This window comes from Ostrinia nubilalis, chromosome 4 (genome assembly GCF_963855985.1).
Source record: "Ostrinia nubilalis chromosome 4, ilOstNubi1.1, whole genome shotgun sequence".
Lineage (NCBI taxonomy): Eukaryota > Metazoa > Arthropoda > Insecta > Lepidoptera > Crambidae > Ostrinia > Ostrinia nubilalis.
In genome coordinates, this window is record NC_087091.1 from 12331935 (window position 1) to 12476113 (window position 144179).

The 144179-nt window shown below is 34.5% G+C and overlaps 6 protein-coding genes across 7 annotated transcripts; 1 reads left to right on the top strand and 5 right to left on the bottom strand.

The window, feature by feature from the left end:
• Window positions 1-233: 233 nt before the first annotated feature.
• On the bottom strand, window positions 234-53129 carry LOC135071148 (uncharacterized). The gene is made up of 5 exons (XM_063964918.1): window positions 52988-53129; window positions 7371-7440; window positions 5082-5266; window positions 3184-3571; window positions 234-2880 (listed from the first exon to the last, which is right to left on the bottom strand). Exons 2-5 carry the CDS (start codon window positions 7392-7394, stop codon window positions 2821-2823), a joined length of 657 nt encoding a protein of 218 aa, XP_063820988.1. The 5' UTR covers window positions 7395-7440; window positions 52988-53129; the 3' UTR covers window positions 234-2820.
• Window positions 53130-103783: 50654 nt separating this feature from the next.
• LOC135071181 (cuticle protein 7) lies at window positions 103784-107221 on the bottom strand. The gene is made up of 4 exons (XM_063964949.1): window positions 106937-107221; window positions 106510-106606; window positions 105333-105581; window positions 103784-103935 (listed from the first exon to the last, which is right to left on the bottom strand). Exons 1-4 carry the CDS (start codon window positions 107048-107050, stop codon window positions 103847-103849), a joined length of 549 nt encoding a protein of 182 aa, XP_063821019.1. The 5' UTR covers window positions 107051-107221; the 3' UTR covers window positions 103784-103846.
• Window positions 107222-112192: 4971 nt separating this feature from the next.
• On the bottom strand, window positions 112193-121689 carry LOC135071173 (cuticle protein 19-like). The gene is made up of 4 exons (XM_063964942.1): window positions 121560-121689; window positions 118821-118979; window positions 112998-113094; window positions 112193-112381 (listed from the first exon to the last, which is right to left on the bottom strand). The coding sequence occupies exons 1-4, from the start codon at window positions 121569-121571 to the stop codon at window positions 112242-112244; spliced, it is 408 nt and encodes a 135-aa protein (XP_063821012.1). The 5' UTR covers window positions 121572-121689; the 3' UTR covers window positions 112193-112241.
• An 8416-nt stretch (window positions 121690-130105) lies between these two features.
• On the top strand, window positions 130106-133075 carry LOC135071523 (uncharacterized). 2 transcript variants are annotated; one of them, XM_063965305.1, is made up of 6 exons: window positions 130106-130192; window positions 131453-131610; window positions 131753-131944; window positions 132120-132246; window positions 132339-132452; window positions 132870-133075. In XM_063965305.1, the coding sequence occupies exons 1-6, from the start codon at window positions 130181-130183 to the stop codon at window positions 133056-133058; spliced, it is 792 nt and encodes a 263-aa protein (XP_063821375.1). In that variant the 5' UTR covers window positions 130106-130180; the 3' UTR covers window positions 133059-133075. The 2 variants fall into 2 exon arrangements, with proteins under 2 accessions (XP_063821375.1, XP_063821376.1); XM_063965306.1 differs by having other exon boundaries at window positions 130178-130267.
• On the bottom strand, window positions 133073-134389 carry LOC135071524 (uncharacterized). Its single transcript, XM_063965307.1, has 3 exons — window positions 134282-134389; window positions 133661-133811; window positions 133073-133522 (listed from the first exon to the last, which is right to left on the bottom strand). The coding sequence occupies exons 1-3, from the start codon at window positions 134355-134357 to the stop codon at window positions 133138-133140; spliced, it is 612 nt and encodes a 203-aa protein (XP_063821377.1). The 5' UTR covers window positions 134358-134389; the 3' UTR covers window positions 133073-133137.
• Window positions 134390-134597: 208 nt separating this feature from the next.
• Window positions 134598-137330, bottom strand: LOC135071526 (uncharacterized). The gene is made up of 4 exons (XM_063965308.1): window positions 137091-137330; window positions 136329-136443; window positions 135880-136054; window positions 134598-134867 (listed from the first exon to the last, which is right to left on the bottom strand). Exons 1-4 carry the CDS (start codon window positions 137106-137108, stop codon window positions 134657-134659), a joined length of 519 nt encoding a protein of 172 aa, XP_063821378.1. The 5' UTR covers window positions 137109-137330; the 3' UTR covers window positions 134598-134656.
• Window positions 137331-144179: the final 6849 nt, after the last annotated feature.

Consider the following 144179-nt stretch of genomic DNA (forward strand, 5'->3'; position numbering starts at 1 on the left):
CAAAAGATATGGACTCAATATCCTATGGAATGTTTCCTGTTTACGTTATGACATGTTCTGATTCACACTTGAAATACCAAATTATAATGTCACACATTGAACCTAAGAAATTGAACTTATTAACAGCTGTAAATAATTAATTATTAAGAATGCACCCTTTTATAATATCTTTATAGTTCGATTATGAGAATAGTTGCGTTTTATTAGAGTCAAATTCAAATGAGAAGCCATAATATATTTCAATAAAAAATGTATTTTATTTTACATATTTACAAGCATTAAATTACAGCTAATGTATAAACAAATAAAAATATGTAAATACACACACATAAAAATATTAAATAAAACATAACAACTTTTTGTAAGTTTCAAATAAACGATAAATTTCAACCAAAATGCACTGGAGTTGATTATAAAACTAATTTCATTATGAAAATAATAGTAAGTTATACAAACTTAGACTTAAGAAATATTGGATAAGACTTTAACTTTCTTTTTAAAACGACAATACAAAACTGAAATGTAGGAAAGTGTCTTCGTGATTTTCTTTGTACAATATATTATTATCTAGTCGGTCAACCAATATGTGAGGGGAAAGTTACTAACGACCGAAGAATTCCTTTGAAGTCGCATAAATTGCAAATAGGTTTTCAAAATAAGCTAAAAAGTTATTTGTCACGGTCTCTGAATACAGGATGTTGATTTCAATCCTCGCCATATTTATTTAGGCGCTCTAGTATGACTTATGTACACGCATTATCCACTAAAAAAAATTACAAACGAAAGTGGAATTTTTAGCGAATATTTTCCGTGTGAAATCATCTTACTGTGGCTCGCAAAACTGCAATAGTTAACACTGCGGCACCATCAAGCTACGCGGATCGCTCGCTTATCACCTGATAGCCTAGTGAAGGAAGCCACGTAAAGTAGGTACAGTAGAACGCCGATTATCCGAATTAATTGGGACCGGGGTCGATTCGGATAATCGAAAATTCGGATAATCGGACATAGACTGGTGATAGGGAAAAACCAACCGTCACACATAGAATAAACTTTAATTAGTTTAACAAACAGTTATATTTCCTACTTGGCGTTATTGTAGAACTGCTACAATAACGCTCAGTTGAAATATATCCGAATTCTAACAAAAAAATCAAAAATTACTTGGTTTTAATTTTTTATATTACGCTTAGGACCGATTCGGATAATTGGCGATTCGGTTAATCGGCGTTCGGATAATCGGCGTTCTACTGTAGTGTAAATAAGTATTTTTTTTTTTACTAACTAAAGTTAAGGTTCGTTTTAAATTTTTTTCGAAGTCAATTTTTTTACTGTTTCGTGATCAGAATAAGACACTTAATTAACTCCCTAAATATGGCGAGTATTGAAAACAACACCCTGTATAGAGACGGTATTTGCTTTGCTCTACAAAGACTATTCATAATTGCTCCAGCTATTATCAATGCTCGCACGATACCATTGACTGGCAAATGGCATAGTGAAATGTGGAAGTACATTGTCATTAGGGGCCGAACAATACATTTTATGTAACATTTAGATTGTTGGCAGTATGAAGACGATTGTCGTTAAAGGTTACCATCATTACTGTTATGTGATTTGCGAACTTCTCGGAAGTTATTGCAGCCATTTCTGGAACCTCTTTCGTTTTCATTACCTTTTTATCATCCAAAACAATATCACTTATTTAAACATCAACTTAATGTTCCTTTACAATACTGCCGACAGCCGAAATTAATCCAATTAACGTTACTTTTTATATTTACAAACTAATAACTACTTCTATCGATACTTACTCGTTTTAACTGCAATAGTTTCACGTCAGTTTGGTTGTTATATAAAATTTAATCTATTAAGATCATAAAATTGTTTGTTATAATAACACTTGAAAGTTTTAATGGCGCTAAAAGCTGTTGCAGTTAAACCAAATACGAACTTGTCAAACAATAAAATGTTAATTAAAATTTAATCGGATAAACTGAAGTTCTACAGTGCTGATTGAAGGATAAGGATTGCTTTATAATTGTTTTAAAAATACTGAAGACAATGAATTAGTTGCGTTAAGTTCCATTCTTAAAAACGATGAACATTAAAGGATTCAAGATAATTATGACCCAGTCCTAATTTTCGGTTATCAGATCTGCGACGCCGCTACAACATCGTACCTGACACCTTTGTTTCACTCCAAATTGATAACATCTCAACTAATTCAGTGGTTTCAAAATTTAAATTTTAGTAAGCTGTGCCCGCGACTTCGTACGCGTGAAAATAGTTTGAATAATATTTCCCGTTTTTTCAACATTTTTCTTTACTGTTCCGCCCTTAAGTTTAAGCCTTCGTAGATTAATGGGCTATCCAACACAAAAACAGTTTTCAAATCGACCAGTAATTTATGAGATTAGCGCGTTCAACCAAACAAATAAACCAAATTTTCAGCTTTATAATATTAGTTTAGATTTAGTTAGCAAACAACATAACGAACAGTTTTGTGTTTATTCGAGTTGCATAGATATAAAATATTTCTTCTGGCACTTTAATCTTACAATATAACTAACTAATGACATCACAGCGATTAGTTTAAATACTTAGCTACCTTAAGTTGTTTGATCTGCGATGTTTATTTATACAGTATGGCTCCCGCCAGAATTGAAAACCACAGGGTTTGAAACTCGAGAAAATATTGTTCTCTTACTTTGTCAGCTACATTATTGACCCCCGAAATTAAGTTCAAATAATTCAGATTCCTGTTGCATTTCAAAATTTTCAATTCTGGCTAGACTTAAATTACAAACTAGACTAAAACTACAGATGCCGGGAAGGGTAGTACGCCGGCCACTGGTAAACTACTGGAAGTACGACGCTCTAGAAAAAAAAACATTATTAATAATAATATAGCAGGCTTTCATAAGCATGATTTGTTTATGTTTAAATACGAGTATATTAAGATCAAGTTTTTAAGCAAGAAGTAGCAAAATGTATGAGTAACTGAATATGGTTTGGAATTCCATATAAACAGGTATGCCTGTGAGATAAAATTCAAACTCGAATAGACAAGAACACATATCTATTTATGATGCGATTTTAGCTGACAGATTAATTGATTCGAATAAATTGTATATGTCTATTAATTAAAATCTAAACCTACACTTTGATACGTCAACTTACTTCTTGCGTATGTCTGACAGTCCTCTTCGCCTGATCCTTTTCATACTTCCACTGAAGATCGCTGCTGGAGTCTTCGTTACCAGTGTTCACTTCGTTGGTCGCTATCTCGTTCTGTTTCGCATCTTCTGCCTTGAACCGGTTCTTCTGGTCGGTAATGTAAGTCGGCACGAAGTATCTGATCCCAAAACCGGGTAGACTCTGAGAGCTGAGTATCTGGGATGGGGTGAAGTAGTTCTTCACTGGTTCAGCTTTCACCGGTCTTGGGTCTTCACTCGGGATGTAGGACTGGACGAATCGTTGCGCATTGTTGAGAGGCACAGGAGTGGGTGGCGGCGAGTTGTAGATGATTTGAGTGTATCTTGGCTGAGGTATGAATAGCTGAGGTCTCCTGCGGAAGAATGGTTAAAAATATTGTAGAAATATGTTTGAGGATGTTTTAAATCTTAGTAGTTAGTAAAAGGATATCGCTTATTAAGTGTTGCAAGAAATATATCAAGCAAACTGATACTATCAAGCAAACCTGTTTAATTTTTTTTTGCTGAATTATCTATGCACCATACAATTTACTTCAATAAATCACAAGTATTTTACTTCCTCCCTTAGGCTATAGACCCACAATTTTATGCCCAATGCGAAGGAAAATCTTCGAGATGATTATTTCGTCCCACTTGTATCTATTAACCTATGAATGGAACAAATATGACTTAATAGTCTTTGGTTATAAATAACCCATAAATAAACAAGTCATTTGGTCTACAAGCCTATTAATTCACACTTTATAATACGAAAATACATATGGATCTAGCACAAAATATGTAAAAGGCTATCTCGATATTCTCGATCGTTATTAGAAGTCAAGGATCGCAAAGTAGCTAGGCGTTGACAGAAATGAGTTAATAATATGAAGGAATGTTGAAGATATGAATAAATCAGTATAATCAGACTATAGATGGTGATTTTCATGCAACAATAAAGTGTCAAGATCACGGTATAGGAATTTATTGTGAGCAAATTAACAAAGGACTTAATTATTGCTTAGCGCCTCTAATAGCTGAGCTACTAAGGCTGAGTTGCACCACCTAACTGTTACTGTAACCATAACGATAGCCGGTGTTTTTGTATGGAGTTTGACAGATATTTGACGTTTGTCAAAGTTAAAGTAAAGTGGTGCAACCCAGCCTTAGATGTTGGTTCTTTAAAAATGTTTCAAGTAAAACAATGTTATACCGTTGTGTACACTGTACACTTGAGGCGACACATTAGATTTCACATACATCAATAGAGAACACTTTACTGAAATAGGTTCACGGAGTAAAATGGATTTCATTAGTGCGCATGAGGGTCAGACGTACCATTGGACTATTTTTCTCTACGGCTGCAATACGAGATGTTTGTACTAAATAGGGATGTTATGGATAAGTAGTTTCGGTTATGGATACGGTTACGAATATTGGAAAAACATTATAGCAGTTTCGGTTACGGTTATGAATATTTTTTATTTCGGATATCCGAAAGTTTCGGTTACGGATATTATGTGCTAAGTATAGAATGCAAATCCCAATAGTTGTCCAACACAGTTCATGCCTTACAAATAGAATGGGTACAGAAGAGATTTCTTTGGCATCTGTCACCTTCTTTTGATCTCACAAAGAAGCTTTTAGCTTATGGGAAAACACTCATGTACTTCAAAATGCAATCATTAAATCAGCGTAGGGACTTGCTTCACTCTGCCTACATCCGAAACTATCCTAAACCTTTGAATCGGTTATGGTTACGGATATTTTTTTATTTCGGATATCCGAAAGTTTCGGTTACGGTTACGGATATCCATAACATCCCATACTAAACATGCATCATGCATCAAAGTTGAAGACTTTGGATCAAAATTGGTTTCTTACCAGTGTGCATTAGGGTCGGGCGTGTCATTGGACTTTTCTTCCCATACAGGCGCCGGGGCACGGTACGGCTGCGGCGTCGGCAGCGTCGGCTCCGGCGTAGGTGGCACGATTGGACCGTCATTGGTCCCAAACTTCACCATGATCGCGTTTGCGCATGGTGCGCATACCATCAGGCACGTCAGCAACTGCGGAAGAATAAAAAGTAATATGACTTAAGAGGGCGATAATAATAAGGGGCTAATATCCACGGCAGTAATGACTCCATAGAGCGTCTCGTAGTGCAGGGAAAAGTTGAGGGCACCAGACGAGGTGGTAAATCACCAATGAGATGTACGGACCAGATCAAGGCCGCAACTAAGTGTTCGGTTAACGAAAGTTTCCGGAAAGCTGCAGTCCGCGAGGAATGGCGCCGTATTACGAGGAACATCATCGTGATTCACAATAATGACCACGACCACTCCGATAAAACTGTACTGAGAAGAAGAAGAATATCCACGACGTGGAAGCTTCGGCTCCTTATAAGGTTTTCGTGGGGATGCAGTGAGCTTACCATGATTTTACGTTAGTAGGTAGGTGTTTTCGCTAGCGAGTGCGTCAAAACATGTATGAAGATTTTAGTTCTTGAAAGTAATTCCTAGAGGCACTGTACATTGTACAATCTGGCATACACTACATAGCTAGCACCTAATATAAACTCATGATAAGCCTGCTAAACCTGGCATTGTAGTAGTAATTTATTAAATCAGTAACCTGTAGTTCAATTTATTTTTACTTTATTTACGTGCTCGTAAAATATAACGAAATATTTACTTCACTGCACGAAAATCTTGCAGACTGAAGGTACGACCAATAACTAGCTTGGTGGGTGGTATCGAAAGTATGCTTTAAGCTTTCAGGCACGAGCTTTTGCAACACAATTACTCGTTTAAGAGAGCTCACTTAGAATTTAAGCAATTGACTCCAAATGAGTATCATCTTAGCTGGAGTTATGGGTGAACTAATTGACTCTTCGTGAAGTTAAGACTGAGTTGTCTAAGAAACGCGATTTTAACCTGTATCTTGCAAAAGAAGCTGCCATTTGGTACAAAGCAAAATTACTTAAAAAGCTACAGAGAAGCTACATAGTATTCTTAATAAAATGTGCCCATTAGAAATAGAACTTTAGATCAGATTACTATAGTACGTACTACCAAATTAATCAAATTTCTATTTTTCAGACAATGTATAGGGTTTGAAACAGTTGCTGTAATGAGTGCAATGTAGGTACCTATAACCGGAACTCATTTCGTAGTTAATATTAGACGCAAAACATTATTCCTCATAATAAGTAATGGGGGCGCTCATTGCGCTCCCTGTATCCCAATTACTTCATAACATTGAAATATGAGTGTCTGTCAAAGCTAATAAATTCCGCATGATCTAATACTTATCTGTTTGCAAAGCAACAGTAGGCGAACGCAATTTATTTGTAGCAAATCCCAAGAACATTGATTTAACGCCATTGCCCAACGCTATGATTAACATGGAGAGATAACTTAGGCCCCCTTGAATCCATTCCCAAGAGTACGCAAAAGCATCCGCTTTTTAAACTAATTCTAAATCAATTAAAGCCAAATCAAGATCACCTATCTAAATCTTGCGACCTTCGTTTGTTTTGTATTCCCACGACACATTGAGTTGTTAAGTAAAAATACAAGATTTTACACGAAATTTTGTCTATTAAATGGTAAGCAAGCGTTGCGTAGCTCAAGTTACCGTGGTCCATTGTTTATGTAGAGTTGGCACACACTTTTGTAACATCTTTCCAAAGATACGCTAAAACCAGACGTATTAAGGCGTTATCAGGGAATCTTGACGATTTTATTATCAGCTTCATTTAAAACTGTTGTAAATAATTTAACGGGCCGTGATTTATTTTGTAATCACTTAAGCCGAGGGAATCGGCTTCTGTTTGAATAATCTGTAACATTTGTTTCGATTGTGTTTTGTTTTCATATTGTGTTCCACCGGTGGAAGCAACCAAATGTACCAGTAATCAATGTCCACTCCATTTTTTACACAGAGTAGACATTAATTTTGACTAAAAGAGAGGCTTTAAAGCTCTGCTTAAGGCTATTATTTGAAGAAAAAGCCAGGTAAAGCTCTTACGTCTAGCATTCCTTTACATCCAAAAGCACTGAAATAATTTGACAATAATGATTATGAGGATGATTGAAAACTGCATTTACCTAAGTACCTTTTTTTGTAGATTTAAACTTAGATTACATAAAATGCATCATAAATACACACCTGTAACCTCGCCAAAAACCTCATGTTGATTTTATTAACGCGTAGCTACTCTATCATTCGTAGAGTCACCCTGAAACAAAGATATGAATAAATTAGCAAACAGTTTTACATATTAGGTATATTAATTATACATTAGTTTTCTTAATTATCTTAAGCTTAGCTGTTATAAAATGACGATAGACGAGCTCAATATCATATTTTAAAATAACATAGAAAATTCTAAAATTACGTAGATAAGCCTAATCAGACTAAAATACTCGTACTTAGCCGTAACCATTTTTGATTTCATTTCATTTGATATATCGAGTTCCAAACTTATACCAATCACAAATATGGATCTATATTGTATTGAGTATAGATTCATACTGTTAGTAGTTTATTTCTTAATACAGGCCTTATAGTCCAGTCAATAAAGCATTATAGATGGAAATCCATGGAACACAATTTTTGACTTCGGGACTTTATTTAGACTAGTTAGGAGGTGAACGTAGCAAAAGTCCCCGCCCTTAGCCCTTGAGCCGGCGGGGAGAGGGGGGTTTAAAGGTACCACTTTTCGGTTTTTCGCTTAATCCTCGGAAACTATGCGTTCTAGTGACATGGCTACTATGAACCAAAAAAAGCTTATTCAATTTGCTATAGGTGAGACAGTCAAGTTTTTCTATATCTTGTATAGTTTTTGCGGCATCTGCTCTAGAAGGTCTGTAATATTGGAAATTTTATTTTTGTCTTACATGTTTCCATCAGGAGAAAATCAACTAAATTAACATTGAGCTAATATTCTAGACATACGGGAGCATGTTAAGCCTAGTTCCAGGGAGGGGACTGCACCGTGCGTATATTTAAACGAACCAATTGGAGCCACTTTTGACTCCTCATCACTCAAAAAGTACTGTGCATTAACACTTCAAATTTGGCTCATGTGTTGAGACTTGCAAGATAAACATCAGCTTCAAATTTCATAAACATACCTCAAACGGTTCTTTAGGTATTGACGTCTAAAAATCTACATGGCTGACCTATAAGACCAAATTCTAACCACTTCCAGATGACCATGAAGGTTTAAAGGACAATGGGCAAAATGGTACCCGGCTCCAATAGATATGTGTCTAGTAGTGTCCGACCGAAACTAGTTTTACGACCGAAACCGAAACCGAAAACGAATTTCGGCAACGGTGTCTATTTCGGCCGAAACCGAAACCGAAACCGAAACTTCCTTACAAGCCTCATATTTTGAGGGAAAAATAAAGAAAACGTTATTATAATCAGTCAGTCTTTATTGTTTTCTCTTTAAATTGCATTAAAATTGAACTTATAAAGCGCCCTTTTACTCTAAAAGGTATCAAATTATGTATTAAAAAAGAAAAATAAGGTTTTATAGTCTAGATTTTTTTTAATTACTGCAATATTCAGGACATTTACATAACCCGTCCCATGGTCGGGTGGGTCTTTTACCTTAACAATTTCTCAAAACAAAATTGGTAGTACGTAAGTTAGTATCTAGTTACTGTACTTGCCACTTGGATACCTTGGTGATAAATACTAAAATGAACTTTGAAACTCTGAATCCATAATATTATCACCATGAAATGCACTATAGTCATTACTAACTACGTAACTAATGTTTGTTTACGTATAGCATTTGCGAACCAAAAAAAAATTTATAGGTTAGATTATACCTACTTGATTATACTTTTATCAGTCATATTGAATTTTTTTTTATGTTTACTACCCGCTCTTATGTTATAACGACACAAAACGAGATAAAACTTACCAAATTCAAAACTCGCCACCACAACAAAACAAAACTAACAGCAAACAAACAAGCGAGCGAATCACGACATTGGCTCTGATCGGATTCATTCACTCATTCAACGCGCCGAACATGACCGATAACAGCGCGGAAACTCCCGCATGCACATTCGGTTTCGGTCGTAGTTTCGGCAAGTTTGCCGCCGAAAACGAAACTAAACCGAAACTCGTGTTTTTACCGAAACTCAACCGAAAACGAAACCGAAACCGAACATTCGGTCGGACACTAGTGTCTAGTATCGTTTGAAAGGTCTTACCAAGATGAACAACTTTTACTATGACCACCAGCCTCAGATATGGTTGTGTACGAAGATATACATACTTTTTTGCAGAATGGTACCCGGCTCCAATAGTTATGTTTGTAGTGTCATTTGAAAGGTCTTACCAAGACGAACAACATTTACTATCGCCACCAGCCTCAGATCTGGTTGCGTTCGAAGATAAAGATACTTTTTGTGTAACCTAAGTATCATACAGTATGAAGGGGGACGCGCTCGGGGCAGGGCACCGACGAGATGGTCGAACGCGGTGAGGAAGACGGTGGGCGGGAGTTTGCATCGTGCGGTCCACACAGCTTATGACCGCAGTCTGTGGAGGAACACTATCTGTGGTCGCGATCCTCATCAGTGAGGGACCGAGGAAGAAGAAGAAGATGTATCATACGTGTCCATCGTATGGTACTTAGGATATGCGAGGCAGGAAGGTTTTACTGCTCCAGCATCCTTCCTTAACTCTATAATTATTGATGGGGATAATTGTGAAATAAATATTTTTATTTAAAGAAGTACTACCCCCTTATTAATAAAAAAATACACCTAGGAAGAACCTTGGATTAAAATGACATTTCCATACCAAATGACAATTTAAGCCAGAGTTCAACTAGGGTGTAACTTTTATTAATAAAGGGGTTAAAGTTTTATTACTTCTTAAGGGTTTTATTATGGGTTGCTAAAGCAAATAAACCCTCAAGACCCAATAAGTCCACCCACCAGATGGACCGACGACCTCATAAAAGTAGCGGGAGGGCGCTGGATGCAGGCCGCCACCAACCGGCCATTGTGGAAATCATTGGGGGAGGCCTATGTTCAACTGGACGTCCTATGGCTAAAATGATCATGATGATGATGATGAAAGCGAATAAAGGTCTAATAGCTTGGGTAGGTCATCGTAGGTATAATCCTTTCCTTTTCAATGCTTCTTTTAGTTATATTATTAGATTGTAGTCATAATACATACTCGTATACATGGATGATTGTGTTATACTTTCATTATAATACTTAGTGGAATTACTGCTTTCAAAACGTGAATTAGAACTGGCCCCATAGCAGACATTTTCCTACATCTAAAGGCCTTTTAAAATATATATTGGTTATGGCTATTGGAGCGGGTACCACTTTCCATACATTTGTGCCCATCATCCTTTGGCATCCAAATAGGTAGTTGTGTAAATACAAAGGAACAAATAAAAAACCAGCAAATTTTAACATTTCACAGGTGATAGTTAGATTTAAGTGTCCTAAATGTCGATTTTTGAACGCCAATACCTAAATAACCGTTTGAGGTATATTTATGAAATTTAAAGCTGATGTTTATCTTGCAAGTCTCAACACATGAGCCTAATTTGAAGTGTTAATGCACAGTGCTTTTTGAGTGATGAGGAGTCAAAAGTGATTCCAATTAGTTCGTCTAAATATACGCACGATGCAATCCCCTCCCTGGAACTAGGCTTAACATGCTCCCGCATGTCTATAATGTTTGCTTAATGTTGATTTAGTCGATTTTCTTCTGATGGGAACATGTAAGATAAAATTAAAATTTACAATATTACAGACCTTCTAGAGCAGATGCCGCGAAAACTGTACAAGATATAGAAAAACTTGACTGTCTCACCTGTAGCAAATTGAATAAGCTTTTTTTGGTTCATAGTAGCCATGTCACTAGGACGCATAGTTTCCGAGGATTAAGCGAAAAACCGAAAAGTGGTACCTTTAAACCCACCTCTCCCCGCCGGCTCAAGGGCTAAGGGCGGGGACTTTTACTATGTTCACCTCCTAACTAGTCTAAATAAAGTCCCGAGGTCAGAAATTGTGTTCCAGGGTTTTCTCTCTACACCGTCGTTAAAGCATTCATTGACTGGACTATAGCAGCTACAATAATTACGTTAATATTTTAATTTGATTCATAACAAAAACAACGGCACTACATTCACCGGCTTTGCATAGTTTAACATTTACATATAACGAAGATTATGGCCGAAAATTGCAGATGTTATGAGGAATGGCTTACATTACGAAACGAGGCGTTTTTAAATACAGCAGATATTTTTTATAAATCAAATATACGGGTAAAAACTAGGTGTTCATGTTAAGAATCAGAGAATATTTCTTTAAGTACTAATAACTGCATGAGTGAGTGTTTATTATTGTATTTGTTTTAAAGTTAATTGTAATATTAATAATTGTTTATTGGCAATTTTGGATACTATGTGGCATTTTAGACAAAACTCATAATTATACTAATTTATATTTTAGATTTTCAATTTCGCACTAACCTAAATGTGACGTTAATGTTTTCCAAATGATAAATTGGGCGACTTTCAAAACCAAAGACCTTCTAAATTAGTCCAAAAACATATTGGCTAATGTGCGTATTTTAAATGTGTGGTGGTCATCCATAACTAACTAAAGTGTTGAAACCGAACTGATAAAGAAAGGTTAGCAAGTCCAATCTTTTTGACGCATCACAATGTAAGTTAATAGAGCTTGAAATTGCGTTTAACGCTATTTGATAGGATGATAACAAAGCCTGTTAGCGCATTTTGCAACGTGACATTAGTTATAGAGATGATACGGATAAACAAACTGGTCCTTTGCAATATGTCAGTGGTTCTCAAACCTCTTCAAGAGACCCAATTTAACCCTTCAAAACGTCGTATAGTAATGACATAATACGTAGTTCTCTCAAACCTCTTCAAGACTTTAGAAACAAAAAAAAAATGGTTTTTCTGGAAAAGAATCATGCACTTAAATAATCCTTATGTGATACGTTGTAATTAATTACTTGCGTATTGTTTACATGATTTGAAGTTTTTTGAACCTGTATAGTATACACCTGCGCTATGACATAATTATATATTTTTTTATCGTCAATAGCTTGTCTTGAGTTTGCTACTTGAGCCTTTGTAGTCCAACTAGGAAAATTGTAAAGCACTTTCCCGTTACTATGAATAAGAAAATCATATATTATAATAATTTAAGAGAAATTAAGAGTTGAGTACCCCTCTTAGAGGCATTATCTATGGAACCCTAAGGCTCTGTAGACCACACTTTGAAAATATTGGCAATAACTAATATTTGAAGAACGCAATTCTAGGAACTACACCGACACAAATACGTGTAGCTTTTCGCAGAATATTCTTAATGACTTCCACAGAAAGGGTACGGAAAAGTGTGGTTGATAGTTAATAACAACGAACGAACACTTTTAGTAACGTTAGGAATAAGTAAATTATTCATAAATAAATAAATAGCCTGGATTCTAAATAAAAATACACGAAGTTTTATTTAAAGAATTTACTTTGATAAATAATACAATTGCATGCAATCTTGCAACTAGAACATATTTATTAATTGATTTCGTGATTCTACATTTGCTTGATATGTAATGAAGTAAAAACATTATTGCAAAGGCAATAAATAGTATTTATTAATTAAAACCTGGTGCTTTTTATATTGACATGATAAATATGAAAACCTTTTTATAGGCAAAGCTAAAAATATGTTAGAAAATAATAAATTAATCAATGATTTTTCAAATACATAGTTCCTTCTAGTAAATAAAATTAATTTAATTACAATCGTAAAATAAATAGCCATATAATATGAATAGTAGTTATAAGACTTTGACATTGAAATGAAAACTTTAATTGAAATAGTAATATTTAAAAATAAGTTCTTTATTGTATTTAGTTGTTAATTAATTTGAATGAAAAGTAATAGGTACACAACTTAACACCCACTTTTCTTTTCAATAATACAGCACTTAACTTCTATTAATTAAAAACAATCAAATACATTAGGATTGATCAATCAAATACATTAATGATCAATGCATTAACCAAAAGAATCGTAACTACGGTGTCATTTTGAAACAGTCGAACTTAATTATATTGATCGATGGAATGTATTCAATATTTTAAGCTTATCGTCCATATTAAGATAATGTCTTAAAAGTTTAAAAGATCTCACTGATGTTAAATTTAAGTACTTTTGTAACTGTCATTGATTGTATCATTCGGACGCCTTTTTGGGAGGTTTTAATCGAGAAATTTAATGGGCACATAAAATTAAATTGCAAGAGATAGCTCCAAATAAATGCGCTTAAATACATATCCATGGAGAAAATGGGTGTTCGCAGTAATAAGATGGAGTGCTTAATATTAATTGTTTCCGTTTTTACAGCATTACAGAAAATTAACTGAGTGTTTTAATGAGTATCCATCGATAATTGGTGAGACACTCGGTAACCTTTGAGACACTGTAATTTTCACACCAATCATTATACACATTTATCTTTCTTTAGGTGATGTTTTTCTTTCTGTCTTAACGAAGTAATGCATATAATTTTGCGAAGTATAATTCAAGCGATGTAAGCCTTAAGTAAGTCATTACAGATGTTAAGGTGAAGGAGCACTTGCGCTTCGTAATCCATTATTCTTAAACTTTTAAAAGTCCACATAATCATAGATCACATTTCTGAGGGAATAAAGTAGGTCATTTCAGTAAAGTCATTTTAGATGCATTGTTGTAGGCATAATTATCAAAGACCGGCTTTTTACGAAATTATATTTTAATATTTATTTGTTCATATAGGACCTATAAGTTAACATTATTGAAGAAGAAAAGAAAGGACAAATAAATATAATATTTATTACTATAATCATAATTAGGCAACCAATTCAACCTTCAACAAGAGCTTCCAAATACAAAATAAAATACGCAATAACGCAAAAGGGTAAGTAGGTATGTATGTATTTATTAGGTATAATGATAACCTTTGGCAGAACGTACATATCAGCAAAATTAGCTTCGCAATCAAATTACTGTGAACTTCAACCCGGCTCTATTAAAAAATACTTTTCAATTGCATCCTTAGGTACGAAACGCGTGCCGACATTTTCGTAAACTCATTTTGTAAGACAGCCGTAAAACCAAATTAACATCAGCTTACTCTAATTCACATTTGAGTCCAGCCAATTTTGTTCGGTTCATTAAAATTTATGTCCAATACGCCTAATCTTGGGAATTTATCAACTTATTGGAAGCTCGATTTACGCTCACATAGCAATTTGTGCCCAACGTCAGTTAGACAAGATGAAATAAATTAAATTACGTTCGTGTTTCGCTGTAATTACAAAACTTGGAGTTTTATACCCCAATAAGTGTGAGAGAATTTGTCATAAATTGACCACTGAGATGTCTTTTAGATTCCGCGGTATCTCTTTACGTTGCTACATGAAGTACGATACGAAGTATCTAGGATAGCGCCGTTCTCGAAATATATTGAATACCTACTTTACCCACTACCTACGAATGAGACTGAGAAGCAAAACGATCCATGATGTTTAACCTGTAAATATTTAAAATTGTATTGTTTCAAACACAGTCCTATCGGCATTTATTGAAAGCAGAAATTATTGTGCTCCTACTTGCCGAAAAAGTGTTTAACCTCATCGAAATAAACTACATAATTTGAGGTTTGGTAAATAATAGAGATGAAACGGATATCCGGTAACTATCCGGTAGGCCGGATATCCGGCCTAAATTTACTATCCGGCCGGATACCGGATAGTAACTCACTATCCGGCCGGATACCGGATATTAAAAAACTACGACAATTTCCTATTAATAAAATGAAATACATTAATCTTTGAGGTAAACATCAATAAAATGGATTATAATAATAACGGCTTTTATTTAAAGTCCAAAAAGTTACATAAAGCCATATTAAGGCCTTTAAAAAACCTAATTTCTTATTCTGGGCTATTCACTCTAATGACGAATACCTACATAAATAGTAAATATCTGTTAAGGGCCGATTTTTTAATCGTCGGATAACTTTAAACCGAACAATAAAATTGTCATTTTGACATGTTTCTTATACTAAAACTGTCAATGTGCCAAACTTATTCTTTAGTTAAAAGTTATCCGACGACTGAAAAATCAGCCCTAAGTCGAAATATTGCCAAATAAAATAGGCGATCTTTTTTTCACTCATGGATGGTCTGATGTCATTATGCAGTTCAGTCAGATTACGCTGCAAGTAAACTAATTTAAGGACGTCATCCATTTTGGTCCAAAATCAAAAGTGCCGGCCAAAAAATAAAAGTGCTGTATTCTGATAGAGCACATGGCATTTTTAAATGGCTTCGCATGGCTTTGGTGCCATAGTAACAAATGCTAAGACGGACGTGTTCTATCAGAATACAGCACTTTTTTTTGTTGGCCGGCACTTTTTATTTGGACCAAAAATGTATGGATCGTGGATGATGTCCTTTTTGCTATTCAATCACACACTCACACACACAACTGATCTATTACCTGTGATTTCACAATAAAAACAATTTGAATTTGAATAAAACCAATGACAACCGAAATCGCCCGAATTGACCTGCCCCATAGACAGGTGGCAAAATCTGTCTTTCTATTCGGACTGATCGATTTTCGAAAAGTGTGACTAGTCTAGTCTACTAATGGACCCACTGATCGCGTTCCAAGCACCTAAACTCGTCACGACATGCAACGAGACAATGGGCCAACTATCCGGCCGCCGGATATCCGGCTATCCGGCCTAGCAGCTGGCCGGATATCCGGTATCCGGTATCCGGCCAAACAACTATCCGTTTCATCTCTAGTAAATAACCATTTTTGACACAAAATCTTGCTTAAAATTCTCAAAAGTAGATTATGAAATACATTCGATGATCCTACCAAAATTAGGCCTCGTAATCTGACATTCAATACTTAACTTAGTTTACGATGCGCAACGAGAGAAAATAAGGCGAACTGGTATGCAATGCAAATCGAGTTTATTGTGTATACTTAAGTACACGCGCGGGCGCACGCGAGACCCGCGTTACCAAGTTTAAACAACATTTTTAGCTTTAAAATACTAATGTGAAGCAAATCTTAGCTAAGACTATATTCTCGTAGAAACATTAAATGTAAAGAAGTTTAAAAAATATTAGTAGATCCATTTTCAGGAAGAAAATTACAACTACATGTCGATAATACAGTTGCGGGATCGAATCTCGATAGATGTTAATGAGTAGAGCCAAATTGTACCTAAGATGTTCAGAACCAATCGCTTGATCCATTATTGAGCATCGAGTTTCAATATTTGGACTAATCACCGACTTAAGTTTAGATAGATTTAGATTTATTGATAGCTTATTAAACTCGTATTATGAATCTATTTTACTATGCTTATGTCTAGTCGCTAAGTACTTATTGCAGCTTATGAATTCAGTGCTTGATTTGCAGTTTTAGTGTTTTCGCTTTACGAATTTATTATTCACACACCAATAAAAGATACTTCAAAGTTAATCGATTCTGCTACGCACTGTTAGTTCCATTGAGCGCATCAACTCGCATTCGTCAGTATATTCAATCACAGGATTTCAAGTCAATATTTATTTTACATCGTCCGTGTTTTAATAATGCCAATAATAACAATATCCGCTCATCTGCTAGATACTTTGAGCTATTATAATTTTATGTTTTTTGGAGTAATCGTTCTATAATCATATAAGTATAAACGTTGGCAAACGGCCATGGCTATAAATTCCTATAGTAGCAGCTGATTACTTAGTGCTTATGACGAATACCTAACACGTCATAGGTGATAAATTGGAATTGAATGCATAATAAAAAAGTTTACTACGTACAATCAAAGACAATATGTCACTGTTTAAGTGTATAGGGTTGCAACTGTCTAATTAACGTTTTATTAAAATAATTATTTTAATTTCAAAGTACATATTTTTCATAAAGCGATACTCGCTGGTGAATCCCTGTAATAATTATAGCCGAGCCTTCCAGGAAAGCAGTATTTGTCATGAATATCATTGGTTTGATAAGTTCCTTGCTATAAATTTAAGTCTACCACTAGTTCCTGAAAATGTGGCGATATCAGTCAAATTCAGCTGTCATTTCGTCATGTCAAGACTTCATATCAGGATGTCATTTATTTTCGACTAAAGAAGGCTAGATGTTGCCAAATAACACGACGCACAACATGTTACATCAGGTGACCTAGCAATGTGTCATTCGTTAATCGAATTTTAAGTCGTTACCTACCACGTTAGGGAGTCAGTTCACGGACCATCTAGCACGGTTAGTGCAAAATCCACTTTACCAAACTTCATGATACGAGTTAGATATAACAATCATCATCATTGCGAGAAACGTATTCTACTCTCTCAAAACTCAATAAAAGTAATTTAATAATAACTTAACATCCAATTAAAAAGAATCCTTGATTCTGGTAGCAAAATACCAGTTAAAAAAGGACCTACATATCTACTGAAAGAAAGAAATACGAAATTGAAGGTCAAATTGCTAAGAAGCGAGCTCTTCCAGACAGACTTGGGTTCAGATAAAAGGGCAGAACATTAAAGGGTAATTCGGGTATAATTTATCCTCAACGAGGAAGCTCTGCATCTAACCTCCGTATTTAAATACTGATACCGAAAACTTCCCATGGTTTTGCATGACACCTTCTAGTACGTGGAACGTTTGACATTGACAGAGTAGGTACTTACAAACCCACGAGTATCTGCCATAAAACGATGTCGAATTGTTGCTACTTAAATAATCACATGGCCTTAGTGCCAGCCCTGATAGTGCGTTTAGCGCGAGGAAGCTGTAATAATAGGCCTGTCTCCTTGGCTCGCGCCTTGACAGTGTGTCAAGCCAAGCGCTGACATTAGTCAGGACAGGTAATGCAAATGGTCCGCCCACACAGCATTGCCTAATGCAACGGGCGTAGTTGCACCCGAGTTAATTCTGATAGTAAATACACATCAATATGACTTCAAAATAGATCTGTCAAAAATTATCTCGCCCCCTCTGACAAAGCAGGAAAAACATAGTTTTAGAATCTATACTAATATTATAAATGCGAAAGTAACTCTGTCTGTCTGTCTGTCTGTCTGTCTCTCTTTCACGCCTAAACCACTGTACGGATTTTGATGAAATTTGGCATAGAGATAGTTTCAGTCCCGGGAAAGGACATTTGATAGTTTTTATCCCGGTTTTTGAAACAGGGATGCGCGCGATAAAGTTCTTCTGTGACAGACAAAATTCCACGAGGGCGAAGTCGCGGGCGGAAAGCTAGTTTATAATAATGAGAGTTACAAGAGTTAGAAGATACAAAATATTAGTAATAAGAGATATGCAAACAGACTGAAAAGTGCAAGGTGAATCACCATCTAAAACTCAGTACGATAAGACATTATTTCATTCCTTATGCGAAACCCGAACTAATCATTGAAAATATTCACAATTACGTAGGTATTTAATACTATTTTACCCTGTGGAGGTCTACGGGTTCTGCGATGAAATCATAAGTTTCACATCTCAATTCAATTACTTTAGTCTGCGTTTTAATTTAATTGAAAATTGATTTCAAATGTGCAATTCAAGTAATGACTGATCCGAAATCCTTCGTTGAATTCATTATTTTTGCAACAGTCTTAAATTATTCCGTTGGTTATAACAATTATATCAAAATGTACATTTATTGCAGATTTATGTGACCAATAAACTACGTTTAGCAATCAAGTTTCATATGGAAAACATTAAAATAATAACGCACTAATAATTTTATTGCCGTTAACAATTTATTATATTTACTGTCAAACAAATATTTATAGCGCCAATATAATCTGCTCTATGGAAGTAATAAAGTTAGTTGGTTGTTATGAAAGGAGAACATATTCACTTGATTTATTATCGAAAGAAATTGATATGACCTCGTCATTGATAGGGCTCAATCAAATTAATAGTAAAATATATTAATTTCATCAATCAATATCAAAATAAAGCATGAAGTCTCTCCAAGCAAGAGTGCATGTATCGATGACAATGTCCTGCCTGGGAATCAAAGTCAGAACTTCAGACTGACAAACAAATAAAAGCTTGACTGGAAGAGAATGACATGTGTCATTAAGGTCGCTGCTACACGTTAAAATGTTGTGTCTCAAATAAATAAATAAATGAATCACCCAAATGGGCCCACAAAATACCAAGAATTTTCGAATCTGTGCAAGCATATAATCTGAGGATCGCACAGTTTACAATTAAATCGCGCACCTAATTATATTTAACAAAATAATAAGCAGTTAAAAATTGTGTAATGCCGATTAAATTGTATAACGATGTCGCGAAAAGGTGAATTCAGTAATTTATGCCGAGATATAATCTGTTTAAGTGCACTATTAAATTGTCGTTAACAGTTCGCTACTTGACTGATTGATAAAGAGTAATCGGTTAAATGAGCCGCAGAATTTTTTGCTTTGCAAATCTCGCTAATGCTTTTTGCATTCATTCATGTTTGATTTATTGTGACCGCTCTATTCAAACTGCGCTTTACAAACGTTTAAAGCTGGCGCATTAAGAAAATAATAAAGAAAAAAATTGAATACTCGAGTACATCTTGTGAATTATAAAAATAGCGTTGTGGCACTTCACGTTATTTCAGTTGACAAAAACTAAGCATTGTAAACTAAGAGGTAAAATTGAGGTATTTCATTTAACCTTAATAAATAAGTTCTTTAAGTTTCATGAATAAATAAAAGTTCAAAATAATCAAATAATAATGATAGAGTTATCTTTTATCTTTCTAATTATACCTTGCTAGTCAAATTCTAGCCTTATTTTAAAACGAACTCAGGTTAATGTCCAATGTTAATTAATAGCTTTTGTAAGCGCAAGAGCTATACTTATTTGTATTTCAAGACTAGCACGTGTACTTTCATTAGACGCTCGATACCACTCCATAAATCTAGTTAATATGCCTTCAATAAACAACAGAAATGAAAGGTATAATTAAGGACATTTCAACGATCGACGTGTACATTACTTCGTAATCTAACGTAAGAGGACAGGTTGCTTGCGACAAGGAAGGTACACTATTTGATACGAGTATACCTACGCCCTTTCTCTGTTCCCATTTCATATGCTTGTATAAGAGTAAACGCAATAACTGACAAAACCACGGTCACGAATGAAACAATTGAACGTTAAGCCACCAAAAAAAGGTCGGCTGATTGTGACGTGTTATTAAGAAATTTAATTAAGCCTGCCAATTAGACATAATCATAATTAAATGCTGATATTTCTTGATTACAATTAGGATTTCTTTACGCCAGTCACGATGAATGAAGCATTTTTGTTTCGTTAAAATTAAATAAGTTTGCAAATCACGACTGAAGTAGCTTTCTGTGACAGATTGAAATTCTGGCTGAGCTAGTCATGTGGTGGGTTTGGCGGTAAATAGAAATTGTAAGCGCTTATGAGCAAAATGGCGATCGCTACGGCAATTTTCGGCTGTATTCAGTGAGGATACGTGTTCTAACTTCAATAGTGACGTGCTTCATTCATTTTTTTTAGCAGTGACAGCGCTTACTTAGCGATCGCAATTTTGCTTGTAAGCGCTTACAATTTCTATTTTCCGTCATATTATTAATATGCCATTTTTGCAATACTTGCCAATAGCTGCACATTATAAACGAAATCCTAAAGGTTAGAACTGAATCTTGGTAATTATTTGTTTCGATATGATTGGCACCGACGAGCGGGCGCCGCAGGACAATCTTACGGGCAAATTGTATCTAAGAGTAGCATTTCACAATATTCTCCGTACAAGAATAAAATAATCATACCTGGAGGCTCTATCTTAATGATAATGATCCGTAATTAGTTGCCAGTTTTGAACATAATAGTTTAATGATCATTAAAATTAAAATAATGATTTCTAAAGTGTGAAAAGCTTCAATAAATAGCAGACTAGAATGGAAAATTTATTTTGACCTACATTAATTGCCCAGCGACAACCGGTAGCGCATTTTCTTACATAACTTTTCAATTCCTATCATTGGAGGTCCGAAAATATTTCTCATACAATTTGATACCATAATGATCATTCTTCATAAAAAATTTAAAACCTACATATTTAAAAACATAATCATTGATATTCATAATATCACTAATCATACACTTAGTTTTTACTAATATTTGTTTTCATATATTTTTCTATTCTAATGATCGAAACTCATAATCATTCGAATAAATAACTATAATATTCATAAATGTGATGTATCCTAATATTTGTTTTTCATAAATTTATTACTCATAAGTGTATTTATCCATATTATTGAAAATTATGATGTCTATATTCGTATTAAATCGTATTTTAACATTAAATTAATTTGAAATGGTCCAAAACAGGCAATATTTTGTGCCACAAAACTAACGTGACAGAAACGAATCGCTGCAAAACCGACTCCATGTAGTCTTGTCTGCCCTACCCCTAGAGTGTAATTTAAAAGCCGGAGGCGCGGAGGGAGGGCAGCCCTCGCCCGCTGTAACGAGGCTCAGGCGCCCGGGTGAGCTGGAGCGGCTGAGGCTGGTCGCCGAGGCGCCGAAGGCGCCGATGGCGATCCAAAAAGCCGAAGCTGCGGAAGCAAGCGTGGGTGCCTGAGCCTCGTTACGCAAGGGCGGAAGGGCTGCACATCCCGCAGCGCCGGAGACGAGGAGATACCAATGCATGCTGCATGCTTGCTTTCATGCTGCATGCTCTGCATGCTTATCTACTCTATTAAATTATATATGATTTTTTTAAAGATACGAGTATGTCTGTTATAAAGTAAATTATTCTGAACAACAACATTATGAGTTGAAGTATGTTCTTAGTAACAACATTATTAATTTAAAACAATATGATCAATGAATGTTATGAAGAAAAAAGATCTGAAAATAAAAATTATGTATTGTAAATGGTTCTTGGTAGTAACAGTATTGATAAAAAAATTATGATTACTAACTGTTATGAGCTCCGATGGTAGTAATAAAAATGTATGAATAAAAAAAGTATGAAAAATAAAATTATGAAGAGAGATTATTATGAACACAAATCGGTAGTAAGACAAAGAATAGGATTTAGAATTTTATGTGAGCCAATATAGAACCGCGACAACCATATGGCATGGCGATAACTTACTCAAGTCATCAAAATGTCACAGTAAAAATCACATTTTAATTTCAAATTGATCTTATCAACGATGTCAAGTATAAAATGGAAATATAAATAACACCAGTATGTATTTCAAATAATTACACATACCTGATGTCTCTTTAAGGTCATTGTTTCCAACGGCTAATTACCCACATTCATTTAAAATATGCAACATCGTCAACTGTTGGGTCATGGTCCAATCTTCCATCTTAATGAAGGAGGAATGCATTTGCATTATTAGATTTTATCACACTACGTTTGAAATCTAGGCACAATTATGCTTTCGAATTATTATCATAATTCATTTCAACTCGACTTTTTAATCCGATTTTGGTGTTATAGTTGCTGTTTTAAGACTATTATAATTAATAAATTAACGGTGATATAATACACATATGAAAATAAAATACCTGGCCAACAGTTCAGTAATACACGTTGTATTCGTTTTTATATCCATGAAATTATTTACCAATTAGTTACCTACTCAATATGTAACTATTTATAGCCTTGGCCTATGCAATAGGTACATTACTGTTGCTCTTGAAAAACTGAAATTTTACTTTCAGTTTAAAATAATACTTAGTATAACAGCAATTTTTACTGAGATACAAAAGATAAATGGTAAAAAATCTATCAAATATAAATAAAATAAATATAAACAACTTAATGTGCAGTTGCCGCTAGTACCTATAGGCTTTATCTGCTATATGCCATGTGGAGCTCTGTGCCTAATTATTATGATATAACATGCTAATAGAACTAGTCTAGACATTAATATTTCATATCTCCATTAGTAAACGTAATCCCGATTTACACTCACCCACTGGCTCTAATCCGATAATAATTGATTCATAAATACAGGGTGGCAGGGATACACGATCTTTTCTTTGAAAGGAGTAACAGAACAACAAATTATGTCCATTGAAATTTAAAAAAATATATAAATAAGCTTCATCGTCATCATCATCTCAGCCATAGGACGTCCACTATGTTCAGCAGTGGACGAATAAGCTTACAGAAAATAAAAATAAAATTTACTTAAGATCTTTTATTTCTGAGTAAGTTTTGGCCAAGTGCCTTTTTCGAAAATGATCACAATTTCTTCAGCTTTCAGAAAAGTATCAATTCAAGGGTGAAGTAGTTTAATCACAATTAAAAATTTCTAAAAAAATCATAGAACTGTCACCCTGGTTCACTGGACTTAATTTGTTACTAATAACCTCTAGTATAAACCCTTTCAAGGAATAGGTCGAGTATCCCAATCACCCTATATGTATATCATGATTTTCACCGGTTTTATCAGTTGATTTTACCCAATAAGTTTTCATAGAGCCGTATTAAGTACATCGCTAGGGCCTTTACTTAATTTTTGAAATTTTATTTTGATTCAAGAGTTAATTATTTTTATTAATAAATGCATTTTTTGTTTTAACTAATAATGTCATATAACCTTTTGCAGTTTTTTTATACGAGTAGACTAATGATAGATCATTTTAAATACATTAGCTTACCATAATGATGACAATTACTTTGTTCAGAAAACACAATATGTAGGTACCTACCTACTTTTTGATAACTAATAGGGGCAAAAACAAAACTTCAAACGTTTCAATCTCAATTTGTATGTTTTTGTTCTATCAGATCTTCGTTAATTACTCATACATCCGCTATTAGTTTCCTTCTGCGTATTTAATAATCGTAGACAACAATTACGTTAACTAGAAGATGAGTACCAGTTTTTATGATAAACCATTGTTATAGTTCATGTGTTTTGTTAAAAAATAATAACCAGGAAATTGTTCGCGTGGTCATCTTCTAAAGCAGCTGGTTTTTAATTGGTGCATGTATTGTTTTTCTTATGTTTGTTATTAATGAGGGCTACTGTTTATATGTATTACAATGCAGACGTTTTTTATACAAAACCTTAGTGTGAAAAATATCTCCCATAAAATCTAATTAAGATCTTACTACGACAATACTTAACAGACCACAACTTTACATGTAAAAACACGACGGTGTTTAGTCACGCGCGATGCCAAAAACTTTTTGTAAAAAACGCGCTTGATACGGCGTGCAGAAACCAGTTAACGATTTTGTTATTTTACAAGGTGTTAAACGGCTATTGTATTTATCATTGTACTTATGTGTCGAAGGGTATAATTTACTAACGTTTAACAAACTTATGGAACCTCACGCCTTCATAATAACATCCTATATTTGTAATGAGTACAATAGCGAGAAGATCGCAATTAAATATGTACATACGTGATGCTGAGGTCTACCATGAGTACCGAGATTATAGTCATCACTGTAGTTAGTAATTACCTTGCCGTGTTTAGTTAAAAAATGGCTAAAACAAGAGAAGACCAGGACAATACCTTAGTTACCAGTAGATTAAATTAGTAAAGAAATTGCTCGACCAATCAACCCGTCATAGAACAGAAAAGCTTTTAACATCATAGAACAGAAAAGAAAAGATGAAAAGGTCTGCATAAAAACAATTTCATGTAATTTCAAAAATCTTCGTAAATGTCATTTTCGTAATTTACCTACTTTACATAAGGTAAAATTTCTCGATAAGAACTACTCTACTACTAAGAAGAAGAAGATATTCTTCTTCTTAATAATAATTTATTGGAAAATTTTCGTTCAACTCAACACTTTTGCAATGTGTCACTTGAAAACTTAACAAAGAGGAATCTCACCTGATGGAAATTGTGACTCTACTGACTGTGAGATTTCAACATAATAATATTATTAGATTATGTATTATTTTTTACTTAATAACTTTTATACAAATACAAGTCTTCCAATAACCAAAGAGTGTTCAACCCTACAGCAACGCAGCCGAGTTCATGGCCAAACCAGTGTTGCGTAACTCGCGATGCCCGCGCGGGGCGCCGGCTAGCGTTCGCGCAGGCGATTTGAAGACGCCGCCTATTATGATCGTCGTTTTATTATTTTACTAACAATTACCCGCGAGTTTACTTGCTTATCTATACTTATAATAAATCTGTAGAGAGGTCAATTCTGTACATGAAATATATTTTCAAAATAACTATCAGGGGGTGATTAGTGATCGATACTGATACCAAAAATGCAATCAGTAAAATTTTTGTCTGTCTGTCTGTCTGTCCGTCTGTATGTTCCTTATAGAAACAAAAACTACTCGACGGATTTCAACGAAACTTGGTACAATTATTCTTCATACTCCTGGGCAGGTTATAGTATACTTAGGAATTCCCACGGGAACAGGAATTAGCGGGAAAATCCTTTTGTATGAAAAATCTAAACCGCTTAAGTTAGACGCTTGAAATTTGGCATGTAGGTACCTTAGTAAACTTAAAGCTTAGTTACAACAAGGAATCCCCGAAATTCCCACAGGAACGAGAATTCGCGGGAAAATCCTTTTGTATGAAAAATCTAAACCGCTTAAGTTAGACGCTTGAAATTTGGCATGCAGGTACCTTAGTAAACTTAAATCTTAGTTACAACAGGATATTGCAAAATTCCAAAAACACAGGAACGGGAGTTCGCGGGAAAAAACATTTGTATGAAAAAGTCTAAACCGCGTAAGATAGATGAAGGAGGTAAAACAGGATCCACGCGTACGAAGTCGCGGGCGGCCGCTAGTCTGTAAATAAATGTATCTCATTTTGTTTCTAATTTTAATTAATTTATGTAATTATTTTATTATACCAATTCACTAAAAATTCAAAGTTCAATGGTTATGTTTTTGCTTTTTTGCACAGAATGTATAAAATAGCCTTTTAAAAATACTCACAAATATTTGACCCAGATGTAATGGTGACGATAGTGTAGACACATTAAATGGCGTCGTCATCTCGAATCGAAATCATCGATCTAAGTAAAGCATGGCGTCATGAATTTTGTAAGTGATATCGACTGGGTTCTATCGAGTGATATCGATCTATGGTTGTGTGAAAATCAAAAGATTTCATTCCACGTAGACTATCTTATAGAAAATCAATAAGAAACTATTTATGTTGTATTTACTTACTTCATCTGATAAAGCAAACATCAGAAACAAATTGGTTTTCAACTTAAAGATAAGCTATCCTCAATAGCTTTCATATCGTATCAATCATGTATGTACAGTATGATTAAAATTCTCTTTAAAGACCACTGATGCCTACAGGTCTATTGCATAAAAATTGCTTGTATCGTTGACATGGGAACAGATTAGTTACTAATATAGCGTTAATAGAGGTCAAAGTGTATGTTACGTTATGCAGTCACGATTGTTCAAAAAGTTCTTCGAACCCTTGACGTGACCTGCGTGTAAGACCCAATTTGTGGTTAGAAAGATCGACGCATTGACGTTGAGTAAGAAAATAATATATTGTTACTATCTATTGTTTATATTTATTATGTTTTGTGATGTGAGGTAATCTTCTTCTTGTCGTGTCGACAACAAACCTACACAGTGTCTGCTCAAAACTTTGCTACAAGACTGGCGTTGTCAGTAGCATTCGTTAAATCTTCCTGCGTGCAGTTGTTTGGGCACGCAGAGCACGACATCATGTGCTTCATCGACTGGGGAACACAACCACAATTGCACTACAAGTTTGAACCGTCTGAGAATCCCCACCTGAACAGATTGTCCTTACTACGTCCGACCTACGTCCGTATGAGGCAATGGGCAAGCCACATCACTTGCCGATTGGAAATAATTTAGAATTACAGTGATTACAAAGCAAAAGATGCAGCGTGGGTAGGCATGACCCAGTTAGGATTACGGGAAGCCAGAAGCAGTAGTCTGGGTTATTCCATTTGCAATACTGTTCTTTTGTGCTATAAATATTTAGGTATTTCAGGCAAAACTACTTAACCGCAGCTCATCTAAATTCTATTTCCATATTGTGCAGCAAACCGCGTTCAAAACCGCAACGGAAAATTTCATTATAAATAACAAAGCTGCTCCTTTTGCTTTCACGTTGCATTCGCAATTTATAGCGTCATCAATCTTGAGTGCCGAGAACTTAAAATAAGTACTTATTATGTTTAAGTATGTCGTCGAAAATACGAGTACATTGGATGCGACGTTCTCATGCTCGCCGCGTCCATCCCTCATTTCGTAATGACGTTATATAAGTATCGCCTTTGTAACCAGCAATACCTGATTTGGCGGTCCACGCAAGGTTTGAACAAAACACTGTCGTAACGTGGTGATTTTCGTGTCTCCAATTGACCTATAAATTAAATTTTGAGAACACAATGATTGGCGCTTATCGTTTTAATCAAACAGTAGCATCGCGCGATTAAGTAACTACTGAAATCAGAATTCACTCTATTTCAAAATCGTCTTTATAAATCTGCAAATAATTTGTAAGGCTGAGTTGCACCACCTAACTTGAACGGTAAGTAACTATAACTTTTTGTATGGAGTTTGACAGATTTTTGACGTTTGTCAAAGTTAAAGTAAGGTGGTGCAACTCAGCTACTCAGCTTAAGAGTAGGCGCACACCGTTGATTTTTAGTTGGCCGATAGTTGTGCCCGATTTTAATTTGTATGAAGAATCGGCCAAATCGAATCGGCGTAGTGTGCGCACTCCCAACTCCCATACATGCCCATACTGATCAACTGCCCGACTAAACTATCGGCCGACAAAAAATCAACGGTGTGCGCCTACTCTAACTGTTCTATTAATTCTGTGGTCATAGCGTTAGTAAAGTGCGGGCGTGACATTTTCATGTGATTTGACAGCTGTCCGCTCTTTGTCAGACAAGCTTACAGCCCACGTCTAATTATCCTTATCGGTTCGTCCATCTATCAGACTCAAACGATCTTAGGCCCGGTTTTTACCAAGGCGGAACAGAGCGAAGCGGAGCGGTGAAGTGTTTTGAATAACCATTCAGATTTAATTATTTCCACTTTTCCTTTTTGACATCCCGACACTTCTCCGCTCTACTCCTTCGTGGAAGCCGGGCCTTACATTGCACTGACTTGAGTTCAAGTCACCTAGTTAGGTGTCTATCCTATCCTTCACTTTATTTTGGAACTGCCCATCGCAATCGCGGAAGTTATCTAGTGTCATTTTTATAGGATTGCATTAGGATGCATTACCATTGCTCACAACGTACTTTCTAGGCTATTTCGCGTGTCGTCTTCCAATTAGCATATAATAGGTATGAGGTCGACTATAGGGAATTAGAACGTTACTGCTTATGTAATCGAGGTAATGTGAAGTTTTCGTGCTAGAAAACATTGCAATATTTTTGCGAAAAGTTTGTGTCCTTGTGAACGACTTATCTTGGCTTAATCTAGAATCACTCATTTGCATAATTTAAAATAAAATGTGGAGATCATTTCGTTGATGGCTTATTTTAATTCATTCCATATGACGATGAATGTTAATGAGATATCTATAAAGATATGTTACTAATAATTATAAAATACTCGGATCGTCATTAATACGCGATTCCATAGCGTTATAAAACCTTGACGAGCATGTTTGCCTTGCACTTGGCCTTATTTAGTATTCAACTATATCGTTCGCATCAAGTAATGTGTATATCCGATGTACTACGGTAAGGATGTTACTTTTGAAACTTAGCGCAGTAACTTACTTCAACTTTACTATAACATAGTATTTAAACATGCTACTGCTAGACAAAGAAAAAAGAAAAGCACCCGCTAGCTGGATGCTTTCTAGTTCTGGGTTTATAGAGTTCGAGTTAACTGGTCAAAATAAGGGTTTATTAACATCACTGGGCACATCGATATTTCAATTTCGATCCTGTCAATGTTAATCTATAATATATATAAAACTCAAAGGTGACAGACTGACTGACTGACATAGTGATCTATCAACGCACAGCCCAAACCTCTGGACGGATCGGGCTGATATTTGGCATGCAGGTAGATGTTATGACGTAGGCATCCGCTAAGAAAGCATTTTACGAAACTCCACCCCTAAGGGGGTAAAACGGGATCCACGCGTACGAAGTCGCGGGCGGCCGCTAGTTTTGACTATAAATGCAACCGTGCCTTAACACACGAATCGCTGAATCAGTACCATTATCAGTGTACAAACAACATAATGTTATGTCATTTATCTAAAGGCACAACACCTTGTAGGTTCAAATAAACGTCCACTTTGTGTTATAATGAGGTGAATTACGACACGCTTAGGTAACTAGCTGTGTAATCATTTCATCCTGGAATTTATTAAATTTAAGGGTGTGGAGGTACTTGCAGAGGTGTTGAGGGCAAATAGTTATTTATACTAGCTCTGTGCATAAATTCAACAGGCTTAAGGATTATGCGACCCTTACTCACTTGCATTGTCTGCATTTAACTCATACATTTTGATTTTATTTCTTCATACGAGAAAAGTTGCAATTTATCATGTCTCTCATCTTTTTTTCATAATATTTACGACTAATCCCAACTTACAGAACAAACTGAGAATAAATCAGAAGAAACTTTATTTGGTAATTACTTCAAGGCCGGATCCTTGATCATTTTTACCACATGTGTAAAAGTATGATTGCGAGTACGAAAATATATTACCAAAATTGATCCAGGAAATTACAAATCCAGGATCCGATTTTAGCCTACTTTTGGCTTATATTCTACTCTTTTTGTCGAGATGTCTGTTAATCTGTAAGAATCATCCGCTTTTCCCGAGTACCCAGCTCAGTTCTTGTTGCTTCAACAAGCAGTGATGCGAAGTGACTAGTCACGAATATCCCCAAGCAACTTTTAACTAGCACACCTAATTTACTATTAACAAATACTATTTCTGCGATTTGTTTTAACCAGGAGGTGGTAAATTACCAATTTTGCGTAATTTGTTTGTATTATGTTGTTGAAAGCAATTTGTTAATGTCAAAACTATTATTTTCTCATAAGGAACAGTTCTTACAGATATTATAGTCGTAAATAACATCTTTGACAGTGATATAAAAGCACCCCACGGCCCTACACCCACCTAAAACACTGTCACACAATTGACCCTAATCAACCGCAGGTGTAGCGTATTCCAAAATATGTAATCTAAGCACATCATTTAAAGTCGCTAGAACATCAGATTCGATCAGATTTTACATTTTGTTGACAAACATCAACTAATTTGAAAATTATAAATAATTTTCAAATTATAAATAATTATAAATAATTTTCAAAATAGTTTGAGATGCGACTCTTAACGCTAAAAATTAAATAAAAAACATCAACTACTTAGGCTAATTACAACCATAGTGTTTACCATGAGTTTACGTTAGGTGTGCTCGTTAGCGACTGCGTAAAAAATGACTTTAAATGTATGACATATTGTGCTGCGCCTCTAGCGGCTACTTTCAAGAAATAAAATCTCCATAGATTTTTTTGACGTACTCGCTAGTGAGCACACTTAACGTAAACTCATGGTAAGCACACAGATTGTATGATGGACCATGCTCCAGGTTTAGTATGATGTAACTTGATCCGTACAGAACAGTAATCTTTCTAAATTCGAGCCATTCCAGTATTTTCGAAGGTTTCTTTCTTTCACTAGAAGCGATACAATATTAGAGTGAGCAACAGCGACGGACAGATGTAATATACAAAAACTACCTACTTATTTCTTCAAAATGGACACCGCAAACCTTCTTCATCTCTACATTTACGATTGTATTAGGTATGACATTTTGGTCAGGTTTTTATCGTTATTTACTCAATAGGTAAAAGCATGCTCCACATAGTTTCAAGTACCTACAATACATACTATTAAGCTTCATACCTTGTACATTTAAATGCAATGCAAGCCATGTAGTATTGCAATGTAAAAAATCACCCGTAACCACAACAATACAAAATCTTATTTTGCAATCATGTCAAATTCATAGCAACAGAATACATTTGCTTCTAAGAACCGACGACAAGCTTAACATTCATGCTTCATAGAAATCAAAATTAAACTGACTCAAGAAAGAATGAGTCAATAAAAATCCCGTGACTATTGCGCGAACATTGCAGCCAGATTATAAGAAGTGTTACGATAAACTTAATGCAACGGTTAATGGTTAATTTAGTGTTACAGTATGACTAAACACGTCATATTTTTATGGTCTGATTGGTTCATTATGCCTGCATTAATTTTGGATCCCTAGCATTTTTCGAAACTGATAACCAATCGATACTGGTTTTTCGTTCGTTCGTTCGTTTCAGCCAAATAACGTCCACAATGAACGGTCCCGCGCTGCCCGCATTCAGGCTCTTCCCGCGACCTTTATCAGATCGTCGGTCCACCTAGAAGGAGGCCTGCCCACGCTACGTCTTCCAGACGGTTTTTAAGTCCTTTTAAAATGACCATTACAAAAATAATTACAAAATTACTTGAAACGCTGTGAGAGCTACGATACCTGGCCGGATCAATATATCTTTTCTAAATTTTTTCCCGACTGAATGTATTAGAAAACACCTATAAGGACTTTATTTGTATAGGTAGCTAACGCCCGTTTTCACCATCAATCCCTAATTTTAAAGTGGGGGTCACTTTAAAATTAGGGGTTGACGGTGAAAACGGGCATAAGTCTAATATTTTACCTTTAAATTAGTTCTCACTTGGCGATTTGTATCCGAGCGATGTGGAAATCATTGGGGGAGGTCTATATTCAGCAGTGGACGTCCTGTGGCTAAAATTATGATGACGATGATGGCGATTTGTAACTATTAAATTAATTTATCCATTCGATTTTAAAGAAACTTTTTATTTTATGGACTGAGCATAATACATTCATTGCGTGTCCTGTACCCATCTTATAACAAGGGTTCGTTACTACTTCGATAGTCATCGATTGATAGATCGATTGATAATAACTTAATCAACTTTCTTGTTAAATTAATTAATAATGCCAATCCAAATTGAACTTTACTATATTTCAATTACAAATTAGTTTTACGCAAAACATAACCAGCTAGTATGCGGAAGCTTTACTTACACATAGTTTGTTGTGTCAATAAATCAGACCCTTATCAGGCAACTGCATAAATACAAAGATCATAACGAACTGCTATTGATTAGAAAATAACTATAATTGAACTAGACATGTTTTGATTAGTATGCAACTCATAGAATCTAATATAGTTTGCATAAATTACTCACTAATGTTATACATTTAAAATGATTTTACATACATGTTGATAGAGTACCAAAAGATAGCTTTCCTGAATTGATAAGTACAATGAAGCAAGACTTCCTGTAATGAAAAATTGTGGAATCTCTTCTAAGAAAATGTTATGAGATTCTTACTGATAAAAAATCATTGTAAATTACACACTTTATTTTTAGGTTGTCTAAATTGAAAGAACACAATGGCACAAAATGACTTTATTTCATCAATCCATCCATTGTTTAGAGGTGCGCAATTGCGCACTAAAGTTATAGTAACGTTTTGTATCAACATTTTAATTGAATTACAGATCTCAACGGAACCCTGAGTTAATACAAAAAGTAACTCCTTGGCATACATTGTATAGACGACAGTAGCTCAAGCTAAATACAGTAGCATCTTATCACGTTGCAATACAGACTCTTTTACAACAAAAAATTATAACCTAATGTGCTCTCTCTACATGTGCTTCAATTTACTTCTTCTTTTTATAGTTACAAAAATGTTCGATGTAACAATCTTCTAGTGCATTATCCAACATTGTTTACACAGACTAAGATTCAAAAGTATTACGTGCAGTATGTTTCACGGTCACTTTCATAATAGTCAGCTGCTCTATTCATCATTATTAGTTTCATTTAAACTGGAAACTTATAAGCCACTTAATGATAATATTGTATCATAATATTAATGCACATTGCACAAATAGCAGTAAAAATGGGGACATATTTACGAGTAGAACATAACTACATAAAATCAATGTCATGTTTATGATGTTTATTAAACTTTTTACGGTCAAGTAAAAAACTTTAACAAAGTATTTTTAAACTCCATGCTATTTGCTGTGTATTTTATAAAAACTACTCATCATTTAATGGATCTTTTAAGCACCTCTTCTTTTATTCGTGTCGACAACAAACCTACACAGTGTCAGCCCAAAAATCCGCCACAAGAGTGGCGTTGTCAGTAGCACTCATCAAATCCTCCTGAGTGCAGTTGCTTGGGCACCTTTTAAGCACCTGATAACTAAGTTTCTTGTTGCTTAATCGTACTCATGCTCTGACCTCTACAATCAAAATTAGTGTACAGTATCAGATTTTGTAACAAGAACGTTTTATTTCCAAATGTGATACTCTAGTCCGCAAGGTCAATAATATCAGCCCTAGGTTATTATATCCAATGACGATGACAAAAACATTTCAAAAATCAATGGTTTTGTAAGTGGTTCCGTATACGAGAGTCAAAAATTATGACATTTGATTCAGACTTTGAAAATTAAAACATGAGTAAAGTATCGTTTATTTATGTCTCATTAGGTATGTATCGAGTTATAGGTCTAGTTCTAGTTTATTCAAAGTACATATTTCTGGATCTAACAAAAAAAAAACAAGAAAAATCTTAAAACAAAAAAAAATCTACTATCTCCAGCTCTATTTGAGCATTTATCAGTATTGAGAGCAACGAAATGCAATGGAAGTAGTACCTTGATTCCGACACACTATTCTCAAATTTCAACAAACCATAACTCAATATGGGTATTAAAGGTTACCATTGGCGCTGATCCCCAATAACTGTCACTTCAGAAATACTATCCGTATTACGAAATGTGAAAGATATTTTGTTAGGTCGAGACTCATGGGAAGCGCCATTTTGAAACGCAAATGGAATGGCAATGGACATGAAGTAACCATCTACTTTAAAATACACATTCGAAATTAAGGTGTGTATGATGTGCATTTAACGACCTACAAACAATATTGCACCTTCAACGCGTCACCAGTACAATCAGTTACGAGAAATTATTAGCTTACTGGCCGATTAATTCATAGTTTTATTGAGAAACGCAAATGTAAATGAATTCCGTGGCCCAGACATCATAGTCGGAACAAAGGATTGAAAGCTCGAGTTAAACGTGCATTTTATATTGTACACGATGTATAAATTGTATAAATTTTAATGTCTGTCAATATTTTCTATTTTATTGAACAGCAAGAACAATAACAACAACATTGAACTATTTGCTCACCTCAAATCCGTTGGAATATGCAAGAATTTTTTTGAAAATAATACAATAATAAATTTAAAATTAAAAAAAGAATCCAAATTAATGACTCTCTTTACTTAGCTAAATCATTATGTGTTATCTGGAAAGATAAAATCTAAGTCACATGGTAGTTCTATCATCTAACCGCTCTGCTATGAATCTGAAACCCCATTAAGGGAACTCTGAAATGATTTCAAAATCTACTTTTAGAAAATTTATGACAAGAAAAAATATCTATTACAATTGTATTACACAAGATTTTTGTCAATTTCGGATCACAATCTAACAATCGTCTCTCTTTCTCTTTAATGCCCTTAAGAATCTTTTAGAAGGACAGCTAAAACAATAATATAAAACTTCAATTAAATATTATGAAGCCGGAAAATTAGACTATTACACACTTTAATTGACAATTTCTAATCACAATGTCATGATCTAACAATCATACCTATCGGTCTCTTTTTCGAAAAAGCTTCAAAACAATGTCTCTTGGGAATCTTGCAGAAGGACAGCTAAAACAAAAAACATAAAACTCCAATTATATTATGAAGCCGGAATATTAGACTGCAGTCATTGCGACACCTCCTTAATAGTTGCGTCTCATATTTCTACAGTTTCGAGCCGGCTTATTAAATAAGCGTGAACGGTCATGTTACACTCAATGATAAAGAGGTTAATTTTAATATTATTCGTTACAATTACTCACCGGGTTTGTTACTTGTAACTACTTGGTAGAATAACTTAGAAGAAGATTGATGTCCAACTTTAATCGAGAGGGCTGTAGCTTTAATGAAGTCTGAAATGATCGAAGGCTCAATATGCTCTTAAGAACATTACATTTTATTTTTATCAGTTTAGATATTTGAACTTTTTGTAGAACTTTGATTCCGATTTTGACTGCGTGTGCTTAGTTGGGAATCAAACTTAGAACCTTTAGTTATCAGTTTAATTCCTTAACCACTTGGTCACGCAAACTTTATATTCAGGCTAGATTTTCTTTAAACTTTTGCATCCTCATTGTGTGGGTGGCACGATGCTATAATTACAGGTATGACTATTTTATTCTAGTCAGTAAAAAACTAATACGGATTACCATTAACAATATTCACACGGCACCTCGCGGAAGTGACAAAATTATCACCCACTGACATTTACGGATCGAGTCACATCTATTAAGCCTTCATAACATCAATTCTTATTAACATGTCTTTGTGTGTATCAACAAATTGAACACAGTACTTTTTACAATTAATAAGATATTATTTTTAAAAGACCTCGTATTGTGTTGATATAAATATTTGAATTCGACCAACAACTTGAAGCTATGATTGCTTGAATGTTTGATTTGAATTTAAGCAATTCAGAATGATTTATAACTAACTATATTCTATTATTAGTTCGGGGCACGCCACAAATTGATACAAATGACGATGATTTAACAAGCCATATATTTTAAGCGAATGATTTAACATTCACTTTAGAATTTAGAAGCAAATTTAATTACTTTCGTTGCGATAACATACTGAGAAATATGTGTTTTAGAAGTAAGGTGCCAATGTATTCTTCCACCACCTGGACTTGAACAAAAAGATTCGTTAAGCACGTAGTTATTTTACTATCGAACATTTAAATCTTCGGTATGATAAAAACTGAATCAAGCTTAGGGCCTCCGCTAAAGCTCGCGTGGGCGCCCGCGTTCGCATCTCATACTAATTTTCGATACTGCTCGCCTACGCTGCTCATACTAATTTTCGATACTGAACTGAGTTTTAGCAGAGGCCCTAAGTGTAAGCTAAGCTTTAAAGTAAACGTATTACAGAAGCTGTAACTAAGCGGCGTTTAGCCAGGTGCGGTAGCGAGCTTTCCGAGAATAGCCTTCTAACGGGAAATAATTGAACAGAAGAGTAGCTCCGGGACAAAGGCGTAACTACTGATTAGGTAAAAGGGTACGCCTGGATAACCAGTATTAGGGCTCGTGTGTAAACGTGTTTGGAGAGCCTAAAGACTTTAGTATTTCTGCTACACTGAAATATTACCTACGTTGAATATAACGAACTGCTAAGTACTGTTGATAAGTCTTTGATAGATACTTGATGATTTTGTTTTTCAAAAGTCATGAAATATACCTACGCTAACAATACATAGAGCGCAGTATTATGGATTTAACAATTCAGGATGCAAAATTTTTGTTTTCATTACAAGTTAGTAATGAAAACTGAATTTAATGTTTTTAGAAGAACAAAATAATAGGTAAGATATAGCAACGAAAATGTGTAGTCTCATGTGCTTTTAATCAGCTTTAAGTGCTAAAGCTGATTGCTTTGATTGCAGTACAGGTTTATGCTAGATAGGTATATAAAATATCGCTTTTTTAAACGACGTGCTCCTACTAGAGTACTCAAAGTACAAACAGCCTCACCGCGTGCCTCAAATACTTGAGTCATTAATTACCTAAGTTCTTGTATGTGCAACATTAACATTGCTCGGGCTTCGTACGGAGGTTATAATTGGCATTATGATGCTCATTTCAACTATAAATAAAAATACTTCACATTCCATTTTGCTTCGAAGCATACTCGTAGAAACTAACGCGATTAAAGTGTTAATATTCGCCAAATCAAAATTATAAATAAGGGTTATAAAATAACTTGGCAAACTGGAAAAAATAGCCAAGCAGAAGTCTAGACATGGATCAAACTGCCCTGAAATATTAAAGTTCTGAATGTAAATGTCCTTATGTAACTTTATTTCCTTAACAACACCGTTGTAATGTTACTCCCAAAACTACTCTTTGAACGTTTGATAAATGTATTTTCAATCTGAATTATAAATAAAGCATACAGATGAGCTTCGCAGAACCGTCACACTCCGCAGTTCATTTAAATTTTTCCAGTTTTATTAAATGAAATATGAATATCCCTCTATCATGCTTTGATTGTTTTTAGTTTAAAGAGGTTGGAGTTATCAAAGTTTTGTCCGATAAAAAAATATAAAACTTATAAGTTCAGATTGGACATGCAAATATAAACCGCTTTAATGCTCCATATAGCAACCGGCTGTATAACTGCTATCCCAGTTGACTTAAACACAAATGTGATAAATCAATTTAAATTGCAATGATGTACACGCTCTGAAATAGGAAACAGCATTCGCAACTTTCCAGCTTAGGAAAGCGGAAGATAAAAACTAGATGAGCTGGACTAAAATGGGGACAGCTAAACACGCTGCCAACAGCCGCTAAGTAGGCTCATGTTGTAAACTGGTTCCTTAACACTTATCACCCTTGACGTAATAAATAATCGCATAAAAGGTGACCGTTGCTGACTGAATCAATCAACACACATCTCAAACCACTGAACGGATTGTGGATAGTTATTGTGACGTAGGCATCCGCTAAAAAAGATTTGAATATTTTAAATCAAATGCAATGGCAGTGAAGGGTTAAGAAAAACAAAGAGGAAGTATTTTTTTAAATACTACTTCGTGGGAAAGTTTTGATGTTTAAAATATGTTTGAAAATTCTTTAGTCACATATTAGACTTGATAATGTTTATTCTAAATCCAATAATTCGTACATATTTATTGCCGTAATAAAAATATGTGTGCTAGTACAGGTAAATAAAACGAGACTCGTTAAACCAGAAGGATATTAGAATATTTTTATATAAATCAGCCCATTATTTAAATAAGTGTGTTGTAATCGTGTCGGTTTGTGTAAATCGTTGCATCACGTTATTTACTTTGTACGTTTTTATTTTTACATTCGTGAAAAGAATTTCAATCCGCGTATTGTAAGAACAAAAGACGCAGCAAAATCCTTTGGGAAAATTGAGTAGGTATCCTGCTCATGAAGTTTCTCGAAAATAACCTATTTCGAACATGGAAAGATGATTGCTATACAATATACACAGGTATAAGTTACTAGCTGTGCCCGCGACTTCGTGAAAGTATAATATTTCCCGTTTTTGCAATTTTTTTTAATGCTACGCCCCTGTTGGCTGTAGAGTATGTAAAGCCTAAAGCCTATTCCTCGATAAATGGGCTATCCAACACAAAAATATTTTTTCAAATCAGAGTTCCTTAGATTAGCGCGTTATAGCAAAAAACAAACTCTTCATCTTTATAATGTTAGTATAGATTACAATTAGTGCTCTTAATTAAAGCATACCTATACTGTAAACTTACTCAACAAAACGAGAACGTGCAATTCTTAGAACTATAGTGGACTCCTTTCCAACATAATTATATTTTTACTCTAGTAAAAATAAAGTGATCTCGTTCTAAAATTTCATTAATATTCATTGACTATTATAAAATTACGTGGCTTATAAAAATTAATTTCCTATAAATTAAATCTAAGACTTGCTAAATTAATAAGCTTCTAGATGTTATCTTGCCTAAGGATGCAGTCCTTTGAAAGGTACACACAACGGCAGATCAATCTAAACACTGTAGGATCTTCGTTCGTTCGTTCATTTCAGCCGAAAGACGTCCAATGCTGGACAAAAGCCTCCCCCAAGGATTTCCACAAAGACCGGTCCTACGCCGCTCGCATCCAGGCATTTCCCACGACCTTCACCAGATCTTCGGTCCACCTAGTGTGAGGCCTGCCCACGCTACGTTTTCCGGCTCGTGGTTGCCACTCAAGAACTTTCCTGCCCCAGCGGCCATCAGCTCTAAGAGCTATGTGCCTCTGTAGGATCTTATAAAGTTTTAATAGAGGCTTTATTGCAACGAATATATACTTTTGATGTGCTGTCGTCTGTATACATCATGTATAATTTATTTAATTCCATGTTATCATTAAATCTAATACAAAACCGTAATGACTAGCTGTTACTATGATAAATGACTACCTACATACACTATTTGTATTTTAAATACGGAAGATTTTTACATACCGACAAAAACTGCACGTAGGTATGAGATTATAGCATCCAGTGACTAATGACTGTTTAATTTATTTAGCATATTAATATAAATTAGGCCACTGAAGCTTAAATTTATCCTCATAAAAATCTATGTGGGTTATTTCAAAGAAGTTATCCAATATCCATACTAAATAGAGATTACCTAAATTTTTATGAAGTGCCTGAAAAGCGAGAAAACCGTGAGGAAGGTTCAGAAGAATGGATAAATATTACAGAGTCAAAGGTCCAACTCTCAATCCAGGGGACCAGAAAATTATGAAATTGGACTTAAGTTAAGAAATTTCACAGACATTATTATATTTCTAATTAAGATGAGCACAGTAACCGGATAGAGCTAAATCTTGCATAATTGCGGGTGTTACAGCTTCTTATCTTTGAAATCTCTGCGTAATAACAAAATGTATTATTGCAGTGCTTGTTCATTGACCGCCAACGAACGCAATTATTATCAACCTCTACCGAAAACACAGGCCATAGCGAAAATAATAGCGTTTGTTTACTCCAATAACTCTCATAACAACAATGTTAACAGCATTGTTGTGTTCCGGCAGTTAGAGGTAAGATAGCCAGTTCCCCTGTGGTTGAGGATTCCGGGTGAAGCTCGCTTCCACCTTCGGCCTGATCGTCACTTACCATCAGGTGAGATACAGGACAAGAGCTTCCCCGTTGGGGATAAAAAAATAATTAAAAAAACGTCGACAACAAGGCTTATTTCATTAAAATCAGATATTATTAGATAACTAACATAATGTCACTATTTATTCGCTTGCACTTTTATGTGTTTTTGAGGAAAATATTTTCCTATACATAACATGAAACAACCTTCAAACAAAACAAAGTTAATAGGAATGATACTTTAGTTAGAGTAATAATAAATTATTAACTACATTAGGTCTTTTTACACTACTTACGACAAAAAAGATTAGATGTTTATGTTTAGGTCTTCCATTTATTGTTTAAAATCCCAAATAGTCTTCCGTCAACTGACCCCGCTTAACCCACGTTATTAGTTTGATTTAACACATCTCATGCGACTTAAAATTGTTACATCGTTAATTCATATTCAGTGGTTTTACTCGCAGTGGATTGACTGATCTTGGTGCATTGTGTCCATCAATTTACGTACATTAGGCAGTTATTAGTAGATAATATCGTGTCCGGTGAGGCGCTACGCGTCGTTGGGTGCCTGTCTTTCTCTATATTCAGACGTGCGTAAATACAGTTGGAAAAATAACAATCAGTCAGTCACCTTTGAGTTATTATATTTAGATAGTAACAATATTAAGTGCAATTTTGCAACAAAATGTATGCTGTTTGAATAATTCTGATACGAGTATAACGTCGACTGTGCAGTGTGCATAACTAATTATGTATATTTTCCATACATTGTAATGAATAAGGATTATCACGCATTATCCGATGTCCTTCTTCATACCGAATTAGGGCAAAAGGAACAATGTCCAATTGTGTCAATTATCTTTTGAATCTTTAAGTAAAGCGTTTTAAGACAGAATACGAAGAACCATATTAATATGGTAATTTACTTGCATCATTGTTCCATAAATATAAATGTACACATTTTTTTTTTAATTTACTTTGTGTTATTTGTTCGGAATGCAAAAGTATCTGTATTTTGATATTTTCATGCGAAATAAAATTTACAGTCGTATTAAGCACCATTATTACAAAATGCTAGGCTTTAAGTGTCTTAATTATCATTTTTTGGTAATCTCCATATACAATCGACATTGATTATATCAAGAATAGTGCAAAAAGGAACATTTTCGTATTTTAACGTGTTGAAGTGCGCTGTGGACGGATGTTCTTGCCTTGGAATGGAATACTACCGTCGAAAACCATCTACTGGATATGCCAATTACGTTTGTACTAAAATAACCAGAATAGGTATATTCAATTAAGGTATAGTTGTGACCGTCAACATACACACGATTGATGATTTAAGATGTTAAGCCTACAAAATCTACTAAAAACATTGTTATTACAGATTGATATTGTGCTGTGTACTATCCTTAAATATTTAAATAAATGTACCTATTGCGCTTATCTAAGTATCTGCTACCTAAGTACTTACCTCTTCTCGAGTCCTTCGTTGATTTTTTGAACCCTCATAATTAATTGTGGTCGATAGACAAAAGAATGTTAACAATAGTGTTTTTTTTATGCATAACATGGCAGTTAATTGACCACAATCGCACCTGATGTTAATTGGGATGAAGTCTAGGATGGTATAATTAGTCTAGAATTTAAATAATAAACAAAATAATGTGTCAGTTTCGTAGCTATACAGTACTTAATTAAATAATAATTTCTATGTGTGTTTGTAAGTCAATAATATTCTTGTAATTATTATTAACAGTCATTGTTTACAATTAAAATGTGTCACCACTGTCAGATGTTAAAGAAGGCTCGAAAGTGTCATACATAAGTGTTGGAAACAAAGAAACTATTAAAACATCAGGTAATTATGAGTAAGCTGGAATATTTTCCTAATACTTCATAACTCAATGTGAACTTAGTCATAAATGCTATACCTACTTGGATTTTAAATATTTGTCTTTGTATTAGCACAATCTCATAAATGGGATATAAATAGGTAATGTAAGTATGATTTATGCTAAATTACAAAAAAAAAAAACAAATTCACACAAAACTGACACTGGCACTGACACTGACATATTATTACCAAAATTTTCCACGCTGGTAACATCAGTGTGCCTACCATGAGTTTACGTTAGGTGAGCTCGCTAGCGAATACGTCAAAAAATTCTATGAAGATTTTATTTCTTGAAAGTAGCCACTAGGGGCGCTGCACAATATGTCATACATTTAAATGTCATTTTTTTACGCAGTCGCTAGCGAGCACACCTAACGTAAACTCATGGTAGGCACACTGTTCTGTTTTAAGTGTTGAAGAAGGTAAGTATAACTGCCCCCTTAGACAAAACGCACTTTTTGATCGAATCGAAAATCGAATCTGTCAAAACTCCATACAAAAAAGGGGCTTTTCGACCACTTATCGACTGGTTTGCGATTATAATTTGCACTTTGTCTAGACCCACTGTACTATACATCAAGCTTTGAACAACCTTCAAACGACCTGTCAAACCAAAAATCAATTAGTGGTTCCAATGAGCGCCTTTTTGTTGGTTGTCTGCATTTTTTCCCATTGATACCATCATCAGTCATATTCTTTTATTTTTATTAAAATTTCATACACAAAGGCACACAAAAAACTGACATCAATAAAAAATACAATTTTGAACCAAATCTTGATTATGATTTTATCACGTTTAACTTTGCGTCCTACAGCTAATGTCGCATAACTCTATGTAGATGTTAATATTTTTATAATTAAAATTATTAAAATTGGGCTTTTGTTAAATCAGCGGTGTTTGTTTAATTTGCTACGGTCGTTAATGTTTATTCTGTCAGTTTCAATAATATTCAAACCATTTTTATACACACGTGTAATTTTATCAGGCTAAATGCAGAGTGCAGACACAAGACTGGTAAGACAGAAGATGACTATGATTCGTAGAGACATTTTTTTTTTATCTCATCTTAATCATTTATCATTATCATTATTATAACGATTGGCCATTATCTAGCGTCCTGCAGTTCGTGCTACTTCACGTATTTAAAGCCATACTACTAATAATTAAGATTTGTAAGATCTGAAAATAGTGAACATTTCCCGATATCTTATTACTAAGTAACCACCCAAAAGCATTACACAGAGCGGACGAAAATATTTCAAGACTAACGGCCGCCCGCGATTTCGTACGCGTGGATCGCGTTTTACCACCTTCATCTATCTTACGCGGTTTAGATTTTTTCATACAAATGTTTTTTCCCGCGAACTCCCGTTCCCGTGGGAATTTTGCAATATCCTGTTGTAACTAAGCTTTAAGTTTACTAAAATACCTGCATAACAGATTTCAAGCGTCTAACTTAAGCGGTTTAGATTTTTTCATACAAATGTTTTTTCCCGCTAACTCCCGTTCCCGTGGGAATTTTGCAATATCCTGTTTTAACTAAGCTTTAAGTTTACTAAGATACCTGCATGCCAAATTTCAAGCGTCTAACTTAAGCGGTTTAGATTTTTCACTCAAAAGGATTTTCCTGCTAATTCCCGTTCCCGTGGGAATTCCTATGTATACTATAACCTGCCCAGGAGTATGAAGAATAATTGAACCAAGTTTCGTTAAAATCCGTCGAGTAGTTTTTGTTTCTATAAGGAACATACAGACAGACAGACAGACAGACAACAATTTTACTGATTGCATTTTTGGCATCAGTATCGATCACTAATCACCCCCTTATAGTTATTTTGAAAATATATTTCATGTACAGAATTGACTTCTCTACAGATTTATTATAAGTATAGATAACTATTTTAATTAAGTTCTGACTTAACTAATATCATAATTATAATTTCAGAAGAACGCATTAATGTTTGTTAATTTTGCCATTTGCAATGATATTGAGAATGTTTAGAGCTTTACAGTCCAGTGCAATGAATTTGGGTTGCTTAAACAATTCACATCTTTAGAAGGCTATGGTCATCGTACTAAAATTACACTAAAGCTGAGGGTCCATCATTGCACTGCATTACAACATTGCGACATAACGTCGTATTGCGAGCAAAAATACCTTTATCATAAATGGATTATTGCGAAGATACACTACAAACAATTATAACTTAACTTGACCATAACATATCTTTTTAATAAGTCCCTTGAGAACTTATTTCCGACAGAACTGTACCTATGCCAAACTTTATAAGGTAATAACTGCATTTTCACATGAACCGAATGTTTTGCACGCGAGTGTAACCAAGCCGAAGGATAATTTCGTCCCACTTCACATGGATAAGCAGTGCATGTTTATGTGGTATTTTGATTATGCGGTGAGCACTAATAAATTAGCACTAAATGGACTCCAACTGGCATCAAATCTTCAACCAGTAATAATGTTTATTAATCCTGAATCTAATAACCTGCCTACATTGTAAGTGCCAGTAGTAGTAACTTCTGATTTTCTGAATAACTGTGAATATAGATCGTTGTAAATAGATTATTTAAATGTGTCTGCTTTCGATGAAATTATGATATTTTCGTAACAGTATTTTCATGATTAACTGGGGCTGGAGTGCTCGTGCAAGAAGGACTTTACCGTAATATTATAAGTATCGATTTCCTCCCACTTCCACGAAGAGGCGTACATTACTCATTGAGACTAGATGGAAATTGACACTGATAAAGAAATAGTAGCTGGGATTTTCCGACTTATTTCTAATGCAAGACAAAATACGGAACCAAAAATGAATAATTAATGCACTCCAATTTTATTATAATAAAACGAACAACTACATTCCACTTAGTCCACTCAAAAGCAGCTTAGAATGCATGAGCTAGTAGGTACCTAAGCAATTTCTTCAGAAATGGGACGTATAGTACGAAAATGGATAGGAATTTGAAAAAAGTGTTTAGGACAAAATAACTAGAAAAGAAATTGCTTAGGTACCAGCTCACGGACTCTACACGCCCTTTTTGGTCACTTTTTGAGTGGACTAATTCGTATTTACTCTTTTGTTTATTCAATTTCACCACGCGCATGTCAAAATCAGCTGATTTACGATATCCAGTGACTATTGACCCCGACGGCCTTGTCGTTGGGTAAGTCCTCGACAACGACAGGGGTCAACTTAAGTGCCCACTCGGGTCAAATGTACGACGAAATTGACGTTTGTCGCAGGTTAAGAAACCTTCGCTTTGAAATCTATTAATCGTCTATAGAAAGTTGTATTAAATATAAAAATGTGTATAGTGTTCATAATTTATATTATTATACTCTATTATTACTTATGGCGAAGAAGAGATCAAAAAGCGTGTTTCACGTATTATTTTCAGTATCATAACATAAAATATGAGAATAATTTTGCATTCTGAAAATTAAATGTGCTTTTACTCCTCATTGAACCGTAAAAATTATATTTAGTTGAGTAATTATTCGTGCTTATACTGAAATTAAACTTCTCCTAAAAGGAAAACTCTTCAATCGAAGGTAGCTAACTAAAAAAAATATCGTCTCTACTTACTGATACTTGTGTCCTTATCACAAGTATCAGTAAGTAGAGACCGACTTTAACGCCTTTAAGAAAAATTATTATTTTTTTATTTAGGCACTTAATCGTACTAACAGCTTATCAACCTAAGTGCAAAAATAAACTAAAACATAAGGGCATGTCAGTCAAGCCATCGGTCTCGATTGTCTACCGCTGTGCGCTGGTAGTTTTCCGCAATGAATTATGTGAGCAACCTTTAGCATGTCATGTAGTCCACTTGCCTACGCTTCAGAAAATATATTTATTAATTGATATGGCAATGACGGCCGTTTGGTGTAGTGGTTCAGAACGGACTACTATGCCGAGAGGTCCCGGGTTCGATTCCCGGCCGGGCAGAAATTGAAATGATGAATTTTAATTTCTGTGACGGGTCTGGGTGTTACTATGTATAATATGTATGTATTTAAAAAAAAAAAAAAAAAAAAAGTATATAAGTAGTATATCCGTTAAGCTAGCACCCATAACACAAGCATATTAATTGCTTACTTTGGGGCTAGATGGCGCTGTGTGAGATTGTCCAAAGATATTTATTTTTTTATTTTAATGATATACTACCATATTAACCGTATTTTCTGAAATAAAAAAGAAAAAAGAATGGAAGGGTTAGGTATTCAATGAACATAGCAAATTATTTATTTTTTTTGTTCAAAATATTTGATTGTTTTGTGATTCGATTGTGTGTTATTCAAAAATGATATTAAACAGACAAAAATTAAGCAACAATTTTCCAATAAAAAAAAATTACTTAAATTATATAAAACGTAACAAATGGAATAGGTGTCCTCCTTTACCTACCTATTTTAATTGGCTAATAATTGAAATAAGTATAAAAACATTAACTCTAGAAACATGATTAGAGTGGACTTGCTTCTTTGCAATAATAACATTTCCTTATTTATGTAGTTTCTTGATGAATAAAAATTCTAGGAAATAATTAAGATAAGCTGGAACTGATTTATATTAAAAATTATACAGACCACGCCTAATAGGCCTGCCTTGAATAAATAGCTGCAACATTGTATTGTATACTTTGAAGTTGCTCTGAATGTCATTATGTACTTTAAAACTATTACTATGCATATGTAGGATGTGCCCTACATGCATAATGTTATGGGACACTTTATTTTCATCGCATTTCTTGCCTAGACTTTCTGACCTAGAAAGTAAACCTAGTTCGATATTATCACTAATCTTGAGTATTATGGGCATAAATACCTATTGTTCTTACGTCATTAAGTAAACGATTATGGAGCAACACTAGTAATGTGATATGATGCACTAATCCGCAACTCTTTTTGGTGACTGTATCTGCGGTAAGGCCCTTTACACGCTGCAGTTTTTTAGTTGCTGGCGTATTTCACTTGTTAGTATCTCACATAAATAGCTGATCGCGATACTAAACGCACTTTTTATCGTAGTGTGTAATCAGCCTAAGATGACTGAATGTGAAATAGGGCTGCCTCCTTTGGTCACTCTTGAGAGAGAATGCCTGCTGGCATTAAATAAATTTTTACGTGTAAAAAATATTAATGAAATAAAATCGATGGGTGCCGGGAATAAAGCCACAATCGACAAAACACAATTTTACAGGAGAAGAGATTTAGTGACAATTTTGAATAATACTAAATTACGAGGCGTATCCAAACGGTTTGTATATCAAACGATGCGTTATTTTTTCTGGAGTAACATTTAATGTGAATAAGTTTATAGTGCTTAGAATATACCATAAAAAAGGTAGAAATACATATTGCCGCTTCATACATTGAAAGTTGGTTCCGTATGAGTCCATTGTGGTTTTATTCCGGTAAAAAGTGTGCAATTAATCAAACAGCAATAGTGTATTGCAGCCTCGGGCGCTGATCTGAAGGATACAGTAATAGCCGTTTGCTTGTAGAAGATTTAAATAAAAGTTTTAACATTGTATATGGCACGATTATTCCGGTCAACAAATTTTAAATGATGAATGGGAATAACGATTCAATATCCATAGTGCTTTTGGTAAATCAGGCAGTTTCAAAGATAAAATTCTGAAAAAAATTCAAAAGGTGTATAGGGGGTCCCTATACACCTTTTGAATTGAACTTGCAGTTTTCTAAAATCACTTAATCGGAAAACTGCTGCTATGGCTATTGCGGCTTTATTCTAGGCACCCATCGAAATGTATCACAACACAAAGGCAATGGATTTATCCTACTATTATTTAGGCTGAAAACCCTGACAAAATCAATCCAGCTATTGTGTCAAATACGGCTGTCTCATTCGGCCTCTTTAGTTCATAATCGGATAATGACATTATAATACAGACGTGTATCAAATTGATTGATTTTATGTATACCGGAGCGGACGCACGCCAAAATCAATTTTGTTGCTATTGAATTTGAATGTGTATAGCCTGACCAGGAACATAAAAACCCTGACATAGAGGCGCGTCAATTGCATTTGATAGTGCAACACTGAGTACAGTCGTACCTGTGTTAAATTAATAGGCTAACTTTATGTATCAGGATTCAGGATTACGGGCTAATTTGATATTTTCATAAATTAACGAAAAAAAATTATTATAGGTAACCTGGTTTAAATAAATTAAATGAAACCATCAATCGAGCTGGTAGGATTTATTTTATTATTCATCAATAATCAAATTCAGAACTTGAATAGTCAACTGCAATGTCTGCTCATGAACGCTTCAAACTCGGTACTTCTTTCCCAATTCCATAAAATTCAACACGAAAGTGACAAATTTTTTTAAAATAGGTACTAGTTGAAACAAACCACAGCAAATTTTCATAGTCGACTGTACTATACGATAAACATGTCAGTCAATTTGACAACCTTTGTCGGAAACATTATTCAATGAAAATATTGTCCAAACCCTTAGTATTTCTCTTCGACAAATACTTTAACACATTGTGAACCACTTTTCTTTCACGACTATAAAAAGATATTAGCAATTTAATTCACAAAATCAATTGCGCACATTTAAAATAAAGTTTGTTTACACTTTGACAGCAATAGACTGACATGCAAGATGACATGTCAATGAAGTTTTCAGTTACTGTTGCCATTAAAAGAAATTAGTACCATTAGTTTTCCGCAACATGGCGAGGGTTTTTATGTTCCTGGTCGGGCTATAGCATGCGTATATCGTGCGAAAGAGATGAGAATGAATTTTTCCAATGCCAAAATGAATTAGATTCAGAGTCTGGCACTCTGCACCAAGCTTACTGCTGGATATATTTTTTGTGCACCGCCTACTTTAATTTCTATTTGTTTCAAAAGTTGACTAGATACCTAAGTCAATAAAATTTAAACGAGTATATTATTATGTATTGTGAATACAGCAAGGCATGGCAAATGTAACTCATGGTGAATCTGAAACCAAATTGATGTTTCATCGAGATTTTCTCGTTCATTTAACGTCTCTACAGGTCTCTACTTACGATTGTTGACAATTGGTTAAACCTGTGGCATATTGAGACATTTATATAGTTTCCTTCGTATTTTAAATATACAAATCCATATTTTACGCAAAAAAATGTTTCAAGGACTTCTTATTCGAAATAGTCCCGTGTGACACTTAACTATTGTTTATTCCACAAGAATCGAACTTCATTATTTGAGGTCATTCACTTCATGACTATTCGCCGGACAATATTCAATTACTTGGGCTTAGATCGTGTCTACGATTCTATCTAAAGGTGTAACTTTGACTCTAATACGACAGCTAAAGAGCTTAAAGCGACGAACTCTATATTGTTATGTAATTATTATTCATAAATTGTGACGTACCTAGAGATGTGCCGCTGAGAAAGTTCTCGTTCCCGGCAATATTCCCAGTGAGAATATTCTCGAGAACCGAGAACGCTCCCGGGAATATTCTCAGTGTTCTCGACAGAATACATTTAGTTTTAATTTTAATTTTGTTGTTTATATGTGATATTATTTGTAATGTTTCGATGATTTATTAACTGGGCGTTAAGACTAGTCGTTATAAACAAAGCATGAAACGTGTGAGTGAGATATTGCTGTCTTGCTCACTCTTTTCGTGGCGAACGCGTGCTGCGGCTCTAGGACTCGGCTACGGTATTTGAACATCAGTGTGCCGCTGAGTTTTAAGGCCCTTGCCACCCTGGAGGATTGCAAGCGGATTCAAAATGGATTTAAAGCGGAGCGGCGACGCGACGAAGAAGCCGCGTGAAAATATCGTGAAGCTTCCCGAAGGCTGCCCAGCCGAGCTGGATTCGATGATTGACCTTTCTTCGAAGATGGACCTACCTAACTGGACTGTTTGTCCCAGGTATACATTATTGTCAACAACTTCGAGTGTAGAGTCTCCAACTTTTAGAGGAGTGGGTGCAACACGGTCTTTAGACATGATTTTTAAATCTTGTCCATGTTCATTTTGAGACCCACTTGTTGCGAGACTCTATTGAGGTCATCGAGCATTGTATCTAGATCTTCCACGATCTCAGCCATGACTACGATATCGTCTGCTGTCTGGGTGATGTACTCGCCGTTGATATTTATGCTGAATCCGCTCCAGCCCAGAAGCTTGAAAACATCTTCCAGGGCGGTGGTGATGACGTCTCCCTGTTCTCACCCCTCGCTGAAACTGGATAGGTTTCGGGTCCTGATCTTAAAACGGACTGTTACTGTGGCGTGTTTGTACAAGCCTTTCAACATTTTAATGTATCAATAGTCAATTTGGCACACTTGAAGAGACTGAAGCACTGCCCATGTCTCAATCGAATCGAAGGCTTTCTCATAGTTCACAAACGCAAAGTGGCTGATTATACTCCTTGATCTTCCGTATAATCTACCGTAGCGTATATTATTATTAGAGATGAAACGGATAGTTGTTTGGCCGGATACCGGATACCGGATATCCGGCGAGCTGCTAGGCCGGATAGCCGGATATCCGGCGGCCGGATAGTTGGCCCATTGTCTTGTTGCATGTCGTGACGAGTTTAGCGCCGCACAGGTGCTTCGAACGCGATTAGTGGGTCTAGTAGACTGGACAAGACAAGTTCGAAAATCGAATCCGTCCGAATAGAATGTCAGACTTTGCCACTTGTGTAGGGGGCAGATCAATTCGGGTGATTTTGGTTGCCATCGTGAGTGTTTGATTGAATAGCTAAAATTAAATTACTCGCTGCGTAATCTGACTGAACTGCATCATGTCATCAGATCATCAGTGAAAAAAGATCGCTTGTTTTATTTGGAAATATTTCGACATTAACAGATATTCAGATATCCACAACTTATCCAGAAGTGGCGAAATAGGCCCTTACTAAGCGATTGTGAAATGTGCCCCTAATGTCAAATAAGAATAGTTTAAAAAACTAAAAACACGGTTTTAATTATTAACAACATAAAAAGCCAAAAATCATCAGGACCCTGGACATCATCTAGCATTAAAGTGCTCGAAAAGACAAATCCAACGAACCCAAACTCGATGAGTTTCCGCCGTTTCGTTTAGGAGTTCTTTTGGCCACCTTCCAGTCCCATCATCAGACCAGCTGGTACCACAATATTGTATTGTCATTTCTAATCTACATATAATTGCCAAGTTTCATGATGATACAAGACTTAGAAGTGCGTGTAATTCAGATTCTAAGATTCCATTACATAGTTAGTTACATACACGACGACCTAATATGAGCGTGTTAAAAACGGAAAAAATTACAGTTACATTATTTAATTACGTGTAAAAATAAATTTCTGTCATCTTATATTATCATTAAAACGACATTTCACAACGAAAAAAATAAAATATAATAAAGGTGCAGTTGCCGGGAATATTGCCGAGAAAGTTCCCGAGAATATTCTCGGGAACACTGAGAATATAGCCTTCCACTGCAAATAGAGTGTATTGTTTAATATACACTTATCTGTTGACTTAATTTAATACTATTTTACTTATGAAAGTTTGTTTATTTCCATTTGATAAACATGATTCTCAACCTTTCTCACTTAGGAGAACGCTCCCGGGAACGCTCCCGAGAATATTCTCAGTTGAGAGAGCGTTCTCGGGAACGGCACATCAATAGACGTACCAAAAGAATAAGATGATGATAATTTATTACAGATAGGCATCGTGTTTTTTATCTGCAGTTTACAATTTGAATTTTCTTTAAATGCAGTTCTCTTTATTTTAAAAAATAAAGGAATGTTTTCTTTTGGTAATTTTTTCTGTTTACGGTATTAAGAGTAGGTACTTTCCCAGTTAGCATTTCAAAATTCCATCTAGTACTTATATTAAAATGTAGGAAGTAAATAATCATCGTGACTACGGCTCGACATTTTGGTTAGCATTCATCATTAATGATTAGAGAATTAATTTTATTTATTTATTTAAATTATTTGAAAAATGTAACGGCCATTGCCCTACAAAACTACAAGTGTATTTTAAGCAAACATTGCATTAAAAATCTCAGTTAAACATTTTTTTTTTTGGTTCAGTAACTAAGTACTTTATGTTAATGTGCCAATATTTTATTTTAAGTACCTTTATAGTTTCAATAAGTAGGTAAATTATAATTGCTTTTATGTACTCATAAGTCAAAGGAAAATGTTTCTTATCCTGTAAATAATAAACAAGAATTTCGAGTGAACATTTAAAAATGTTTCAATTGTTCATTGAAGTAATAAACTCATAATATAGGTATTTGGATACGGTAGGTGTTACAATTATTGAGTATTTTGTAAACATCAAACAATAATAGCATCTCTAAAATTTATAAAGGTATCTACTAGAACACGATTTTAAACATTAACATTAAATTACCAAAATATCAGCTTAAAGAGAAAAAAACTAACTCATTCCATAAATATCACCACTAAATGGTAATTTAAAAAAATCACTTATGCTCCATCATCAAGACTAAAATAAACAAGCGACAGGCAAAAAACAATAAAACTTTTCTCGCAATGACAAGTGACAACACTATCTCCCATGCATTCAAATTAACGGCCCAATTTTTCGACTCAAAAACCGCAACGTGCTGGAAAAACGCACTTCTAACGCTTAATAAGACGTTATGTGCCCAGATGTAAGGCCATTACATTTGTGATGTCTGACATAAAATATCCGTCACGGGCAACGATTTCGCATTCGTTTTATAAACATTATGTTATGCAGAGAAAGCTATACCTACTCTTAAAATTACGTTGCATAAGTAATTTTGGAAATAATTTTGAGATTTCTGAAGCTTCATTCTACACGACTGCATAAACGCACCCAAAAGCATATAAAAAAGTGAGCACGCACCCTTTAATAAAATCACCGGTGGTTCAAAACTGTATAGAATCACTCGTAATATTTCGATCACTTCACTTGTTAGCACTACTCAGGCGTCTGCTAGCGGTGTCTTCCTCGCGACGCGCAGGCATCAACTGCTTTGAGGCGGCGCTCGCGCAACCAAAACAGTGCCCGATAACGATAGTGCCGATTACCATGGATATAAAACAACGGCAGTATGACAACACTAGTCGCAGCATCCGACTGACCTTTACATAATTTCAGAAGCCTCTCACAACATACATATAAATAAATGTTCGTGTAATTTTCAGCACGATGCTTGCATCATCGCATAACTCTTAATTAAACTAATTAAAACGCATGCAGACATATGTTTAGCACATTGTTTTACACAAATTGGAACGATTTGTTGCTGCACATTGAAAATTAATTTCGTATATTTATCTACAATTTGCTGAGTTAGATGCTAGGAAACAGTTAATTGATCAGTTTGCAAGTAAATAAATATTTAACGTCGTTCATGATTATTTACAGTCTGCAACAGCTATTTCAGTCTTTGGCCCTAAGTGCAAACAATCAAAGTAAGATAAAAATAAAGTAGTAATAAAAACATGGACACCATATTCGCCATTAAAGATTAAATTAGACTACCTTAAAAACAATATACACATTTATAAGATAGTTAATAAACTAGATTGTAAAACATCTAAACGAATAGGTACATAGTAGGTATGAATTTTGCATAGGGAACTGTATAAATAAAATAAAAGAAAGTATTATTTTGTTTGCTGTTCTTTTGGCATGTATACCTTCATACGCCAACACCATGACAAGCCCAACCATAATATTTACGAAGCAGCACGCAAGGCCCTGTCAGGTGTCAAAACGGTTGAGTAGTTCACTGAATTAAAATACCAATTTATGTAACTTGTTGAAAAGGTAACAGTTTAATGATACTCATCCAATTATACTCTTCTCTTCACCTTTTCCTATACTTAAAAATTGCATAACAGAATAACAGTCGACATATCAAAGTTTTCTGTTACGCGAACTCTATGAAAATTTGTTAGGTCATTTGATTTTTTATTACATTTCTGACAAACGTTTTTTGCAATAATAACGTTTATCATTAATAATTATTATTACATACAGTACCTGCACTACTTAATTACTGTGATTTCTTATGTGTTGCAACCATTTAATTAGAGTAAATAATATAAATTGATTCTGAAATATTTGGCTTTAAAGGTACCTATTTATTTCCAGTATTTCTGTAATCACTACATTGTATAAAACAAAGTCGCTTTCCGCTGTCTATCCCTTTGTATGCTTATATCTTTAGAACTGCACAATGGATTTTGATGCGGTTTTTTTAATAGATAAAGTGACTCAAGAGGAAGGTTTATAGGTATAAAACATGCATATTATAAAAGAGAAAAGCCGGAAAATTCCATTGCAACCGTGCGAAGCCGAGGCAGGCCGCTAGTTAAGACCACAAACTTGGAATTCACAGGTTTTGACTCTTGTTTTAGCAATCTCAGTAGAGTTCAAGGGAAGGCTTTTTAACCTTGAAGTTACCGTAGTACCTACTGTAGAAGGATACTGACTGATAAAAATGGTTTTGGCCAATCTCAAAGTCAAAGTTAGGTCTTGTCTATGAAAACCATTACAAACCGGTTATAGGGAATATAGAGCAAACTGTAAGTTCAATAAAGCATCTATCAGTCTTCATTCGTCTTTTGCAAGACACATTGGTCTTATGTCATTCGCATACCTTATCTCCCTTATCAATCAGTATTACATAAATAATACGGCACGTACCAATACAATTTAAGACTTATACAAATTGCCCCTCATTAGCTTCGATTATCTTGATTCTAAGAAACTCCTCTGTTTATTGATGCACGTTTTATGAAAGACTAGCTGTGCTCGCGACTTCGTACGCGTGAAAACAGTTTGAATTTTAATATTTCCCGTATTTGCAACATTTTGCTTTACTGCTCCGCCCCTATTGGCTGTAGAGTGATATTGTATGTATAGCCGAAAGCCTTCCTCGATAAATGGGCTATTCTAAATAGTAATAATTTTTCAAATCGGACTAGTAGTTGCTGAGATTAGCTCGTTCAAGCGAACAAGCAAACTCTTCAGCTTTATAATATTAGTATAATTTTTTTTCCATTTAACATTAGCCGCGTGACTGCTCTGGGACTTATTACATATGCGTAATTTAAAATAATGTGCATTTTGCTTATTATATAACAATCACTAATGTTTCAACTACCACACCAATTACCTGGCACCATTAACTCTAGGGTTGTAACCTTAGATCATTTTCATGATAGAGGTATGTAGCCTCAAATTAGCCAAAATCTAAAATACTAACACATTTTGCTTATATCATGCGCGATGAGTCCTATTATTATTATGTCACAAACATTAAAAGTAACTTCGTCCGAACGTGAACGCGTTAATTTGTCACCAAATGTATAAATTGTATAAATTGTGACTAATTTACACACATGCTTTGTGGCAGAACGTCCCCTGCGCTATTAATACACTCTGCTACGCAAACCCGATGTCACGATGAGAAAAAAATAACTGGTCAAGTTTTAAATATCAAAATAAGCAGTTCATTGGCCAGCTGCGTAGCAAAACAAACCCTGGACCAGATTGTCAACTTTTATTTTTCACTACAAAGAAATCTTGTACGCTTTGTTTACGGAAATAGCGCATTCATTCTTCAAGAAGCGAGCGACTCATTAACATTTTCAAATTTATGTTCTGGACACTATCTTATAAGGGCAGTTGCATAAATTAAATATTTTCTAATTAATGTTTCAACAAAAAATACTTTAAAAGGTTCAAACTCTTTCTTGCTGGGGTATACTTGGGTTTTTGTATGCGCTTATAGTCCAATCAAAAGAAAAGCTTTGCCCTATAAAAGGTGCAAAGTAAAATGTTTCAATTTGTATTGATTAAGTGTAAACTAGTTGTAAATTTAAGTTTTTGACCTCGTGAGGTCAGAGCGTTAACCGCCATCTTGAGTGTTAGGGCCCAAAATTCGGAAAATCCTGACTACACAATATGAGTTGTAGAAGTGAAACGAAAACGGCGAATTTTCCCGTAGTTATCGATGGAAATAGAAATAGTTACTAAACGATCTTGCTATATAAAACAAAAACTAAAAAGATAATTCTGATTAAATAACTTTCCGCTGAGGCGCTGAACATATCTTAATCAATTACCTAAAGATCTTCCTGTATCGTGCGAACAATTTTTTCCTTGCTTGTGACTTATCAATTAAACACACAATTTTCCCTTTGGAAACAAAACGTGATATTGCAGTACAACACAAGTTAATTAATCTTACTAAGTACTTACAAACTTTTCCGATTCGAATTAAAATTACGAGTGCATTCTTAACATTACAAACTCTTTTATTATACAATGCAGGCAAGTGTTAAAAATGTAGACTGATGCACATCATGCCCGGCCATATTTTATCCGTTATCGGCATGGTTTCTTCACTTGTCGTGAATGTCTTGTGAAAGCGTGAAGTTAATACAACACAATGTCCTGGTTCCAAATAAGGCACAGTACGTGCCCATTGATCCAGAAACCAATGGCTCTAGTATAACAAATAGGCAGTCATTTCAAGATGTTTCCATTAAACTGTCCACATTGCATGCCGTGTCAGCCTTTAATTAAGACAACACTTAGTTCTAAGCACTTTTAGTTATAGTAATTCCATGTATGCGTGTTTGTCTTGTTGGTTGTCCTAATAAATAAAATAAATAAAAATAAATTAATAAAAAATGACATGTTCAGCTGGAAGATCTGGTAAGATACAAGCCAAGAGGTTCCTCGTTGTGGTAAAAAAAAGATGTTTTCCTTTATAATTTTTATTTAGTCGCGCCTAAATACTTACACTATTATTTGCGTGGATGGTCTGTGCAGATGACCTAGGAAGCTATTAGAACGAACCGTCGCGTCGCATGTCATGTGCAATGTTTGCCGAAATATGACAAACTAACTCGCTTGGAGTCCAAATTCCAATGGACTTATGGATGGATATTATAGACAAGTTTTACCAGTACTTTCTATGATATATCTTGAATCTATCTTTAATATGTAAAGATACTATTGTGTTGTGCCTTGTCCAAGAACGAAAAAACATCATCTATTTTGCTAATTATTGTTTTGGACAAATCTATGTTACTAAGCCAAATGTCTAAAGAAAACATATTTAGCGAGGAAGTTTGAATAGGAATCATTTTGTAGGTAATGTGTATATCTACTAACAGTGGGACTTTTTTCCTTACCCAGTAATGATGATTTTGACTTAGGCCAGATAATTCATCAATGACATCAATGTTAATATTATTATTAATGGCCTTAGATCTAAGCCAAAATTTGCCAGCAAGATATCGTCTCCTAATGTGTAGTGGTTGTAGGCACAGCTCATTTTCCATTACGTGAATCGGAGTGGTTTTAACAAATCCACCGATAATTCTCATTGACAAATTCTGGATTACATCTAACTTACTTAAATGACTAATAGCACTATTATGGAACAAAAAACTACAATATTCTAACCTACTTCTTATGATAGCAATATATAAACGTCTAAGATGTTGAGGATGTACACCCCATTTCGACCCAGCAAGAACCTTAAAAACATTTAGGAATCGCATTGTCTTTTCCCTAACTTCCTTAACATGTCTACCCCATCTTAACGACCTATCTAACCAAACTCCTAAATATTTGACGGTATCTACCTGCTCAATATTATTGTCATCGATATTTATATTAACACTATTTCTATTGAATCCTTTACTAAATAAGCAAATTTTAGTTTTCCTATATGATAAAGATAGGCCTATCTCACTGATTAAAGTTTTAAACATGTTTAGTGATCTTTGTATGTCATTACAGCCATCTGAAATAGATTTTTTCGTCGTGTATAAAATAAAATCGTCTGCATATTGCGAAACAAAAATATCAGATAAATTCTTGCAAACGTCTGAAGTAGCTGCATTAAAAAGAAGTGGTGATAAGGGGTCTCCTTGGGGGATACCTAGTCCTGTATTCCTGCATATCACAGTGACATTCTCAGCAGATCTAATAAATAAACGTCTACTATGCAAGAATTCCCATAAATATTTACATAAAATTGAACCTATTCCAAGCTTGTCCAGTTTTTGTAACAAGCCACTTATGTTAACATTATTGTATGCACTATCAATATCTACAAAACATCCAATTGTTGACATCCCTTTAGTAAATCCTATTTGAATGCGAGTAACTAATCGTGATAAATTATCTGCACATGAACGCGATTTCCTGAATCCTGTTGTTTCATCAGAAAAGCAATGATTCCTCTCAAGAAACCATTCTAGTCTTCGATTGATAATAGTATGAAGGATCTTACAAGGGCATGAGAGCAGTGCCATGGGTCTTACTCCTGACGTAGATTGAACTTCACGGCCTGGTTTTGGAATCGGAACGATCTTAATATTTTTCCATTGATGTGGGACGAAACCAGAGAACAAAAATCTGTTATATAGTGTTACGAGTATGGACTTACCTATTTCCGGGAGATTGTTAATCATAGAATAGGATATACCATCATTCCCTGGAGTAGTATCTTTAAATTTAATAGTGTTTGACAATTCCTGTAATGTGACTGGTCTGGAAAGACTCACGTTTTCCGATGAAAAAGCAGGAGACTGCGGAGTGACAGAATCTGGGGTCAGACTGTGTAATAACGCCTTAGCACTTTCTAAATCTACCATGGTTCTAGATCCATTATAACCCCTTAACCATCTCATTCGTGCCCACATATCGCTTGAGGATGTAGCTTCCCCTATACTATCACAAAAGGTTTGCCAAGACTTAGTTTTAGCTGCACGAATTGAAGTTTGTGCTGCTTTAGTTTTGTTTTGCAATACAATAAGATTCTGGGGTGTGGGGTTTCTTCGAAATTGAGCTAGTGCCAAACGTCTTTCAGCTATTACACGCGAAAGCGATTGATTCCAATATGGTTTGGGCTTGAATTTTTGTAGTCTTAAAGGATTTACACAGGGATTAATAACAGGGATGAACTTGTCAGCTGCTTGATTCACTAAATTTATAAAACTATCATAAGATTGTTGCTGGTCTTCATCCATTCTCCAATCCAACAATGTCCTTTCTAGTTCTTCTTTATATTCTTGCCATTTAGCTTTTTTAAAATTCCTTCTTTTGCTGTTTGTAGTGTTATTGCTGTAGCTCTCTGTGCAAATCTTCATAACGAGGTGGTCGCTGCCTAGATTTTCATTCAAGACTCTCCATTTAAACATAAAAGCCACATCTATCGAAGCCAGCGTTAAGTCTGGACTTGTCTCCTGTAACGCACCGTTAACAAGTTTGACTCGAGTAGAGGTACCATCATTTAGGGTAACAAAATCGTTTTCCAAAGCAGAATCAAAGATTTGTACTCCCCTGGTGTCTGTTCTAGTAGACCAGTTGGTATGGTGTCCGTTAAGGTCTCCGGCTACAAGAGTTTTCCGTTGGCATATGGAGAATATTTGATCCCAATCCCTTTTATAAGTGTTGACTGAAGGCGGGCAGTAAATAGATATAATATTTTCGATATTGTTGCAATTAAAAATTCTAATGTGAAGTATTTGAATCAAAGAGTTCGAAATCTGAATGTTGAGTTGTTGAGACTTTATTGAAGTGTGTGATAGCACTGCAACTCCCCCATATCCGTCGTCTCGATCGGCTCTGTATATGTTATATCCACTTATTCTGAAATTGCTGTCTGGATCAAGCCACGTTTCGTTGACAATGGCAATGTGAATTTTTTCTTGATTTAATAAAAGTTCAAATTCCGCGGCCTTAGGGCGAACGCTTTGTGCATTCCATTGGAGTATATTTAGGAAGTCTTCAACCATGATGAAATTACATCAAAACAAGGAAAATTAAGAGATCATTGTTATACTTTTATAAGAAATGTATTTAATGAATATTATATGCTGTTTACGGATGGTTCGAAAGACGGAGTTAATTTAGGAGCAGCGCTCTTTGACTCTCAAGAAAATCTAAGCTTTAAATTCAGAATTAATGTTAACATCTCTATTATGCACTGTGAACTAATAGCTATATTTGAAGCCCTTTCGTACATAGAAAGTTTAGAAGGAAAATATTTTGTCATTTTTTCCGACTCAAAGAGCGCTCTTCAACATTTGGCTCGGCTAACCTCGAGTTTTCGAGGATACCCGATAGCCTACTCGATTCTGAAAACTATTTGTAAGCTGCAGTCTTTAAATAAATCTGTGAAACTTCAATGGATACCATCTCACGTCGGAATCATGGGTAATGAGAGGGCGGATCTGGCAGCGCGTGAAGCAGCAAGCGACGGCGTAGTATACACGTGTTTACCACTATACACAGACATAATATGTAAACTCAAGGATGACTGTATTACCAAATGGCGTGAACGATTTCATGAACAATCACAATCAAAAGGGATTTGGTACAGAACGCTTCGAGCAGAGCCCTCACACTACCCATGGTTCGACGGAGTTGACAGGAGTAGACAGGAAATAGTGGCTTTGTTACGATTACGTTCTGGACACATACCGTTAGGCAAATTTGCCCATTTAATGAAGAAAAGAGACTCGCCAAACTGTTCTGAATGTGACGTAGTCGAGGACGTTCAGCATGTCTTAGCGGAGTGTGTCCGGAACGAGTCTCTCCGTCAACAATATTTCGGTAGAACCACGCTTGATATTGGTTTCTACAACAGTATCCTAGCTGTACCTATAAGCGAGGAAGCCCGAAAATTATGCAAATTGTTAACTTCCCTATGTGGAAGAAATAGTTGAATTAGGCACATAACCATAATTATTGTAATAGATTCTAAGAAGGTGATTACGGGGGTGACATAGTCACTTTGACAAAACCCCCTATAAACAATAAAGATTAAAAAAAAAAAAAAAAAAAAAAAAAACATCATAAAATCCCCATCAAGTATGAAATATTATTATTATTATTATTTATTATTATTTATTGACAAATATGACAAAAACCTGCAATTCTCCTCACTCAACCGCAGATAGAGGTCAATTGCACAAAGTAGTACCTACACAAAAACATGCTGATGATTACGACCCTCAGTATTAAGGAAATCGAGAAGGATACTTATAAAATGGAAGTTCTTCGATCTATTCAATAAATCAATATTTCCTAATCGTTATTGTCATGGATCGCGTACTGTACTACTATGCCAGGGGTTGTGCTTGAAACATTGAACTTATTACATCTGTATTGTTCTAGATGTTTTCTATGTATAATTTATGTATTTACAAAAGTAAAAAAGTACCTATAGGTATTAGCATGTTTATATCCTTTGCTGGTACCCATAGTAAAAACTTTTATTAGTTTGGAACTACATAGATGGCGCAGTGTAAATCTCTAAGGATTATTTATTTAATAACGTTAGGTTCCTAAACTATTTAAGTTCTGACATCTTTCTTCAACGGTGTAGTAGTTTTAATTTAGAACTCAATGCATAATCGGCTAATCATACGTTAGCAGGGTATGGTTAGTTATGGAATTTTTACGTAAAAACGCGTGGTTTACCACAAACATTGAGCAATGTTCTACATTACATCAAATACTAATTGTTCAACCATGTTTCACTCACCGACAATATAAAATTGTTCATCCTTAATTAGGGTCAATTATAAAGCATAAATCACAAAACAATTTCCATATTTTCGATTAATTGTGATTTGTGATTGACATTTAGTTTTTGTTTTTATTTAGCCTTTAGAATGATTTCACAGTTCATCATTTACATCTGAAATACATGTTTATGGAACACCACTTATGTACCAATTAAATAGCCAATGTAAGTTTATGGTTGCATCATCTTACTTTAACTTTAACAAACGTCAAAAGTCTTTCAAACTTCATACAAAAAAGTACAATTTTTCGAACACTTTCTAAAGCTTTACCATGGCCTCATCTTTTAATGGTAAAGACGACTGCATTTCAAGCTAAACTTTATAGGATCTTAAATAGTTGTAATAGAGGTGATATTTGCATCGAAAATAGTAATCTGATGTGCTGTCGTATGTACAACACGCACTTTTAAGGACGTAGCCCACCAATCAACTCGGAAAAGGGTCGTAAGTAAGTCTATAAGTAAATAAATAATTGAATTTGAATTTGTAACCGTATCAACTCGAGGCGGTCAGTATTCTTTATATGAAACTCCATACTGCAACGCACACTTATCTTCACCGTTACGTAAACGCCTCGCCTCGCGATTGACAGCGCGCTGAAGGCGATGACAGCTCGCAAAAGGCGATACGGTGTTGATCCCTTTCAGAGTTGATAAGTCTGCTATGAGCTTTATACAACTAGTCTTGCTAAGCTCATCTTCGCATTATAGTGTCAATGCCATACTGAGCATCACGCCCCACGTCACGCTTCTCTTTGTAACTTCAATCTGTATCAGTAAAATACATCACATATTAAAAAAAATCGTGCGTTAAAATCCGTACAGGTAGGTACATCTGCATTTTTGCATTCCTCTTGTGGCATACAAGAGGTTTTCTAACTAGAGACCATGACATATAGACATACAATCATCCTTTGGTTTGTGAAAATATAAAATTAAAGGGCTGAATGATCATCGTTAGCTTTTTGTAGAGGAACTTGAAAATTTTTAATTCATTAACAATCACTCACTTTCAATATTCTGTTTAATCTGGTTATCATTGTGATTTCAGAGCTTAGTGTAATTACTCGGTCAGTTATTACCTCGTTATTATTACAAAATTTCTTGAATTTTCTCATATTATATATTATACAGGGTGTTAGGTAAATGGGTATATGAGCCGACACTAGCCCATGTTAACATGGTCATATAAATGGTATGGTGAAGTCAGAAAATTGATATCTTCATTTTAATTATTTTATTTCTCATACAAATCGGATTTTATAAAATTTATTTTGTATGAAAATTAAAAAAATTAAAATGATAATTATCAAATTTCTGACTTCACCATACCATTTTTATATGCCCACGTTAACATGGGCTAGTGTCGGCTCATATACCCATTTACCTAACACCCTGTATAAGTAGATAAATTGTGAATAAATGTTTATAGATAGCAATTTCCACAGATTTTCAACATCGAAACGTAAATAACCGCCGTGTATTTTTTGTACTGTCATTAAAGGAACACCCATATCGTGTACGTTTTGGCGAAGTGTGTCAAACGCACTGCGCAGGGTTCCTTCGTTGTCAATACAAGATGGTTAAGCAAGAACTTGCAGCCAGTAAGGCTGTACACACCTATGTATGGCGATTATTGAATGATTTATCTATGGCATATTGCATGAATAATAAAAATATCAATTTGCTATGGCAGTCAGATGTTGTATATTAATTTATGATAAGCATATCAATACCAAATGCAAGCATTATAAATATGAATGTTATTTTTTGCTTCAATGCTTTTGTTGCTTTTAATTCGACCTAGAAATGAAGGAGCTTCACAACACGATTCATTTAAGATCAATAATTGCTACTATTCAACACTTGATTTAAATATTAAGTTTATTTGTAACGTAAAATAAATGATAATAATACGACGTTCCGAACAGTTCAATGCAGTTTCAGAAGGTCTTTTAAAAGTGCTGAATACTGTTAAATAAATAAAATTAGTCAATTATATTATGCTTGAGCTACCAAAGCGTAACACTTTGAAACTGAATCGTACTCAATTTAAACGGATTACTAGGCGAAGGACACGGTTACAGTTTTACATAACCTGGTATAGTAAATAGTACATTTTAATTAACCCTTTCACGCATATGGGACACATTTGTCCCCGCATAGTTTTTACGATTTACAGTAATACTAGTTAAGTTAAACCCTTTTTAGTTTAATATTCTTAAATTTTATTATTATCTTTTATGTTTATGCGCTATAAATAATAAAAAACGCGATTCTTTGTGTAAAAAAATACTGGCACAAAATGTGAAAAAAAATTTCGTTAGACGTCAAAATTAAAAAATATTTTAATATTACTTAGCAGCTTTTTGCCCATTATTTTTCTTCCGATTTACATTCACTAATAAGTATAATTATCGTTTTATTACATATTATCGATTTTCTTCGTATGCATAATGAATATTATGTAAAAATCTGTATTGGGACACGGGTGTCCCTATGTGCGTCAAAGGCAACTTGGTTCTTACTAAGGATATTTTTTGCCTCGTTATAATTTGTATGTTTATATTGATGTTTTATTTATAATTCATACATTTTTTTGTAAATCATTTGTCTTCAAATCGACTTGAAGAAATTACGCTCAGGAAAGACGAAATTTAGAAGTCATGATGACTGACAATAGTGACAACGAGGATGGTTTCCTCCTTGATGAAAGGGTGTCTACTGCTGGACAGAGGCTTCCCTGAGGATTTCCACAACAATCGTTCCTGTGCTGTTCGTATACATGAATGTATATGAGCAGCACAGGAATATGAGGCCTGCAACATTGCGTCTTCCTATCCGTGGGCGCCACTCGAGAAATTTTCTGCCCAAACGGCCATCACTTCTGCGAGCTATGTGCCCTGCCTATTGCCGCAAAAGTTTGGTAATTATGCGGGCTATGTCTGTTACTTTGAGTCTCCTGCGGACTTCCTCATCACCCTTTGGGTGACTTTAAGCCTTCTCATAAGGCCCATAGTGAAGGAACACGTCTCCGTTCCGTGCGTCATCGCCGCCAAGCCAACACACATTGGTCAAAGACTCTCAGTCAAAGGTCTTGAGACACTGCGGTATTTTGGATAATAAGATGTCGCGAAACCTCTTGGATGCTGTCCCCCCAAGTAAGATTCAACGATTGTAGTCATGGCATGGCTGAGACCTTGGCAGACCTAGAATCAATGCTCTATGGCCTCAGTAGAGGCTCTCAATAAATGCGATTCAAAAAAAACATGGACAAGACGAAAAAATTATGTCAAATATCCGTGTTACACGCACTCCTCTGAACGCTGGAGACTCTACACTCAAAGTTGTTCTTGAAACAAACAGTCTAGTTAGGTAGGTCTTACTTCAAGAAAGAGGTCTATGATGAGATGACGATCAAATATAAAAATACGTAAGATATGATGCTATCTATTTTAAATTGCTTATTATAAATATTAAAAATAAGCTTATTGATTAAATTTGATGTGTATTTGTAGTGTGATTTGTGTTTATTTTGCAATAAAAGCGTCGAAGTATTTTATTTTCAATATATGAGGCAATGTATACCTTAACGCATATAGGGACATATGTGTCCCCGACTGAAAAACACTGAAATACATAGCACTTATATTTTCTGTATTACTTATATGTTAAATTAGACTAAAATAAATAGATATAACTAAAGAAAAAATAATTTTATGGTTTGGAATAGTTATAAGCGTGTAAGGGTTAATGTTAATCCCTTAGTCTATTTAGGTTACGGTGATGTACTACCCAATCTGGTGGCCTTATAAAGTTTATGGTGTATCCAAACTTACACTAAAGCCATTTTGAGTGTAGTAATGTGGCCATGCAAGGGTCTACCTACAGTTCTACTGCGTGTCAAGATCAAGACTCCTCTGAATTTCAAATAGTGAGCTGGTAACAGATGTACCTGGTTAATCCGATGCCCGATTGAGTCTTATCAAAAACCGGCGGCTTAACAACAGGAGAAAAATAATAAAGAAAAATCATATTATATTTTTTCTTTCTTCTCTTCATACTTAGCTGAAAGAATTCAATAAAGCTTATGGTTCCTAACTGCGGAGAGACAAAATAAAACTTATTATGTATGGCAATGACTTAATTCAGCTACTAACGTCAAGTGGGCGGAGTAGTTCGGGGTATAATAAATTCAATGCACTCAAATAAACGCCTAGCATTAAATGGGAGGTTAAAATTTGTCTGTCATTATGTTCTGTCATACATTATCATACAATGAGCCCCCGTAAGTCACGTTTGTTACGATTCAAGGTTGTAGAGACATCTTAGAAGATACATTTCGATTGCACTTGTCTTTGCCGCAAGTACACTATGCGGGAAATTGACCGAGGCGAAGCGCGAGCCCGCACACCGAAGTATGGGCGACGCACGGCGAAATTAACCGAAGCGCATGTTTACACTATACGACTCGATCAATTTCCGTAATAGTGTACTTGCGCCATTTGATTTAAAAAATAATCTTGATGCGATTCGGCCATGGCTTTCCGCTTTTGGTATTGATTACGACAATTCTATTGAATCGTTCATCAGATAAGTGGATACATAATAAGACGTGTCAATGGTATGAACGAATAATATTTGTGAAGTGTACAGTGAGTGAGTAATCTACAGTGAATAGAAGGTGTAAGGCACAGGTTGATAAAATCTTAACCGTGAGAAAGTGAGAAAGAAGGATCTGAGAATATGAAAGCAAAGTTTCTCTTTTTAGTTTTTCCTCAATATAGTTACATACAACATACTCGCACTCCATAATACCGACAGGATCAATAATTGTATCTTAAAATAAAACCATATCACCTGTGTAACATTATGGATGTAATAAATAATTGAGTATTGAGTAGGTACTGACTATTGAGACTCTTTCCCATTGTACAAAAGTGAAACAAACCGCTCGTTTTAATGCATCAACTATTTTCATCTTTTACACCCTGTTTGTATTGGTGGCTTAATTTATTTATTTTTGTAGAATCGTTCAAAGATTATGTCTAACTATTTTTACTGTGGTAAATGTATTCGTATTATTAACACAGTGTCTTTTTCTACAAATAATTCAATCAAAAACAAGCCCACATATTTAAAAAAACAAATAACAATAATTACAAACGATAATGAAAGGGGGAGGCCTATGTTCAGCAGTGGACGTCCTATGGCTGAAATGATGATGATGTAAGTTAGGGCCTTATAAAAATAACTGCACATCTTTACAAACAATCTGTGTCAAGTGGTTAATGACGTTACATACACCACGTTCACCAGTGAATTAATAAAGCATCATTTCTAAAACTATTACCCATGAACGGCCCACGAATTACCTGCCTACTCTTGCATTCGGCTGTGTAATAGAACAACGTCAAGCATTTTAATTTAATTATCACGGCTCTTACGAGTAATTGCACCATAAATTTTCATTGCAGCGATGTCAACTTCGGGTCAACTGGCATGAGATTGAAGACCAATTACTCCAATAGACTGACAGATAGATTAACAATAATTAATGAGACAAAAAGAAATACAGGTATTTTTGTTTAATTATGTGCCAACCAAACGACAATGCTTTCATACTGTAAAAATAAATCGACTAAGAGATCGTGGTCTAGTGATAAATAATGAAATATAGTTTGTATTGAAGGCAACCAACTTTGTTGTCTGTCCTAAAATGTTTCAGGCCATTTTTACTAGGTGTGAATTGAATTTAAACGTTAAAGTATCTCTGTATCTACTTAATGTTACAAAAATAGGTAGATGAAAGAAAGAGGCTTTGATTTTTTTTGGCATTAATTAACCCATAACGCTATAAGCTCTGCTGGCTCATCTAGTCATTACCATTTTTTCAGCCCGAGACTATGAACCAGGCAAGTGATCCATATTCTCCATCCATAGTACTTTACAGTCCATTTTCGGTAACTTCAATAGGCGCTGCTGTGCACATGCTGGGGATGTTCTCTGACTACATCCCATGATATAGTCAGACACTAAATCAAACTTGTACTAGTACACCACTTTCATACTTTGTTGATTATTTGCGCTTAAAACAGCCTCTACGTGTTGGACTTGTATCTACATGCAAGCCTTATAAAGGACCGGGCCACTTTTGACCCGTGAGTTCCAAAGCACATTATGCGTACAAATAATAATAATATCTCGAAGGCTAGTTAGTTAATTGGACAAAGCTTAGGTATACTCGTGAACATCATGCACTCTCTATAATGCTAAGCAGTCTGTGTATAAGATAAATAGGATATGCGAAGCGTCTGTTAGCAACACGCCTTTGCTTTCATAATGTGCGTGCGACCAGTTTACACCGGCCTATGATGCGTTTGTTTGTTTTGCTAGAGTTGCTCTACTTTTAAGGTATGTCGTGTCTTCTAAAGGTCAAGTTTCGGTGGTCGTGCGTAAATTCGGTAGGCGTCAGATTGATTGACTGCCACCGTGGGAGGGCGCCAAAAGCTTCATAACGCTTATTGCTCTTATGATGGATATGAGTTTATACGAATGTGAGTATCCTGTTGTTTGGATAACGAATCGTTAACAATTTGATTAAAGAACTCCGCAGTTAAGTTTTGTAATTTTTTGAATCTCAACAAAAATTTTGTATTATCTTACCTCTCATATTTTTGTTTTGGTGTCGTATGTGAACACATATTATGCAGAGAAGTAAAGTGGAATTCTAACTACGTGGGTGTTCGCATTGATGCTTGTATGTCAGAACAGGTTTTAACAACCGTGTATGGGAGTATGATGTGGTGTATTGATGTTCGACAGTTGAAAGAGGTTGTGATAAGCTCATGTATGAAGTAGTAAGAAAAGAGGCAGCTATTTCACTTTATAACGGGAACGTACTGTCTGTGGAATGTCTTCCTTGTTTCATTAATAAACATAAATGCCATTTTGAAAACTTGCTTGATTATTGCTTGATATTAATATTTATCCGATATTAATTCAGCCATAATGATAAGAGCCAATTGAGTTGAAAAGAATTGTGTTCATAACATTGTAGGTACTAGAATTGTACGATGCAACCAACAAAATGAGCAAGATCTAAAATGTTCTCATTTAACTGAAAAAGTTTAGTTTCTACAAGACTTTTTCAATTAAATAAGTCTACTTTCAAAGATTCGTTATTTAATCATCGTTTACACTAAACAAAAGGTACCTTTTGTTAGACAAAACGTTTATACATTAACTTTATCTTGAGAAAACCGTGAACGTGATCAAATCGATTAAAATACCACGATTTAGAAGGAAAGGTGGTCATCAACCTAAGTTCTGAGAGACTATTGTTTGCTTTCGGCTCTTCCTACTTTAAACAATGATCGGAACATAGAAGCATCAGGAAGTAAAGATCAGTTGACGGCTATTAATCTTGTAAGTTGTAACCTTGAGTTGCTCTTCGCGTGGTCCATCGCCTCGTAAGCTTGACCGAGCTTCGGAGCAGTAGCGTTGTGTTGAACTGGTTTAAGTGTATAGAAAAAATCTAATGATGTTGTATACGTTATCATTACCTACCGACTTTTTATACATATAATTGCTTTAGTTGATTATTGGAAAAAAAAACATTTATTAATAAAGCTCTTTCAACTATCCTTAGCTGTATTATTACGTATGTAATATGTATAGTAAAACACAGATGGACATGGATTCACGGGAATCAATCAATCAAAATTGTATCATTTTTAGTCTAAACATAGCGTTGAGACTTGAGGTATCATAAAGTATCTTAGATGTTCTAATAATACACAGATACATATCCTTCAAGTTTTCTTTTTGTTACAATAAATACCCTCAAAAATTATTTAAATCAATAACGCATTGATCAACGTTCACCTATGTACTTCAAGTTTTTTTTTAATGTCGTCACTTATTGATCCATGTCTTTTGTGTTTCCTTCCTCCTATCTATCCATCAATTAGGTAGGTACCTATTCTATACTCACTCAAGACTATTCGGTTCCACGAACGTCACGGCACATCACTAAAGAACCGGTTTACGATCTACAGACTCCTTTCATGTACAATACGAGTTACTGAGATAAACAACAAGGAAGCAATAAAAAGTGGAGCGCCTCCAAGATCACGTTTCATACGCAATTGTATTAAAGTATCGAGAATTTGAATATTTATAACTTTTTTGCGGCTACCGTCAGAGTTAAAACTAGTCATTGCGCTAATAATAGGTTAGTTGTCCGATATAGGTATCGTTGATGGATTTATTGTTAGATGATTATAATTTTAGGACTACTGGCGTAGGTAGATACATAAGATACTTCAAAACTTTTGATATGACGTCATTACTTCACAATATCATAATCTGGACTAGTACCTACCTACTAAAAATAGTCATATGCTATTAAAGCTTTTATTCCACGTTGATTTAGTACTTTCATGTTTCACTTTATGTTATTGGTTGACACCATAATATAATTATTACCTATAGATATTTTTATTATCAAATTATTTAAACACTAATCTTAAGCATCCCTCATTATTTTAAGTAGCATCTAAAATGATTGATACGATTTAATATTGATTTTATTTTATTATCTTAAAGTTTGATTTGCAATATCGTATTACTTCTCTAACAGTATATCTCTCTTTAAGCAAAAGAAACAGTCGTCACATATAACATTAATACGCTAATCATTTAATTTTATAGCTCAATAAAAACATTTTACGGGACTTAGACATTGTTATAAAATTGCGACATAGGTTTTACGAACTGCAAAAGTGCAAACATTGAATTTCAACATCCAGTGTTTGTTTCACACCAATTTTACTGTGAAACTTTTATGGTTCATAATCGGCAAGGCGATCGGTAGTGCAACAAGCTAAGTTGCAGCTTTGAATCATACTTTTTATTAGTATTTCTACTATTTAACGTACTGTTATCTGTTTCAGTGCAGTTGTCAATAAGTATATTACAAGCAAGGAAAAACGATTTCCCTTCGATACGAAAAAGTCAATCATTAATTTTCATTTCAAAGTAAACTTTTGACCGGGAGGGATACTGAAAGTTTTCAGGATTTAATAGTAACAATGTTAAAGTTTAATTTGGTGTAAACTAAACCACTAGAAACTTGATTCCTGGTTAACTATATAAAAAAGTATTATCAATTTCTATTCTGCTACATCTATGGGATCTTCAATAATTCATTCATAAATAGGTAGCTATTATTTAATGTGTTATACCTATAGCAATATTAATTTATTTTAACAAAAGTAGGTAATAAACTCACTGAAATTCAAAATTCTCATTAATTGTCTACTTATTTAAAATAATAATTTTATCGTTTCACTGACTACAGTGTTAAACTATTAACGCCTATTTTACGCTAATATAACTGGTATAATTACAATAATTACGCCTCACTGATTTTTTTTTATAGTTATATGAATTAATTATTATTTCTCTCGTAATGACGTGCATGCTGATAGAAAGCTATCTTTTCTTTATGATCATAAAATATTTAAGAAAGTTTTCAAATATTTTAATGCTTCTTCGCACATTTATTATCTCCCACAACATATTTCTGCTGCGACAGGGAATTTCAGCAGGGCGAATGCAACGGGCACAGGCAAATCTATATTTATTTATTTTCACCAACTTAAACTATCTTTACAGGTCAATAACCTAATGCGATAGCATAAATTATTATATATTATATCTATAAAAGCGAAAGTTCACTGATTGTTTGACTGACTCACTCACTTACTCATCACGAAATGTCATCAAACTACAAGAGCTAGGAGTCTCGAATTTTGCATGGGGGTTCTTTTTAGAACGTAGGTACACTCACTAAGACGGGATTTTGCTAAATTCAACCCCTAAGGAGGTAAAACGTGATCCACGCAAGCGAAGTCACGGGCGGCCGCTAGTCTAAAATAAATCTATGAAAACCATGGAAACGTCGGGAAGGTAAGTACCTTTTTACTTTTTTTAAATGGTTTGTGTGTTGCCGAATCCCGTGCAAGTGATAATTTATGGAAACCATGTTTGTTTTTCTACCTAAGCAATTTTCACTCATTTCTCTTTGTTTAATTGAAAGTCTATCATTTTAATTAATTACCATTGTTTTAATTACTTTTGCTAGCCACCGTAACAACAAACTAGCTCGCCTAGTTTATTGCAAATGAGTTTTCTTTATCTTCTGCTATAAAACATTTCACGGATGGGCACGCATACCTATTCGTAATTTTAATAATACTAACAGTTCATTTTGCATTAAAAGTTTGATTATAAATTGAATATTATGTATTGTCGTCTATGTAGAAAATAACATTCTTTTTTATGCTCTGGTAGAAGAGTACGAGGTGCGTGGTTCGCTGAATTGCGATAAAAGACTCTATCACTTGTAGAATATTTTGTCTAACACCATTTTAAAATTCAGGGTAAGAGCTTAATTTACTAGTAAAATACTTTTTCGACAGCACATTTTATTATCACAGTCGCCCAATAGTACTTAAAAAGAAGCGCCAAAGTTTAGCTTAACTGACTTTGTCCCGTGGCGCTACGTTGAAGCATATTGCGGTCCATTCACTGATTGTCATTATTTTTCGAGTAAATTACCTACATTCAAATTTCAGTTCAAAACTTTCTTGTATTTATTCGAGCAACCCAATATACATTGTATAGACGTACTTAGTCTGTGCATCCACGTTACATACGGCTATAAAGTCACGAATTTGGTCTTAATAATGATATGTTACGTGCATATACGGTTTATAATAAGCCCTACTTGTAATGGCGAAACAATGATGATGTTCGTAAATTATGCTTTCACTCGATTCCCTGCTTTTTGTTTGCCAAATCATATGTTTGCTCGAACTAAAATATAAAGTTAAGAATATACGAGTAGTCTCTTCTTACTGCACCATAGAATGAAATACTGCATTTTCATTGAAGCCCTGAAAACATAGCTAGATTTAAATTTACTTTAAAATTAGATTTTAACTGCTTTAATTTGTCAATTGAGATCTCGAACTACATACCTATGTATATCATGTGGCGTGGTATGGATGAGTCGCGTTTTGTCAGGTACTTGATACGATTAACCCTAGAGCATGGTATAATCATGGTATTAATATAAACCTTATTATTAACTCATTATTGTTTGGCGTGTAATGTTGTGCTATTAGGCTTGTTATCAAATGTCGAAACGAGCGTAAAATGATCATTTATGGCAGCGCTGCGTTACGGTAATCAAATAAATTGGACCTTCATTTGTTCTAACTATGGCGAAAATTATGAATCGAAACATTTAGGGTCAGTTTACACCCAAGGAATAAAATAATGTTTTTATTAAAAACAGTATGGGCTTAGCTTTCAAAAGTAAAACGACAATGTCAGTCATTTATCTGAAGTTTCAGCGAAACGTGTCCCGGATAGGGAATCCCCTGAAGCTATTTACAGTACCTACTTTTTTGTTACATTATCAAAATATATGAGGAGAAAACATGATCTGATCTGAAATAAGTTTAAAGAAAGAAAAAAAAGTATTTATTCGATGCAAGTATTTAAAATATTACAAACTAGCTTTCCGCCCGCGGCTTCGCCCGCGTGGAATTTTGTCTGTCACAGAAAAACTTTATCGCGCGCGTCCCTGTTTCAAAAACCGGGATAAAAACTATCCTATGTTCTTTCCCGGGACTCAAACTATCTCTATGCCAAATTTCATCAAAATCGGTTGCGAGGTTTAAGCGGGAAAGCGTAACAGACAGACAGACAGACAGAGTTACTTTCGCATTTATAATATTAGTTGGGATAAATAACAACTTAAAGACCAATTGAGTTTAACGATAGTATAGGAACATAAAATAGGATAATCATTATTAGGTAATTACCAAAATGTAAAAATTTTCAAAATAAAGGATCTGAAACGTTGCCTTATTTTTCGGGGGGATGAAACAATTGGCAATCGTTGTTCTTCGGGGTATACCTACTACTAAAATTATCCAAATAATGATACGGCTATTTGATTAATGACTAACACTCAGGGTTCAGTTTCTAGCATAAGTTTAGATTAGCCCTAATGCGTGCGCGCTGCTCTTTGAGCCACTGTTATTAGAAGCTATTTTCTATTGGGAGATTGAGCACCGCCGATTGCCAAACAAACTGCTTTAGTTATTGAGTAGACGATGGAATCTACACCAAATGTTAGGTTAGGTTGCGTTTGATGCATAGGAGAAGTCTGACTTATGCCCTCGTGAAATATCCTGGTGAGTATCGAAATACTCAATCAGAATTCGAGTATTTTCAAAGTTGAGAAATAAGAAAAGTGATCAGAAAATTGAGACAGGCAGATTAATAGGCTCTTTATGGATGGTAGCACATAGGAACTCATTAAATAAACAAATATCAATAATACAATAAGGTATTTATATGAAATAAGTATAAACACCAATTAGAAAACGATGATCATTTTAAATAAGTCAATAAAACAAAATAAATAGTTTGGAATGTTAAGATAATTTTGCTCATTAATACAAAATAAATATTTGAGCCTCAAACTGTAAATTTTAAAATTTATCAGACAATCTTAGTTAATAAGCTCTCACATAATGCTGCACAAAATAAAATAGCAGTGAATAATAAGAATTACACAACTGTTTTATACTTAACAAGTCTGTAATAATCACATATTAATAAATGTAATCGGGTTCACATCACCCGGTGGGTGGACATTCCCAAGATTGACTAATGATGGAGTTAGGTCTAGGTGTCAGGCGTAGTTGGGATTAATTGAGTGCTAAATAAACAATCTGTATTTACTCATACGACACGCAAATGAGACTTTAAATAATATGGAGATGCAATTAACATGTCTTTAATTAAAAATACAAATCAATATAATTTATAACTTGTTGACAAAGAAGTCTTCTATTTTTTAATACAATTTTGGTACCTAAGATAGGAAATAAGTAAGTAATACTATGGCTATGATAAATAAAAATTTATAAAAGCTATTCCCACAATGTTTACGTTTTCATAACACTCATTCCTTTATAATGTAGCTGCTCGCTGACTTGTTTTTGTTGCTAGTTAAGATTGGCATAGATAAAAATATTTATAAATATTCGTAATATTCTCCATTAGAATTGAGTCGCTTGATTATGAAAACAAATAGTCCAAGTTGGAGTAGGCTGACAGAATGATGGATTGAGCGATTTACAAGCAGAAAAAATAAAGACAGCAATAACTCAAGTTACCTTATGGTTTTATTAGCTTTATCTTCACCATACGGGGATTTGAACTAATTAAGTGCTGTAACTCCAAGTGTATCTCGATAACATGATCAGAGGACAGCATTGAGATGAATAAATGGCTTCTTATATCGTTGTAATAGAGGTTATTTTGCAACAAAATTTTATAGTCTGATGTACTGTTGACTGATTTTCATTATTAGCTTGTTAGCATTCGATCCGTTTCTTTGATAATACGTGCAATGTTTTAAAATGACGACGTTTGTAATCAGCGCGCTACAGTTTTTTGACCAAATCTTTCATTCCTTTAAAGTGTAACATTTCAGACATGTTTCGAATTACTTTGTAGTTTTAAGTGAAGTAACCACGTTTCGTAATCCAGCAAATAGGATAAGTAATGAGGCTATATTATAACCTTGTTGAGTTTATAATATTCGCATGTTGTGTGGAAATCAAAACTAGATGTTTTTGCGTGGAATTGTGATGCGTTACTAATTATTGCTATAATTAATCAAATTGATGTGCATGCCTACAACTTCTGTCGTAACTTTACACTTCGCAAAATTCTGTTTACATTGTAGAACGAGGAAGGAATTAATTTTTGCAGACTTACGTACACCATGTGGACAAAACCAACAGTCAGCTCTATCCGTGGTCTAACTGGTATATCAATATGTAGTAGTACTATCTCATTCTGCGCGAGTCACTACAATATTAAGAGTAGAGAGATAATGAAACTCGAACATTACCTATTTCATAACATCTAAAGGTTCGGCCAAACCAACGCGATCACACGCGATCAGCCGGCGTACAGCGATGGCGATCAATGCATTTGTCTGGTCGCCATCGCTGCACGCCCGGCTGATCGCGTGTGATCGCGTCGGTTTGGCTGAACCTTAAGCAAATATATTCTGTTTTCAACTAACAAAAAAATATACTTGATAATACTTCTAAGGATAGTTATTTAATTTTTAGCGTTAAGAGTCGCATCTCAAACTAATTTGAAAATTATAAATTCCCGCCTTAGGCAGTTCGATTTTTTCAAGTTATTTATAACTTCTAAGGATCTATTGAATAAAATGATATGGATCTCCCAAAAATAGAAAACGAGTATTCATGCCCACTACTGTTTTAGCTTAGACGATAATTTATGGTCAGCAGACAACCAACGAACTTACTCTTACATGGCAGACCAATAAAAACATAATAAATGGATGTCTGTAATAAGCTATGGACTTGAAGTTACCTTCAGTATATTTTCCAATGAATAAATAAGTAGGTACCTACGTTTCTGCATCCGTATAAGTTTAGCACGTTTTTAATTGGAACAGTGTGTAATTTAGAGCAGTAGAGCAGTAGATGCAATGGTATGGTCAGCGCCAAATAGTTCGTGACACCCAAACTAGAGTAAAAATGAGTAGGTCATCTTCATAGAAACGCACCGAGCGCGGTTTGTATGTGAGCGCGCCAATAAGTATGCGGCGCGCACGCACACACTGACAAAATTTAGCGTGGATTAGCAGGGTGTTGCGCCGAATTTTGTCTGTGTGTGCGTGCGCGCCGCATACGTATTGGCGCGCTCGCGCCGCATACGTATTGGCGCGCTCACGCGCCGCATACGGTGCGTTTCTATGAAGATGACCAACTCATTTGTATTTACTCTGCCCAAACTGACCAAAAAGTTAATAACAACCATATTCCAATTGTAACAAAGACGTGTTGCGAACTTATTGGCTACTTTGGGTGTCACGAACTTTTTGACGCTGACTGTACCTACGTCGCGAGGAAGCCAAGATGAGCGTCACGTCTTACGGAACTTAAGTTAATGTTGAATATACGACAAAAACATTTAATTTTATTTAAAACCATTGAAGTATTACGAGTACTTGGTGCTCCGTCTCCAGTTATATGCATAGAATGAAATTAAAATTTTCAAAAACTATTGCTATACTCCTGAACTAGATGTCAGACATCGATAACAATGATTAATCATCATTAAACTGCGTCAATTTATGCTAGCTAGACCAAGGCTGTCCCAATACCTCGAATTTTTTTAAATGTAGAGCAATGCAGTTATTTGAATACAATCGCACATGTTAAGTGAGATGCAGGCTAGGCTATGTACCTACATACCTGCCCTGTCACCTATTCACTCGCGCCTTGAAAAGGTCCGGATTATTTTCTTATAGAAGAATGGTTAGCCGCTGCCAGCAATCTTTTCTGTGACAAATTTGAATTGAAGCCAAGCATAAGATGGTAGGTAGTAGTAACTTTATAACTTTATCTTTCCAACTTGCTCCTCACCGTTACGTTGTGATAGTGTGTAACAAGCATGTACCGGTAAAGTTATTCGTTCGTGAGGAAGCGGCGCGGGTCTTCACGTCTCAAAGTCTCACGAGATCTGAAAGCTAAGGTCTTATGTTCACATCGATAGATACGTGTTAAAAGTAAAAGTTTGTTCGAAAGATTGATGTACCAAAATATTGTTTTAATCTTCAGGAAAGAAATCAATAGCTTATGCTACAATTAGGCTTCAAGATTACTCGGAATGCTGAAAGTCAAGTACATACCTGCTTACCAGATACCTACTTATGCCCGTTTTAACCACCAATCCCTAATTTTTAAGTGACCCTTAAAAACAAAATTCCTGTTATGTGTTACCATAGGGTTCATTTAAAAATTAGAGATTGCGGGTGAAAACTGACATTTGGTCCATTATTTCACCACTAAAACGCTCGAAAGTACTTATTAAAGTCACACGATATAGCAAATGTGACAACATGAAACTAATTTCTGCAACAACTTGGCTGAAGATGACACATAAAATCATCGGAACGTGTCATGCACATTTCACATTTCTCGATTTGCCATCCCTTTCATTCGATTGCAAAACTATTCGATCCTCCTCTCGGAACCGTTCTATCGAATAGTAAATAAGCACTCGCGATAATTGAAAATCAGTGCATTGGGCTCTCATCAGCGTTGCATCAACTACTTCTGTCCCAATCTCGGATCTGTAAAGCTTGCGAAATGCATAACACTGTTTTCTTCATAATGGAGAATTGCATACAGTGGGTACATAAGTGTTATGTCACTTTTGATTTAATTTGCTAGTTAATTTAATATAATAATTATTTTTTCTAACAATTCATTATTATCAAATTCAGCCTTTAGATATCTAGTAACGAATATGATCGTTACTAATAATAGGACCTTTGCTCTAATACCAAGTAAACCCTAATATTATGTGCTCTTTAGCCAACATCTAACCAACTGTGGTAAAACATAAAAAATAAAGTAAAAAAGTAAACACACAACTAACTATAATTAGTGACTAAATATTATAGTTTAGAATTACGACTGTGATCATAAAAACCACAAATTACCTTGTTTAGATAGCACGTGTATAAAGTAGATAAACCAATTAGTAATCTCATAAAAAATAAAAATCAAAGCGTGACATTTTGATTTTATTATCATGTATGTACAAATTCTTTCACCATATGGACTTACAGCTAATTGGTGATAACATTAAGTTAATGCATCCACTTTTAATGTCACGGTCCGTGAAAACTGCAGGCCGTTAGCAATATTGCCCAATCAATCACAATCTACGCGTTTAAAACGTCTATGTTGCTGTGCAAGTTTGAACCGATCGATAGGTATAATTTTGGAAGTTCCAGTTGTATCAAATTAACTCCTTCTCGTCCAAAACTGTACGATATAACTTGATAGCATAATAAAACTACGAATCTATTAAAAATATGGCTTAGATCAGTCTGTGGTCCATTGGCAGAATAACAAACAATCTGCATGAATTTCGTTCTGCTACACACAAATGTAGCAATATGCTACTCAAGAATAAGGCAGCTTTCTGTTTTTATAAAATAATTTTCATCAATTTAGTATTTAATTCCAGCTTAAGAACTCTACCTCTTCATAATATTTACGGTAGGTAAGCTTTAATAGCAATTCGAGCTTGCACAGTAACGTCTACATTTTAATCCTTATGCGATCGGTGACTTTAAGCTTTATAGAACAGGTTGTAAACAAAGATATAAATCGTTGATCAGCCCTTGCCATAGTTCCAGCTGATGACCAAGTGTCAGGGCTAAGGCATGATTTTATAATTCTGTCAAGTTAATTATGACATCAAATACTCGTTAGCTACTGCTATTATAAGCTAGAAGTAATTAAGTAAAAACTATTCTGATTTCTAGCTTTTCTAGCTCTCTCTTATGATGATCTTTACTAATATGGTGTTTTATGGTAGAAGTTAGTGTTCTTAGTTAATTGATACGAGTAATATCGAAAAACTTATTATTAATAAGTAATTTGTTACTATTCACAGGTAGGTATAATGGATTCGACAACATCGATCTTTCAAAGGACAATCTGACAAAACTGTCAAGTCTCCAAAATGCCGCAACCAATTTAACGTCTCAAATTTTTTGCTCTTTATGTTATTAAAGTATTTAAGTCCCTTGCCTCTAAGTTTTCCTTATCTTTAATGTCATAAAGATGAAAATGAGTCTACGGGCTGAGTACCCAGGGATTTGACTTTACAATGCGTCGTCTGAAGAACAAAAAGCCTGTCTTGAAGGTTAACTACAATAAATTATGGAGGTATGTGCTGCCTTCATCAACATCTTAACTAGGTAGGTACTTGCGGTAATGGTATTATATCTACATACACTGATGGTAGTAGTAGTTTTGTCAAAATCATACACAGTTACAGGTATTGGCAGGCTTCAGTTTTTGAGGCAGGCAGAAGACACTCCCAAAACTTTCCCAAAATAACCATAATTCCCACTAAAGTAAAATAATGTTAACTAGGTATACAAGGGCGTATGTCATGATGACTAATACTGAATTTCACGGAATTACCTCTCGCTACCATAAGGAATGCCATATCCTTTATACTCGATGTATCTAAGCTCTTTCCAATGAAATCTTTGACCATCTAATTAACAGATGCCCCTTATCTTCAGAAAACTACTTAGTAATGCTAGTCGTACTTTGTACTAGGTCCTAGTAGCAGTAGCCCCGAAGAAGAAGTAACAACAAAATAACTAATTTAGTGTACTACATTCCTCCTCCAATTACTTATCATTAAGATGATTAATAACATCTTAATGGTTATTTCTTATTCGTTAGTTAAATTATTGACCACCACATTTTCGTAACCTTATTTACCTTCATAGTTACTTCAAATTCAAACTCTTTATTGCTCCATGTTGTTGTTGGTATACCATATGGTATAAGTACTTTTAGTTTTATTCTACACATAGTAGTTTCAAATGCATACTCTTCCAGCATAGTGGGAAAAAGGTTACTAACTTCCACCCAGATTTCATTTGGCTATAGCATACTGACTAAGGTGCAAAAAGTATCATATGTTATAAATACAAAGAGGTGCTATTATAAAATGAACAGACGTATAAACCGCCAATCAATTATTTGCCTTAATAGCTTTTTGCTCTGCTCTAGTTTTTGTATTAAATGTCATTGACTTTGTTTTTTTACGCGTAATGTGAACCAGATGGACTAAAGGACAAATGAATTGAAGGTTATTTAATGACTTTATTTCTGTTGATAAATTAATTACTACAGGGGTAGAGCGTAACTCAGTCAGTGCCTGAAGTATGGAAGCAGCACGGCAGAGTGTCTTTGTGACGTCAAACGTCAGCGAGACCGATTCTCTTTCAGCTGGGCTAGGATGCGCGCCGTGATAAACTTTATCGACGTCAAAATGTATAGGCAAAATCGATAAAATCTATCTCGTTAAAATATGTCAATGTCACCCCTTCCTATAAAATGCCATAGCTTGCTATCTCCACTCGGATCCTTTTCGGCACTGTTATAGGCATTGCGGGTTTGACTTTATACTTATTTAATGGTATTTGACCGACATAGATAAATCGGTTCTTGGTGTCAAGTACCCAATTATCATAGTAATTGCAGGTGCATTTGGACAATTATTTAGTAGGTAAATGAGATATATCCTCTTTTGGTTTGGTAGATTGGAAGAATTATCGACATCTCGACATGAATTCATGATTAAGAGTAGCTTTACAAGAGTATTATTAATTTTAAATCATACCCATTATCCATTCACATTCACGACTACTATAAAAACCAAGGAATTTCTTAACAAAGCGGCCTATAAATTAGCCTAACTATTATATCTTGAACACATTGTATATCGCTGTTCACGGCTCTTCAAACCTGCAATTATTCAGAATTTATTGCCTTAGAAGCACAACCCTATACTGCAACCGTTAGATATACATAAGGATAAGGCCATAATAGAAGCAAATAGAGTAGATACATTATGTCTAAAATAAAAACAACGTTTTAGTAGTTCTTGTTATTTTCAGGCATATCGCGCTAAGGACACAAGAAAAACAAAAAGTTCGAAATCACCGTGTAAAAACTTTCGCTTGGCTTTATTCATGTTGCTAAAGCTGACAGGTTTAAAATTTAGTAGTACTTTAATGATATAGGTAGTTAGTTCATTTCAGCCAAAAGACTTCACTGCTGGAGACCCGCCTCCCGCATCCAGGTATCTCCCGCGACCTTCACCAGATCGTTGGTCCACCTAGTACGACGTAGCTGACTACTTTCTCGTGACAGGGAATACTTGTTTTAATATAATGAGGGAATGTAAATAAGTTTAAATCGGTGCTAGTAAGTTCCCTTACCGTATGCACTTATTGTATATCGTGCGACTAACAGATATACATAAGGATAAGGCTTTAATTGAAGACTCGTCTGCCGTGGATCACGCTCAGGGCCGGCGGAGACACGACTTGTATACTTATTTGGATGGCTACTTGCTATAACTTATTTTAAACAACTGAAAGGTACATTGGTAATGAATTACATCATACATTGAAATATGCATGGTGCGTAGTTCTAATTCGTCTATACTCCCTACGCTGGCTAGCTTAATTCTTATTCAGATCCCAAAAATATTTTTATCTACACTAACATGCTAAGTTCAAAAAAAGAAAGCGTTATTTGGAAAGGAAAGGTAAAAAAACCACTCGCTAAGCTTTGCATTATGCACAATCTATACTTATAATAAATCTGTAGAGAGGTCAATTATTCTGTACATGAAATATATTTTCAAAATAACTATCAGGGGGTGATTAGTGATCGATACTGATGTCAAAAATGCAATCAGTAAAATTTTTGTCTGTCTGTCTGTATGTTCCTTATAGAAACAAAAACTACTTGACGGATTTTAACGAAACTTGGTACAATTATTCTTCATACTCCTGGGCAGGTTATAGTATACTTAGTTCTTAATAGTATACTTAATTCCCACGGGAACGGGAATTAGCGGGAAAATCCTTTTGTGAAAAAATATTTGTATGAAAAAATCTAAACCGCGTAAGATAGATAAAGGGAGTAAAACGGGATCCACGCGTACGAAGTCGCGGGCGGCCGCTAGTCTTTAATATTTTTGTAGCAAATAGCACTTACCTACTTCAACTATACGATTCACTTTTAGCACAGTTTTATCGACCATACCAGAGTAAATTTTCTATGACCATACTTAGGGCCAACACGCGTTGTGGTAACAGAAAGACCCATCAGGAAGTTGTCATTATTAACGTGCTGTTCATTTCAATAAATTTGCATTTGTGGTTTAATCTGATTTGCGCAAGTAACGTAATTTTAAACAATATAGGTAAGTATTACTCTATATTCTTCCATATTCGTACAAGCAATCCGGTAGTCAAAACATAAAAGGTAACTACTAACTACTATAAAAATTATGATCGTCTGGGTCATAAATTTAAATAAACACTAATGAAGCATTACCTAATATAGAAGCAACATTTTATTTGAAGTCACCGATGCTAAATGTCATGGATCCAAACTGATTTATTTTTTTGCTATTGATTTCCCACGAATTCGAGGACATTATGAGAACATACAGTGGAATTGAGACCCTCCTCCTTTTTTAAAGTCGGTCAAAAAGCGACCTGCCTACCCTGGTTTGCTTGGCTGACAATAAAAAGTGCCTACTTAGGACTTTGCCATGTCGCTAGAGACTCGCCTTTAAGACTGAAATATGTGTTTTATTTAATTAAAAACTATTCACTGTATAATAGTGTTATTAACATTAGAACTGGATCTGTCTGTTTGCGGTTTTATTGCAGACTTTATTGACACTAACTTTAAACCTGTTTAATACGGAAATAGTTAAGTATCTGCAAAAGCAATAAAACTTTTTCGTTAGCTGTCGATTACCTAGCTGGACTGCAGCTGACTAAAATGATGATGTCTCGCATTTTATTATCACAAAAATATTTAGTCACCAAGTGCTCAAAATAGAATTTGTCTTTAGTCAGCCTAATACCGGCAATTAATATTAAATAACTATGTTTAACTGAGATTTATTACTATGTTATTTATTCATGAGGCTATTTACATGAGAGATTGAGATGTGTAATTTTAGAGTAATAAAAGTAAAAAATTATGGATCTTATTACAAGGTAAAACATAGCAAAATCTTAAGAACTTTTGTAATAACACCATGTTATTTGATTATTATTTTAAACTAGCTGACCCGGCGAACTTCGTACCGCCTTAGCGTAGAGATTTTCTTTATATTTTTTTCCGTAAAAACCTTGTACAGAGTATTAGAAAACTACAAAAAAAAATCAGCCAAATCGGTCAAGCCGTTTTCATGTTATGTCGTGACAACGGAAAATGGGTTTCATTTTTATATACAGTGTGAGTCACGTTAAAGTGTACATATGAAAATAGATGAAACTAGACCTATTTTTATCGACAAAAAAGAGGTCAAAAAATTTTTGAGATTCTTTTTAAATTTTTTATAGAATTTTTTTTCTTCCAATTACTTATTGAAAAGAAAACGTAATAACTTTTAAACTAAGCGGTATATCCTGATAAAATAAAAACAGTAATAATGCTAAATAACAGGCGATACTAAAAAAATACATACAATACCCAAAAAAATGCCAACAAGTAATAAAAATTGATACTTTTTGAAAAAAATCTGCTTAAAAATTCGTGTTTTTTTGGTTATTTGATAAATTTCTCCAAAAAATGCCCCAATAACAGGTAGTTTTTATTGTTTTGTATTATTCTCTATCGTATTATCTTTGTAAAACCAAAAATTGCATGTCTCTATCCCTATCACAACATTTGCTATGATAGTTTGAACAAAGGCCTACCACAACATTATTCTCCTCTACAGGTAGGGACAATTTTAATTTTAACTAAAATGCTTATTTTACTTCGAAATCTTTTGTTTTTACTTGAAATCTAACTTGTCTTTATTAAAATTACAAATCTAGAGCCATTTTCAGTTTCGTTGTTAACGAAGCGTTGAATGGCGCGCCCGGAGAGGCTTAGTTCAAACGATCATAGCAAATGTTGTGATAGGGATAGAGACATGCAATTTTTTGATTTTACAAAGGTAATACAATAGAGAATAATACAAAACAATAAAAACCACCTGTTATAGAGGCATTTTTCGGAGAAATTTATCAAATAACCAAAAAAACACGAATTTAAAAGCAGATTTTTTTCAGAAAGTATCATTTTTTATTATTTGTTGGCATTTTTTGTGTATTGTATGTATTTTTTTAGTATCGCCTGTTATTTAGCATTATTACTGTTTTTATTTTATCAGGATATACCGTATATAGATTATAATATCAAACTTTGCTTGTAGGTTAATAGTTCCGGTCCAATAAAAATGATCCTTGCACTAATCTTACAATATTTCGATAGAGGTGTTTGACATTTTGTTTGTAAACATTAAATTGACATTGATCTCTCAATCATGTAAATGCTAAATTAATACTTAACATACATTGATGGATGTAATCACAGTAAATCTTTTTCTTCCTAAATCATCAAGATTGATTGCTTATAATTTTAGAAATTATAATCACCATGCAAAGAGAGCTATTGATTCACTCACTAGCAGTCATCTAGGTAAATACTTTATTTTGTTTATCTTTAGGAAGAAATTAATTATAATTTAAAACTATAAACAATATAACAAAATAAATATAACACAGGTTCTTTTTTTTTTTCACTTTTTTTTTTTTCATTTTATTTGTCTACATGATTTACAGAGTGCCAAACAGCATAATCTCTCAGTTTTTCTGCACTGCCTTTATCTTTTGGATCTTTATAAATAGACGGTCTTTTGAACTAACTCAATTCATCAAGTGAAAACTCAACCCAATAATCACATTTCAAAAACCAAACTTAGGGCGTGTTCCCACGGCAATCTAATTTTCCGGGATCCAGTAATGCAGGATTCCGCAAAACTGGACTGTCCTGTGAACACACATTACATTTTCTAACATACAATAATTGTGTGTTAGAAATTCGAATTTCCAATTCGAAAGGAACAGTTTCGGGACATTGCAAATGGGATGTTCGTGCGAACAGTAATGTTAAAAAATACAACTAAACGGGAGCCTGCAAAAACCGGGATGTTTTCGTGGGATCTTACTATGTATAAACGCAAGCTCAACGCTGTCATTATGAAAACTAGGTCTAAGCTTGTATCTCATGAGAAGGTGGTAATTGTGCGGACAACCACATAATAAGATGTCTGACTGTAGCTTCTTCTGAGTTGCACCATCCGTGGTGTTGACAGACGCAATTTGAAAATATAGGCAAATTTAGATGCCCTTATGACGATAATAATAAAGCTGTCATTTTATTAGATCATCATAACAATGACCGCAAATAACAGCTTACGAGTAATGTGAATAGGAAAGTAGATAAACAAAGAAAATCTCTCTGAATGTTAGAGATGGATTTTCATCAACAATGAATTTTGGAGCAAAATTAATGAATAAACTGACTATTAATTAAATAATTTTATTCGAATTTCTCTAGAGTTTGAAACATTACGCTCTAATCATAATTTTAGTTGATGGATGAGGCTTCACACTATACTTTAACGCCATAACGAGTCCCATTATGAGAACACCTATTGAATGGTCTAACGTCAGATTCCATCTTTTTTAACCAGATTGTAGAGTAGGTATGTGACACAATAGCAGTCTTAACCAATATTGTGGTCCAGTCAGATTAAAATAGGTATTGACAACAAACAGTTTCGCTGTGAAACTGTTGAAATATTTTTGATTGATGGTTGCCGTATAATTAAAAGTTGTGAAGAGCATTGTGTTACTAATTGACAGACGGATATGGTGAAATATATCTCGACATATTCGTTAATAAGCTCCAAAACCTGGGGCAATATTAAAAATGGTTTCATAATTTCATATCAGGAAATCGTGTAAATCAGAAATGGTCGATGCAATACTTAAATGCTTATAAATTCAAGCTTAACCTGCTTCTGGTATAAGTGAGACTTACCCTCACTGAGCTTGTTGGGTGAAAATAATTGATTATTGGGATTTATTTCAACGAGCAGTAATTTATTTTCGATTTGAAACTTATCGAACTAGCTGTTCACATTACACGTATTTTAAAATAACTTGAAAAAATATTTCAAACGAGAGGTGACTCTAACGCCAGAAAAAATTTCATAGGGTCCATCATAGCTTACAGCTTTTAAGCACCGTTCTTCACAATTTTTATCATAGAACAATCTAAGAAATCTCAGCATTATTAATATGTCTTTTCCAAACTGGAAACCAGTGCACATAGCTTGTAAGTAGTTTTATTTTTACATTTTGTTTCCCATCTAAGAATCGAATCACGGAAGACCTCACCTTTATCTTGATTTATTGATTGACCGATTAAACTATCGATGCTTCTAATCTCAGCAAATCGATTATAATTCTAAGAATCATTTCGAATGCACACGGAGGCGTTTGAGAACCTTGATCCGAGCAGACGAGCCGTCAGCTCTCATAGTCTATACTCTATAACATCCGATACCGATCACATATTGAATTACAGTAATTACTGTAATATGCGTTGACGTATTAGGCTTACCGCAGTAATGAGCAAGGAGGTGAAGTTCGAGGCTTACGTAATAGGGTGGAGCGTCATTGTATGGTTAAAAAAAAAAGTTATGTAAACGAACTTGAATACCTGCTAAAAGTTGCATGAGAGCAAGATAATAACAAGGATATTTTTATTTTATTTTTAAAATGTATTATTTAGCCCTCTACCGTCGTTTTAATTTAATTATTTTTTATTGTATGGCAATTTTCTAAAATCTGCAATGAAAATAGAATTAATTTAAATGTGTTTTGTAAATAAAAAATAAAATTTTTGAATTAAAAAGTTTTATTCGAAAAAACACTATTAGAAATAATTAAAAAATATATGAAAAAATCACAAAATTTAGATTTTTCTTAATTTTTATTTAGAACATTTCAATTCAATGGGTATTGGAAGATGCCATTATATTGCTCGTTCAGTTGTTTCCAAAACCATCTTTTGCTTTAGAAACATTCACTATTTTAAAATTAATTCATATCAATGAAAGGTTAACTTCCGATTTTTGAATGCTCTAATACTCCTGGTACTTTGTTGTCTTTTCTTGCTGCCATTATTTGTCTCAAGCTCTCTGATATACATAATTGTTTTTCATAGTACATCAAAGCTAACAAAAGATGCTTAGGGTGTGCAAAAAATGTGACTCTTTGAATAACTCGTTTAATAATTTTCTTAACATTTGATTACAAAGACTTTAATAATGTAATCAATTTCAGTCTTGCTTTGCTTGATCTGATCTAAACTTCCTGTTGCTATTTTTCAAATTTTTTCTGATCTAGTGAAAATGCTCTTTCTAATAATGTTATTTCTCATCTTTTGGACAATTACAAGTGCTCAAATTACTAGATTTATAAGAAAACTATCTAATAGTTCTTGTATGCATTTTTTACATTGCTGTAGTTTAGCGTTGAAGTTATCTGATTGTTTTGGTTATGGAAAGCGAATGAAATGTGAATACTTATTAGAACAACACTTTAACAATTGTTTTATTCATTGTATCGTAACATAACAACAGGCTAAGAAGTTTTCCTCTTAGTTTCGACTAAAATTTGAGAAATACAACGGGCTGTTTACCTTTTTTTTATTTCCGATTAGCGACTCGCCCCTGCTTCGCATAGGTAGGTACAACGTAATGTATTATACTTAAAAATCTTCCTTTTGAATCACTCTATCTAATTTAAAAAAAACAGGTGTCAGTGGTAACACTGATTAAGGTACAAAACAAATAAGGAGATCCTAAAATAGGTCCCTACGAGTGATTAATTTCGATTTTATTTTGACTTTGGAAGAATAAAATTAGCTTGATTCATATCAGTCAACTAAAGATAAAGACATAAGACAAAGATAGAAAGAAGAAAATAGGTAACTGGACTAATTCTGATGTCAACAGTTCAAATTGCAAAGTTACGCGCTGACTGTGAGTTTTGCTTATAATCGGCGCTTTTAATAATGTATTGTTTTAAGTTTATGACAAGCTTATAATAATTTACAATTATTTTTTACGATGTATATTATATTTAAAGTTACGAAAATATATTATTTATCAAATAAAACCTATTCTAAAGTAATTTATGATTTTTGCAATAAAGTCCTATTTTTTCATTTTTATGAAATATTCAAAAGCCAGTAGAGGGCTAAAAAATGGTCGCAATATTTTTTTATTTATTTTTCTCGTAACCGTTGCAACAAGATGCAACTTTTAAGAGGTATTCACAAACGCAAATGTAAAAAAATTTTTTTCGCTCCACCCTATTACGTAATATATCATCTTACGGCAAACCGTTTGGTATAAATAAGTATAGGTATAAGCTTAATTCGCTTAACAGCTATGAAATCAGTGATTATGCAGGTTAGTTAGACGATGAGAACGTGGGGCCATTTAACATACTGATTTTATAGTGAAATGGGGTTTCTTAACACCGTAATGACCATTTACCAAACTTAATATATTAATAATCGGCAGACAGTGGTGACTGAGCTTGTTGCGGCGCTTCTTCTCAGCACTTGCCAAATGTTGGTCTCGAAGCGCTGGTAGGGTAAAAAGATTATGAGACATGTGAGCAAAGTATTTGACGATTCGTAAGTACCTACTATTTATTAGTCTATACAAATAAATAAATTTTGACTTTGAAATCAACATGCGAATAGAATGGTATTGAGCTAATGGGAAAGATATCCCAAATCATTGAACTCTTTTTCAGGGATATTTAAGAATAAATTTTACAGGATTAGGCCATTCAGGTGATGACAGAGACGCCCTAAGAAATTTTATAGCAATTTTATAAGCGTCATATTTTATATGCCTAAATTAAGATTAATCTTAAGATAAGATTCGATAAGATCACTGCATGTACTTTTATAGACGCCACCTAACCTGTAAGACTGGTAAACACTCACCCGACTTAACTATTGATAGCCTACTTTACACAAATGGACAGACAAATTGACTTAAATGCAAGTAGCATGCAAAATAATTAATGAATATTGGCATCCGTTGTGAAATCTAAACGCAGTTTGTCATGCACACCTAGATTAATAACTTAAGCTTATGTTTGAAGATATTTATTGAACTGTCCGATTTACAACTGAAATAAAATATGGCTTCTCTTATCTATTCGTTTCTTAAGTGATCTTGTTTGGTATTATTAATTGCATTGCTAATTGCATTTTTGACGCCGTCAGTGACTGCCCTGAGGTTAACCTAAAGGTGTGGTCACTCAAGACGTCAGATGATAAGGATGCCAAAATTCGTACTCTGCCTAAAAACTAAAGTGAGTGGTAACTCTAGATTAACATGGTGGGAAAGACTTGCCAAAAACGACAGAAGACAATATCGATCTTTACTAAGTATCACTAAATATCAGGTGATTCTCTCGAGAATAACAATAATGTTAAATGCAATAAAAATATGTACCGTATTTCATGTAATAAATTTGAATTTTTAACAATGCAAAGAAAGAAAACCACTGAAAAGGAGCAACATTAATTTCATTATCATTATTTCAGCCACAGGACATCCACTGCTGAACATAGGCCTCCCCAAAGATTTTCAGATTGGTCAATTGATTGATTTTCATTTCACCATGCTGAAAAACTCAATTGTACGTAGAGCTAAGCTTTGTACATAATTAGTCATCATACATAATATTATTATTACGTATTTATATTTATTTTAACATAATCGTACAATTAGTGATTGTGGTCACGCTGATCTAAATGTTAATGGATCCATTCAGTACAAATCCAATACCCGGATAGTGATTGTCAAATAAAACAGTGAAAAAAACCTTTAAATGTCAACGTTAGTCACAGGTGGAAGATCCCTGTATACATCCTACTTAAAATAGTTACATAGAACGGGTAGACAATAACAAATATTCAATAATATTTAATTTGTTTCCTTATTTATTTACTGAAATAGATTTACCTTTGTATAGCTCATACATAAAATAATTTATTAAAATATTGGTTTTGTTGGATTAAGAATTTTACAATGAAATAAATACCTTGTGGTGTTGATCTTAAGAATCCTTTAACCTTTATTTTTCATGTAAAAGGAGAAAATGACAAGGGTAACGTTAAACCTACTTAAATAACTTCAATATAACCTCCAAAATATCTTCAGGTGGATACTGACTCTCAAGTACGAAAAATTTTCAAGTCAAAAAACCAATCAGAAATTGTTCTGCGTAGTATAGGAATTCACAATTTGAATTTGAATCGAGTTTTGAGACTCGTTACATGATAATGGTCTCCAATATCAGTACAGCTGTCATTACGAAGTGATTGGATCATCATTATCATTGAAATCAACTCGTAACAGAAAATTAATCATCTGATTTCCCGATCTGCAACTGTTTTTTGTATGGTGTAATTTTCATTGCTTCCGATTGTTTTACGAAGTGGGGAAATTATACGTACGTGTTTTCCAATGACTAATGTGTCACTTTTACCAATAAATTACAACCATAAGTCACTCGAATGACAGAAGAATTTTTCATATTTTATGCGAGAACCGAGAAAAACACTGAAAGTATCTATAAGTCGTACAAAATTTTCCTGTTTCGTTGTTGTTCGTATGATTTCCTTGCTATTTAATTTCTGTAAGTTTATTTGTTTTTTTTTTCAATCATAAGTGCCAGTTGCTTCATTAATCACGTTTATAATTAACTTAACCTGCCATCTCAAGCATCTATTAAGCGCAATCATTCACTTTGCGCCAAAAAAGGTGCAGGTCGAAATATGACGAGTCTTTAGCGGGTCTTAAAGATTCTTATATGTTTAAATGGAGATAAATAGCGCCTCCAAATACGGGTGGCGTTTCGAAACGGTTAATCTGCAGCGAATATATCTTCGCAGCTCGGACGGGTCGACGTCACTGCTCTATTATTGTCGCGTCGGAAGCGTTCGTGTAGGGTGACCATGATTGCTTATTACTCTAGTTTTTTTATATACCCACAATATTACTTACCACAATAAACTAAATTGTAAATTATAAATAACTTGAAAGATGGAAGAGCGATCGCCCGGCAAGCGGAAGGTAGTGGGTTCGATTCCCGACTTAGGCAGTTCGATTTTTTCAAGTTATTTATATTTTATAATTACTTACTACATTTACTAAGACCAATTGAAGTAACAATTAGGTAGAGCAAGCTTAATACTTTACGAACCCTTGACATCCTTCGACTAGGATAAGTGAAGGAAAAGTAAGTACTTATAAGATTGTAAAATATTACGTTTGCTAATGCTTTCAATTCGGTATTTACTAAACAACATCAACATCATCATCCTACACCAATTTTATTTTCAAGAATCCAGTCACTCTCATCTCATAAAGTTCAAGTTCAAGTTAATTGTTTATTATTAATAAGAAAATATATTGAAAATTTGACATGTAATGAACATCTATACAGTGTGAGTCACGTTAAAGTGTACATATGAAAATAGATGAAACTAGACCTATTTTTATCGACAAAAAAGAGGTAAAAAAAAATTTGAGATTTTTTTTTAATTTTTTATAGAATTTTTTTTCTTCAAATTACTTATTGTAAAGAAAACGTAATAACTTTTAAACTAAGCGGTACATCCTGATAAAATAAAAACAGTAATAATGCTAAATAACAGGCGATACTAAAAAAATACATAAAATACACAAAAAATGCCAACAAATAATAAAAAATGATACTTTTTGAAAAAAATCTGCTTAAAAATTCGTGTTTTTTTTTGGTTATTTTATAAATTTCTCCAAAAAATGCCCCTATAACCGGTGGTTTTTATTACTTTGTATTATTTTCTATCGTATTATCTTTGTAAAACCAAAAATCGCATGTCTCTATCCCTATCACAACATTTGCAATGATCGTTTGAACTAAGCCTCTCCGGGCGCGCCATTCAACGCTTCGTTAACAACAAAACTGAAAATGGCTCTAGATTTGTAATTTTGATAAAGACAAGTTAGATTTCAAATAAAAACAAAAGATTTCGAAGTAAAATAAGCATTTTAGTTAAAATTAAAATTGTCTCTACCTGTAGCGGAGAATAATGTTGTGGCAGGCCTTTGTTCAAACGATCATAGCAAATGTTGTGATAGGGATAGAGACATGCGATTTTTGGTTTTAAAAAGATAATACGATAGAAAATAATACAAAGTAATAAAAACCACCGGTTATAGGGGCATTTTTTGGAGAAATTTATAAAATAACCAAAAAAACACGAATTTTTAAGCAGATTTTTTTCAAAAAGTATCATTTTTTATTATTTGTTGGCATTTTTTGTGTATTTTATGTATATTTTTAATATCGCCTGTTATTTAGCATTATTACTGTTTTTATTTTATCAGGATATACCGCTTAGTTTAAAAGTTATTACGTTTTCTTTACAATAAGTAATTTGAAGAAAAAAAATTCTATAAAAAATTAAAAAAATATCTCGCTTTAACGTGACTCACACTGTATATACAGTGTGAGTCATGTTAAAGTGTACATATGAAAATATATGAAACTAGACCTATTTTTATCGACAAAAAAGAGGTCAAAAATTTTTTGAGATTTTTTTTAAATTTTTTATAGAATTTTTTTTCTTCCAATTACTTATTCTAAAGAAAACGTAACAACTTTTAAACTAAGCGGTATATCCTGATAAAATAAAAACAGTAATAATGCTAAATAACAGGCGATACTAAAAAAATACATAAAATACACAAAAAAGGCCAACAAATAATAAAAAATGATACTTTTTGAAAAAAATCTGCTTTTAAATTCGTGTTTTTTTGGTTATTTGTTAAATTTCTCCAAAAAATGCCCCTATAACCGGTAGTTTTTATTATTTTGTATTATTCTCTATCGTATTACCTTCGTAAAACTAAAAATCGCATGTCTCTATCCCTATCACAACGTTTGCAATGATCGTTTGAACTAAGCCTCTCCGGGCGCGCCATTCAACGCTTCGTTAAAAACGAAACTGAAAATGGCTCTAGATTTGTAATTTTGATAAATACAAGTTAGATTTCAAATAAAAACAAAAGATTTCGAAGTAAAATAAAGCATTTTAGTTAAAATTAAAATTGTCTCTACCTGTAGCGGAGAATAATGTTGTGGCAGGCCTTTGTTCAAACGATCATAGCAAATGTTGTGATAGGGATAGAGACATGCGATTTTTGGTTTTACAAAGATAATACGATAGAGAATAATACAAAGTAATAAAAACCACCTGTTATAGGGGCATTTTTTTGAGAAATTTATCAAATAACCAAAAATACACGAATTTAATAGCAGATTTTTTTCAAAAAGTGTCATTTATTATTATTTGTTGTCATTTTTTTGTGTATTTTATGTATTTTTTTAGTATCACCTGTTATTTAGCATTATTACTGTTTTTATTTTATCAGGATATACCGCTTAGTTTAAAAGTTATTACGTTTTCTTTACAATAAGTAATTGGAAGAAAAAAAAATCTATAAAAAATTTTAAAAAAAAACTGAAAAATTTTTTGACCTCTTTTTTGTCGATAAAAATAGATCTAGTTTCATATATTTTCATATGTACACTTTAACGTGACTCACACTGTATAAAAGAAAGTCGTGTTAGTTACTCCACTTATAACTCAAGAACGGCTGAACCGATTTAGCTGAAAATTGTCAGGGAGGTAGTTTAGAGCCAGGAGAAGGACATAGGATACTTTTTATCCCGTTCGAAATAAAAAAAAAGTCTGCTTATTTATTGCCATTAAGGCGGAACAAAGTTCGCCGGGTCAGCTAGTTATGAATAAATTTCTTATTTTTATTCTTATTCAAGTCAAATATGGTATTCTGGTACAATTGACCACTTCATACGTCCAACAATGCACTTAAGTAAAACGCATCCATATTTGAACGTTTAAATTTCAGTAATAACAATTCAAATCAAAAATATTGTGGTCAATTTTTGAATCGTAGTCACCCCAATTGGGAGGTAATCTTTAAAAGTCAAGGCCACTAGTGGACCAATGTTAACTTGTGTTATTTAAATACCAGCTCATTGCAGTGACGACTGCCTCCCTTTCGAAACTTCACATTTTTCTTCTTGAGGACATCGTGTTGGTCAGGGAAGTGGCAGATTCTAAGGAATTGAGCGATCAGCATTACGAATGTAAATGCATAACTTGACCAATGACAAAACATTTTATGACTCATTTGTTGAAGTAATCCGAGATACAAATTCGTACAGTCAGCGTCAAATAGTTTTTAACAACCATGGTAGCCAAAAAGTAGGTAGGTACGCAACATGTCTTTGGTTGTAGGTTGCGTTGTCAACTTTTTGGCTACTGGATGTCACGAACTATTTGACGCTGACTGCACGAAGTAGGTAATAAGTAACTTATACATTGGAAAAACAGACTTACGTTACTCTTTAATATTGATTTTATCAAAATTGTAGTTAGTAGGTACCTGAATAGAATTCAGACTCGTCTTTTCCTTCATATTTTAAATGTAAGAAACGTACGTTTTACTCCCATGCACTTTTTCAATGAAATTGGCTATGAAATATTCATAACTAAGCAAGATATATGTCGACGCAAGACTATAAATGCTTCAACACATAATAATAAGTATAGCTGATTCTTATTGTTCTAATTATTGATTCTAAAAACCTTGCCTTGATTTATAAATTAAGAAAGATTGTTTTGTGTAAAGTTTCTTTAATTTATTAAACTAATATGGACTTGTTTACCAGTCGAAATATCCGCCGACATTTTTGGATATTCCCGCCGGATGTTTCGACTGGAATTATTTGTAAAAATAAAAATAGTTCATGAATTTACATGTCATTTACTTGTCAAGGCAAGACTTAATTTCATTTCCAATTACTTTCTATTATTTTGAGAATGTAATAATCAGTATTGCTAATTTACGATTTATTAATTTAGCGCTGATAGTTTTTAAAATCTTGCCTTGATTTATAAATGACACAAAACCAGTTTGTTATAATATTTTGCGGTAAAACACGAATTATTAAAACTTATTTGAACTTGATTACAAGCCGGAACATCCGCTGCCATTTCTAAAATAATTCAGCGGATGTTTCGACTGAAACTCACTGTAAAAATAATTTGAATATTAAAAATAACTTGTTAAAATTATTAATGATTTTACAAATGTATTTCGTCGTTCTAAAAAATCAATCTGTTAATATTATCTAAAAAGTAGTGATTTGACTACGGCACTTCCGCCAAGCGACGCCATTCTAGTTTTGTGTTCAGTTAAGTGATTTTGGTGGCGGCGCGCGGCATTATTAAATCGACTTTGGTCGAGGGAGGACGGTGATCACGAATCCTGTGAGTATTTTATTATTTTTATAATTGTTGTAATTAAAACTAATTATTTTCTTTAAGTAATTTTTGTTTTATGGAATAAAATCAGTGTACGTGCTCCAACCTGTGTTTTCGTTAATTTGTGATGAGTGATGACGAAAGGGATGACGTCAGCGGGGCTGACGTCACCCCTTTTAAAAACCCTGCTGGCCCAAATCCTCCGTTATATAAAATGTGGTAAATTATATTGTACCCTCAATAACACATTAGGTATGCTTCGCTACAGTATAGGTAAATTCAGTAGCTTTGCTTCTACGAACACCTACCTACCTAATTCTTAGCGTAAAACATGGCACTTTTAGAATAAAAGCTCGTGTGCTTCGTCAACAAACTTAAAACCATTTACAAAAAGAAAATAGTTTGGATGTAACTAAACTATCGAAGTTTCTCAAACTTATTTCAAAACTGTCAACTACACTCGACATCAAATAAATCGCACCTCACGCGACAAGCATTTTCAAACGTATGCATTCCCACTTCCCACCAATATTGGCACCATTTAAAAGCCTAGTTCTAACCTTCATTTCATTAAAGGAAAGGTTTTTACCCCAAAAATGTGTCTTTAGAAGGATCCAGAGTCACTTCTTCAAAAAATAGGTAGTTACGCTTGAGCCAACTTGTATGGCTATAAAACTGTTAAGTTGGGATTAATCGCTATCCATCTATTAAAGAGGACACGTGAGATCATTATTTGGTTTTATAACAATAAAAATTGGTCTAATTGATCCCATAGGTGGGCCCAAAGTGAGGTATTTTTTCAAGTCACATTTATGGTATATGTTAATCATTTGTTAAGAAATTAAATGTGTTTTTCTTTAAGGATATTTATTGGGCTTTCAAATAACACCAATATTGTTGGGGCACCACGATTGTGTCGGAAGAAAATCGTTAAAGTTCGCGTCGCGGAAGGTGCGGTTTATTTGATGTTGAGTATAGATGGAAATAACTGTCGAGTAAAAATTATTACATGGTTTGATTCTAGTTTAAGCGACTTCTTCTGGAAGTGGTGATTTGGGGGAGAAAAGTTTTAAACAATATTTGTAGTCAACGTTTATTATGACTTTTTCCATACATAGGATCAATGGGAGAATTTTCATATTTTACTCATAATCGTGTAACTGATTACAACACACCTCCCATAAAAATGTCTACGGAACCTTACACTGCGTGGGCACACGCACTTGTCTTAGAGTTGCATTATGTAATAATCAGACCTATTGCATCCACTACATCTACATATTGTGACATTATTCTGCCCTTGAAACAGGATAATAACTTATGGAAACTGGTTCAATACAAAGTAACAAATAAGAAAACTTACGCGCTCCTATTAGTGTTCATAATTAATGTGAACGAGCACATTAAATATGGCCAAAGAGCTAATGTTCCAACTAATCAATAAATTTAAAATTTAGCATCATAATTTATGGAATCAAAGCACATTTAAGTGTTTATGTAATTTATCGATTCCGTGCATCTCTCAAGAAGCAATTTGTTTACTTATAAAGAACCGACAAAGCTAGTGGGATTTGGGGGATTGAGGGTTCCATACAAACTTGAAGGTGTGTAAGTATTTTTTTTTTATGCATGACATGGCATCGCACCAAGTGTTAAGTGAGATGCAGTCTAGGGCCAAATTAACTTAATATTTGCCGTTGTTAAACTATGGTCGTCATACATCACCAAAAGACGCGGTTAGTTTAAAGCGAAAAACCTTTTTGTGCTGTGACTACACGGTTTTTGGATTTTCCTTTGCTTGTTCATCTAATTTCGTTCTAAGTAAAATACTGATAAAAACAACTTTGCTGAGGCCAAATATTTAAGGGAGTGTTTAAATTCTTATGGAGTTAGGGACAAACCACATATTTTTGTGTAACCTCTGCCTTAGCCCGGATCTAACAAAGCGTTTGAAGATGACCGTAAGCTTGATTGCCCTCTTTCGTTCATCTTGCCGATCAATCTGAAGGTAGTACAAGTATAATGGAAGACATTGAACAATGATTCACGACTGAGGGCCAGGCTTACCTTCACTTCCGAGTAGGGTTGATTGCTGTATTATTTGGAGTTACTTTGTAGTAACTGAAAATAATACAGTTTGACAAACTTTTCTATATTGAGGAAAACAAAATCCTTATATTACGTGATTTGAAACATCTCTATTTTATGAGCCACTTAATTGCGTATAACGGATATGGTTAACCCAAAATTAAATAGGGTTGATTTACCCAAAATAAATGGACACACTTATGTGCATAAAAACAACTTAGAAAAGTGGCAAGATTCTGCCATCTTTGTTGGTCCTGTGATGCATTTTAAACTCCAACCGATAGTCATGTAAAGGCTCCATAGGACCAAATTCAACGATTCGTTAAATCCTCACAAATAAAGATTCAGGGATCGTTAGTATTCGATCACGTAGACTAAAAATCTAACAGCCCTATTATATCATAAAGCTCCCACAAAACTGCTACAAAGCTTAATTTGGTACTGAAGTCGATTGATCGCGTATCATCGTAATTGCATTAATAAACTTGAGTCTGCCCGTAATTGCCGCTATCTGAACTATCAGAAAGGTATGCCGCATCAGGAAGTGGCTATCGCCAAGGAAATGCCTTCGGATTACGTTTGCAACTTTGAGAACTGAGTACCCAGTATAAAGTAACGGTATATCATGTAGAAGAGAGTTAAAATTTTTTGAAACTCGAATTTATTAATCCACAAATAGACTAGATGGTAATGTGCAGGTATTCTATACTTAGGCTCAAACTAATACCTACAAGCAACATTTCTTTAAATTATTTTTGATTGGCATCTGAATCGCTGAACCTTTAAAATTACGATAAGTAGTCACTTTGATTATGAAAACGATCACCAATCAATTTAAAAAAACATTATTAAACTTTTTATACTTACTAAAATATAAAGTGAAAATCATTTTACTGAAGTGAATGGCTGCCCTCTGAATCTGAAATCTTAATATAAATTTTATTATATCTATCTCAACGAATGAACAGATTTTACGAGAGTACTTAATAGACATAATACAGCTTTAAACCATGTTGTCTACGACAAAGCTCTAAGTCTAGGAAGTTCGTTTCATAACACATAACAACTATAACGTCAAATTCGACATTTCATCAAATTGCATTGCATCACGATGCACTATCTCTAAAACGCAACCGGATTCCTCACTTTTCTTAACAAATATTTATTTCTCACAAAATTATATTTACACAGCTATGTTTAAAAGTTTTTTTATCATCACTATCGGTTACCAAATAACGAACAAAATAGCAAAATAAAAAGTGTGTACAGCGCAGATTCTCTACCATTGTTTCTTCTTGATAATTGTGGCGAAAACACCAAATGTAAGAAAATGTTATGATGTAAGGTATTTCGATGATTTTTAATTTATTTCAATTTTATTTTTAATTATCTTCTTGGATCTATGCTAGATCTAGATATCTATGCTACATAGATGCTTACTTACGCATGGCTTAACACATTCACCCCAGTGCCAAATGGTGTGAACCAAAACTAAATAAGTGCGCGTCATTGCGCCATTATAATAGTGTTTATTCGTAATATTATGTCTGTCTATGATTTAATATTAGCATACGCACACAGAACAACATAGTATAACTCTCTTTTTATTCTTTTTCTATTCTTCTTTGCATTGCATTTGATTGCACTGCGCTTGTTGAGTCGAAAAAATCGATTGTTAATTACTGCTACAGTAGAGCGAAAGACTAACTAGCTAATCTAAACACCGAAAAATATTGAATTAAGATTTCAAAATTCATTTCAGTGTGCATACGTGAAATCAATTAGGCAATTGCAATCAAGAACAATTTTATGACTTATCAAATCGATTCAACTCGCGAGATGTAAAACGAATCGATGGACAGAGCAATAGTCGAAAGGTCTCCTGGCTCTCATAGTTTTTAATGTCACTTGCCAAATAATGCAACAGGCTTAGCTTGGGTTGCGGCATACGCATAACAATTGTAACCGTATTATTTTGACACACTTTGTTTGATCATGCATAACATACCTAGTTAAGTTTTATTGATATGTGTGTTTACCAATCTGCAGTTGCTGCTTTTGCTGTGCTACTTTTAGGAAATTTACGAGTATAGGGTACAGTTCAGTGGATATACTTGTGTATTTGAGTAAGACGGGAAAAACCTCGTCAAACTAAATGGTATCGTCAAGACAAAATATAAAAGAAGACCCTGACTTCCGTTACACAATATTCTACCTACTCGTATATCTAGCTTAGTATTTACTGAACTCTACATAAAATCTGCGGCGGAAAGTATTATATTTTAGTTTAGCGTTTTGTTACTGGTAATTACTATAATATGTTGGTCTTAAAGCCTATGTTAATGTATTTTTTTAAACTTATGTTTATAAGCACAAGGATCACCCTTTTTAAAGAGAGAAATAAAGTTATTATTTATTTATTTAACCGGTTTCAAAAAAGGAAGAAGTTCTCACCGGTTTTTAACACAATGATGACATGCAAATCGTATGCGAATCAAGATGTATCTGACAACGATGTTGTGAAATAAAACATAATGTTTCGTGGCTCTAATAAAGCTAATTAAATGTTGTTCCATTTTACATAATTTTCTTGATAACACTAATTGACTTACATCATTTTTAAGTAATTTATGAACCATAAAAGATAAAAATCTATGTAATACACATGTTTTTTTAGCAAAGTATTTCACTGATGTATAAATGCATGTTCTTTAAACTCGATACATATTTTTTTCTTGTTTCCAGTTTGTTTGTATAATCAGGATATAAATCTTCGGTAATTAGTCTTCGGTAATTTATTATGTGATCTAGATGTTACAAGAATTTCATAAACATTGTTGCTGTTTTTTAACAAAACATTATGATAAATTTTAATGGGAATATTATTCATCTCGACTGTACTACGAGTGTGTATAGGTTGTGATAGTGCAGCAGCTGATATTATTTTTAAGAGATGCAAATGTTCTAATAAATTTCAAATCAAGCAATGATTCATCAATGTAATATACGGTTGGCTAGGTACAGTTGTCATCAAAAGAACCACAAAATGACACATTTCCACAAATTGATTTCAACCTTAAATTACTATCTTTAATTTCAAACAATTACGAAAATTCATTGGGAAAAATTGGTTAATATTAATACCTTTTGGGCCAAATATCGAGCACCTCAAGGGGATTTAATTATTTATTATGACATGCCTAAATTCTACGGTTATTTTATAGATATCCAACAATTTGTGACAAGTTTTGGAAATCTTCATCATTCATTGCATTTTCGAAATGCGTAGCTGCGTGTGAATTATTTTTTATTCAAAATACTTTTTCTAAATATTATGATTTCAAATGCCAATATTCGTGATTTAAAGTGACAGTCCTCATGAGACGTAGCAATAGGTCATGACCTGCATTGCACTCAACAAAACATAGGTACAGTGACGCGCAAAAACTATCATGACAATGATTTATTTTAATTAACCAGTAGCTGTTTTGTTCGTCATATATTCATGTTTTTACAAATGTATTGCTTATAACACCTACCCAGTGTTTCCCATATTTCTTTACGGTGCTGAGACGTGGACTCTGAGAGAAAGTGAGACGAAGAAAATAGACGCTCTAGAGATGTTGGCATAACCTGGACACAGTTCCGAACCAACGCCTCGATCATCCAAGAGCTTGATATCAAACAGCGTCTTTCTTCCATCGTCCAAAGTCGTATTCTCACTTTCTTTGGATATATTATTATTACACGTGGAGACCTCGCTTATGTTGAACGACTTGTCGTGCAGGGGAAGGTTGAGGGCACAAGTGCGCGCGGCATTCATTCAAAATATAAAACATACCTAATTATTAATCTTTTATGCTCGCTTATTAAAAAAACAGTCTATATCTGATTCTAAATACTGAAAACTTTGAAGACATCATGACATTAAATATTTTATCTATAATTTTAATAAAGTTAATGTTCACATCTTGATTTAACGTCAGCTCATTGAGTAATATTTTTTGCATAAAAGTAATATTTTAAATAAATCAGAATATTTTACTTTTTTTTATGGCGATGAAAACTACTTCGTTAGTACCACTAAATTATTTGTTCATTGGTGTCTAAGTGAAAGGTGTCTTAGATAAAAATACCTTCTATCCATTGAAATTGTGTAACAAAATCGTGTTAAACTAACAGATTAGTATTCAAAACAACATATTTATAGGTTTACACAGCCAATGCTATTAAGTGTACAATAAAAATCGAAGATGATTTGTGGTTCATCCGCATTAATAGTGGGTCACGACTTGTTCTTGAGCATTGCATTCTCGGCATTGCATTGCTGACTTTTATATACTATCTTGTTTAATACATTGTTTAAACCTTAATAAAGTAAATATTTGTAGCAGGCAATCGAAGGCTTTACGAGATCGAATCAGAAATAAGAAGATCCGTAAACGAACTAAAGTCGCTGACATAGCCCGACGGATTAGGATGCTGAAGTGGCAATGGGCAGGGCACATAGTACGCAGAACTGACGGCCAATGGGGCAGCAAGGTTCTGGAGTGGAGGCCGCGTAGCGAAAACGCAGCGTGGCACCTCCACCCATAAGGTGGACCGACGACTTCTTAAAGGTTGCAGGAAGGCGCTGGATGCAGGCAGTGACCAACTGGGTGATGTATAAATCACTGGGCACATATGTCCAGCAGTGGACGTCTTGTGACTGATATGATGATGATGATGATGATGAATAGCTTGATCTACTGATCATTTGACTACCGATACGCTTTTTTTTATTTATTTACTTACTCATCGCTAATACATACTTACATAACTATTTTCCCAAAGTACTTTTTAGGTATACCTACGTCTTCCCAAACTGATTTTCAGAAAGGTAGAATAAAGCCTTGCCTTTGCCTCTGACAAAATAGTTCCCAATTGGTTGGGTCTTTCGAAAACAGTATTAAAATATCTCTTACTGCTTTTACACTGTCAATTACACAGTACACAACAAGTATAAGTAGTACAATGACTACACGTATTTCTGTGAAATTGTAATGAATCAAATCAAAAATATTTATCAAATACCGACCAGTATTTTGGCGCTTAAGAATGAATGAATGAACACCAATGCCTGTCTCCACTCAATAAAGTAAGAGCAATTTAGCACAACTATGATATTGCTGAATCGGCCAATCTCAGTCACCACTACCTTACAAGACATTTCAAGCAAAGTTGCCTACTTATAAAAGGAAGCCATTACTAAAATAATAGAGCTCATGAATTTCTTTAGGTGCTCCAATTAGTTTTGTTTTTTAACGTAGTTCATCGTATCGAATTATGACGGTCCACTAATAAATAGGTAGGGTAAATAAGTAACCTACAGTTTCTTTCAGTAAATTTTCTCTTAAATGCAATAAGCGTATTCTGACTTTCAGATTTTAGGGACCAATGTTATTAGTTATTTTGTTATCTCTTGACTATTTTTATTAAAAAGTTATAATTAGTAGATTTTGTTTCACAAAAAATAACAAAAAATAAATTTTAATGTAACTCTGAATCCTGACTATTATTCAATAGCAGAAGTTACTGAACATATTGCTATTTTGTGTTTGGCGTGTCTGTAGTTCTGTACAACAGTACATTTATGATTATTCTTTATATACGAGTATGTACTAGAAGCGACAATAGCCCAACAGTTTCAATGCTGGATTACCGATTCAAGGGTTGCTAGTTCGATCCCCGTCAATTGCTAAAGTAGTGTGATGATTCCACCCTTAGCAAAAGCAGGGCATGAGGTAGATGGATAGATTAAAATAGTATGAGAGGTAGGATAGGTCATTACCCATAATGTGTAACGAGAATGGTATCTCAAATATTTTTTTAAGCAAAGAATCTGTAGGAATCGCTGCTTGCTTATGTAATTAAACGGTAAATAACAAACTCCAATAACATTATTTCCTTACAATATGATTTTATTTTAAATAATAAATATGTTTCCTAAGTTTCTATCTAAAAGAAGGTTCCAGGAGAGTTTCCGTATGGCCCGTCCGCTTCAAATCCGTCGTACTCGGGGAACTGAGGGCTCACTTTCGGGAACACTGGAACAAAAATAAGAGTATCTATTAATAAATAGAATAACATCATCAAGTATCATAATTAACTGGTGATCCGGCAGTGTCATTAACGTTCGTGTTAAGCAAAGTTAATTAATTCATTAATTGAGTTCTTCACAATGCAAGTACGAGTATCAACCAATCAATAGTGATCCCATCCCAGCTCTAGTTTTATTTAACAGATTTTTTGATCCCTTAATAAAGTTAACTAAAAGAAAATAGGAGTGTGAAGCTGAAGGTCGATTTTTTTAAGATTATTAGTAGATTATTAATAGTCTCGTTAGCCCCTCGTGGTAAGCTAAATTATGCTTGTGGGCTCACTACAATAGTCGAGCGGCGTTGGGATTCGAACCCGCGTTCCTCGGATCTCGAGTCGGCCAGACCTTCACCGTTCGTCTATCATGCCTTCAAACGATGCATAGTGGATGACAAATTAATGACAAACAAAAGGATAATAAACCTTCGATAAAAAGGTAAACAATACAGAAAGTACATAGATGCTTTACTTTTATATCAATTAAAACTGATATCATTAGGTTTGATAATTATAAGAACGTACACCATCCCTAACACCAGTTTCGCCATCAATGACTTATTGGCTTGTGATTCTAAAAAACTTGAAATACCATTAAAAGACCATGTAAAGTGAAATTAGCAAACAATGGCCGAACAATGAGTGATCACTATCCGCTAATTGGAGAAGGACAATAGAACACCTCTTTGCTCGCTACAGAGAGTTCAGTTAAAAAAGCATTTAAAACAAATGTTCATATCTTTCAAGTTTCCTGACAAAATTTCATGTTTATTTAACCTACTAACATGTTTGATTTCCACATGCATATGTTAGTATTGCTAAAATCTAACAACTTATGTTGGCCGTGTTTCGTAAAACCAAGCCCAAAATGATACTGCTTAGGTAAATCGAAGATCTAAATAAACTTTGTTATTATTCAGATCTCTTCAGATCTATCTATCAAAAAATCTCTTTCACTCACGTTGTAAGCTCAGAAACTAGGATTCAACTGTTCAGTGGCCACAGTTCCAGCTACTCATTTCCGATGATGTTGTCTCGTTCTATCGCAAAGAATTACCATTGGAAGAGTGCGAAAGAAAAAATGAAAATGGGTAACTGGAACTGTGGTCCACTATCTATACAACCCGATCGAGATAACTGCGCACCTGACAGTCGTGACGTCACATCAACCCTCTAGTACGGACGAGATGTGTGCGGATAAGTGGGAGGGAGAGTCGCATTCCAGCGAGGTGTTAGGTGTAAGGAGGTGGAGGCAGTTAACTCAATCGGTTTGTGCATCCCTTCTTAGACCCGTAATTAAGTTTGATAAGTACCTACAAATACCAAACTATAAAACAATTATACTTACAGAATGACGCAGGCACAGGGTACGCCTGCTGATTGAAGTACTGGCTCGGCACCTCAACCGGTACCGGTATTGGTTTCGGTACGAACCGGATCACCGGCTTCACTTGCTGAGGAGGGGGCGGAGGTGGCGGGGGGGCCGCGTGGACGGATGGTCCGGACTTGGAGACGACCGCGTTGAAACCGTTCACGGAATCCGCCGTGTAGTCCACGGTCCGGATCGAACCGTCCGGCTCTACTAGGGAGTATTGACCTGGAATTGAGGAAAAACAAATTGAATCAATTGGGTGCGGTGGAAAATATACATAAACGGTCTATTTTGATGTGTTTTTTAGAAGGTAACGTTAAACATTATTCTTTGGAATATTTTAATAGTAGGTTCTCACAATAAAAAATTAAAAAAAGACTCCAGAAACATTCTAATTTCGTTTATAAATAAGTCGACACACAACGCGAAAAGTGTGAAGCACCTGCACGATGATTATGGAATGTTTATCTGCAATCAAGATACTAAAAACAAAAATACTCTGATAAGGCACCAGCACATATCCGTTGTTCCGTATTTTAGGTCTTATTATCGTCCGTCGTACTAACAAACGATAATAGCTCAACGTTTGCAAACAATACTCGCTAGCTGATTAAATCTGGTGGGAGTGAGATTTCTAAGGGTACAATACATACAATACAATAGGTTTAATGTACTTTGGAATGTACAAAAACCCCTATTAAATCATGAATGTTTTGCCTGGAAAAATGTTTTTGTTTTTCGTCGAATCGGAATCTTGATTATGTTTTCTATTGTCACCAACCTAAATTCTAGTGCAATCGAAAAGTAATGAGAAATACACTTTATTGTGCAGTTAATAAGGCCATCGTTTTATTCTGAAACGATTGAAGTTATTTAAATTATAGGTGGTATTTGACTGTGTGAGAAAGTCATGATAGTTTTGCGTAGGTAACTTTTCTTATCTTTCAAACTGACGTACTCGTAAGGTTTATTGGAAATCATTAAAGGAGGCCTGTGTTCAGCAATGGTCATCCTGTGATTGAAATGATGATGATGGTTTTACTATAGGTAAATACGACAGAATGGAAAAACTCCTTATTTTTTCAAGATTGTCTACATTATTAACAACAATTTAAAAACTAAATGATGATGATGATGATGATGATGATAATACCTTTAACAACATCTCCATCTCGCGTCTCGTGCTGTGATTTCACATCCCCGGTAGAGTGATCCGCTACTCCATAGTTAAACGCGTATCTGGGGTGATCCTATTAGATAAATTAAATAATATTGTTAGAAAAAAGCTGATAACTTCGTTATTACTTATCTGTTGTTGTAATCTTTACCTGCTAAAATTTGTACCTACCTAAACTAATAAAATAATTAAATTAATTGAATTTAATCAAATCAATTAATTAGTGATTGAATCTTAATTTAAAAATTGATATGTTATAATGTATGAAGTAAGAATAACTAATGATTTAAAAGGCTCTTTTAATTTTACTGTCGACTATTAAATTTTAGACAAAATTAAATTATTTTGTAAATATTTTTCTATTAATTTATTTCACTTATTATTTAATTAAATAATTACTCACATAATATCCATTGTGTGGCTGCGGTTGATACACAGGATTAAATACTGCCAATTTAGCCTTAGCATGTACCACACTACAAACTATCGCCAACGTCAAACACTGGGCCCAACACATTTTGATTTGTCCAAGCAATAACAGACGGCACGTCAGGTTTGTCAAATGCTGCCTCCCTCAATACTACAATGGTGTTTTCCCAGGCATTTATATGTGGCCTTATTTGCCAGTGAGTGTTGGCCGCGGCAGCCTTGGGGGGCGTGGCGAGCGGGCTTCCGAAAATGAAGTTTCCTTAGAAGCCAGATGCGCGGGCGCAGCGGCGGATAATTGAGAAAATTATTCGCACGGCACAATGGAGTATGTGGATGGTTGGACGCTATGGGAGGCAAGTCAAGTAAAATGAAAAACTAGGTTAGATTTTTTAATATTTTTTTTGTTTCTAGCTATCTATACCACCTACGTTGTGTGTGGGATAACTGGATCGACTTTTCTTAAATTTTTATAGGTCACAGGGGCTGTGAAAATGTATGGTAGTCCCTACTGGATTGAGAGAAAAATAACTAATTACCTAGGTATATCTAAGAAGTTTATTGAACGATTTCCAAGTTTTCAATTAATTTAACTACGAGTATTTAATGAATTTATTGTATCGACCTATGAGGGACCCAAAATATTTTTAAAAATTCAAAATTATACATCTCATCGACTTGGAACTTGATTTATATTAGTGTCAAACTTCAAATGATCTTATTTTAGAAGTGACAAATTGCAGAAGATCCACTGGTTAGCCTTCATGCATTAATAATTAATTATTTTATGCAACAAATGTCCACACATTTCCCGGTCAATATTAGATTTCATCAATTCAGCATCACTTAACTACTGATAATTAATCTATTTTATATCAATTTAATATTTAAATGATCTTGACATTTAAACTTTTAGTTCTTTGCAAATTTTATCTAACCCAAATTATAAGTTTTAAAAACACAAATATGCAGAAATATCGAGAAATAGACCAAAATTTGCACAAACTGCTCATCTTTTAAATAAACAACTTGATACATAGTTACATTATGTAATGTTAATTAAATATCCAAGGTAGACTCCCACTGGAAACATTTGATGTTACTTTATGATTTAATGATAATTATAGTCTTTATACCTAAGTGAATTTTCCATGTACGTAACAATAAAGCGATCAACGGTGACACATATTTTGCAATTGCCAGCGTCTGTTTCAAAGAATTTTAAAACATGCAAGACAGTTTTAGCGTGGTTTTAACCTTAATTTCTTCATTCATCCAACATTTTTATCTTCTGTAGATAATCCCTGATCTTTTACTTTAAAATTATAGCGATTTTCCATCATTTTTGATTCCTTTTCGCCATTAGTTGAATTCAGTTTTCTACCCCTAAAATGACCTGCCTAGGGTTCTTTAGAATTTTTTCCTAATCTTCAAAGAAGATTAAAGGGGTCTCCAGACCTGAAAAATCTCTGCGTAATCGGTGTACATACTTACTTAAAAAAACATACAACAAGCATACCAACCTAATTTAGAAGCTCCTCCTTTTGTTGAAGTCAGTTAAAAATCGCCAAAATTAAGTACGTCATCTTTATGCAGTCGGTCTAACATATTTTAACTTTAGCTATTGCACTAACGTATGCAGCTCGCGTGCCTTCAATGTTTACCAGAGCTGTGTGACTGCACCGTGGGATAATACTGAGAACACTATATCTTATGAAGTATTAGCATGTTAGCCTCTATGTGTTTAGAAGTTCGTTCGTTCGTTCGTTCGTTCGTTTCAGCCGAAAGACGTCCACTGCTGGACAAAGGCCTCCCCCAAGGATTTCCACAAAGACCGGTCCTGCGCCGCTTGCATCCAGGTACTTCCCGCGACCTTCACCAGATCGTCGGTCCACCTAGTGGGAGGCCTGCTCGGAGTTTCCCTGCGTGATCGAATCAGAAATGAGGAGATCCGTAGGAGAACCAGAGTGACTGACATAGCCCGCAGAATCGCTAAAATCAAGTGGCAGTGGGCGGGGCACATAGCTCGAAGAGCTGATGGCCGCTGGGGCAGGAAAGTTCTTGAGTGGCGACCACGAGCTGGAAGACGTTTAGAAGTAGGTCAACATTATTTACTCTGTCAGGTGTGACAAACAAATTCTTTAGCTTCCTCTTTTGTGTCTTCTATCATGTAACAGAGTTATAGACTGGTGTCAGACTTATGATTCGTTATATGCGTCAGACGTCTCACTAAGGCTAGATTGTACCATCACTTATCTATAACAAACGTCAAATCTGTCTAACTCCATGCAAAACGCACCGGTTATAGTTATAGTTACGGTTAAAGTTAGGTGGTACAACTGGGCCTTATTGAAGTACTGACACATTTCTTTTCAGGCTATGAGGTTGATTAATTCTTAAAACAAAAGCACAACATAAAATGTGATTTTACATTAAAAGTGTCCCATTAGGAAATCTAACCCGAAACCTTTAAGTTTAATTTGTTACTCTGTCGTAACATACAATAAGAGCTTGTATGTACTAAAACATACTAAAATTGAGCTTTCCTACATGCTAATTAAAAAAACATTTTAATTACAAACCTCTAACAAACCAGGCCTCTTTTAAATCAAATTATCCCATCACCACATTTGATTAAAAATTCGATCCAACCTAAAACAATAAGCTGTGTGGAACTAACACGGTGTAAACAAGCCTCCGAGGACAATGCTGCCTTCCGCCTGTTGGTGTTGAGGCTGCCACATCCTGGCCAGACAATGAGAGTCCTCTAAGCAAATATTCTTTGTCGGTTGCTGTTTTAAGTTTTGGTGATTCGGTCTAGAGATCCGTGTTGTAAAAGCATCCCTTCGGATGCCAAGTCAGATACTTTTTACTAAGCTTGTACTATAAAAACTAGAGAAAACATTGAAATAAATACCTATACCTGATGTGAAATCAACAAGTTGAATCTAGTATAGGTACTAAGACATACGAAATCCCTGCAGTGCGCATGTCCCAACTCACATTTCACCTGTTACCTACATATTATTTATCAAGTATAGCTTTCCGCCCGCGGCTTCACCCGCGTGGAATTTTGTCTGTCACAGAAAAACTTTATCGCGCGCGTCCCTGTTCCAAAAACCGGGATAAAAACTGTCCTATATAATTTCCCGGGATTCAAACTATCTCTATGCCAAATTTTATCAAAATCGCTTCAGTGGTTTCGTATTTATAATATTAATATGGAGAATAGATAGTAAATCAACAAGACCTAGTACCTACATATTTATCAAGTACAGGGTGTAAAAACTTTAAATTTAAATTTCCACTAGCTCAAGCAATAAAGAATTGAGTAGGTAATTCCTTCAGTAATTATTTCAAATCTAATAATTATAATATTGAATGCATGTAGGTTATGTTTGAGTTTAGTAAAGATTGAAATCATTGTATTTGTGTACAGACAGACAATAAACTTTGATATCCCATTGAATGTACAATCTGCACCTACATAAACACAATAAATCCATTGATACCATCATGATAACTAAATAGCATTATGTCTGAATCTTTTTCTCAAGATGTAGACAAAGGGCGTATTAGACAACCATGGACATTTAAGACTTGCAAGGTTAAAAACACATAATGTACAACCTTTTCAACCAAGCCAAATTAATCTATTAGCCATTATCAAATTACATAATAAGCCTACTATAAAACCACAAAAAAATATTTACAACGTTCTTGAAAATCCGTAACCATATGTACAAATTTTCCCACACAGTGACCAAACTATATTTGACTGAATATTACAATATATTATTTTTCGGTCCGTATATTAGTTTGTCAGGTTCTCATATTTACGAGTACAATCATTTGGGAATTAGAAATGAAAATTAAGTAGGTATATCCAAAACATAGAGTTTATTGGCTTTATAAACAATAAAGATAAAGCTAAATACAAGCAAGCAGCTTTCTAGTTCATAAGTAACTAAAAGGAAGTTAAAACTTCCAAAACAAGTATAACAACACTAATTTATTATCAGGTAGGTACTTGTGTAACAACAATTTCAACAATTCTAACACTAAATATAAATTAGACAAGATAACAAAATATTGGTCTTAGTAAGACCTAATATTAAATAGGCAAAAATCAACAATAAAACTTATACTAAAACATGTAATATCGATACATCACATCATTATTTGCAAATAATTCTGAATTTCAAATAAAACATTAAACAATCATTATCTAAATACGTATGTCACTAATAAAAAAAATGAATGGCAACTCTGAATCAACCGTTTGCTTTTACAAGTCAACTAATTTAACACGATCATAGACTATTGTCACAATCTAATTTAGTCCTAACTGATATCTAATAATAGTTAATAAAATATCCTAAAGCAATTCATCAAATTGTGGTTTTTTTTAAAACAAAAATCGTTCTCTATGTTACATAAACTTGTCCTGAAAACTCAAAAATGATCAGAAATATCTTAGCACGTGTGTATATTAAACGCAGATAATATTAATTTTAAAGTACCGCGTCCTTTGACTTTATTTCGTGAAGCCTGAAATTCAGTGTAAAGAGGACTATACAGGGTGTTAGGTAAATGGGTATATGAGCCGACACTAGCCCATGTTAACATGGTCATATAAATGGTATGGTGAAGTCAGAAAATTGATATCTTCATTTTAATTATTTTATTTTTCATACAAATCGGATTTCGTTTAATTTATTTTGTATGTAAATTAAAAAAATTAAAATGATGACATCAAATTTCTGACTTCACCATACCATTTATATGCCCATGTTAACATGGGCTAGTGTCGGCTCATATACCCATTTACCTAACACCCTGTAGAAAGTGGCTCACTGTTACGAAATAACACTAAATACTCGATTAAAATTCTAGAATTAAACTTGTAATTGAATTTTATTATGTAGACAAATACAAGTTTGAATCCATTTTAAAAGGCTAGATTCAACAGTTATGTATGAGTGTCATTTCTTAACACCAACTACGATCCGACAATTCCACAATGTGCAAACAGTCCAAGCCTAGCAAATCAAAAGTAGGATATTGCGATCTTCGTTAATCGCCTAACGTCTATTCACATTGCTGCATCTACTTTACGTGCACGATTGGATTAAAAAACGACCCTTCCGTTCGCAAAAAGAAAGTAAACGCTCTCTTGTGAACTGACCCTAAAGCAATCTAATCAAGGGTTCATTAGCACAGTTTTGCGGTCCTATTTTTATCCTGTTTTCTTTGAAATTCAGAACTGATTGTTACTTAATCTAATGGTGGTGCAAATGCGCAGCTTCGTGTTGCGATATGGGCGCGGTCTTGTGGACGACGGCGTTGAAACCGTTGTGCTTGTCGGCGGTGTAGTCGACCGTGCGGAGGGAACCGTCCGGCTCGACTACGGTATATTGACCTGGAATCAAGAAATTGGTTTTTGAGAGAATAGTCATAAGTTTTCTTCCATCATCATATAATTATGATGTCCTATGGCTGGGATAATTCTCAGCCATAGGACGTCTACTGCTGAACATAGGCCTCCCCCAATGCTTTCCATGTTGCCCGGTTGGTAGCGACCTATGTCCAGCGCCTTCCTGCTACCTTTACGATGTCGTTGGTCCACCTTGTGGGTGGACGTCCCACACTGCGTTTTCCGTTTCTTTGATTTGGGGAAATTATCTTCATATGGATTGCTTAAAAGATCGCTTTGCTGGTCAGCGGTGACCACGTCGATGTGACCAGGACAAAAAATATTTTGCTATAAGGACCTAATTTTCTTTTCAAGATATGAATACACACTTAAGATTTTCCTCTACTCTGCTCACTGATGAGGAGCGCAGATTTTATGCAATTATTTTATTACTGGATCGCTTACCGCTCTGCCACATCGCTCCGCGCTCGTATACAGGCAGCCTTATAATTATGTGGCTTCTTTCCTTTCTATTTTACGTATGTGATATCATTTTTAAATTATATCTACTACTTACTTAATATAATAATGGAAAAGGAAGTTCGGAAAAAAGGGAAATTACCTTTTACAACATCTCCATCTCGGCTTTCGTGGTGCGTCTTAATATCGCCAGTGTGAAAGTCATTCACTCCATACTTGAAAACGTACTTTGGGTACGCCTGAAACAATTGAGAAAATACTTCATACATGGTAACACTTTGACTAACAACATTGTGATAAAAGCAGTAGGTAGTAGGACGACCGCTCTGCCAAGAGCGTAACGAATAAGAAGAAGAAGTAGGACTAGTAGGTCAACGACAGCAGTGTCTAGACTCTTGAAGTTTCAACAAATATGCTTGGTTGACCAATTGCATTCGGTAATCATTTCAAAATAACTATACTCTAATCATTTCGCATTCATATCATCCATATTGCAAAAACTAAAAGTTATAGAATACTATGTCTTAGTCAAAATCATCAACTTTCTCGTCTCCCAGGGTTATTTGGAAGATATCGCGTCCTAGTAATGAGACCGCCTAAATGATGTCGTTTAGATTGTTTTTTTTAATGTTTGTTTTATGTAGTGTATAAAACTCGTAAGTTACAGTAATATTATATCCATCCCAAGCCTGAATTTAATAATTTTATGTCTTTGCCAAAATTGAATCTTCATAAATGGTGGACTGTCCAAAGTTGTTGGAATCCATCAACCTAAATGCCCCTTTCAAGTTACCTCGACGCGCAAGATATGTACCCTTTTTAGTGCAGGGTTCCAAAAGCAACCTGGGTCATCATGCCACCATGAATAGGCTTCAGAGGCAATATAATAGGTGCAGTAAGGAGGGAGATATAGATATCTTTTCTGACTCGCTGGGGAAATTTAAGAAAAAAATACAACTCTCATTTGCACATGTGTCCGTTTAGCCAAGATCTGCCAGTTAAATTTGAGGTTTAAAATTGTTCTAAATAGAAATAAATTAAATTGAATATTGTGTCAAAATCAGCTGTACGTTTAAGTTTCACATTCTGTCAAAGTCCACTTTTGCATGCCGTGGCAGCCTGTAATTAAGATAGCACCTAGTCCTAAGACAAAATTATGTATGTAAAACCCTTTGCTTGAATTTGTGTCTGTCTTGTTGGTTGTCCTAATTAAATAAATAAATAAATAAAAAATAAATAAATGCGTGTCCTCTTTTTTTCGTACCATTAAACTTTAAGTATCATTACTTAAGTGTTACCGACTAATAAACATTACGAATTACGAGTATAACAGTGCTACGAATGCCGTAATATCCATTACGTCTAAGTCAATACCCATTTGTATGTGAAAAGCGATCGGGCGTAGGATTTTTCGCACACGTAGGAAACGCAGTAACGTTTGCAGTGAAACTGTTCAAACGCGACCGCGCACGCGATTATGTAACGATGTTTTTGTTTTGAAGGCGCAAGTTAGAAGTACTAGCGAGAATAAAAGTTACGATATTTGTCAATGTAATGTTCTGCTACCCAATCAATTTAAATGCTTGTACGTTAATTACAGCTTGATAATGTGCCTTTTTAGAGGTTATTTATACTATTTTCAAGAGTACTCGTAATTGTAGTAGTATCGTATCAATTAACCGTAAATGGAAAACAATTCAGCGTCAAGATTAAACTGTAAAATGTTTTAAAACATAATATTTGGTCTCTTAAATATTGGGAAATTTTGGAATTAGTCTCTTCCTAAATAAAATTGATATTGATCATTGAAACTGTCAATATACCTACATATTCAAATATTCGTTCTAAATTTCAAGATTCGATCACACAATATTACTTTTGATAAAAATTTTGTTGCTTACTTATTATAACGCCTCCCCAACCGATTTGGTCATCGCAGCGTGGGGATTGTAGGCAAAATTCTACATTTTCCTCTAGTAAATTAAAGAGGTTCGTGCTCCTTTAGTGAAGAATAATATGACCTAGGCTAGATCTAGACCTATGATCTAGGTTTAGCTTAGGTCTGACATAATATGCAACTGCCAACCCGCCGGATAGACGCCATCACAAAGGCCACTGAGTCCACCATGGTCCAGTGTACGTGTACGCCTCTAACCGTCAGAAATGGAAGCACATCGCGAAGAGCTACCCTCGGGGATGAAATTACCCCACCATGTACCTCGTCAGCGCACTCTGACATGTGTGCCCGACTGAGAAGAAGAATATGCAACTCTAGCTTTTGGAGAAACACACGCTTCCATCAAACTCAAACGGTGTGTTCTCCTTTCGTTTGCACCACTCTCGCGACTCACGCGCAGCGTGGCAGTGTCATGTCAACAATGCGACCGTTGCGCTTGCTCAGGAAGTGTGATCTTGTCATTCCTGTTCATTCTCAAACGAAGCGTTCGTTCTTACTTCTTACGTCATAATTCTCTATTGTTTCGTTCTCCTTGTTAGGAGAAAAAGTATTGGAACAATTTTTAATTGGCTCTTCCGTTCAGTTTTATTAGTCTGTTAATTAATGAAAATTGGTACGATTGATTGTAGTTTACGATATGAATACTTAACATTAATATTTACGACAAATGCACTTCATTCTCAATTATTGGAAATAATACAAATGTTTTCAGTTCCTAAATCGACTGTGGTATTTAAAAATATTTATGCATTTATTTGTTTGTTATTTTTATCGTAATCGTTCTATTTACAAACAGTAGATTTCTATTTTTTTCGTTATTGCTGGAAGTTTACAAAATTATTTTGTCAAATAAATTTTGTGCCAGAATATACAAGATCCTAGACATAAGACTTCATAATTACATACTAATTTAAATTGTAAATTGTGTATAAATAAATATGTTATACGAACAGAATCATATTTTGTAAAAATTATAATTATTTAAAAAATCTGCCAACAGTGTTACCTCGCTATTCACATTGAAATGAGGTCGTCAGTTTGTCACCACATAACATTGTAGTGCAGTGAAACACAAAACAAATAAATTGTGTTTCTGTTTACGTACAATTTTTAGCGGAAAAAAATGTTTTTGGTCAATTAACTAAGTAATTTACAACGCAATAATTTTCCCGTACCTACCATACCGTAGTTAGTATTATTAACATTTCATAATTTATAACACGATAAAAGAACTTTACTTTTTTATTGGTGATGATTTGAAAACGGACGGTAGTGGACGTCCTATGGCTGAAATGATGATGATAATGATATCAAGAAACTTCAAAATTGTAAAAAGAGACCCTAAAGATTACACCTCCTTCAAAAAAAATCACAGTCGGACGCAGATTAACACAGAACAATAACATAACTAATCATCAATGAATACCTATGACGTGTGTTGTACAGTCGACGGCGCATTAGCAGACTACAATTGGGATGATGACTGGGAAATGAAATCGAAATTCTATTTAGACAGCCAGACAGATAATAAAATAATATTGTTATATATTTTTTTCATAACCGAATCATTACAGTATTATCACGGTAATACTATCTATACAGTATTCCAACTCGGCCATATTTTTGAAATAAATGTCAACAGCCGCGCGGTACGTCACCGTATGACAACATGCGATAGGGCTGCCCACCTGCAGACCCTATTTTCATTAGATCTACCTACTTAGAATTTCTATCTAGTTTTGTGAATGTATTTTGTGATTGTAATTTATTTGTGTTAAGATTTAGTAACAAATCTTATTTTGCGACCGTACAATGTATGCGCCTCGACTGAGGCGTACAAAATCCTTGATCAGTATACAGGATGTTAGGTAAATGGGTTTATAAGCCGACACTAGCCCATGTTAATATGTACATATAAATGGTATAGTGAAGTCAGAAAATTGATATCATCATTTTAATCATTTTAATTTTCATACAAATCTGATTTTATAAATTTTATTTTGTATGAAAATTAAAAAAAAATAAAATGATGATATCACTGACCATTTATATGCATACAGCAACATGGGCTAGTGTCGGCTTATAAACCTATTTACCTAACACCCTGTATAAATAGGTACTTTTGTAAAATATGTTTATAAAAAAAGAGCGCTTACTGTTTAAAAAACAACACATCGTTCGTTTATTATTGTGGCACATTCGCGACACCCCCGACTTTTGCATGTCGAGCGCATACTGAGATTTGAATTTCGAAGGAACGCTCTCGTCTCGTCCGTTTATATGAAGTTACAATACTGTATGATAGTATTACCGTGGTATTATAGTGTACAGTGACGTCACTTTTGAGTAATAAATCTACTCAAAAGTGACATTACGCGATATTTCAACTCGACGTAGCACTGTTATTATTTAACTATGAAAGAAAATAAAAATACGAGTCTAATATTTTCTAATTATCTGACGGAAAAATAATTGAAATGTCATCTAGCCTATTTTCAACCGACTTCAAAAAAAGGAGGAGGTTCTCAATTCGACCCGTATGTTTTTTTTTTCTATGTTTGTTACGCGATAACTCCGTCAATTATGAACCGATTTGAACAAATCTTTTTTCGGCGTATAGATAATACCTCAAGGGTGGTCCCATTTAAATTTAATAATAAAAAAAACAACCCCCAAGGGTGGAAAATTGGGGATGAACTTTTTTATACGCAATATCTCCGCCGATTATAAACCAATTTGAACGATATTTTTTTTGTTGAATAGGTATTATCAAAAGGGTGGTTTCATGCGAATTTGAAGAAAATATTTCACCCCCAAGGGTGAAAAATTGGGGATGAACTTTTTTATACGCAATATCTTTGCCGATTATGAACCAATTTGAACCATTATTTTTTTGTTGAATAGGTATTATCAACATTTTTTAATTTTTAGTTTTTTTTTGTGTTCACGCATTTGAAGTCGGTTATATTTTTTTTTTAAAGTTAATTTGTTACAAAGTAGCACCTATTACAATTACCAAAGATGCCTTGTGTTTACCTTGACGTGCTGTACCTGCCTACTCACCCACTGACAGTCAATGAACGGCTCGTCATCAATTAGCAGTAAGTCAAGGTTCGCAATGAAAGCGAAAAGAAAGTGCGATCAGTAACTCGAACCGATGTTCTTTGACTTTGCTGGAATACGATACACAAAGATTTCCAATTCGAGAAACGGAATATTTATCTTGAGTAGGATAATCATGTTCGATTACTATAGCATCATCATCATCAGATCATTTAGTCTCCACTCAGCAGACCCTCTCTAATTTACCAGTGACAAATGGAAGATTTGGCATACACTCCACGCTAGCCAATACATTAGTTATTAAGATGTTCGCATATTTGAAACTCGATATAATTACCAACCCATACAAAATTTAAAATTGAAGTCAAAGACAGTTTTGTCTCCACTGTACGACTTTTTCTAATTTACCAGAGGGCAATGAAGGATTTGACTCGAATAGGCCTTCTCCTATAGTCACCTCTTATAACATCTACGGAAATAATGGTACCCTGATATTCAGTTAAAATAGTATTAACTCTAATTTATTGACAATCCAATGAGGGTTTTCGCGAATGAAAAATCCGCCAGATGGCAATACGTAGACGCGAGGTCCGAATGCTGCATGATTGGTTATTTTTGACATGACAAGACAGATATGTCAAAATCCACCAATCACGCAGCAGTCAGACCCCACATCCACGTCCCGCCATCTAGCGGATCTTTCATTCGCGAAAAAGCTCATTCTATAATCTTTTGGAGGCTGCTGGCCGTCGCCGCCGTTTTGGGGAACTTATGAAATAAATTCATAAGTTCCCCAAAACGGCTGAAGTATGAGTAGTCTACCCATCGTTCTTTAGTTCCTCTGTAATTGAGGATTCTGGGCGAAGCTTGCAATCAATTTCGGCCTGATCATCGCATATCATCAAGAGCTGCCTCTTTGTGGATATAAGAAAAGAAATATCTTACATAATAGTCAACGTGCTCGTCCTCAGATATGTGGTGGTGGTCGAAGCCGAGGCGCGGCTGGACGTGCAGCGTGGGCGCCGCCTGCGCGTCAGACGGCCGGTATAGCGTGAAGAGACGCGCTTGCGCACACGCTGCTAAGGCCAGGCAGACCAGCACCAACTGGAAAAGGTAAAGGGTATTGTTAGTAATAATAATAAAAGCATTCATTTCTTTCTTTCACAATCCAATGTTACAGTAAAACACAAACTGCTGTGTACTATACAAGCTGGAGACCTGGTAGACTGTAGGCCTAAGATGCGCGCCGCAATGAGCCACTCCATTTTATCGATTTTGCCCATACATTTTGAGGTCGATAAAAGTTATCAAGTTATAGCAACATTATTATAACGTTAAGTTTGAAAAATCCCAACCGAAAAAACAGCGCAAATATAAAGCTTATTTATTGACTCAACAAAAATTCGTGTAACATCGTACACAAACTGAAGACCTAGTTTATAATAAACAAAAACAATCGACAATTTATCATTATTATTTATTCCTACCGTATTAATGTTAATACTGTTTTATTAACTCAAAAAAATAAATATGAGTGTATGCTAATTTTAACAAAAATTGAATTAATCTAATGTATTCCATCATGCAAAATTGTTCACGTGCCAGTAGACAAATAGGCCTTCCTGCAACGATAGTACTTAATGATACGTCATGCAAATGACTGCTTTCGATATTAAAAACGACAGGGAACCATTTTCAAGTAGGAAGGAAGCCAAATGTAGCCACGTTACATCGTTCGGCTGCTCTATTTCGAATAACCATTCAGCCAGAAAAAAGGCACTAAATCGATTACGTAAATCGTTATTTATAATTTGTAATTGCTAAGACATAATTGAAGGAAACATGACGAGATTGTTATGTATTGGCATTAAATAATAACAAACAATCAGATGCAATCGGTCGTATTATGTAAAGTCAATGTAATATCTCATGTTTACAGCGATTTAATGTTTCAAGACAAAATCTTGAACGTGTTGGCCAGAAAGGTAGTTTAATTAGACTTAATTGTCTAACACTATTATTAAGTATAGGCTATAAGGCTGTGTTTACATACAAATAGTGTAATGTTTTGGAGATCTATGCTCTTAGTAGCAATTTATAGAGATAAGTATCGTCAGGCATAGAGCTCTTTAACTCCATTTCCGTTTTTTCGGGTAGTTGTCACTCTGTTAGTTGATATCTTTATTTAATTAAAAAGATTAAAGAGATAAAAGAAAATCTAAAACTCATTTAGGGAGCAGCACCTTTGACTCTAATGACGAAGGAACGTTATAAAACTGCTACTCTATCGTCTTTTTATCAAATATGTGGTATTTTGTGTGTTTTAATTAATTGCGTAAATCATTCTCATAAATTGTACATAATGACACAATAACATGTCCTCCAGGGGACGAATATTCTGAAAGCATAGTCATACTGATTTGCAATGTACAACTGGGAAACTCTTAATTTACCAACAATAAATAATCTTAATGATTGGCGTTTCATGATTATAAGTAAAAAATACATGTAGGTATGTAGTCACATATAAAAGAAAAATGATCACAACTTCGACAACTTGTAGTTACGTATCACAAACTGTTAAAAGTGCGTATGTGCAAAAAACAAATTAACAACACATTTTTTACATTTTTGAGAACACGCGTTCATTAGAGAGTGCAAAGCGTTTTTCGCTCGCATTTAGCATATTATGACTGGAACAATGTATCAATTATCTGAGTAATCAATGGATCTTCGGTGGAGAACAAAAGGTGCTTTTTTCAATATTTCCCAGGCTTTCAATGGAATAGTTACGTGGAGCATTTTCTTGTGTGTTACGACGGCAGTTCAAGTTACCACACAGGTAAACTTTTGTTTTCACTTGTAATAATGCTGTAATATGCCCGTGGACATTAACATTATAAGCCCAACAAGTGTAGAGTGTTGTGATAATACTAATAAGCGATTGTTAGGTAAATGTTTATGATTTTAGTGGGAAATTAAGGTGCTTACAAGTTGTTTACATTTTAAATTGCAATATGTAATTAAAATATGCTTTTTAGGGTGGGTCGCAGTTCCACCAATTCCAAACAAAATAGTTATATAAAGTCCCTAAAGCCATCCAAAGTTAATTTTAAGAAAATGAATGAAAACTTAAAGGAAAACCGTTACGTAAGAATATAAGAGAAAATAAATACTTTACATGGTAGCTAATACATACTACCTACATAACAAGCACTACACACTTAAATATGGGCATGAACCTTAAACTTTTCAGGTAGGTTCAGTCAAAATTACTTGAAATACTTTTCCTAACTTTTAAAACTTATTTAACAGTATTCCAATGAATTGGCAAATTAATTAAACAAAAATGACCATTAGTCTGCTTCCTGCTCAAGAACATCGGCTGTTGGTTTTCATTGGGATAAAATTTAATAAGATTACTAGTAGAAGAAAATATAGAAAAATGAAATTAGTTTATATTCAAAATTCCTTTCCTTCCTTCCCTTCCTTCCTTTCTATAAAATAGTATTATCAAATCATCCATTAATCTTATGTCCAATATCAACTTCTTTTAAAGGATAAATACTAAAAACTAATATTATTAGGTTTATAACCAATACTTATTAAAAATAACTTTATTTTAATTAATATATATTTTTTTAAATTAATATTAATGGCAATCTAAAAACTATGAAAACGTACCTTTAACGCCATTTTTCCTCTATTTTATGGCAACACTGACTCTAAAAAGACACCAACACACCACTACTGAACAGCGGGAAGCGAAATGGCCAGGTCAATTGCTCTAACTCGAATGTACCGAGAGAAATGTGCACACAACTTATATGTGTGCCTTATAAGTGGGGCTCGGCCCGAGAAAAAGAAAAATGAGCTTCACAATGCGTTGTTTTAGGGCAGCTTCAATGCAGTTGACGTATTTGCCATGGAGGGAAGTCGAACCTTAACTTTGAACTCCTCCTATGTTCTTCTGATTAATTTCGTTGCGGATCCAATGACAGTTTAACTTTTCCCGGGACAAACTTGACCTTCACTGGTTGGGTTTTATTGGCGGTCAAGCTGTAGATCCTGGCTACACAGGAGTTGCAGCGGTGGGAACGAGAGGTGGGAATAGTCTCGAACCTATTTGTCAGTGATAAGTGCAATTTGAAGTTATCCTGAACTGATTTTACAAAAGGAAAAGCACTAAGGTTTAGTTGCACCACCTAACTCTAACAGTAAGTTTAACGATAATCGGTGTTTTTGTATGGAGTTTGACAGATTTTTGACGTTTGTTAAAGTTAAAATAAGATGGTAATAAACTAAATAATTACTGCTAAAAATTTTGGATAATGACTTTAATGAGGCTTAAAAGTCTTTCCCCTTTATTAATAAAAGTTACACCATAGTTGAACCCTATTTTAACGTGACGTTTAGTATCGAAATGTCACTTTCAAACAGTATTCAAATAGGGTGTAACTTTTTAATAAGGGGGTAGGTATGGGAATATCGCAGTTTGATGTGTTGGAAATGTTGGAATATACAGTTTGTTTTTTTTATTAAAATACTTGCTTATTATTTTTGGCTATATTTATACTTTCATGAGTAACCATGGTATTCATCGATATTCAAATTGTCACTATTGTATGTACTTTTGATCAAATGTTTACATTCAGTTTAATTGAAAGGATTTTTGGGTGCAAAAGTACGTCATGCATACGAAAAACTAATAGTTATTTTTCGTAGTACTTAGTCTGCTATTAATACATTATAATTTAACCACAGCATGACAAGTAATGTATAACCTATATGTAGCTCTATAATTAGGTATTGCAATGTATATTACGTGTTAATTTTTATTGTTTATAATGAACGAAGTACCCACGTGATTTATTTTACGTTCACAATTATCTTACAGCAATTACTGGACTACTTACGGCCAAATTAGCCATTAAAAACGTGTTCTATATTAACGTAACAGAAAAATCATAGTGCAAAGTAACTCTATTGGTTATTACGTTATAATCGTCAGATTATATCATTAGGTGCGTCTGTTGTTTATAGAAGTACGGCCCAGCATGCAATATTCAAACGTTAGTGCGTGAATCGATGCGAATACTGATATAGAGCCAAGGCACACGATGCGTTGCAGCACCGCACCGCGACCGCAAAGATATCGCCGCACCGCTTGTGTGCGCCGGCCACGACGTAGGTATGTCACTTTGAACATCCCCCAAATAGCACCTGTAGCACTTAGAGCTATAGCCCCTGTCGATATAAAAATAAATTTATTTCCACGAGAAGCTCCTACCCAAAATACCGATAGGTGCTCTAAGTGGAATAGATCAGGTGCTATTCGTGCACGTGCTATTTGGGCGGGTGCTCAAAATGAAATACGTCCCGGCCACAGATATTTCTATGTAAGACGACACAAACGACACCGCTCTGGAGTCGCATCGCTGCCGCAACGCATCGTGTGCTTTGGCTCTAAATGCGTGAATTGATGCGAATACTGATTTACGATAACTACTCTCATCACCACTTACTAAACTACTTCTAGATTCGGTCACATAATTTTACTTTTTCTTTAAATTATTTAAATATTTTTTACAGTTTTTACACATCCGATATTTTGCAATCCGCTGCTAAAAATTGGACATAATAAAATGACTTGCCAACTAAGGTTGGGTTGCACTATCTTACTCTAACATCAAAAATCTGTCAAACTCCATACAAAACGCACCGGTTATCGTTACCATTACCGTTAAAGTTAGGTGGTGCAACTCAGCCTAACTGTTAACTAATGCACACACAACCTGGAATACAGATTCAATGGACATGGCGCACAATTTTTGTTGAAGATGCCAAAAAAATCTACAAAAAATTAGAATGAATACTGTATTTTTACTTTTTTGGTATCTTTAAAAATGACTGAAATATTTAAGCTCAAAGTGCGCTCTTCCGCTAGGAGCGATTTTCCGCGCGGATTTTGAAAATGTAACGTATAGATGACCCACGCTGAACTGTCCCACCAAATTCAATGACAGGGGGGCGCTACCATCGTTCAACTATATGGTTTCCAACATGGCAAAAATCGGAACCAGCGATCCGGTATTGACGGTGGCGCCCCACTGTCAATGTCATGCATAGGACAGTTCAGTATTTTGGAACTATAGTAACATGAAAAGCTGCATGTAAGATATTATCTGTGTACAATGGTTAGAATGGTTAGTAGGGGAGCCGAAGCGGGGATTTCGGGACTTACTAAAGAGTGGCAGACTAACATACAAGGAAATACTTTGTACCTGGTTGATTACCTTTAAGTATGAATTTTTGATATAAAACGGCATTAGTTCTTATGCCTCTCACCCAAAAAATACCTCAATTAAGCCCAAATTTGAGACCGCAGCCAAACTTTGAGTGACGATGGAAACTAGCCTAGATGGAGGACACATGAAATTGAACTTCTGCTTCTTCATTGATAAAGACTTATCATTTACCATACCTTATCATTTTGTATTCCATTTTCAAGTCACTTTTTTTTCGCTTACTGTTTAAACAAAACGTGGGATTTTTTTAAATCTCAGGTCTTTTGAATGCACATCTGAACGATGTCTGGTTTTAATTTCTTCAGTTACTCCGTGACCATGGCGCTTGCAACAGTGCCGAAATATTGGAAACTCAAAACTAAGGTACATGGTAGCAATCCCGTCAGTAATAATAATAGGAAAATGTCTTGAAAAATAAGTAAATCGTATATTACTTTATGTAACTAATTTTATTATGTATCATACTTATAACTAATCACTTCATTCAGAACTAGAAAACGATTCCAAGGATTCCACTTTTCTTCAATAGATGATCAAGATAAAGAGGTATTGATTATAAGTTGCTCTTCCACCATTTCAATTATTCTATCTTACATCTTACTTGATGAAATCTTTTTCAATTTTATTTACATGGTCATAACATTTTCACCATTCCTCTGCACCAATTTGTGAGGTACACCTGAAACCCCCGATAAAGCAGCTATTATAAGAATAATATTTAAAAAAAACCCTCCTTCTGACGCAGTTAGGTACACTAAATGTATCCAATTTCACTCCAACTTACTGTCAACTCAACGACGCGCTTTAAAATCAAAGATTGACTTTGAATTATGCCTTATTTTACAATACACATTGAAAACAATATGACTTGCTTGAGCTTTTTTGACTTTTTCACAAAAATAACAAATAGGCATGAAGAGATTACAAAATTTCTGCAGCGACTGACAGTTCACTTGATTTACTTTGACAGGTGACAATAAAGCCATAGACATTTGCCATATGAAAGACACACTTTTCCAATATTTTTGTTTGCCATGAGATTCTGGTACACCTATACCTATCATTTAATGAAAAGATAAACTAAACTTTTTCAGCACAACGAAAATCTGCTTTGGCGCGTAGCAATGCAACGTGACAACTGCAGTTCGGACAGACAACTTTATTTTATGCGTCCACTACACATACAATAAAATTCGAACTATCGCACATTTTTACTTTTTAATTATAATTCAGTAAAAAATGTTTTTGAAACCTTCATTCAAAATTCAAAAGTTATTATCATATGACAGAACTTATGACCAGACTATGTACATTGAATAAAATATTTTTCTTTTTATCATCAAGCTTAGCAGTCTAATAAGTTACTATGACACTCGAGTTAATCCACATTCAGCACCATAGCCTCCCCTTCTACAAGGCCCTCTACAAATGTCAAAACGTCACTTAACCCTTTTAGCACCAGTTCTTTTGTTTTTGAGAAGATGTACCCAAATTTTTATATCAATTTAATTAAATTAAATAGTCCAGTCGTTTGGTACAAATTAACGTGGTTACCTGGAAAGTGTTCCGGGAGTTTTGAAAATTGGTGATTAAAATAGATTTCGCTATGCTCTCTGTTAGTCTGTTAGTTAAGTGTGATTGCCGCGCTCGTTGCGAAATTGGAAAAATGCTGCCTTAGAGAAGATTTTTGATAGTTACATTCTTTCCTATTTCGTCGTTACAGCCAAATGACGTTCACTGCTGGACAAAGGCGAGAGGCCTTTGGGTTTTCCATAGGTTTTTCATAATGAACAGTCCTGCGCTGCCCGCATTCAGGTTCTTCCCGCGACCTTTACCAGATCGTCGGTCCACCTAGTAGGAGGCCTGCCCACGCTACGTCTTCCAGCCCGTGGTCGCCACTCAAGAAATTTTCTGCCCCAACTCTGTCTGTCTCTACGAGCTATGGGTCCCGCCCACTGCCACTTGATTTTAGCAATTCTGCGTGCTATGTCGGTCACTTTGGTTCTCCTGCGGATCTCCTCATTTCTGATTCGATCACGCAGGGAAACCCCGAGCATAGCCCGCTCCATCACCCTTTGGGTGACCTTGAGCCTTCTTATGAGGCCCATAGTAAGCGACCACGTTTCAGAACCTTAAACTTTCCTATTTATTTCACGACTAGCTTTTGCCTGCGGCTTCACCCGCGTGAAATTTAGTGTCACAGATCGGCATAAATTATAGCCTATATGTTAATCTGGGTTACAAACAATAATATTGTACAGTTTCAACAAAATCCGTTGAGTACTTTTTGCGTGAAAGAGTAACAAACCTGAGACACAGGAATCTTCCTAGTTCAGGTATCAACCCACCAACATTCTTACTTTTTGTTTTTCCTGATTGTTTGTTATCATAATATTATCTGTTATGTTGGTGAGAAATAAACATTACTTTACTTTATTTTAAACTTCCAGACATCCAATTTTTCACATTTATAATATTAGTAGGATACAATTATGTAATGTAGAAACAAACAAGACAAAAAAAATTTATACTTCAGCAACGCGAATTTTTTTATACTTCAGCATATTTAGGACACCCGGCAGCGTGTCCTGCCATGATCAAAGAAAAAAGAACTCGCAATTTAGCAGGTACATTAATTTGACTGTTTCACAACTCTAAATCTATTTAACTTACATTACATGAAATTTATCACATTTATCAAAGCTTCTTAGCTTGTCTATGTCCCAAAAATTATAAAATGAAAAAAGTAGTTGTCAAAAACCTTTTTAAGGCGGATTTTTTTCAATAAGGCGGGCGCGCGCGCTGCTATAAACGAGGTCACAAAATTCGGAAAGAACATAGCGAAATCTATTTATTCACCAATTTTCAAAAATTCCGGAAAACTTTCCAAGTAAAATTAACAAATAACTGGACTATTTACTCGTTATTGAGCACAGAGACACAAACTTGGTTATTTTTCCAGAAAATTTATATTTAAGTGCATAAATGTAAAAATGGCTTCATAGTGCACAAAATTGGCAATAGGTGGCATAATAATGGTTACTTTTTTAGCGCCTAGTTTGAAATGTGATTGAACGATGACAACTAACAACAGTTGTCAGTTAGGTAAAATCTTATTTTAGTTGGAAAAAGACAAAAAGTGGTAAATGGGTTAACGTGCGGGGGCTGCAAAATCATGTTGTGACGTCACACGCGAATATTGGAAATTTTTGAAAATTTTAAAAAGTCCGTAAACTTCTCGAGACTCTATCTTCGGTAATACTGGATGGATTGAGGTGAAATAAAAACTAGTGTAATGTGTGTGATCTAAACTTTAAATTAAGTCATAATTTAACTTAATATTACAACTTATGCGTGTTGTCCATTAGCAAGATTTGAGAGTTCTTTATGACTTATTAAGCTCTACATTTTTTTTAATAAAAGCTCTTTAATAATTTTAGGGAGGCAGCTACGCTGTCTTGTCAACGTATTATTTTTTTCTGCTATTTTTTCATCAGAATCACCCATTTCGGGATCGAATTGTGTAAAAACCCATGTCTAAAAAACATTGTATTGAGGAAGATCTTAATACTATAGCTATCATTTACGTATTCGAGCATTGGAATAATAGATAGATTTTCCAAAACAAATAATGTTCTGCATTTTAAGCAATAGGGATGTTTCCTGGGTCAAAAAGCAAGAGTTTTAATTAGTCCGTCAGTTAACTTATCAAAAAATACTCTACACGTATTTTTCACTTTTTCAAACTAATGAAAATTTAAAGAGATAAAGCGCGCCATAGTTCATAAGAAGAGGCCCGTGACGTCAATGCGTGCATAAAAGTGCCGCACGTTGTGACGTCGTGCGGAACTTCAACGCACCATAACTATGTAATTATTTGTTAGATTGACAGATAAAAATATATGTGTCCAATATTTTATGATATTAAACATGACGGACTAAAAAAAATTTTTTAGGAAACTAGCCTATTGCAATGCTCTTCGCAAATTCAATGCAGGTCGCTAAAAGGACGTTGTTCTTTACTTTGTCAATTAATGATATTCGTAAATCAAGACATTAATTAATGTATTATAATTTTAATTGAAAAATATAAAGTTGTATTCTTATCGTCGCAATGTAAAGTTAACAAATAAAGTATTTACAAGAGTAATAAAATACGAGCGCGGAAATAAAGTCAAATAAAGTAGTGATGTGAATAATAATAATGATGATGAATTAAAAAGGATACACAGACTTAACAAGATATTACAAACTGTAAAACGAATAAAAACTTAAATAATATTTCAAATAAAAAAACTTTCAGTGATTTACGAGACGGTATATCCATTCATACATGCTATTACTTGCCGTGTTTAACAGTTAAAAAACTTTACATTCGAAGCAGAAATACTCGTAAACAAGTCTAATTTATTCATTTCTTATTCAGAATTACACTACTCATTGAAGAAGTTTAATAATATAACAAAACTCAAACAGCGTAAAATCGTATTAATTATAAAGCAATTTAACGAAACTGGTCTTTTTTTTAAACCATTATGGATGCTTATACAATCGCGGTTCTAGATGTTTGTCTTTACAGTAACTGCCGAAAGTACAGTAGGTAGGTATTTGAGACTGAATAAATAGCAAAATAGCATCTATTACTTAGTACATAAGATGCCACGGTGTTTAACTGGATGTCCCGTCGTCCATCGCGTAATAATATTGGATCTCAAAGTTAACCTGAGCGAAATCTATTGTGACATCTCGATACACTAATGTGAGGTATTTCAACACAATCATATAACGTAACAATAGTAGTCTTTTCAATTCAACTGCACTTAGTATACGTCTTTCTTCTGGCTAGGCGCAGACCACCGACATTTAGTTGGCCGATAGTTGGGTCGAGCTGTTAATCAGGGGCATGTATGAATTAGGGTTGTGGAGAACTCACTGGTTCCTTAAAATGGTATACTCCCTTATAATGGTCTAGTTCCTTAAAATGGTCTAAATAATTTGGTTGGGAAGGACAGTCGAAGCTCGAAGATTTATCGCTAAAACGTAACCTAACCAATAATCAATTAATTACGATGCAGCTTATGTCATCGTAATTGTATTATGTGATATTACACAGCCAATTATAGCGTAATTTTAAAAATATTACTGCTTAAAAAAAGAAACACATCGCAAAGATGATAGAGAGCCTACGATGGAAATATTGCGTTTTTGTTCGCGTTTGTAATTTTTGTTCGTTCGTTCGTTCTTTTTTAGCCAAATGACGTCCGCTGCTGGACTAAGGCCTCCCTCAAGGATTTCCATGAGGACTAGTCCTTCGCTGCCCGCATCTTGGTACTACCTACACTAGATTCTCGGTCTACCTAGTAGTCCACATTACTCAATCTTATTTTGTATGGTATAAGATAAGTATAAAACTGTTAAGGCCTTATAAAGCTCGGCGTAGTACATTTATTTCGAAAGAAACATTCAACTCGTTTCATTGTTTATGTACTAAGTAAGTACATAAGTGTGAAATGCAGAGGGCAATGGCAAACCTCTGCAACATGGGAGTCGGTGTTTTTCAATCTGCATTCATGATATCGATCCTAGCATTGTGATGAATACAACACAAGTTTCACATAACTTTTAGTTTGTAGAAAATACGCATAGGTAGTTGGTAATCAAAAAAACATGATACATTTTACTTCTATAGGTATGTATTTACTTTAATTAAATCCGATTTAAGTAAATCTTTTCTTTGTATATTTATTAGCTATGCTATTTCATTAATTTGACTCGTAACTATGCGTGGTTGAGGCCAAATATTAATTGAATTCATTTTTCTACTATAAACAGTTCTATACTATTTCGCCCTTGCTTTATATTCTTCTTCCAAGTGCGAAAAATTCCACGTGGCATCTTTCACAATTGACAAGGATTCTTTAATGTCTATGTTTGCTTTGCTATCACTGTATGTTTTTTAACCTAATTTATTATTTTATTAACTAGCGTTATATAATTATGTTTAAAAAGGTGCGTACAAGCAGCTGAATTTACATCCGATGGGTCCATCAGTATTCAAGTTTAGAAATATTTCGTCATGCTCAGGTCCGGACACACAGCCGTAATATTAAGAGATTTGCACTTTCGCTAATAGTTACATTTATTCTAGACGGAAAAAGCCAATTATAAAAATACTAAACTTAATGATGTACAGACGGCATATCAAGCTAAGTACTTATGTCTTAAAGCAGCTGCAATAAGACCAATTTTGCTGCAGTCTGTTACGGCTTGACTGTACATAACGCCTCCAGTAAAGTCTGACATCAGGAAGCAATCACAAAGTTGAATATTTAATGAAACATTGTCTAGGAGTCTAGTTGTTTAAAGAAGACGCATAATGTATAAGTAGGCAATCAAGGAAAGAAGGAGGAGTTTTGTTGCATCCAAAGCTGATAACGGAATAACTTCATACTTATATTGTTGATTAACCTTCTCCTGCTTTGCACCGTAGGGAAACGAAACGATATTATTATCAATACTTCGAACTCTTCTACTATTCTTCTGGTTAAATTCACAAAACAGTCTGCTATCTCTCGGATTACTCAACATTCAGTGGCTGGGTTTTATTAGTGGTCAAACTGTAAATCTTGTCTGTACAGAATTTGTCGGATTAGGAACGAAAGAATTCATGCCGTTATAATTCGACTGCCAAGTTTTTATCCAAAAAATAAGAATAAGACTTCAGCAAAGACATTCAAACACAACTTTTCATCTAGTAAAACTATCATCCGGATAACTTATAAAGTAGTATGCTCTTCGCCATACAACCTAAAGCAGATTAGTCGTTTACATTTGCATTCCCAAACGCATAGAATAACAATAGGTGTTATCTAAGTACACTCCTAGTTGAAGTGGAGCACGCATGCTGCTATGTTTATCGTTTTGTACCAAGTTACCTCAATATCTTGACCAGTACAGCACCGGTTGCATATGAATTGATTTTATGTAATTCCGGTTCATTCTTAAATAAACTGCTGATGAGAAGGAAATTGGCTATCGGTTGCATCATTTCACAAAAAAGTAGCTAAGATTTGGAAATTCTTTTTTGAAGACAAGAACGCTTTTAAAATTATTTGCGGTGACTTACAATATTATACTCGTGGGCTCTACCATAGCTCTAATGATTATATGGTATGCCGCTTCCCTGTTCCTCTTAGCATCCTATATGCATTACTCCAAAGTCATCAGCGCCATCCTGCTATCTTTTCATGTTATATTATGTTTTTTCAGGATTCAACGAAAAAGGACTCCAAAGAACTTGTGCTCCAGTATAAGAATGTTGGATACTCAAACAATGTCTCAAGCATGGGTTCAATGCATTCTCCTCTTTCATTCGACTACTTAAAAAAAGAATTTCAGAATGCTGAAAATGCGTATGATCAAGCCAGGTAAAATAAAATGAGAAAAACTTTTAAAACCATAAAAGGCTTTACAATGTTTTGGCTTGAATTAAAATCATTCTATTTTTTTACAAAAATAGAGTCTTATAATAAGAGACATTTTATTAATATTTAACGCGTATTCTTTCAGACCAATTTCATGTCCAGTATGTGCCAAAATGATAGTCATGAGTTCGATTTTAGTTCATTTCTACTTCGACCACTCAAAAGTGTTGAAGTTATCACTATCCAAATCAACACGTCAACATATTGTAATCAAAGCTTCAGACATAAGTCTTGAGACTAAATGCATTGCTGTGCTTTTACTTGCCGATGGAAAAAGGTACAGAAGTCCATATAAATAATTTATTAATGTTAAAGTAACTCTGCCTGTTACCTTTTCACGCTTAAACCACTGAACCAATTTAGATGATAATCTAGAAAGCATTTACACAAAATAAAAGCGCGCATTGCATATTTCGTAAGACATAATATAATTATTGTGAAAATATTTTTAGCTCAACAGGTAACATACAACAAAAACCTATCAACAATAAGTTACACGCCTTCCTAATGGCTGCCAAAATGAGTACATGGTCTCCATTGAATAGCAACGTAGGTGTGTTAAAGGATAAATGTATTATGGTAAGGATAAAATATGTAATTGGCCAAAAAAAAAATTCCCATTGTTTCACTATACATGTCTACCTAAATTATAAACATTGTAACATTTTTAGGATCAAGTACATGAAAACCAATCAAAACTCCCTAATATACGGAGTAGATTTGAAGAAAATGATGTTATTTTGTTTTGGACATGCAAAACACATAATCACGAACTGATTTGTAACGTAAGTTCCTAGTTCGTTCGTTCATTTCAGCCAAAAGACGTCCACTGCAGGACAAAAGCCTCCCACAAGGATTTCCACAAAGACCGGCCCTGCGCCGCTCGCATCCAGACACCTCCCGCGACCCTCACCAGATCCTGCCTGGAGGTCTGCCCACGACGTAAGTTCTTCCTTAATAATATTTTAAACTATTATGCTGCATTTTTTACCGCGAGAGTGATAAGTTCTTACTTTTCTGATTTTAATGTTATAGGTTTTTTGATTTGGTTCGTCAATGTCTATGGGTGACGGTAATCATTTACCATGATGAGGTACTCAAAGTTGAAAACAAAACCAATGATGCGTGAAAGAACAGTACCTAGGTACCCTAGATAGCAACGTAAGTCCCTGCGTAAAGACATTGTCTTTTTACTATTACAGGTAAAACTATCAAGAAAAGACAAAAAACTAAGCTTCAGTTATACAGGCGAAGCCATTGATATAAGAGAAAAGCAAGACGCTAAAAATATTTATCGGAATATAGAATGTCTAGTTCTAAGAGGAGGAGCTGCCAACAAGTTGCTTGACAAAGAGGACCAGCTGAATGTTTTTGTAAGATATTTACGATAAAAGACAATAAAATATTTTTAACGCAATTTATATTCGTAACTCAATCACATGAAACACTATTTAAAACATAATAAAACAACTAAAACCTACTGCAGATCTTAGCAGTGTCTTCAAATCCTTCTGAAGAAGCTTCTCGAATAGTTCTTTTATCCTTATCGAAGTATACCCGAACCTTTTCTTTTCCACATTTCTTTGGCGCTTTCAACTCATTTTGAAAGTAAATTTCATAGTCAGGGCTTGTTTTAATGTCTTTAAATTGGTTAATATGCTTTACGTTATCTTTCTTCAGTATTTCAAATGGGTCGTTAATTTTGTATTTGATGTTAGTCGGATTGTAAAAATCGGCGGCAAGTCCTAAAGAGGCGTCGGCATTTTGCAGTAAGTTGTCTATGACAGGCTGCTTGTATGTTTGGTCGAGTGGGGCTCCAGTGCTGGTAACCATTTTGAGGCTTTTTAATTCAACTCTATAACAAAAAATAACACGAAATTATGATAAGCCTGTAAGTGTTAAATACCAGGGTACATGCTTCTTACTGACACAAATAGATAAATTCAAGATAATGTTAGTCGAAATTATGTATCGAGGATTTCATCCTACTTACCCATAACTGCTATTGTCAGCATAATATTTCACTTGTATTGGGTTCCCTTCATTATCGGTGTAGGAATATTTGCCTACAACAGTCCCGTTGGAAAAGTGTTTTTCAGATTTATCAAGCTTGCTTCCAGGATCTACCTTGCTTATTGGGTAACCTGGAATTAGATTTACTTGTTTTCTAACCTAATCTAATACCGTTTCTTTATTTTCGAATATCACATTTATTATTAACTAGCTGACCCGGCGAACTTCGTACCGCCTTAGCGTAGAGATTTTCTTTATATTTTTTTTCCGTAAAAACCTTGTACAGAGTATTAGAAAACTACAAAAAAAAAACAGCCAAATCGGTCAACCCGTTTTCATGTTATGTCGTGACAACGGAAAACGGGTTTCATTTTTATATATATATAGATATTTTGAATTAGGTGGACCGACGAGATCATAAAGGTAGCAGAAAGGCGCTGGACGCAGGCCGCTACCAATCGATCAACATGGTAAACATTGGTGGAGGCCTACGTTTAGCAGTAGATGTCCTATGGCTAATTGTGTTTCAAAATTTTACTAAGGTATTTGTACCTATAATATTGGCCTTGCTTAAGACCTTAATTCATTAATAAATACTTACATATTGCGGATCCAAGGCATAATACAGTCATTGAAATAAGCCTTAAATTATTCGTTTTGTTGAAGCAGTGTATCATTTTCGATAAAGATTTGTTTCTCGTTTCTCCTGTAATACTTTTGGTAAACGTCATAACAATTTTTGTCTTTGACAACAATGTCAAAATATGTTTTTTATGAATGTCAAATCTTTGCAAATCATAAACATTGAGTAGGTTTTACAATGCAGGTTGTTATAGCGCTTTTAATTTCAATAGTTTTGTATTGAAAAAAGACTGATTATGAAATAAGTGGAGGCTGAAGTTAAATAATAATTACAATAAAATTAAATAAAAGTTTTATTACTAAAATAAATTACATTTTATCTTTGTTTTGAACATCATTTATAAGAACCGTAATAGCTAGGAGGGTGCAAAATACTATTTTGTATGGCATTATCTTTCCTGATTGGAATTCTAGTAAAATAACTTTTATTTTCAGTCTTCCTATTCGGTTTCTTTGGCCGGGACCAGGTTACTGATGGCTCCATATTTGCTACTTGGTCTATGGGGCGAGGAATTTCGGGTTGACGGGGAACATCGGTCATTAACCTGAAACAAAAACAAAAGAGTACTTATTTTAAAAAGATTTTTTTAAACTAGCCAGTTCTTTTTCCTAAATTGTTTTAAATAAGTAAGCGCCTTGTTGGATAAAAACATTGAACGCCTTTAATGTTTCAACGGCTAAGTTTTCAAACCAGTAGCGATTGCTTTTAAAATTTCTAGCGGTCTCTGCACAAACTTGAATACGAGGTATATGTATAATAATATGTAAGTACAATATGTCTGTTTGCAACTTGCCGCAAAAGATAAAATCGCCACCTACCTACTTCCTAAACATGAAAATGCTTTTGAACTTTACTTGTAAGTTTTAAATTTTAAAATCGTCAGGTTTCCTGTCTTGCTTATTGACGACAGTTAATTTATTACATTTCAGCCGGGCTGCGTGCCGTAATAATATCTTATCGATTTTTGACGACAAATGTATGGGCCCCTATCGTAATATCGACAAAATGGCGTGATAAACGCTTTTCGCGGCACGCATCATATTAGGCCTACTGGGCTTTTGATAAAAGAGACCAGCGAAAGAAATGATTATAAAAGTATGCTCATTAAACTATAAACTAAGTACATTAGTGGAAAAAGGGGGGTGATAGAGAAGGTGATTGTCAGTAAACATCCTTCTCCAGAAATAACCATTAGACACGTTACTACTAGATAAATTCATTTATTGTCTATTGAACCCCACAGGCAGGCCACTGTTTTATAGTCACGATAGCCGAACGGTGAAGGGGTCGGAGTGGCCGACTCGAGATCCAAAAAACGCGGGTTCGAATACCACCGCCGCTCGACTATTGTGGTGAGCCCACTCAGTTTCAGCCGAAAGACGTCCACTGCTGGACAAAAGGCCTCCCCCGTAACACAAGCTTATTTAGCTTAACACGAGGTGCTAATGGGACTATTAGTAATTTGGGCAATACAAATTGCTAATAATCTTTACAAAAAAACTGTTGGCTTGGCCCTTAATAAGAGCTTTAATGTAAGTCCTATTTTCACAACTCACCTGTATCCTTTTTCATCGGCAACGTAATTGTATCGATGTGGTCGTCCGTTACCATCGACATAGCCGTAGCTCCCAACCACTGTGCCATTGGGGTAGCGCTCCTCAGTTCGGAACTGGGTGTTGCCAGTTTGTGGATCGTGCACGTCATAGCCAAAGGCATAGGTTCCTGGATGACCTAAAATAATAGAGCTAATGTATTGTTTGTCCTTTAAGAATAGAAATAAAGGGAAATAATATTTAAGAATCTTTCTCTTCCACTGACTTATCCTCTATTAGCTCTTTTTACCGCGACTTTTTCCGCGTAGATTTTGAAAATAAATTACCTAACTAAGCACTGTCTAAAAAAATAATTTTATGTGAATTTAGGGACGTACGTTTATTAGTATGAAGAACAACACGTTCCCAATAAAATGAATTAGGTATTTACGTATAGAATTTTGTTATCTTACCATCGACATTCGTGACGTAGTAGCTAGGCATCGGCTCTGCCAAAGTCAGCCTGGCTTGTCTTGAGGGCGACAGTACTCGGGCTTGTCCTCCCAAACAACACAGTAGTAAGACAACCTTTAACAATACAATTATTACCATCATCAGATCCTTTAGTTTCTACTCCAGGAACACGACCTCACGACAAGGTGATAGGTATATTGTAGTAAAATATTATTATCCAAAAAGCTCTTTATGCTTTCGTATGTTACCTACTTTAGGTTGCTGATTTATGGAATCCATTAATAATTTATGGCTGAACTGAATCTAATGAATTATTTTTATTTAAGTCAGATTTGAATGATGTGAAGTTTTAAATAAAATACTATTTATGTCTGGCCTAGAAAATCATGTCTGAAAGGAAATCAGGTCTGAAAACATTATAATGATTTTTTTAGTAGTCAGTACCATTACGAAATATTTGGATTAAATTCACATACAAAACTTTCTAACATAATGTATTTTCATGTTAATATTGCACTTTTGCCTAGCACTTCACATCACATACGAAGTGGCACCTTAATTGTTCCTTTGGGCTTATCATTAGTCGTTCAAAAGAATTAAAAAACTTTTTGAAAAAGCTCACTAAAAAGTTTTATGCCCCAATTTTTAAGTGACCGCTATGGTGAAACATAACAGGAATTTTATTTTCATAGGGGTCACTTAAAATTTAGGGATTGGTTGTGAAAACGGGCATTAGCTTCTTAAAACTAATCACTTCTTACCTTATGCAAATGATCCATTTCACCGAGTCCAAGTTCACAAATCAAGAGTAGAATTTCATTTATTTTCTTCTATATTTCTGTCAAAAGTGTACAATCCAGGAGCGTTATCTTCGCGGCAGTCACGTCAATGCGTGCTCTCTCAAAATCGTCCTTCTATTTACAGTGTTAGCCGGCAAAAACAATAAACCAGTATGGGCAACGAGCACCAGTGGGTGAGGGCAATTTCGCCCATATCCGCCTTACAGCTCTGATGTCATGCGAAGGATAAGGAATGGCCTTATACAGCTGACGAAAGGTTTATGGTGACGAACGGTGCTTTTATATGACTAATTTGTTTAACTGGGGCTTTTTAAGGCCGAAAGTTATTTGTCAACTTTGAGGTAAAAGGCGTTGAAAGTTATTCCATTTAAACTAGTAATTATCAAAAAATTTCTGTGTACGTTTTCATAGCTAAGTTACTGAACTAAGTATGTTTTAAATATGGTTGATAGAGATAAATAAAATTGGACCTTTACAGGTCGATCAATAGGTATTGCCTCAAAATTTCAATCCATAACATTCTTCACATACCTATACAGAATGCACCTTTCAATAAGATATTAGAAATGGCATCATACTCCACAAATTCTCTTCCCCATTTAGTTCGGTAAACATAAAAGAAGTATAAAACCTCAAGACATTTCATTTTATAGTGTTTATACCCAAAACGACGGTTTAAGGCGATTAGAGTCCTCAATCCGCGCCAAATGGGCATTTTGTAAAGCCTACTCCTCTTTTACTGCTGGATAGAAATAGTTGAAAAAAATATATGTTATACAACAGTTCAAGGACTACATTTGTGACGTTTGAATTTTCGCTACGTCTCTTTGTTTTGTATTAAAAAAATAAATACGGGACATCGATTTTTTACTTAAATTCCCTACTCCTCCAAAACGGCTATGTTAATCTAAAAGATTTTTGCACGAATAGATTAGGAATTCTTTAATCTTTAAATGACACGTTGCGTTTTTCAATCGAACATTACTTTCATTCATAAATTTTACTTTTGATAAATTCCGAACGTTTTGCCGTTGAGGGGGCCTTCGCGGGGTGCGGGCGGCAGTCGGCCGCTGGCCTTCAGACGGGGAGGTTGTGTCACTCGCTGCAAACTGACATTAGCGATCAAAATGAATTTTTTCTATGGCTGAGTTGCACCACCTGACGTGACCTAACTTTGACCGTAGCTTTGGCGATAACCGGTGTTTTTTGTATGGAGTTAGACAGACTTTTGACGCTTGTCAAAGTTGAAGTAAGATGGTGCAACCCAGCTTTTGTTCGACAATAGATTTTATGTCAGAATTGTTCATAGAGTACGTGCAGTCAGATGATACAATTGAATTATGACGCGCTCAGACGCTATTTTCTACCTGAATAGAATCTATTAGTGTAAAAAAACTATAATTGACTCCAAAACAACTGCACTAGATAAATACAAGTAGAAAAATTATTACGTTATTAATTTACTAGGCCTTTGCAATCAGTATCCAAATTAGGAGCTAGTCAGAATCTGTAACTTAATCGATTTACGTGAAGAAAACAATTTATATTTTCAATATGTTTCTTCGCGAAAATACCACAATTAAAAATAACACCCGTAACGCCCCTGGGTCTGCGCGTGTCTATGGGCGACGGTAATCATTTACCAACAGGTGATCCGTTTGCTCGTTTGCCTCCTGTCACATTAAAAAAAATTAAGATAAAGTGGTATTGAATTGTTCTATAGAGCTTATTAAAAAATTTGGATACTGATTACAAAATTAGCCATTTTCGGAGTCGGTGGCAGGGGCAGCCTACCTTTTGGTGAGTCGTTTTGGAGTTGGTTTTAATTTTTAGTGAAATTAATCTATTTCATGCCTTTAGTAGACTATAGGTACTCAGAAGACCTTGTTGTTGCCACTGAAGGTGCATAGGTACACAGTACATTGATACCATATTTTTCATGTTAAGTGCAAATAAACTTCCCTAAATTACCAAACCATGAAACGTACCTATATTATTAAAAACTAAAAACTGAAATCCTCTTATAAGGTGATGAATTTTAGGAGCATGTCATGAAACCAAAATTATTAGCATACAAGAGCTTGTTTTAAAAAAAAATATTTTTATTTATGATGGGGAATTTACTGCGGCGTAGTAGCAGAGATTTTCCGTTTGTAGATCGTAATAATTTCGAAGAATAGGGATGTTTCGTGGATAAAGCAAGAAAGTAGCAAGAGTTTGAATTAGTCCGTCGGTGAACTTACCAAAAACAAACTCTAAATGTATTTTTCACATTTTTAAACTTATGAAAATTTAAAGAGATGAAGCGCACCAAAGTTCAGAAGATGAGGCACATGACGTCAAGGCATGCTTAAAAATGTGGCGATTTGTGTCGTCACGCGGAATTTCATCGCATCATATCTTCGTAATTACTTGTTTAATTGACAAATAAAAATATCCTGTGTCCAATATTTTTTGATAATGTAAAATTGACGGACCAAAAGTCATTTTTTTAAGAAACTAGCCTATTCTTATGGCCACATTCCAGCTCCATCATCAGACCCTGCAGTTTACCTTAGAGAATTGAAGACTCATGATTTTCAAAGTAGCGTACTTACATAACATTAGGTACTTGCTTATACAGGGCGTCCCAAAAACAATGGATAACCCTTCAACCATCGATAGGCCTCGCCATGGTCTCCCTAACGTCCAATTTTGACCCCAGTAAAAATATCACCGTTTTCAAGATTTTTAAGTTTTTGTGCATTTTTAGAAAATTGTAATGAAATTATTTAGGTATAAATAATACAATACAAATCAAACGAGCCTAAACTCGATGGAATCGTTTAATCCCGGAGTTGCTATGGGGCCACTGGCATTCCAGCTCTACCATCAGATCAGCTCCATGTCATCACATTAATGCATTGTCACCCGAATTACATTGTATATCCGAAATTTTAACTCAATCAATTGATGAAGGATTTCTAATAAAAAGACAAATACATTTTCAGTTTATTCTTCATAAGTGACACAGAGAGAATGACAATAGACAAAAGCAGAAACATTTGCTTTTTTAGGCCATAGACAATACTAGGTACTAATGCGTTCCAATAGGGATGATGACTGGGTAATGAAATCGAAATTCTATTTAGTCCGTCAGACAGATAATTAGAAAATATTAGACTCATATTTTTTTAATTTTTTCCATAATCGAATAATTACAGTATTATATTGAGTTGAAATCTCGCGTGACGTCACATTTGAGTAAAACTTCTACTCAAGCGTGGCGTATCGCGCCATTTCAACTCGATGTAGCACTGTTATTATTTAATTATGAAAGAAAATAAAAAATATGAGTCTAATATTTTCTAATTATCTGTCTGACGGACAAATAATTGAAATTTTGTCATCTAGCCTAGTTGTCGTCAGGATGTTGGTCTAACTAATTCAGCTTGCAAGATTCCACCCGAACAAACATTTATGTAATTACCTACATACATCATAAATTGCAAGCTAAATAAAAGCTTGTAATAAAGTCGGGTTTGTTCAAATTTCGAGAACGACTGAACCGACAAAAGCATTAGAAAATTTACGAAAAATAAAATAAAATTTTATCCCGTACAAAATGTTCATGGATTTTGTTATTATTATTAAATACCTTTACGCCTGAGTTAAATGACACCGACATCAAGGTTCATCAATTTAAGTTTAAAATAATAGGCAGTAATGTATGAAGAAAGAGCTTCTATTCTGTATCTACCTATGCCCGTGTATTTTTGATTGGTGTCAAATCGGAGTTTTTGGTGCGGGGTACGCGGGTGTTACTCGCGGCGTGAAGGTCAAACGCCCAAGGTCATTGAGGACTCTAATCGCCTTAAGAGCTTTAATATAATTAAGGGTGTCAAGCCGGCGAATTGATGGATGCAGAGATATAAAAGTGCAGTTTAAGACGTGTGATACCGTAAATAGCTTTTATGGCACCGCCGACGACACCGCCCACGATTAGCGCTGTTATACCGCTGTTCAGAAGCTTAGGCTCGGTAAACATCTGCGACTTCTATTGTCAAACTAAGGCTAGCCGTCAAATATCTGACAAACTCCATACAAAAAGCACTGGTCATAGTTATAGTTACGGTCAAAGTTAGGTGGTGCAACTCAGTCTTAGTAAACTGCCTGAACACTTTTAAAGGATAAGCCTTATTTATTAGTCATAGCTACATATTCTTACTGAAAGGTTTTCCTGAACATAATCGTATCGTGTTGATTTCAGATTATTATTGATTCCAGTCTGATACTTAGGTAAATACTAAGAAAGCTGTTTGAGCTAGCGAAACTTCGTTTGATTAAATTAGTTCCTGTACTAGTTTGTTAACTAGTTTGTCTTTCTTATAATGCTCCTTTTTAAGTGTTTTTGTTTAAACCAGTTCATATGTGACTTGCCTACACCAAAGACGATGCCGCGAACACGTCTTTGGACTGTTATCGATATTCTTATCCATCCTACGCTTTAAATTGCTTCTTTAAAATAATATAAATACGGAAGTAACTCTTTTTGTTGCATTTTCACGGCGCAAAGAACCAATATTTAAAGGTAACATCAAACCACGCGGGTGATAAATAAGCTAACGCCCGTATTCACAAACGATGCTTGCTTAAGTGAAGCAGCAAATCGAACGCACAGCGTTGAATAGAGCTCTTTGATTGGTTCCTGCCTGTGTGACCCTGCGCGTCCACGCACTCCGTCCACTGTGAGACCTCATAGTAATGTTTCGGAATACAGGCGTTAGTATCTGTTATTCCATTAGCATTCAAGCTAGAAATACGATGTCAGTACAAAATACTAACTGCCGTTCTTGCTTTCAAGAGGTCAAAACGTTTATTGTAATAATATATTACCTTTTATAACGGTTCAGTCTATAAACATCTTCATGTCTCCATATATGGAATTTATTGCTAATAAATTCAAACAAAGCGATGAATTAGGCGAGTGTCATAATCGGATATAGTAGTAACTAGAATTCACAACCATAGAACACCTATTTTTGAGCTAGTAGAGTTTTATTTCGCATATGAAATCGCACGGTATTTATCAAATTCTAATCCAATATGAATGAATTTGTATGCGAATCGTAATTCGAATGATTCAAGAATACGCCTCCAGTTCATTGCCCTAGCGAATTCGTTAGTAAGAAAATGTTAATACTAATGAAGTAATTTATTTGAGAAATGGATTCGATTTAGCGTAGCTACTTTGGTCATTGAATTAAATGAGAGCAAAGTTAATAAATGATGAATTAATGTCCAATCAATGTTTAGGATGCCAAATGAATATTCCGTCGTTTCTGTGTTAGGGTTGCCAAACGCCTGGGATATATCCAGGACTATCCTGAAATAGACCGGCGTGTATTGTGTCCTGTTTCCAAAAAAATCAAATATTTCCTAAAAATAACGTAAGTATCATCTAGTCAGTCTCAAATTGTTTTTATTTTCCTTTGTTTTCGATGTGAGTCTAATTACAGCTTTACTGTCTAGATCAGGCTTTAGTATCTAAATAAGCATTCACTAGTTGCGTTTTATGCTACACAGAAGTTGTACCGGGAGGTGAGAATAATTACTTATTCAGTCGGGTAATTGATGTTGATTTTTGTTTAGTTGGAATTGTGTATTTGTATACTATTTCATTTTGTAGGCGTGGTATATTTGTATTTGCGAACTGAATCATAAAAACACTTTAGGTACTTACAACTAATCAAAGTTGTAAAAATTAATGATAACCATTACAAAACTGCTCTGTAAGGGCATTAATCACTGTACTATGACCCCCAACCGCTGCGGATATCATATTCTCTATTAACTCCCATCCTCTTCTAAATTACTTCGATTTTTCATTACACGTGTATAAAAAACTTACTTACTTTTGCAATTTAAATTAGTAAACTTTGAAAAGGCGTTAAATTTTATTTTTATAATCGTACATTAAACATTACGACGTTAAAACTTTGATTTAATACATTTTTGGCAATACATTATTTATATGGCGATTGTAAAACCAATTGAGATCATAAAAACAATAAAATCCAATAAATGAATGAAAAGGAAGAAATAAGATATTACTTTCAGAACCAGAACAAAGTTCAGTGAACTTTTTAACACATAAACCTAAGTAAGCATAATATAAATCGGTAACAAAATACATAATAAAACAATTGTACTTCAGATGCTATCAAATGAACACACGTTTGTGTGTACAAGATATTCCATTAGATTATACAGTAAAGGACAATGTTCGTTCTCCATACATTGTTCGCCGTTAGATCAACAGTGCCGAAATAATACTTTCTAGGTTCTAAATGACACAAATCTTTATGTAAGAACAATTATTCCTGGCGGACCAATTCTATAAACTTATTGATAGCAATATTGTTATCATAACCTCTTACTTACTAGTATTGTATTATATTATTTTATGCACATCGATTTGGGAGATGTTCTGTATTGTAGTTGTCGCAGCCAAATTGTATTATAATATTGGACGGGTTTTGGAAATAGCTCGGCGTTCCACTTTTATGATTTACTTACTTACATTTTGCACGTAAATAAATAACATGAATCCTATGTTTACTTTCCACTCTTGACATTTAACACGTGACTTACCAAACTACAGTGGCGGATTTACAAATTTGCCGCTAGTAGGCCATTCAATTTTTGCCGCCCCTACCTACTGACTTTTGAAATTCAATACGTTAGTTTAATCCCGTTATTAGTATGATTGTGAACTTAATGATATTTCTGTCAGTTACTAGATTATTATTGCAACCCGCTATGTACTGAAGAGTTTAATGTTGACCTAAAAACTGCAGAATGTACTAATCCTAAGGTGGGCAAAGGCATGACTTAAAAATACCAACACTATATGAACACAGACAAAATAATGAGTGGTCAGTAAACATTGTTTTGGTAAATATTTTTTATTGGACTTAACAGTTTAAAAACAATACAAACAATTTCTATGTATTAAAATATAACATGTTAACAATCCAGTTAATGGTGACAGACTGAGATCAAATAAGT

Excerpts from the sequence above, each read along its gene's own strand:
- LOC135071148 (XM_063964918.1), bottom strand. The coding sequence starts at position 7,394 with ATGAGGTTTTTGGCGAGGTTACAG. Across the intron at positions 5,267-7,370 it reads GGTTTTTGGCGAGGTTACAG|TTGCTGACGTGCCTGATGGT; the intron begins GTGTGTATTTAT and ends ATTCTTCCGCAG. Across the intron at positions 3,572-5,081 it reads CCCGACCCTAATGCACACTG|GAGACCTCAGCTATTCATAC; the intron begins GTAAGAAACCAA and ends ATTCTTCCGCAG.
- LOC135071181 (XM_063964949.1), bottom strand. The coding sequence starts at position 107,050 with ATGTGTTGGGCCCAGTGTTTGACGTTGGCGATAGTTTGTAGTGTGGTA. Across the intron at positions 106,607-106,936 it reads AGCCACACAATGGATATTAT|GATCACCCCAGATACGCGTT; the intron begins GTGAGTAATTAT and ends TTTATCTAATAG. Across the intron at positions 103,936-105,332 it reads CCCTGTGCCTGCGTCATTCT|TGTTCCCGAAAGTGAGCCCT; the intron begins GTAAGTATAATT and ends TTTTTGTTCCAG.
- LOC135071173 (XM_063964942.1), bottom strand. Across the intron at positions 113,095-118,820 it reads ACGAGCACGTTGACTATTAT|GCGTACCCAAAGTACGTTTT; the intron begins GTAAGATATTTC and ends CAATTGTTTCAG. Across the intron at positions 112,382-112,997 it reads AGATGGAGATGTTGTAAAAG|GTCAATATACCGTAGTCGAG; the intron begins GTAATTTCCCTT and ends TCTTGATTCCAG.
- LOC135071523 (XM_063965305.1), top strand. Across the intron at positions 131,611-131,752 it reads AATGCGTATGATCAAGCCAG|ACCAATTTCATGTCCAGTAT; the intron begins GTAAAATAAAAT and ends GTATTCTTTCAG. Across the intron at positions 131,945-132,119 it reads TTACTTGCCGATGGAAAAAG|CTCAACAGGTAACATACAAC; the intron begins GTACAGAAGTCC and ends AAATATTTTTAG.
- LOC135071524 (XM_063965307.1), bottom strand. The coding sequence starts at position 134,357 with ATGATACACTGCTTCAACAAAACGAATAATTTAAGGCTTATTTCAATG. Across the intron at positions 133,812-134,281 it reads ATGCCTTGGATCCGCAATAT|GTTACCCAATAAGCAAGGTA; the intron begins GTAAGTATTTAT and ends ATCTAATTCCAG. Across the intron at positions 133,523-133,660 it reads GCTGACAATAGCAGTTATGG|AGTTGAATTAAAAAGCCTCA; the intron begins GTAAGTAGGATG and ends TTTTTGTTATAG.
- LOC135071526 (XM_063965308.1), bottom strand. Across the intron at positions 136,055-136,328 it reads CTACGTCACGAATGTCGATG|GTCATCCAGGAACCTATGCC; the intron begins GTAAGATAACAA and ends CTATTATTTTAG. Across the intron at positions 134,868-135,879 it reads GCCGATGAAAAAGGATACAG|GTTAATGACCGATGTTCCCC; the intron begins GTGAGTTGTGAA and ends TTTTTGTTTCAG.